This window comes from Coregonus clupeaformis, chromosome 19, assembly GCF_020615455.1.
Source record: "Coregonus clupeaformis isolate EN_2021a chromosome 19, ASM2061545v1, whole genome shotgun sequence".
NCBI lineage: Eukaryota > Metazoa > Chordata > Actinopteri > Salmoniformes > Salmonidae > Coregonus > Coregonus clupeaformis.
This window is the reverse complement of record NC_059210.1, coordinates 48,163,562-48,307,740: the sequence shown is the minus strand read 5'-3', so window position 1 is coordinate 48,307,740 and position 144,179 is coordinate 48,163,562. Positions and strand designations below refer to the sequence as shown.

The 144,179-nt window shown below is 44.3% G+C and overlaps 2 protein-coding genes across 5 annotated transcripts; both read left to right on the top strand.

Annotated features, from left to right (window-relative positions):
* The first annotated feature begins 8,518 nt into the window (after positions 1 to 8,518).
* LOC121532200 (four-jointed box protein 1-like) lies at positions 8,519 to 10,896 on the top strand. Its single transcript, XM_041837986.2, has one exon. It carries the CDS (start codon positions 8,763 to 8,765, stop codon positions 10,044 to 10,046), a length of 1,284 nt encoding a protein of 427 aa, XP_041693920.1. The 5' UTR covers positions 8,519 to 8,762; the 3' UTR covers positions 10,047 to 10,896.
* Positions 10,897 to 33,408: 22,512 nt separating this feature from the next.
* Positions 33,409 to 143,364, top strand: LOC121532199 (tripartite motif-containing protein 44). 4 transcript variants are annotated; one of them, XM_041837983.2, is made up of 6 exons: positions 33,409 to 33,680; positions 34,414 to 35,084; positions 53,964 to 54,041; positions 76,669 to 76,962; positions 98,927 to 98,949; positions 142,080 to 143,364. In XM_041837983.2, the coding sequence occupies exons 1-6, from the start codon at positions 33,647 to 33,649 to the stop codon at positions 142,150 to 142,152; spliced, it is 1,173 nt and encodes a 390-aa protein (XP_041693917.1). In that variant the 5' UTR covers positions 33,409 to 33,646; the 3' UTR covers positions 142,153 to 143,364. The 4 variants fall into 4 exon arrangements, with proteins under 4 accessions (XP_041693917.1, XP_041693919.1, XP_041693916.1 ...); XM_041837985.2 differs by having other exon boundaries at positions 33,409 to 33,712; positions 98,924 to 98,949; XM_041837982.2 differs by having other exon boundaries at positions 33,412 to 33,680; positions 98,924 to 98,949.
* Positions 143,365 to 144,179: the final 815 nt, after the last annotated feature.

Genomic DNA, 144,179 nt, shown 5'->3' with positions numbered 1-144,179 from the left:
AGCCATGCTGGTTGAGTGTGCCTAAATAAATCACAGATAGTGTCACCAGCAAAGCACCCCCACACCATAACGCCTCCTCCTCCATGCTTTATGGTGGGAAATACATATGCGGAGATCATCCGTTCACCCACAACGCGTCTCACAAAGACACGGCGGTTGGAACCAAAAATCCAACTGCAGACCAACTCCAGACCAAAGGACACATTTCCACCAGTCTAATGTCCATTGCTCGTGTTTCTTTGCCCAAGGAAGTCTCTTCTTCTTAATGGTGTCCTTTAGTAGTGGTTTCTTTGCAGCAATTCGACCATGAAGGCCTGATTCACACACTCCTCTGAACAGTTGATATTGAGATGTGTCTGTTACTTGAACTCTGTGAAGCATTTATTTGGGCTGCAATTTCTGAGGCTGGTAACTCTAATGAACTTATCCTCTGCAGCAGAGGTAACTCTGGGTCTTCCATTCCTGTGGCGGTCCTCATGAGAGCCAGTTTCATCATAGTGCTTGATGATTTTTGCGACTGCACTTGAAGAAACTTTCAAAGTTCTTGAAATGTTCCGTATTGACTGACCTTCATATCTTAAAGTAATGATGTACTGTCGATTCTCTTTGCTTATTTAAGCTGTTGTTGCCATAATATGGAATTGGTCTTTTACCAGATAGGGCTATATTCTGTATACCAGGTTAATGGTGCCGGAGAAGATGGCTGCCGTTTTACTGGCTCCTAACCAATTGTGCTATTGTGTGTGTTTTTTCGCATTATTTGTAACTTATTTTGTACGTATGTTTCTACCACAGTCTCTTATGACCGAAAATAGCTTTTGGATATCAGGACAGCGATTACTCACTTCGTACTGGACGAAGATTTTAATGTCAATCATTGGAAAACAAAATAGACTATATATGGACTTGGTCTTTTACCAAATAGGGCTATCTTTTGTATACTCCCTATCTTGTCATAATACAACTGATTGGCTGAAACGCATTAAGAAGGAAAGAAATTCCACAAATGTACTTTTAAGAAGGCACACCTGTTAATTGAAATGCATTCCAGGTGACTACCTCATGAAGCTGGTTGAGAGAATGCCAAGAGTGTGCAAAGCTGTCATCAAGGCAAGGGGTGGCTATTTGAAGAATCTCAAATATAAAATATATTTTGATTTGTTTAACACTGTTTTGGTTACTACATGATTCCATATGTGTTATTTCATAGTTTTGATGTCTTCACTATTATTCTACAATGTAGAAAATAGTAAAATAAAGAAAAACCCTTGAATGAGTAAGAGTTCTAAAACTTTTGACCGGTAGTGTAAGTACACATGTATTACAAGTAAGTACCACTCGAGATACACAGAATTTAGATAGTTAAAATTAAGTTTAACACCTACAAATTACATTGTACTCATGCAGATATTGCATGAACTGTGTGGTTCACTAGTATTTTTATTTTCCCACTTAGATGGTGCTTCCAGAAGCTTTAAAATTAGGGCCAGGTTGTCAGGATGGGTAACGTACTATATAAGTACACATTAATTACAAGTAAGTAGCCCTCAAGATGCACTTCATTTTAAGTAGCTAAATCCTGAGTTACACCAATTAATTACATTGTACCTATGCAGATATTACATGTACTCTGTGTTGTACTTGTGGGTTTATCCTGTCACTTGGATGGCTAGGAGGTTCAGGTTGTCATAATGGGTAATGTACACATTCATTATACTTTAAAAAAATATATATATATAATAAATCAGGAATGACACCAGTATTGTAGACCCCAGTCAGTGACGTTGACCTATAGCTGATCTGTTTTTTGTAAACTCAACCAAGTTAACCCAGATGGGACACTTGTTGGGGGCAAGTGCTAGCAACAACATTGAGTGGAGATTTTGAAGAGTGCTCATTCACGGGTAGGTAATTAAAGCCTATTGAGCCTCCAACCCTTGTAATCTCGGACACCCAGCGCATTTGTCCACATGAGATTACAATCTTGTGACAGTTATTACTGAATCGGATGCAGCTGAGAAGAAACTAAACACTAAGTGAATTTAGTGACAATCATGGTGAGAAATTGGGGTAGGGTTGGGAACCATACTTAGGCAGCCTGTTTCCCACAGTGTGTTGTGGGATCTTGTTCCGTATGGTTTGTATTGTAACCAAGGACTTCACGTTTCGTATCGTTTGTTGTTTTGTTCGTGTGGTGTTCTCTAAAGAATAAAGTGTGTTCACTTATCACGCTGCGCATTGGTCCACTTCCTCCGACGATCGTGACACTAACAGTCACGCTAAAATGCTCATGCATTCCAATGCAAAATGCTAAAGGTAGTGCTAACGCTAGCGGGAGCGCGAGTTAGCCAACAAGTTCAACACACGGTAATTATACACGATAGACCACAGAACATAGCTCCACATAATGAGACACAGATCTCAAGGCACTTACGTTTTGATGCGCGCACAATTAAACATCAGACATACAGGGATTCAGTCCACAGGAGGAACATTTCAGCAGGAGGGAAACTAAACTGTGGATGGAGAAAGTATGTTTCTGACCACACAGCATGCTGGTGTCATATACTAACTGAAACTGAAGTCCGGGGAATCAAGGCCACTGATAGGCTGAACGAGATATGGTGATAAGTATTTGGAGTGACCTTGACCAATAAGACACTAACAAAAGTGGGGGTCCTCTGAATGGGAGACTAAGCTGCCCGACTAGAACTAACCAGAAGGGATGGCTAGAATCAGCTGACTGAAGTTGGCCGTTTTAACACATTTACATTTACATTTTAGTCATTTAGCAGACACTCTTATCCAGAGCGACATACAGTTAGTGAGTGCATACATTTTTCATACTGGCCCCCCGTGGGAAACGAACCCACAACCCTGGCGTTGCAAGTGCCATGCTCTACCAACTGAGCTACAGGGGACATGTTAACAAACATTTGTTGTTACACCTCTGTAATTACAGACCGCAATTACCACCAGTTACATGTTTTACAGTGTAACTATGAGTTATTACAATTAATTACAATACTTATTAGTGTATTTAATTTTAATGTTATTTTATTTCACCTTTATTTAACCAGGTAGGCCAGTTGCGACCTGGCCAAGATAAAGAAAAGCAGTGCGATAAAAACAACAACACAGAGTTACATATGGGATAAACAAAAACGTACAGTCAATAACACAATAGCAAAATAGAACATCTATATACATTGTGTGCAAATGTAGTAAGTTATGGAGGTAAGGCCATAAATAGGCCATAGTGCAAAATAATTACAATTTAGTATTAACACTGGAGTGATAGATGTGCAGAAGATGATGTGCAAATAGAGATACTGGGGTGCAAATGAGAAAAATAAATAACAATATGGGGATGAGGTAGTTGGGTGGGCTAATTACAGATGGGCTGTGTACAGGTGCAGTGATCAGCAAGCTGCTCTGACAACTGATGCTTAACCCTCCCGTTGTCCTAGGGTCAAAATGACCCGCCACTGTGTTGAACCAACTTTATTTAATTTTTATATTTTTGGGATCATTTGTGAGAAGGAGGCTGTGAGACTTTAAAGTAAGTATCACTGCCCCCTTCTCACAAATGATCCAAAAAATATAAAAATTTAATAAAGTTGGTTCAACACAGTGGCGGGTCATTTTGACCCTAGTACAACGGGAGGGTTAAAGTTAGTGAGGGAGATAAGAGTCTCCAGCTTCAGAGATTTTTGCACTTTGTTCCAGTCATTTGCAGCAGAGAACTGGAAGGAATGGCGGCCAAAGGAGGTGTTGGCTTTGGGGATGACCAGTGAGATATACCTGCTGGAGTGCATACTACGGGTGGGTGTTGTTATGGTGACCAGTGAGCTAAGATAAGGTGGGGATTTGCCTAGCAGTGATTTATAGATGACCTAGACCCAGTGGGTTTGGCGACGAATATGTAGTGAGGGCCAGCCAACGAGAGCGTACAGGTCACAATGGTGGGTTGTATATGGGGCTTTGGTGACAAAACAGATGGCACTGTGATAGACTACATCCAATTTGCTGAGTAGAGTGTTGGAGGCTATTTTGTAAATGACATCGCCGAAGTCAAGGATCGGTAGGATAGTCAGCTTTACGAGGGCATGTTTGGCAGCATGAGTGAAGGAGGCTTTGTTGCAAAATAAGATGCCGATTCTAGATTTAACTTTGGATTGGAGATGCTTAATGTGAGTCTGGATGGAGAGTTTACGGTCTAACCAGACACCTAGGTATTTGTAGTTGTCCACATATTCTAAGTCAGACCCGCCGAGAGTAGTGATTCTAGTCGGGCGGGCGGGTGCAAGCAGCATTCGATTGAAGAGCATGCATTTAGTTTTACTACCGTTTAAGAGCAATTGGAGGCTACGGAAGGAGTGTTGTATGGCATTGAAGCTTGTTTGGAGGTTTGTTAACACAGTGTCCAATGAAGGGCCAGATGTATACAAAATGGTGTCGTCTGCGTAGAGGTGGATCTGAGAGTCACCAGCAGCAAGAGCAACATCATTGATATACACAGAGAATAGAGTCGGCCCGGGAATTGAACCCTGTGGCACCCCCATAGAGACTGCCGGAGGTCCAGACAACAGGCCCTCCGATTTGACACATTGAACTCTATCTGAGAAGTAGTTGGTGAACCAGGTGAGGCAGTCATTTGAGAAACGAAGGCTATTTAGTCTGCCAATAAGAATGCAGTGATTGACAGAGTCAAAAGCCTTGGCCAGGTCGATGAAGACGGCTGCACTGTACTGTCTTTTATCGATTGCGGTTATAATATTGTTTAGGACCTTGAGCGTGGCTGAGGTGCACCCATGACCAGCAGAAACCAGATTGCATAGCGGAGAAGGTACAGTGGGATTCGAAATGGTCTGTGATCTGTTTGTTAACTTGGCTTTCAAATACTTTCGAAAGGCAGGGCAGGATGGATATAGGTCTGTAACAGTTTGGATCTAGAGTGTCACCCCCTTTGAAGAGGGGGATGACCGCGGCAGCTTTCCAATCTCTGGGAATCTCAGACGATACGAATGAGAGGTTGAACAGGCTAGTAATAGGGGTTGCAACGCATGGGCAAGTTGCAGCGGAGGGTGCAGAGCTGGTGGCCGGGGTAGGGGTAGCCAGGTGGAAAGCATGGCCAGCCGTAGCAAAATGCTTGTTGAAATTCTCGATTATCGTAGATTTATCGGTGGTGACAGTGTTTCCTATTCTCAGTGCAGTGGGCAGCTGGGAGGAGGTGCTCTTATTCTCCATGGACTTTACAGTGTCCCAAAACTTTTTGGAGTTACAGGATGCAAATTTCTGTTTGAAAAAGCTAGCCTTTGCTTTCCTAACTGATTGTGTATATTGGTTCCTGACTTCCCTGAAAAGTTGCATATTGCGGGGGCTGTTCGATGCGAATGCAGTACGCCACAGGATGTTTTTGTGCTGGTCAAGGGCAGTCAAGTCTGGGGTGAACCAGGGGCTATATCTGTTCTTAGTTCTGAATTTTTTGAATGGGGCATGCTTATTTAAGATGGAGAGGAAAGCACTTTTAAAGAACAACCAGGCATCCTCTACTGACGGAATGAGGTCAATATCCATCCAGGATACCCGGGCCAGGTCAATTAGAAAGGCCTGCTCGCTGAAGTGTTTTAGGGAGCGTTTGACAGTGATGAGGGGTGGTCGTTTGACACGTAATTACACTGTAATAAGGACCCCTTAAACCCTTAAGGACCCCTTAAAATCAAGTGTTACCAAAAGAAAATCAAAATGACTGCATTAAAAATAAACAGTAAGCTATAGGTTATTTCAATTATATTGTCCAATCAATTTAGTTATATTTTGCTACTTATAATTTGTCTCAAAATATTTCATGATGTTTAGCCTAACAGGTGCGCAATGATGTGCCCAATCTGTGATTTAGTGCATTTTTATTTAGTAAGCATAGAACAAGCCACCTCAATATTTGCAGCCGTAGGTGGTAATATCTCTCTAGGAGCTGATCCGTCGTCAGTATTGTGAAACACTTCTAATGTTAAGGAAATATTTGAATGGAGAAACCTGATTCAAGAGCTGAGCTCCCTTTCTTTAGATCCTATCAGTATCGACACATGCTCCAATGACGGACTTAGCGACCGTTCTCTCTGCATGGTGTTTTGTGAAACGTATGTTACATCTTCTTCCGTTGTAGGAAAGATGCATCTTTAAATCACTCGCAAGCCTAAAAGCCAATTTATGCTTGATCTGAAATGTGGTCGGAGAAGCCGTATGGACGGTGTGACGCAATTGCGGAGTCCCTAGAGGTACGCAGAGGCCAAACTGAGCTCCGTACCGCATTGCCATGTGCCTCTCAAATTCTCTAACAATGCAGAGGGCTCCTTATAGCTCTGCATTGACATGATTAGTTGACGGTAGGTGAGGGCGAGAGGTCCTGTATAAACACAAACTCACTTTCTTCACCACAGCTCTGCGCTGCTCGGCGAAGCACAAGAAGTAGGAATGCCCTGACTTCTGCATATCACCGTAAATGCTGCACGGCCAATGCAGAACTCGGATTGACCAAGTAGCGCCTTTAAGTTCCATCGCTATCGGGAAACCCGGCCAAGGCCTATAAGAGACTGCACACAGAATGTTTACCTAATTGTTTGCATGCAATGAGTAGCCTATAGGCCTAATTCCAATCCACAATGTTGCAAAGCCATATTAGAAGAAAACGTGTTCTGATAAATTAGAGCATGAGGCTTTGAGGCAAGAAGCATACTTAATTGAGGTCACAGCAAGGAAATAATATTTAGGTCATATTCATAAATTAACTAAAAGAGAGCATAGATGTTAAAGGGCCAGCACAGTTAAAAATGTGATTTTACTGTGTTTTAAATATACTGAACAAAAATATAAACACAACATGAAAAAGTGTTGGTCCCATGTTTCATGAGCTGAAATAAAAGATCCCAGAAATTTTAAATACGCACCAAAAGCCCTCTCAAATTGTGCACAAAGTTATTTACATCCCTGTTAGTGAGCATTTCTCCTTTGCCAAGATAATCCATCCACCTGACAGGTGTGGCATATCAAGAAGCTGATTAAACAGCATGATCATTACACAGAGGCTGCTGCTGCCTATTGAAATCACTGGCCACTTTAAGAAATTGAACACTAGTCACTTTAATAATGTTTACATATCTTGCACTACTCATCTCATATGTATATACTGCATTCTATTCTATAATATTCTATTGTATCTTAGTCCATGCCGCTCTGTCATTGCTTGTCCATATATGTATATATTCTCAAATCCCATTCCTTACTAGTTTTGTGTGTATTGGGTATATGTTGTGAAATTGTTAGATATTACTGCACTGTCGGAGCGAGAAGCACAAGCATTTCGCTACACCCGCTATAACATCTGCTAAACACGTGTATGTGACAAATAAAAATTGGTTTTGATTTGACAGGTGCACCTTCTGCTGGGGACAATAAAAGGCCACTCTAAAATGTGCAGTTTTGTCACAATACACAATGCCACAGATGTCTCAAGTTGAGGGAGCATGCAATTGGCATGCTGACTGCAGGAATGTCCACCAGAGCTGTTGTCAGAGAACTTACAGTTCATTTCTCTACCATAAGCCACCTTGTTTTGGAGAATTATGTCCAACAGGCCTCACAACCGCAGACCTCGTGTAACCACGCCAGCCCAGGACCTCCACATCAGTCTTCTTCACCTGCGGGATCGTCTGAGACCAGCCACCTGGACAGCTGATGAAACTGAGGACTAGTTCTATCTGTAATAAAGCCCTGTTGTGAGGAAAAACTGATTCTGATTGGCTGGGCCTATCTCCCAGGCCCACCCATGGCTGAAACCCTGCCTAGTCATATGAAATCCATAGATTAGGGCCTAATTTATTTATTTCAATTGACTGATTTCCTTATATGTAACTCAGTAAAATCATTGAAATTGTTGCATAAATTACTGTAGTTAGACCAATAAGAAAGTGAGCTCCAAACCTCTGCCAATGACAGCTCATTTTCAGTTTTCCCTTCCCCACTCAGACAGTCCTACCAAAATTCTTGCTTGAGAAATTGCTCTTTGCTAAGAAGCTATTTTTTGTTTGTTTTTACCATTTTGATTTAACAAATCACAGTAAAGTACTTCATTGTTACCAGAAAGGATTTGATATTGAAATAAAAATGGCTGCAGTGGACCTTTAAATGTTACCCTACATTATGTTTTCGGTTTAGGATAGTTTAGCAGACTCCGTGGATTTCAGGGGCACTCTTTCGCAATTATATAACAGTTTTCCATGAACAATTGGAATTACTTTTTATTTCCAAACCTGAAAGAATGTAATAAAGTGCCGGTCTGATTCTGATAGAAGCCTACACCTTCGGGTGCCCCTGTTGCGTCGCGGTTGCACTTGCTCTGGATGTGTAGCTCTCCAAAGTACCGCTTCCATAGGACCCACCACTTCCCACGATACGCCTACCAGCTCCCAACCCGAGTCACGTGTGCCCCCGCCTAGTATCTCTGAGCCGAAGCTAGTAGACAAATCAAACTAAACCAGCAGCACCCAGTGGAGACCGGAGGGATGGAGACGCAGAGAGAACGCCGTTCGCTGTCGGAAACCAAATACGCTGAAAAAAAGATTGACTGTTAAATAAAATACTCATCTATCGATGGAGAAGGAATTAATTCACCCAAGGGGAACAGAGATGCGAACCTCGTTGCCGTCGGGGCTGTGCAAGTCGTCTCTGCTCAACAAAGGGAAGGGCTGCTGTCAGTAACCATGAGGGCTGTGTCGGCGAACTTACTTGCACTGCTCTTTCTCTGCACTTGTGCCTGTGTATTCTACGTATGGAGCAGGCTGGAGAGTCGGCTGGAGAGAGACAAACGGGGACTACAATTATCGAGCTCCTTTCAGGTTGGGCCATCCCCGGACATCTCCGCTAAAACTTTCCGGGCTTTGCTAGCTGTTCCAGCCGCACAGAGACTGCACTTGGGGGGCAGACTGGATGTCCACAATCTTACTGGTGTTAGGGATCAAATTGGCTCTTTAGGAAGCAGAGATTACCATATGAATGTAGATAACAAGGGGTCAGCACAGAGGGGGGTCCCGGGCAAATTAGGCTCTCTCCTTGAGGGTATTTTCTGGAGTGAAAGACTTGAGGCTCAGCTTCCCGCCAGCTTCAGCGAGGAACATGCCCTAGCATGGAGAGAGAGAGCCCGGGGACACCGGATAGTCAGACTGGAGCCAGGCTGTGGTAGAATATCCAATCAGCTGGCTACTTTTTCGGACGGAACCAAAGCTTGCGTGCGTTATGGAATAAACGCGGAACAGGTGCAGGGGGAAACTCTGACTTATTACCTGGCTAATTTGCTAGGAATTACAAATCTACCGCCGCTTATCCTTGCCCAGTTGAACGTTGACAGTGAACAATGGGCTTCTGTTAGGAGAAGAATAGGCGGTTTACAGTGGAGTGAGCGGGCCGTGGTCTCACTCACAGAGTGGGTCGCCAACCTGACCGGGGTAGTCACACCTGCGCCGCTGCGCCAGGAGAGCAAGGGGCTGCGTCCTCTGCAAGGGGAACTGGGGAACAAAACCACCGCGGAGCTGCTCGAGCTAATGCAGTGGACCGACCTGATAATATTGGACTACCTGTCTGCTAACTTCGACAGGCTCGTAAGCAACCTCTTTAGCCTGCAGTGGGACTCGCGCGTGATGGAGAGGGAGACCAACAACCTGCTCAGAACGCCCCGCGGTGACCTGGTTTTCATAGACAACGAGGCAGGGCTTGTACACGGATACCGGGTGCTGGATATGTGGGAGAAGTACCACAGCACCGTCTTGGGCTCCGTGTCTGTGTTCAGAAAGAGGACAGCGCAGCGCGTGATAGAACTGCACCGGCGCAGGGACACCAGGACTCGGCTGCTCGAGCTGTACAGAGACAGCGAACCTTTGTCTCCGGAATTAGGTTTTCTCTCCTACGAACACGCAGGAGTATTACAGAACCGAATAGACAGATTATACAAACACATATCGCATTGCAAGGAGGAGTACCACCAGCTGTGAGCATTTAGTTCTGATTCCTCTCATATATATGGTTCTGTGTCTCGCACCTGCCACACAGAATGACGTGTGCTGCTAATCAGTAACCTAGCCCAGTAACCACACACCTGTACTAGATTAACGCGCGTCAATTGAAACGGTTTTTGAATATATTAATGAACTACCTCGTGTAAACCAATGTTTTGCCTACTTTATATGTCTGGATAAAATATTGACGTTGTTTTTTTAGCTTCGTGCAGGATATGCCATAATTTATTTTCACCCAGCCTCAAAACATAACTGCAATATAATAACGTGATGAGAGCCAATGCATCTTTGTACCTATTTAGGTTTAATGGTCAGCCTTCAATCTCTCCAGTTTGATACACAATTGTGTTCCTTAATAGGAATCAGCTATTGTGGTGTCAGGGGGGTTAACAATAACCACTTTGTATCATCTTTATGGGCAAGGTGCATTGTGCTTAATATTTTCAATAAGAAACTGACTGCTTGATCATAAGAACCAAGCCTTAATAGGTTAGTCCTAAATAGTTTAGTATTTGTTGACACATGCATTTGTGATGTACAATTTGTCACCTGTCACATCCTTTTATAGAAGCTCTAGCCTACTGTACAATCAACTGTCAAAGCAAACACTCATTTTCATGTATTTGGTTGTCTTATGATTGTATCTATAGCCTTAATGTCATGACCCAGTCATATTTGTTGTACATGCTGTAAGTATGTGAATACTGTATCTGTTAACCAGTTTTTGACATTCACAATTGTAATCTACTTCACTAATTCAATGTGCATTGTAACATTCCAATCTTTCTGTCTTTTTGTTAAATATATTGTAATTTAAGTTGTCAGACCACGTGTTTCGTGTTCAATCCTTCTTCAGCGGGGTACAATGGTGGGTCAAAAATGTGCCTGTTCCGTGTGTGCAGTCCTGGGGTTTTTATATAAAGGGCCCCATCCCATCCCTGTCCACTACAGTGCACCCATTGTGCTGTTGAAATGCCGTGCCCTCAGAGCCTGTTACCAGGGAACTCTCTCGCTCTCTCGCTCTCTCTCTCTCTCTCTCTCTCTCTCTCTCTCTCTCTCTCTCTCTCTCTCTCTCTCTCTCTCGCTGTGTCTCTCTCTCTCGCTCTCGCTCTCGCTGTCTCTCTCTCTCTCGCTGTCTCTCAAAGCTCTAACCCCCCTCCCCTTATCCAAGCTCTGCTTAAAGGCACAATCAGGGAAATGTTCTGCTGTTCATGGTCATTTGAAGTAATTTTTTTTTTCTTGAAGATTCATATAACAGAGAAATGTATCATAGGCCTATTAGAACTATCTTTATCATAACGCGCAGATATCAATGCTTTGTCTTGGTGGTGCTATTTTAACAGTTACTGGTGTTAAATATATTAACAAAACTATTACTAGTGATGACTTCGCTATTTGAATTCAGCCTCATGTAAAAGTTATTAAAAGGGTTGTTAAATGTTTCATTTTATTGAAAGACAAAGGATTTCACCACACTGTTCATAACCACAGGAGGTTGGTCGCACCTTAATTGGGGAGGACGGGCTCGTGGTAATGGCTGGAGCGGAATAGGTGGAATGGTATCAAATACATCAAACACATGGTTTGATGTCATTCCATTTGCTCCTTTCCAGACATTATTATGAGCCGTCCTCCCCACAGCAGCCTCCACTGTTCCTAACCCGTCTATTTCCCTGAGGCCTTTTTGTTATTGTTCCCTCGACCATTGCATCATGGAGCCACAGCATTTATTTGAAACAAATGGTGTCTTCATTAGTTTATTTGAAGGGTTCATTTTATTGTCAGACAAGGTGAAGGCATCTGACCAAATCCATCTGCTAACCTGAGGCCCCTTTTTTGTTATTGTTACATAAACTGCCACATCTTGGAAGCACAGCATTTATTTGATTTCACAAACTAAAGTGAGTCTCTTTCTCATTAGTTCCACAGCGGCCTCTCAGGTGCCTGTGATCTCCTGTATCCAGACATGCTGGAGGCACATCGTAGGGATGTCAGTGATAATGTTTGAAGGGCTAATGGTTTCCAGCCCTCCCTTCATGCCTCTATCCCTCCATCCCCTCTCTCTATCCCTAATCTCTTCTGGTTCCTTTTACACCTTTTGTTGATAGCTAGCTGCAGGGCGCTCCATAACATTTAATCATCCTGTTCCAGGCAGAGGTAGGGTTGGGGAGGGGAGAGGAGGGGGCTGCACTATGAGGAGGGGTTTATGCACTATGAGGTGCCTTATCCTGACTTCTATGAGAACACAACCCGTGGTGTCCACTACGATTGTCACTGCCATCGATCTGTGTTTCTCCCTATTAGGGAACGATTAGCGGCCTGAGACGCGGCTGGGGTTTGAGCAGGTGGAGCTGGAGGCTTTAGCAGGGCTAGCTGCCTCCCTGGTGCCTGCCTTCCTGCTTGTTGGTCCTGTAATAGGGATTTTCAGATCAATAAGTGCACTGACTGCTGTGGAGGGGGAAAGCAGGTCATTTTAACAGTGGTCTGGGGAAGGGGGAGGCAGAGGAGTATGTGGGGGAGGTAAGGGCCAACCGTCCAGGAAATTTACGACAGGCTGCAGACACCAGAGATTAAAACCAATGTTAAACCTAGGTCTGCATGCCTAAATAAGACTTGCACCCCACCCTCATTCCCTCTATCCCCCTCTCCCTTCGTCTACCCATGTCCCTGCCTAGCATCTGTCTATAGTGGTTAGCTAAATGGAAAACAAAGGTTCTATTTTCTTAATAGTTATTTTTTTTATATATATGTTTTGCATGAGAAACCCCTCTTGTTTTTTACTATGGCTCATGTCACTTCTAATGGATTGGGTTTATATGACGCTAGCGGCTGATATCAAAGCCTTTTGTCAGAACTGCTCCTAACAGATCAGATGTTCGCCCTCTTACTCAATGTCTGGCTTGTGTCAACTGGCCACAAACCTCACAAAATGTACCGCCCCCTCCCCTCTATCCCACCACCCTCCCACTGTCCACACTGAGGCAGTGAACTCTCCAAGCCCCCCTATGTGACATGGCCTCATTATGGCAACTCCTCATTGGCCACTGCTAAGGGCAGTGGTTTTTATTCAATCCATCTGGACGTGTGAGCTAGTTAGCCATGCAGAGCGCAGGGGCCAGGCCTCTATGGCCGTCCTCTGGGCCTATTCATGCTCTGTTTGTTGTCAGTGTCACAGGGCGGCCAGGGAGCCAGGCAGGCACAGGCAGCTATGTACTATAAGCAGGCAGAGGCTCTCTGCTCTCTGTAGTCCTGAGGCCCTATCCAAAAACAACCCCTAGCCCTACATCCTACACTTGGATTTGAAAGTATTGGATTGGTAGCTACCATATCCAATATGGCAAACATTCCTCCTAACCTAGGTCAAGCTACCGCCATATTGCTTATACCTAACTATCTAATATTTTCAGATCTACATGAAGTACTTTCAGGGTAGGAGCTAGGGTTGTTTGTCTCTGGATGGGGCCTGAGCTTATAGAGTAAAGGTAAAAAAACAGATCCTCTCTCCCTGGTCTGCAATCCAGAGACTCCCACACTGCAGACATACCTGAGGAGGCAAGGGTGGACCTCCATACACACACACACACAACCCAGAATCCCGCGAGCGGGTTAGACACAGCTGTGTATTGAAGCTCAGCTGTCGGCAGTGAGGTTTTCACTTATTTCTTTAATGATCTATTTGATCAAGGGCACACGTTCAGATAATGTTATTTTCAACAGGTCAGGTTGTCATTTGAAAACAGGGATACTCATGACTTTGATATATAAATAGAGTATACATTGTTTTATATTCACTTAACACAAAGCAATTTCTACTAAACAATATTGTTTTGTATTCGCTTCATTAAAGATGTCATAGTTGTGAATGTCAACTCAGTGTAAATAGCCTCCACAAAAATCAACTCAACAAAACAGCACAGAGTAACAACTGGGCCTCAGTTGCCAGATCCCAGGGGACTATCCAGCCTGGCTCGCTTTAGAGAGGTGGCCATGTCCACATCGTGGGCCAGTGGACGGACATAACTGGCATTCCTTCGTGGCTGCACAGTACATGGCACTTCCTGTCCGTGTGCGTAAGTGAGTGACTTCATTATAAAGCTGTGTGCATACTAGGGGGAGAGGAGAGTCACTCAGTCACAGTTGACTGGTTGCAGGCCATGGCAGGGGTATTGAGGGGCTGGAGAACACGGACTGGGGGCTGGAGGGAGAGGGGACTGGGGTACGTCAAGGGGCTCGGACTGTGGGGTAGGAGAGCACATGCTGGGGTACCAGAGGGAGAGAGGACTAGAGGAAATCAAGGGGCTTAGACTGGGGTGCTGGAGGGAGATGGGACCTGGGGGGATGGAGGCCAGGGAATGGAGGCACAGATCAAGGTTGGGGAGCTAGAGAGGTGCAAGGGTATTAGGGGATTGGTGGGCTAGAGGAGGGTAGAGATTGGGACTGGGCAGCACGGCCAAGGCTGGGGGACAAGGTAATTGAGGGGCAGTAAGTGGGGGGGGGGCGGAGAGCAGGAGCTGGGATGGCACAGGCTGGCACGGGGAATGGGGGGCTAGAGGAAGGGAATGGTGAGGACTGTGTGGTGTGCCAGCCAGGCAGGCGAGCTGGCATTTTGCCTGGTTCACTCAGAGCAGGGTCATTGTCCTGGGGGTTACCCTGTTAAACCCTCCATGCAGAGACAGAGGTAGGAAGGCATGCAGGAAGGTGGAGAGGCAGCTAGGCCTATTGAATTTCCTAATAAATGAATTTAAATTCAAAACACATACGGTTGCATATAATTATAGAGTTTTGGTTATGCTGTTTATATAATGTGATTACGTGAGTGGTAGAGGGAGAATTGTGTAAGAGGTGGACATTTGTTTATGATAATTTTTATCCCAAAGGGTTATCTGTTTTTATACGTATCTACTGTATATCCCCACAACTGCATTAATCTATAGTGGCTGGCTCTGCTTTTACATTTCTCTGTGTGATTGTGTATGTGATAGAGAGATAGAGAGAGAGAGAGCAATAGAAAGAGAGGGAGAGAGATAGGCAGATGGTGCCAGAGTGTGTGTGTACTGAATGTGCGTTAAAATATAAAAACGTATAAAAGAGGTCAGAGGAAGGCCCTCAAAATTGTCAAAGACTCCAGCCACCCTAGTCATAGACTGTTCTCTCTGCTACCGCACGGCAAGCGGTACCGGAGTGCCAAGTCTAGGTCCAAAAGACTTCTCAACAGCTTCTACCCCCAAGCCATAAGACTCCTGAACAGCTAATCATGGCTACCCGGACTATTTGCACTGCTCCCCCACCCCATCTTTTTACGCTGCTGCTACTCTGTTAATTATTTATGCATAGTCACTTTAACTATACCCACATGTACATATTACTTCAACTACCTCAACTAGCCGGTGCCCCCGCACATTGACTCTGCACCGGTACCCCCCTGTATATATAGCCTCCCTACTGTTATTTTATTTTACTTCTGCTCTTTTTTTCTCAACACTTTTTTGTTGTTGTTTTATTTTACTTTTTTTATTAAAAATAAATGCACTGTTGGTTAAGGGCTGTAAGTAAGCATTTCACTGTAATGTCTGCACCTGTTGTATTCGGCGCATGTGGCCAATAAAATTTGATTTGATTTGATTTGATTCTCTAGCAGAGCAGATTTCCCTAAGATCTGAAGGCCGTGCGGCTCGACACAGTTGCATGGTGGAGTTGAGTGGAGTGGGGGAATTGGTTTGTGCAGGGCTCTGTCAGAGTAAATCATTCACTGAGGAACACTCATACAGATCTCCAGCTGTTGTCCATCCTTTCAGTGCCTGGCCTGCCTGCTGCACTCAGCAATTATGGAAAAGATTACATCCGCCCTGTAATCTTCCATCACACTGGTCTGCTGCTCTCATTGTACCCCAGCATCTCCTTATCCAATCATGGCTGAAACAACTAGTCTATATCCTCCCACCATTTAATACCAGAGCATTCTTTCATTCAATCATCCTGGACCAGGTATCTCTTGAAAAAGAGATTGTGTCTAACACAGGAGGTTGGTGGCATCTTAATTGGGGAGGACGGGCTCGTGGTAATGGCTGGAGTGGAATTGGTGGAATGGTATCAAATACATCAAACACATAATTTGACGCCATTCCATTTGCTCCATTCCAGCCATTATTATGAGCCATCCTCCACTCAGCAGCCTCCACTGGTATCTAATGAGAATAACTTCCTTAGGAAATATGCAGTCAAGATGGACTGATTTTTGTGGTGATATGTATCATGGAAAATGTGTAAACCGCTATTTTCTCACATGTCATATAACATGGGACATATCCTGTTTTTAAATCCAATGTTTTCTTGTGTTTTTAATGTACAGTACCAGTCAAAAGTTTGGACACACCTACTCATTCCAGGGTTTTTCTTTATTTTTACTATTTTCTACATTGTAGAATAATAGTGAAGACATCAAAACTATGAAATAACACATATGGAATCATGTAGTAACCAAAACATTTTATATTTGAGATTCTTCAAAGTGGCCACCATTTGCCTTGATGACAGTTTTGCACACTCTTGGCATTCTCTCAACCAGCTTTATGAGGTAGTCACCTGGAAGGCATTTCAATTAACAGGTGTGCCTTGTTAAAAGTTAATTTGTGGAATTTCTTTCCTTCTTAATGCATTTGAGCCAATCAGTTGTTTTGTGACAAGGTAGGTTTGGTATACAGAAGATAGCCCTATTTGGTAAAATACCAAGTCCATATTATGGCAAGAACAGCTCAAATAAGCAAAGAGAAATTACTTTAAGACATGAAGGTCTGTCAATGCAGAACATTTCAAGAACTTTGAAAGTTTCTTAAAGTGCAGTCGCAAAAACCATCAAGCACTATGATGAAACTGGCTCTCATGAGGACCGCCACAGGAAAGGAAGACCCAGAGTTACCTCTGCTGCAGAGGATAAGCTCATTAGAGTTACCAACCTCAGAAATCAGCAATTAACTGCACCTCAGATTGCAACCCAAATAAATGCTTCACAGAGTTCAAGTAACAGACACATCTCAACATCAACTGTTCAGAGGGGACTGTGTGAATCAGGCTTTCATGGTCGAATTGCTGCAAAGAATCCACTACTAAAGGACACCAATAAGAAGAAAAGACCTGCTTGGGCCAAGAAACATGAGCAATGGACATTAGACCGGTGGAAATGTGTCCTTTGGTCTGGAGTCCAAATCGGAGATTTTTGGTTCAAACTACCGTGGCTTTGTGAGACGCGGTGTGGGTGAACGGATGTATTTCCCACCGTAAAGCATGGAGGAGGAGGTGTTATGGTGTGGGGGTGCTTTGCTGGTGACACTGTCTGTTATTTATTTAGATTTCAAGGCACACTTAACCAGCATGGCTACCACAGCATTCTACAGCAATATGCCATCCCATCTGGTTTGGGCTTAGTGGGACTATCATTTGTTTTTAAACAGGACAATGGCCCACACACCTCCAGGCTGTGTAAGGGCTATTTTACCAAGAAGGAGAGTGATGGAGAGCTGCATAAGATGACCTGGCCTCCACAATCCCCCAACCTCAACCCAATTGAGATTGTTTGGGATGATTCGGACCGCAGAGTGAAGGAAAAGCAGCCAACAAGTGCTCAGCATATTTGGGAACTCCTTCAAGACTGTTGGAAAAGCATTCCAGGTGAAGCTGGTTGAGAGAATGCCAAGAGTGTGCAAAGCTGTCATCAAGGCAAAGGGTGGCTATTTGAAGAATCTCAAATCTCAAATATATTTTGATTTGTTTAACACTTTTTTGTTTATTACATGATTCCATATGTGTTATTTCATAGTTTGATGTCGTCACTATTATTCTACAATGTAGAAAATAGTAAAAATAAAGAGAAACCGTTGAATTTGTAGGTGTGTCCAAACTTTTGACTGATAGTGTATATTCTCATATGTGTGTTCTGCTGTAGCCAACATTGATTTATTTTATGTGAAGTTATATTCCGATATTGTGATATTTGTTCTATTGCTACATTGATGTAATGAAATTCGGGTCTTGTAAGCCCCACAGCTGAATATGTGTGCATACGCATATGACGGGTGTTCTGCAGTGTCGTCAAAAAATGTTGGTGTACATTGATGTCTAGAAAATTAGGCTATAAGTAATTCGGACTTGTGTAAGCTCCGCAGCTATACTAAAGTGTGTGGGCATAATGCAGTGACGTCTAAAATGCATTTAATTAATCAGCACCTTGGAGAGTGCTGTCCGTTTCACCAGCATAGATAGTAGGCTACTTGGCTGTTTACTCTGTCTGTTGCGCTGCTACGTTGTGTTTGATACTTTTTTTCTCAATGTGTTCCGGTACCTCAGAGCCCCCCGATAATCCCCCCTTCTCGTGCTCACTATGTGTTCCGGGCCTCCCGATTTACAAATTAAGCACTGGGTGTTACACATTATTCAAATAATAGTCAATACATTATGTGGCTTTAATTGGACAGGTAGCTTGGATATATCTGAAGGTTATCTTTACTTTATGTGCTGGTTGTAGCCTTCTCTCTCTTTCTCTATCTCTCTCTATCTGTCTCTAACAGCTAGCAAATTAACACTGGTGCCAATAGCTGGGTGGCAATAAAAAATACAAATATAGAACAAAACACACATCACGACAAGAGAGACACCACAACACTACATAAAGAGAGACCTAAGACAACAACATAGCATGGCAGCAACACATGACAACACAGCATGGTAGCAACACCACATGACAACAACATGGTAGCAACACAACATGGCAGCAGCACAACATGGTAGCAGCACAAAACATGGTACAAACATTATTGGGCATAGACAACAGCACAAAGGCAAGAAGGTAGAGATAACAATACATCACGCGAAGCAGCCACAACTGTCAGTAAGGGTGTCTATAATCTTCTGGGTGAAGCTTGTTGAAGCCTCGGTGCAGCCTCTACCAAGCACACTGAGTTTGGGTCATTAGCATAAGGCTTAATCTCTATGTAATTGTGAATTAGTATGCTTATGGAAATGACTATTTTTCCGAGGGGGGAGAATAACTGATCACATTCATAGAGATAATCTATCATTTGGCTTTTGAATGAGGCTCCTTCAGACCCACCTGGGCTGTGCTTAATGAAGATATTTCTATGCTAATGCAGTGCAGTGTGAGTTTAGGATTTGCATGGTGCAAGGCAAGTGATGCAGCATTCTAGATGTTGGCCGGTCTGAATGAGCTGGACGGACATATGGTTCCGCTTGCGTAACACCGGGGAGGCTGTGACCTTTCTAAATACAGCAGGCAGCGCATCTGCAGCCACAACTCCACACACTATGAACCTGTACTCTCCTTATGCCTGACGCTTTTGAAATACATAAACACAACCACGCCATCCACAATAAGACCATGGATGTGGATGGCGCTCAGAGGCAAGGAAAATAAATAGCCATCGTTCATGCCAGCGACATTTGAGTATGACTGGCGGAACTCGTGGTTATGTGTGCCCTGACTGTGACATCAGAGCTTTGTCCACATCACCGCTGAGTACTGAGAGAATCGATAAAGAGAAGGGCAAGGGGATATGTGGCACTTGATGACAAAATACCAGCACATCGCTGATTCAGCACTTTCCCTCTCCTCCCTTCATAGCTCCATGGCCTTTCTGAATGTTAGTGTTGGCTCACGGCTTTTAGCATATTAGAGGCGTGTGTGTCGTTACTATTTTTCAGTCACTTTGAATGATGGCCTGTGCTTGGTAATTTGGTAATTTCCATGTAAATCGGGCTTTGTGCCGTACTAGGCTGTTGTAGCCTACACATGCTCCGGCTCGCCCGGGCCAGTGATGGCGCGGTGTTACATTGAAATGATTAAAGCTCTGCTTAACTGATGAGTCAGTCAGTCAGTCAGTCAGGTTGAGATCCAATACCGTTTGGAAGGGAACCATGGGTATCAGCTTATTATAGACAGACAGGAGTGAAGCATTATGGGCTGAGTCTGTTTCAGTATCAGTGCCTTACAGCAAGCGGGGACATGCCATCGTTTTAAATGTTTAGTTTTTTAAATGTCTTCTTTATTTATTCAGCGTAAACCCATTGAGACCAGGGTCTCATTCTCAAGGGTGCCCTGGTCACAGCAACAGAACATAGTGAAGAAGACGTAGATACATAAGGAGAAATTGACACAAAGGGAAAGAGCAAACCATAAAACATAAAGGTGAGGGGAATAGTGTTGTATATTTTAAGATTATACTTCCACATATCTATAACATCCTTTCCACCTCTACAACAGGACAAACATGTATATAGCTCTGACACTAGCCAATTGTATGTAAAGCCTCAACATCAGGTTTCTCTCTGCATGCATTCCAAACCTTGCACACCTGCAATAAACTCTGATCCCTGACTCTGAATCACCTCAAATCACAAGTCTGACATCCAGGCTGAGGTCTCCCACACCCTGAGCCACAGGAATCACTGTTTGAGACAATTACAGGGCTCAGCTCTCGGTCCTATCTGCCTACTCAGAACACTTCACATCCGAACACCCTCACATTACCCAAACACAAGAGAGGGGCAAATATGGACGTTTTTCTGTGGAGAGACACTTTTGTAGCACGTGTAAATCGGGGGGAAAAAAGTGTAGGTTTTTTCCTCTTGACTAAATTGAATACTCAGAAGGTCCAAATAGAGGCACAGGGACAGGGACAGGGAGTGTCACCCAGAGAATTACAGCAGGGCAGCCATTACAGCAAACAAACAATGCAGGCGTGTTGGCTCGCAGACAATAAATATAAGTGGTGTTCTTTTGTGTTTCATGGGAAGCTCTGTCTCCATCTCGCCCTCTAATTTTCTGTCTCTCTCTCTCTCTCTCTCCCCCTCTTTATCTTCTCTTTCTCACTGTCTCTCTCTCCCTCCCGTCTCCTCTTTACTCTCTCATTCTCTCTCTCGTTCTCTCACTCTCACTCACTATCCCCCTTCTCCCCTCTCCCCTCTCCCCCCTACCTGTCTCTCTCTCTCTCTCTCTCTCTCTCTCTCTTTCTCTCTCTCTCTCTCTCTCTCTCTCTCGCTGTCTCTCGCTGTCTCTCTCTCTCTCTCTCTCTCTCTCTCTCTCTCTCTCTCTCTCTCTCTCTCTCTCTCTCTCTCTCTCTCTCTCTCTCTTGCTCTCACTCTCTCTCTTGCTCTCTCTATCTCTCATCATTCTAATTTCCCAGGCTCGTTTGGCCTGTGGAAAAATTGCCAGTGAGAAATCCTCCGTGGAGTCATTGATTGGGGGGACTAATCATGCAGGCTGGCTACAAAGACACCTTCCTACAAAATCAATGCCACTGAAAATGAATCTAAATCTGTCTCACCACTTACTCTTTCTCTCACAACGTGCGCGGTGGTCCTGGCACTCTCTACTAGCGGGATGAATTCCCTCCATTTGACCTCATTTGGTTTCATATAATTTTGTACATAATTTTGTACACAGTGCCTCAGATCCAGGGAAGACATTCCTAAACTTCAGAGGCATCCTGACAGTGAGGAGACGGATCTATGACTCACTGAGGACGGGGAGGGAGAAGGGGGGAGGAGGGGATGATGAGTGAAGGAAGGAGGGAGGGAAGGTGATAAGGGCCACTTCAAAGTCAAGCAAGCCTCTTGTTTTTTTCCTTTCATTATCTCTCTGTTTCTCTCTCTATGTTCCTCTCTCTCTCTCTCTCTCTCTCTCTCTCTCTCTCTCTCTCTCTCTCTCTCTCTCTCTCTCTCTCTCTCTCTCTCTTTCTTTTAGTCTGTGTGTCTGATAGCTGGAGTGTTCACACACATGCTCTTCTTCTCTCTGGTCTCAGCAGGTTTCAGTGTGGTACGGCCAGGCACCAAATCATGGGGAAAACATGTCCTACTGAAATTGGTTTGTTACTCAGACGAATGCTTGTGACAGAGCTTAGCAGTTATCTCAAATGGGGACTTAGCTTTTTCGAATGACAGAAGAGGTGACATTTCACCGATTGCCTTTCTAGCGTCTTATATTCCACCTGCAAAGGTATTCAACCTGCTCTTAGACAACCGTCTTCTCCAATGATATTTGAATTTGTTTTGCGTGACTTTGCCTGCCATGTTATAGGACATCCACGCCCATTATATGTGCCATGGTTGGTGAATAGGGAGTGTTATTTTGCAGGGCCCTATGGTGCAAAGTTGATGGACGTGCAGACTGGTGTCATTCCTCTGAGCCGCTTGTGTAATAAACCCTGTTCTGCTCTTGTAACATTTGTGCTGATTGATTACAAACAAAGAGCGTTTAACATGCAGTGGTTGCTTGCCCGACCGTTAAGACTGCGACACAGCTTCAGAGAGAAGAGAGAGAGAGAAAGGAAAGAGAGAGAGAGAGAGAGAGAGAGAGAGAGAGAGAGAGAGAGAGAGAGAGAGAGAGAGAGAGAGAGAGAGAGAGAGAGAGAGAGAGAGAGAGAGAGAGAGAGAGAGAGAGAGAGAGAGATAATCCCCACAATCTTCTTATCTACACTGTGCATTTTGTTAAATCAAAAGAGCTTTTGTAATCAGGCTATTGTCCACTCACATAAGAAGATAGGCAGTCCAAGTCAAGGTGCCATGCTGCCTTCCGTTACATCCTCATCCCTACAGTATCTGTTCCTATCTGGTGGTAGGGCTCTTAACACATTAACTACTACAATGTCTTTGTCCATGTGAGAGGAGAAATTAATTAAATTAAACATGTGTTGCTGTGCCATCGCTTACACGTCAAACTTCTTCACTTTTTCTCTCTCTTCCTCTCTCTTTATCAACACCCGCTTAGACTTCCCTTTCCTCCTTCTGTTCCCAGCTCTTGTTGTCATTAAAGTGGAAGGGGACAAGCTGATGTAAGATGGCTGTTATTCTCACTAGCTGGGGCTCCAAAAGGCACAGCTCCCTCCTCCCCCCTCCCCTCCCATCCCTACTCTGTTTGTTCATTCCTCTCTCTCACACAGTCACTCCTCTCTCTCTCTCTCAAAGCGCCAGTCTGGCCTGCCAGCCCTGAGACCAGGCAGGCATTTGCTGTGTTTGAGTTGGACTGAGAACCCCCTAACCCTGCTTTGGTTTGTAAACCCACTCCTTCCAACTTTAGTTAACCCCTTCCCAAGTTTTGCTATTTGTGACCCTAACTATAGTTAAGCATATCCCTGAGTTTCTGAACCAAACTGTCATGATTTAGTTTGTAAACCAACCCCAACCTCACCTCTTCCTGTACCCTCTCTGCTTACTTGTGAACCTAACCTGTCCTTCCTTCTCCCCCACAGCTTTATATGTCTCTTATTCTCTCTTTCCACCTGTCTTGCTCTATTTCTTTCCCGCTCTCTCTCTCCTGTGGCGAGCCCCAGCAACCTACCTACTCCTCTGTGTTGGAGAAGAGCACACTCATGGACTGTGTGTGTGTGTGTGGTGACAGAGACAAGGATATAACTAGAGCAGCCCCACAGATCATTGTGCCAGGCAGAATGTGACATTGCTGTGCAAAGTGTTGGGTGCCTCTAAACTCCTCTCCATTCCTCAACCCTCATCTCTCTCTCTCTCTCTCTCTCTCTCTCTCTCTCTCTCTCTCTCTCTCTCTCTCTCTCTCTCTCTCTCTCTCTCTCTCTCTCTCTCTCTCTCTCTCTCTCTCTCTCTCACACACACACACACACACCCTCTCACATCTGCTGCCATATGTTGGGTGTTGAGTGCTCCTTACTATTTCCACATACAGTACACACAAACACACACACACCAAGTCTGCTGTGCTCAGTTTGCAATGCATATGTTACTTCCATCCATTTCAAACAGTGTAATGAAACTTTTAAAAGTGTCACAAGACCTTTCTCCTGCCATTTAAACAATAGCAGTCTCATAACAAAACAAGACCTATACTTCTATATGATTACACCATTGTTGATGTTATAAGCAGTTCAGTGTTACTCTAACATTGTGCTGAGGTCTTAGTAAAATAATAGCGTGCATGGGAGATTTACTCTACTGTATAAACCGAGATTGGTTTGACCGCTGCCTGGCCATACAGTCTTAGGCAGGGTAGTCCAATCAGTGCTCAGCTACAGTAAATGAAAGGAAAAGGGCAAAGTCATGAGGGGCAGAGATGCTCTGCAGGTAATTCCCAACCTAGAGGCCATTACTAAGCTAACATGCCATGCACTGATTAAGATATTCATTTCCCACCTCTCAGAGATGCCATTACAAAGTCATCATCATCTCTCTCTCTCTCTCTCTCTCTCTCTCACTCACACACACACACACACACACACACACACACACACACACACACACACACACACACACACACACACACACACACACACACACACACACACACACACACACACACACAGGGGATGCAAATCCACACACAGTCCTTTAGCAAGCTTAAGCAGAATGACTTCCAACCCATTTTACTAGTGCATTCATTTACATGGTTATTTATTTATATTTAATCTCATAATCTGCTTTTGCCTTGAGTAGATTTGTCTTCTTCCGAAGATGCCCGACATACAGCTAGAGAACACACACATACACACACACAAACACTCTCTCACACACACACACATTCATATGTGAACTGTCAGCCGAATCAATACGGGGCTTAACTTTCATTACATTTACATTTTTACGATGATTCTTCAGTTCTCCCTCCTCCCCCTGTTCCTATCCTTTCTTTCACCACTCTCTCCTCTCTTCCCTCTTTCTCTGTGACATGTATTCTTCCCAGGTCTGTTTGCTGACTGTGCTCTGTGCTCCCCCTACGGCAGCTCAATAATTGTTTTAGAAGTTTATATTGGAACACTGACACAGGGAGACAGAGAGAGAGCTGGAGAGAGAGAGGAAGAGAGAGGGAGAGAGAGGGAGAGAGAGAGATCAAGAGAGGGACAACATGGAATCTTCCTCCTTTCACTCACTCTTTCTTTTTCCACTCACCGCTTATTCTTTTTCTCTCTACCCCCTATTCTCTCGTCATGTTTCCTTTCTCCTTCACTCACCCTCCCCTTCCCTTCTCACTCTTTCTCTCTCTCCCCATCAGTCACATACCTCTATCCTCGCCTCTCTTCTGTTGGGTTTGCCTCAGGCTGTGTTGTGTTGTTTGAGGGGACATTATGTCATTCTCTTTCACCGTCAAATATATAATTACCTGAATAATTGAACCAAATGCTAGCAACCCCCCTCCACCCCTCCGAACCCCCTGCTTCTCTTATAGAGAACAGAACAGCTTTTTGATGCTGCTGACCTCTGATTGACAGTTGTTAAGAGAAGCTTTTCTGAGCTTCACACCAACCTGAACAGAGTGCTGAAATAGGGCCCGGTCTGAAGGTTAGATACAGTATGAAAAGAGAAGGACAAGAGGAGGGAGGAAAGGAGGCTGGAAAGTCTGGCCTGGGAGCCCCCCAGGGCCACAACAAAACCAGGATGGCATACGGCAGGGTAGTGGGCACACAGAGGGCAATTTTGGGCCCTGCACCCACGGTTAGGACCCTAGTGAGAGGGGGAAAATTGGGTGTTATTGTAAGGAGGAGTCCATGGATCTGTTCTGTGTCCTCTGCTATGATGTCATCACTGTGAGCGTTCCAGATGTGGTGTAACAACGTGAGAATAGAACAAACAGTCTGCTAATTGTGTGCTAATTGTGCGCTGTGAGTGGAGGCATTCACAGCACAGGCTCAGTGGAGAAGGGAGAGTAAGTAAGCATGAGGGATGACTAGAGCTCAGGGAAGGAACAGGCAGAGACTTGCCCGCCTCAGATGAACCACTGATACACTATAACAGCGGATGCCTCCAGCGTTGTACACTATGCCAAGACATGACAGTCTCAGACAAATCCCCACTGTGTTTGGGTTAGGACTTTTATACCCTGCTTTTCCTGGCAGTCACAGTGTTTCTGTCTCTATTCTGCTGATCTTAACAGGATTAAAGTTGTGTTAGGACAGACTTGTGCTTGACAACGTAGGCGACAGTATTTTCTTACTTAGAGCTACTCCTCTTTGCTCTCTGTGGAGCATAAGGCCTTAACAAGCCCAGAGGCTACAGTAAACTAACTGTAACTTCACATTTCTTTTGGGAAGTATTCTGTTAAAAAGTGGTCAACATCATCTATCAAGGACAATATCTGTTTGAACCTTGCTAACCTACGGTTCTGTTCAAATAAGTGTTTTGAAGTTAAGCGGATTGGCATCGTAACTTGACAGTATCTCTTGAGATCGAGCACAAACGGAAATCTAAGACAAGCAGATATTAGAGGGCAAAACAAATGTCATAATATTAGCTGAGTGGGTTGTTTGGCTCTAAATAACTCTCTCTTGTTTCCCCAGATAGATAGATAGAGGCCAGTTCTGCAGCAGTGAGCAAAAGCAGGCCAGCGCCGACCCGGCTGGAAACCGGTGGATGCACATCGCTGCCCTCGGATTGGTGGTGGAAGACCGTTACCGTGGGGACGGCTTGTGTGCAGGGGGCTGATAAGAGGTAGTCGTTTGAATCCAGCAGGATGGAACGAGGCCGCGGGACAGGACTGCATTCGCCAGGGCTCTGACGGTGCGTCACCGATGTATCTGATTATTTACGTGTCTGTCTGTCTGACGTGGCACTGGATCTGAACCATAGACAAATCGACCGCTAGCATCTCATTTGCAGCTCAGCGGAGCTCAGCTGGAGCCAAGAGCATGAGAGATGGAACAGAAGAGAAACATATTGTGCTCTGACGTCATTGGAAAACAGGGCACACTTTCAACCTTTGGATGACTGGTTTGTTTTCAACCCTTTTGAGCAGAGAAAACATCAAATATTGGCCTTAGTGGACAAATGAGTCTGTGTTTGTTCCCTGTCTTGATGGCTGTTCTGAGCTGGGACCAGGAGACCAGTTCATTAGCTTTGATAGGTAAAGTGATTGATATAAAGAAGCTTTGATAAGGCTGATGACAGTGGTGATGTTTACCAGCTTACATCTCCTTTTCAGTTTCTGTTTCCAGACAGCTAGCTGGGTGTCAGGCTTTGACAGCATCGGGGAAATGCTTTTCATCTGAGCCACAGAGTGACAGGAGCTATTATCTATATTATTGTACTGTAGGTACTCAATGAATCACCGTGAATTAATATACGGTTTCGTTCCAACAGTTATTTGATTGTATCAATCGTCTCGTCAATCAAATAGATGCCAGTGTCAACCCATTCACTGTAGCGTATTGTTTTACTGTACCATACATACTCTCAAAATCTAAATGTTTTAGACAGATAAACAGAGGATTTAGTGATTTGGGGTGTTTTCTTTATTATTTTGGGGGCTGAGAATCTTTAAATGTTTTATATGTATAGGAGAAGATGATTGCGCTCCATCATGTTGTGTCTTAGTCAGTAGGTTCAAACCTGCAACTTCTTGCCAAGAAGCTCTCTCTCACACCAATTCACTGTGGCTCCTAGCCTTCCCATTTGCTACAGATGTCGGATCTTAATATTAACTATTTCGCCGCAGGAGGAAAATAATCCTACAGCAGGAGGATTTGAATAAATATTTAAAATGTATGATCGCCACCATGGGACAGCTGGAAGCGGTGTTTGTAGGCTATACAATGCAGTATCGTACCTAGGGGCTATGGTTTGGGGAAGGCTCTGCAAACCAACCGAACTCATATCATAAAGTTTCATCAAGTATTCTCAGGCTTGCTAGAGGATTGTGAACTGACATAGCGCTGTGGTCTGAGCAGCATGGCTTCGGCTCTGAGCATCACATGTTTGCGCCCAGTACTGGGCAATCATTTTGACACTTTGTATAAATGGAAGCTAATGTTGGTGTAGCATACTGTTATTATTTAACCAATCCAAAGGCTGCTACCTATCTGCCTCCAAAGGCACCTACCTTAGTATGCAGCACTTTTTCAGTAGGTTATTGCCATTTGGGATGGGATTCGAAGGCAGCATCACGTGATAACGCATTCACATTCCACTGAGCGAGAGACGTTTGTAGCCACATTGTAGCCACTTTAGCAGCGTGAGCAACTAGGGCTAGCAATTCAGTGAACAACTATCCCAAAATGGAAATATCTGACACGAATAACAAGTAAACAAGTAACAGAATCGATCTCCTCAGTACCTGTTAATGAAGTTGACACCGACCAGAATAATTATCCTACGGTATAGGGTCCTCCTTTTGCATATTGCTTGGTCTGCTGCTCCATCGGTGGACATGACAGGTAAGATTGCATGCATGATATCATATAGGCTACGATTGTTTTTATAGCTAAATAAGCTGACTGTTTTTACTGACTGTTTAAGAATGATTCATAGCCAGAATAGCAACCTGGAATCAGGGGTAGACGTAACATAGTAAATGTAAATCCGGCACACTCCAATCTGTATGATATGTTACGTTTCATATGGTATTTGTGTATGTCCATCATCCATTTCGTATGATACGTTACGAATTACAATCCACATGATATTTTGCGAATTGCAATTCGTACAATATGTTACAAATTGCAATTTGTACGATATGTAACGAATTTGCTAAACTTACGATATGTTACAAATTCCAATTCGTTGTGGCTAACGTTAGCTAGGTGGTGAATGTTAGCAAAGCTAGGGGTTAAGGTTAGGAGTTAGGTTAAAGGGTTAAGGTTAGGGTTAGGGTTAACTAACATGCTAAGTAGTTGCAAAGTAGCTAAGAAGTAGTAAGTATTTGCAAAGTTGCTAAAATTGTCCATGATGAGATTTGAACGTGCAACCTTTGGGTTGCTAGACCTTTACGTTATACGCCTACCAACTTTCGTTTTTGCCTTAAGTAACCTTCTGTCTTATGTAACCATACCAAACGTAACATATGATACTAATGTCTGTGTTCCGGATTTAAATTTACCATGTTATGTCTAGTCTATAAGACCAGGCTGAGAATAGTGGAGTTTCACTGTGAAGCTAATATGCATTACAGCTGCTGTTTTTTTTCCTAATGAGTAGGCTTGCATTGTGATTAATTCATACAACTATCACACCCATGCATATTATTAAATGGCACAGGTGTTCAAGAAAACATGGTTTTATATATTTGTTGAACACTAATATTGAACGGTGATATGGACTCTATCTAGATTAGAAGGCCTAGGCTAATCCATCCTAATGTAAGCTAAATGCATTGCTGACCACTGCGCCCGAGTGGCGCAGTGGTCTAAGGCACTGCATTGCAGTGCTAGCTGTGCCACTAGAGATCCTGGTTCGAATCCAGACTCTGTCGTAGCCGGCTGCGACCGGGAGACCCATGGGGCGGCGCACAATTGGTCTAGCGTCGTCCAGGGTAGGGGAGGGAATGGCCGGCAGGGATGTAGCTCAGTTGGTAGAGCATGGCGTTTGCAACGCCAGGGTTGTGGTTTCGATTCCCACGGGGGGCCAGTATGAAAAAAATGAAAAATATATATAAGTAAAAAAAAGAATAATAAAAAAAGAATAATGTGTGCACTCACTAACTGTAAGTCGCTCTGGATAAGAGTGTCTGCTAAATGACTAAATGTATAAAGGATAACATGTCCAATATAATTCTATAAATGCATATCAAACAAGAATATATATACAATCAAATGAATACAGCTTTGTAATATTGTTGATGCCTTTCTCTCTCCTTGCAGGGGATTAGACAGATGAACTGCAGTCACCAGATGACCAAGCCTCAAAACCAGAAACGTGGAGACATCACCACTTTTAATTTGGAATAAATGTTAAAATTTTTATTGGTTTTCCTTTGTCTGTGCGTGAGTCCTTAAAAAACACAGTAAATTGTACAAAATAAGTAATTCCCAAGTGAGGGACATCAATGAGATTAACCTCCAACATTCATAAACTTGTTCATTACATGAGGGCAAATTTAGTCAAGCCACATATATTTTTTATACACAGGACAGGAGTTTACAGATTTTGGTTCCAGCCCTTCACTAACACCTAATTCAACTAATTATAGTCTAAATTACTTACACACAGTGTAATCCCCTGGGACAGAAATTATTTCTGCATTTTAGAATGAGCTTCATAAATTAGAATGTCCTGACAAATCTGCATGATAACATTGTTATCCTGGGATATCATGATTATCCTGGTGGATTTATTTATGTTATCCACAAGTGTCTGGTATGGTCATTTCTTATCAAGATCTGGGGTAAAATAACCCTGGAATGTCCATATTGGAAAAATGTAACTACATCAAGTCAATCGGGGGATTGAGTTATTTGTGCCAGAACGGCGTGGGCCAGAATCAAACCCACGCTGACACAGTAGGCCTATATGTGCCTCGCATCAAGGGCTTTTGTGTGGGATGAATAGAGTCGCAAGTAGGAGGTATTTTATTTTCAAAAGAGAGCACTCTTAGCATTGCTCATTGTGTTTCTATAGCCTGTGCTGTGAGGGACGAAAGTATAGCTGAGGAGAGTGGAGAGCGCTGGAGATGGAAAGAGTGAGATAAATAGATAGATAAACAGAGAGTATGTGTGCAGAGTTCTCACAATTTCTCCCTGTACATCAAAGCAGGACAGCAAGTAATGAACTATAGGCCATAAGTATGTACAGTATTTTGATTAATTTCATTCTGACTGCATAAGAAATATACAGAGCATATTTGAATACTGAACATTATACATTAGGGGGTTTGAGTAATGTAGGAATCCGCAGAAAATTGGTTCAGAGTTTTGGATGGAGAATGCCCTAATAGAATATTCTGGGATGATTCTGAAATCTTGAGCTTTTCCTCGATCAGGACTGCAGAGGATCAAGAGCACTTGCGTCACAAGCCGATGTCCCCCTTTGGCGTTATAATCTCTCTCTCTCGTTCTCTCTTTCTGTCTCTTTCTGTCTGTCCTTCTCTTTCTCCATCTCTGTTTCCTCTACACTATTAGAAAAATGTGCTAAGTAGGACCATACAGGGTTCTTCGGTTTGTCCCCATAGGGGAACCCTTTTTTTCTATCTAGAACCCTTTACGTAGGGTTCTTCAAAGAACCCCTTGTATATGGTTATACTTTGAACCCTCTATGAAGGGTTCTACCAAGAACCATTTTATCTTTGGAGGGTTCTTCCTAGAACCCTTTTATCTTTGGAGGGTTCTCTATGCACAGTTCCACGAGCCTTACTAGCCTTTCAAATGTAATTATTTATGAGAATACATTACATATATAAGGCCTTTCTTTGAGGACCTAGTTATATCCTAACACAGGGGTGTTAGGAATCTCCTGGTTTACAGGCCACATCAGGCCTGCAAGTCACATTATTCTGGCTTGCAAAGTGATGTGTAATTCCTTTTGGAAACCTGCTTTCAGAATGACTGCCAGGGTAGGGAAGATTGAATACTGAGACTACCTCAATCATCTAAACTGGAACAACCGTCTCAGTAACGGGTGCAATAAGTCCAATTACTAACAGATTGGATTAGTTTAGGAAAAAAAATAATGTTATTTATCTTTGCATAGCATCTAAAACTGTATGTCTCCCGCTATGTATCAATATCTCTCTCCCCTCCTCTCTATATCTCTCTCCTTCTTCCATTTCTCTTTCTCATTCCCACTGTCCCCTTCTCTCTCTCCATCTCCCCCCAAACCATATTGATTCTTCTTTTTGATTTGACACAGTGTTATAACAGACACAGGGTGCACTGTGCTGGAAGAGAGCGGCCCAGGAACTGACCTGTTTTGAGATGAGAGAGAGAAAGAAACATGTATTTTGTACCTCTCAGTTCAACCAAGATGCATGAACAGGAGAACAAACTAGGTTGTACATTACAACTGCTCTTAGAGGATTATGGACATGAATGAAATGCTTCTTTATTATTAACTATCGACCTGATTTGAGAGATATTGTGACTCTGAAAGAGAGAGAGACGAAATGAGAGGGACAGACATCAAGAGAGCGAGAGAGAGTGAGAGAGAAGAAGAAGAAGAAGAAGAAGAAGAAGAAGAAGCTATAAGTGTTTGTTCTCCTGAAAGTGATGCTGTTTGGTATTCTCTGCCCAGGACAGATGTCTGATCTTTCATGCCAATACCACAACGTTACAGATGACGCAGTAGGTAAATGTTTTCTTTCTATCTTGTTCATCTCTCTGTCTGTCGGCCAAAACATCCCATTCATTCTTGGTCTTTGTGTGCTTGAATCTTTATCATAAGAAATGTCTTTACTAAACTGCAGTATAGTATTTTATAACTGTGGCTTTACTTTCATTATACAACTGTGAGTCACAAAAAGTGTGAAACATAAAAAACACTTGTTTGTTTCACATTTGCTTTTGGGCTCATTGTGTAATTATGTTGTATATTGTAATTAGAATCAAGTCAATGGCCCTGCTAATTGTCCAGAAACAGTTTAGCGTGGGCTGATGGTAATTACCTCATTGCTCCCTCTAGCTGCTTCGGGGTTTGGGTGGAACCAATGAGAGATGTAATGCATGATCCCGAAATCTGTTGATTTGTGTATGCTTGTTGACTAGAGCTGTATCTGTGAATTTTGTGAATTTGTCACTATAAAGTATTGTCATGTGTTGACCTGAAAAATAATAATTTCCACGTGAGTGGTCAGTAAAGGTAGGTATTGTTCTGTAACTTATCGCATTCCTAAGTCAACAGCCAAACCCTGCTGAGTGTCAGATGGCCACCCAACCTTATATTGATTCCAGATTCCATCTCTCTCCAAACAACGTGGTTCACTGGGTCAAGAAAAATTATGGGATAATCTGATCAGGGTTTAGTGAGTAGGTGGTCTTGTCATATTAATTAAAGCTCTTACTAACCCCTCTGCATAGTTTCACTCTTTCTGGGGGACCCCATGTTTTACCTTCTTTGAAATCAGACCTCTTTGTTTTACCATAGATGTTTATTTATTTTCCAGTGCAAATTGCTAAAGATTTGGACAATGGGTATAATTTTCTCATCTGTTTCTGTACTACATTGTTGTTGTTTTGTTATTTTGCCTCTGCTGTTTATTCTCTTACGGAGAGGCTTTTTCCAGCTGTGGTCTTTTATATGAGAACATGAAGTGCTTTTTTATTAAAGTCAATTCAATTGGTCTTTCAGCTGCTCAATTGGCAAAACATCTTCATCCTTATCCAGCGAGACCCAGACTGTGATTACAGCTTAGAGTGTAAAACTTATTTATGTTTCACCATAGAGTAGCAGGCAGCACTCACTGGCCAAACACCAAACACTGCTGCTAATGTGGCGCTAAGCTCAATAGCCTCTTAGCTCTCTCTAAGGAGAACAGTGGAAGAGTTTGTTACCTCTCCCTCTCAAGCCTACTAATCATGCTGCATTGTCTGTGTTTGCTAGCAGGCTACTCTCTCTGCCTTTGTTGTGGTTGTCAAGCCAGTTTCTCTCTCCCACCTCTGTGTGTCTCTCTCTCCGGCTGCCACTAGAACCAGGAAGTAAAGAGAGAAAGAGAGAAAAAAATACCCAGCAGCTGAGGAAAACAAGGAAGTGAATGCAGCCAGGGCCTGAGCTTCAACTGTGAAGTGAAAGAAGAGCAGGCTAGAGCACAGAGAACAGGGCAGCTGTGCTAAGGAAGTGCTAGCTAGCTAACGTCAACACTGGCTGTGCTCTCCGCGGCAGAGAGAGAAACAGAGAGTGACAAAAAGCGAATGAGACTGCAGAGCCTGCCTCACAGATATACCAGTGAGTACACATTGGAACCGAGCTTCACACGGGTAGGCCCCACAGGGGGAGAGAGAGTGTGTGTGTGTCGGTGTGTGAATGAGTCAGAGAAACGGAGATAGCAGAGTGGAGAAGAGAATTGAAGAGTAGAGGGAGTTTTATGTGCAGTGAGGCCCAGTTGGTTCTGGTTGTTTGTGTCAGAAAGGAGAGAGAATAGCCGAGCAGTGCTCAGGAGGGGTAGGCCCCCACAGAGCGAGCTAGAAAAAGAGAGATTGGAAGAGAGAGAGAGAGAGCAAAATATATACTTTTGTATGCAGCTCAGGCCCTGCTGTGTGTGTCAGGCAGGCAGCGTGGGTAGCCTCCATTCTTAAAATGCTCTCCCGTAGAGTGAAATGAAAGGGGGAGGGAGAGGAGAGAAAGACAAAAATAGTGAAGCGTTAAATGGTCAGGCCCTGATGCTGGACAGAAGGAGGAGGAGCTAGGAGAGAAAGAGAGTGTGTATGCATTTGATCATGCGTGTATGCACTCTCAGTAGTTGCGTGTGTATCTACAGTATGTGTATGTGGGGAAAGGTATGCAAACAAAGAGGGTGTGTTTGCAGACAAAAGCAGTAAACTTTGGCAGGTACAGTATCTTTGGAAGGGATGTGTTTTGTTTTCCCTCTGACAGTAGTCCCTACAACTTGTTACTCTTGCTTAGGTAAAGTAAGTACCTATTTATATACCCTGTCCTCTACTACTCATCTCTCCCACAGGGTGTCCTTCACTTACCCCCTTACTCACCCTACTCAAACCCACTTCAATGACAGACCAAGGGGAACCCTGGAGAGGAAGTGGAGGACCTGAGGAGGACGAGCTACCGCAGATGGATGGGTCATGTGATGCGTGCGAGCCTGACGAGGCCCAGCCGGCGACCCAGGTGTGTCACACCTGCAGCTTCGCCTTCTGCCCTGCCCACGCCGAGAAACACGCCTGCAGCACACGACACCAGCTGACTCCCTATGGCCAGGACGTGTTGCAGCCCCAGTCCCAACAGCTGGGCAGGGCCAGAGACACAAGGGAGGGGGCGGGGGAGGAAAGGGTACAGGGAATGAGGCCTGCGGCAGAGCCAGGGGTGGTGGAAAATGGGGCATGCGGTGCGGCTGGGTTACAAGAGAACGGGGTGTGTGGAGGAGAGAGAGACCAGGGGGAGGGGAAGGTTGATGATGAAGAAGACGATGGCGATGAAGAGGCAGTGGTGGCCCTAGAGGGGGTTAGTAAGAGGGACACAGTGACAGTGGAGAGGCTGCGCTGTAAGGAGCACGGCCAGGAGGGCACTCTCTATTGCAAGGCTGACGAGAAGGTAATCTGTGTGGTGTGTGCCGTGCAGGGGGAGCACCGCGAACATGAGATCATCACCCTGCGCGAGGCCTACGTCTTGCAGAAGGTGAGTCGCACATCCTTCACGCATACAGTGTCACGCCCTGACTCAGGGGACTCTTATATGTTGAGTCAGGGTGTGAATATTCTATGTTGTGTATATCTATGTGTATGATCTAGTATGTGTCGATCTATGTTGGCCGGTGTGGTTCCCAATCAGAGGCAGCTGTCGCTCGTTGTCTCTGATTGGGGATCATACTTAGGCAGCCTATTGGCACTAGTTGTTCCGTGTGTAGGCTTGTTCTGTGTGTAGCCCTAGGACTTCACGTTTCGTTGGTTTGTTGTTTTGTCGTGTGTTTATCAGTTAAATAAACATTGTGATGTCACGAGAGGCTGTGTCCTGGAGGGACGTTACATCCCCCTGAGGTGGCTGCAAACCCAGACAGCTATGGCTCCATCTGCTGGTATGGTCGGGAACTCCACCCCTCTATGGCCAATCTTCCCACGCAGCTGAAACAAATGAGGAGCTGATGAGCTGAAGGTTTGGGAAGTGAAGAGACACAGTCTCCAACCTGGGCTCTCTGGAGGACAAGAGTGCTGCACGTCCACTTACATGAGGAATATAAGGATTTGGAGATACTTACCTTTGGGAAATACTCACCTTTGGGATATATGCACCTGTGGAAATACGTGTGGGACATTTGGAAGGACGTTTTGCTGGGTTGGCCACTAGCTGCAACGTGGAATACAGTAAGACTGGGGAAAAGTTATTTGAGCGAGGGAGAGTTATGATTTTGGATGTGGAAGAGACATCCCTGAGCTGTTAACCCTTAAAGAGCCACCAGAGAACAGAATTGTGTTATACTTTCGTTAGTTTCCCAAGACCTTTAATAAAATCCTTGTTTTGGTTGAACCTGGTCTCCTTGCACTACTTGAGCAATCCCGCTGAAAGCTGTGTAGCCTCTCGTGACATCACAACATGTACGCATTTCATGCTGCGCCTTGGTCTGACCCATCCTTAAACGAACGTGACATACAGTGCCTTCAGAAAGTATTCTTAACCCTTGACTTATTCAACATTTTGTTGTGTTACAGCCTGAATTCAAAATGGATGTAAAAAAAAATCTACACACAATAACCCATAATGATAAAGTGAAAACATGTTTTTAGAAGTCTTTGCAAATATATTGAAAATGAAATTCAGAAATATCTCATTTACATAAGTATTCACATCCCTTTGCTATGACACACCAAATTGAGCTCAGGTGCATCCAATTTCCTTTGATCATCCTTGAGACGTCACTACAGCTTGATTGGAGTCCAGCTGTGGCCAATTACATTTTGGGGACATGATTTAGAAAGAAACACACCTGTCTATATAAGGTCCCACAGTTGACAGTACATTTCAGAACAAAAACTATACAATGAAGTCCAAGGAACTATTTGTAGATTTCCAAGATAGAATTGTTAAGAGGCATATAAATTATCTGGGGAAGGGTATAAAACCATTTCTAGAGTGTTGAAAGTTTCCAAGAGCACTGTGGAAAATATGGAACTACCCAGACTCTGCCAAGAGCTGGCCATCCGACCAAACTGAGCAACCAGGCAAGAAGGACCTTGGTCAGGGAGGTGACCAAGAACGCAATGACCACTCTGACAGAACTACAGAGTTCCTGGGCTGAGATGGGAGAACCTGCGAGAAGGATAACAGTCTCTATATCACTTCACCAATCTGGGCTTTATGGGACAGTGGCCAGACGGAAACCACTCCTGATAAAAAGGCACATGACAGCACGCTTGGAGTTTGCAAAAAGGCACGTGAAAGACTCTGAGAGCATAAGGTAAAAGAGTCTGTGCTCTGATGAGACAGAAATTGAACACTTTGGCCTGAATGCAAAGGGCTACATCTGAAGAAAACCAGGCACAGCTCATCACCCGTCTAACACCATCCCTACCATGAAGCATGGTGGTGGCAGAATCATGCTATGGAGATGTTTTTCAACGGCAGGGACTGGGAGACTGGTAGGGATAGAGGGATCAATGAATGGAGCCAAATAAAGGCAGATCTTTGATGATAACCTGCTTCAGAGTGCAAACGACTGGGGCAAAGATTTACGTTCCAACAGGACAATAACCCCAAGCATACAGCCAAAGCAATGCTGGAATGGCTTCAAAACAAGAATGTGGAAGTCCTTGAGTGGCCCAGCCAAAGCCCATACTTGAATTTCATTGAAAATCAGTGGAAAGACTTGAAGATGGCTGTTCACCGCCGCTCCCTATTTAACTTAACAGAACTTGAGAAAATCTGCAAGGAAGAATGGGAGAAAATCCCCAAATCCAGACGTGCAAAGCTGATACAGACACACCCAGGATGACTCAAAGCTGTAATCCCCACGAAAGGTGCTTTACAATGTATTGACTCAGGAGTGTGAATAGTTATGTAAATTAGATTTTTCTGTATTTCATTTTCAATAAATTAGCTAAAATTGCTAAAAACATGTTTTCACTTTGTCATCATGGGGTATTGTGTGTAGATGGGTGAGAGGGAAAGGGTATGAATACTTTCTGAAAGCACTGTATCTGTAGGCGGACTCTCAGTGAATTCACATTGAGCATGATCACTACCTGTCAACACCTGTTTATAACATATATATTACACTGTACCACTGTTTATTCAGATTCCGATGAAGAGATTAAGAGTGTTTAATAGTCACATGTACAGGGTTGCAGGTGTGATTGCAGGGTACAGTGAAAATATTAGGCTCCGCGCTCCAACATGCAGGACTAAGTGAAATAAAAGAATGAAAATGGTAATAAAAAACAACAACAATTGAAATAGAAATAGCACTATACACTGTACATCATAACTGTAGCAGTGATGAATAAATGAATGTCCATTGGGGTGGAGGCAGAGTAAAGACTGTTTAGGGGGTGTGGGGTAATGACCATAGGGGAAGCAGCATGACCATTGAGGGGGTGTGGGGACCAAGTGAAATAAAAACAATAATAATTTAAAAAAACAATAATATACATATTAACAACTCAACATTGATGAATGTAAAAGTCATTTGGGATGGTGGGGGGGAAATGTCCATAGGGGGAGCAGCGGAGGGGAAATGTCAATTTATAACGTAGATATAAACACAGTACCACATTTATAACATAGATATTAGACAGTGCCACATGTATAATATAGATATTACACAGTACCACGTTTATAACATAGATATAATCATAGTACCATATTCATAACATGGATATAAGCACAATTCCACATTTATAACACAGACATTACACAGTACCACATTTATAACACAGATATAAGCATAGTACCATGTTTATAACGTTTGATTTATTAGTATCCCCGTTAGCCAACGCCAATGGCAACAGCTATTCTTACTGGGGTCCGACACATCATGAAAAATACATTACAGACAAAAGACTACAATGTACATACATTTAAAAACATTAAGATATAGCGTGTGTGTGTGTGCATATATCAGTTACACCAGTGTTTCCCAATCCTAGTCCTCAAGTACACATTGTTTTTGTAACCCTGGACAAGCACACCTGATTCAACTTGTCAACTAATCATCAAGCCCTCAATAAACTGAATGAGGTGTGTTTGTCCAGGGCTACAACAAAAATGTGTACTGTTGGGGGTACTCGAGGACCAGGGTTGGGAAACACTGAGTTACACATACAGTTGAAGTCGGAAGTTTACATACAACTTAGCCAAATACATTTAAACTCAGTTTTTCACAATTCCTGACATTTAATCCTAGTAAAAAATCCCTGTTTTAGGTCAGTTAGGATCACCACTTTAATTTAAAAATGTGAAATGTCAGAATAATAGTAGAGAGAATTATTTATTTCAGCTTTCATTTCTTTCATCACCTTCCCAGTGGGTCAGAAGTTTACATACACTCAATTAGTATTTGGTACCATTGCCTTTAACTTGTTTAACTTGGGTCAAACGTTTCGGGTAGCCTTCCACAAGCTTCCCACAATAAGTTGGGTGAATTTTGGCCCATTCCTCCTGACAAAGCTGGTGTAACTGAGTCAGGTTTGTAGGCCTCCTTGCTCGCACACGCTTTTTCAGTTCTGCCCACACATTTTCTATAGGATTTTGGTCAGGCTTTGTGATGGTCACTCCAATACCTTGACTTTGTTGTCCTTAAGCCATTTTGGCACAACTTTGGAAGTATGCTTGGGGTCATTGTCCATTTGGAAGACTCATTTGCGACCAAGCTTTAACTTCCTGACTGATGTCTTGTGATGTTGCTTCAATATATCCACATAATTTCCCTTCCTCATGATGCCACCTATTTTGTGAAGTGCACCAGTCCCTCCTGCAGCAAAGCACCCCCACAGCATGATGCTGCCACCCCCGTGCTTCACGGTTGGGATGGTGTTCTTCGGCTTGCAAGCAACCCCCTATTTCCTCCAAACATAACGATGGTCATTATGGCCAAACAGTTCTATTTTTGTTTCATCAGACCAGAGGACATTTCTCCAAAAAGTACAATCTTTGTCCGCATGTGCAGTTGCAAAACGTAGTCTAGCTTTTTTATGGCGGTTTTGGAGCAGTGGCTTCTTCCTTGCTAAGCGGCCTTTCAGGTCATGTCGATATAGGACTCGTTTTACTGTGGATATAGATACTTTTGTACCTGTTTCCTCCAGCATCTTCACAAGGTCCTTTGCTGTTGTTCTGGAATTGATTTGCACCAAAGTACGTTCATCTCTAGGAGACAGAACGCGTCTCCTTCCTGAGCGGTATGACGGCTGCGTGTTCCCATGATATTTATACTTGCATACTATTGTTTGTACAGATGAACGTGGTACCTTCAGGTGCTTGGAAATTGCTCCCAAGGATGAACCAGACTTGTGAAGGTCTACAATTTTTTTTCTGAGGTCTTGGCTGATTTTCTTTGATTTTCCCATGATGTCAAGCAAAGAGGCACTGCGTTTGAAGGTAGGCCTTGAAATACATCCACATGTACATCTCCAATTGACTTAAATTATATCAATTAGCCTATCAGAAGCTTCTAAAGCCATGACATCATTTTCTGGAATTTTCCAAGCTGTTTATAGGCACAGTCAACTTAATGTATGTAAACTTCTGACCCAATGGAATTGTGATACAGTGAATTATAAGCGAAATATTCTGTCAGTAAACAATTGTTGGAAAAATTACTTGTGAAATGCACAAAGTAGATTTCCTAACCGACTTGCCAGAACTATAGTTTGTTAACAAGTATTTTGTCGATTGGTTGAAAAACGAGTTTTAATAACTCCAACCTAAGTGTATGTAAACTTCCGACTTCAACTGTACATGTCTGTAAATACACACAACAAGTAGGTCACATGTGGGAGAGGCGGTGTGCCGTGAGGTTTGCTTTATTTGTTTTTAAACTAGGTTTGCTGTTCACATGCGCTATATAAGATTGAAGGGAGTTCCATGCACTCATGGCTCTGTATAATACTGTACGTTTCGTTGAATTTTTTCTGGACTTGGGGACTATGAAAAGACCCCTGGTGGTATGTCTGATGGGGTAAGTGTGTGTGTCAGTGCTGTGTGTAAGTTGACTATGCAAACAATTTGGAATTTCCAACACGTTAATGTTTCTAATAAAAATAAGAAGTGACGCAGTCAGTCTTTCCTCAACTCTTAGCCAAGAGATACTGGCATGCATAGTATTAATATTAGCCCTCTGATTACAATGAAGAGCAAGCCGTGCGGCTCTGTTCTGGTCCGGCTGCAGCTTAACTAACTTTCTTTGCAGCACTTGACCATATGACATGGACAATAATCAAAATAAGATACAACTAGAGCCTGCAGGACTTGCTTTGTGGAGTGTGGTGTCAAAAAAGAAGAGCATCTCTTTATTACGGACAGACCTCTCCCCATCGTTACAATCATTGAATCTATATGTTTTGACCATGACAGTTTACAATCGAAGGTAACACCAAGTAATTTAGTCTCCTCAACTTGTTCAACAGCCACACCATTCATTAGCAGATTCAGCTGAGGTCTAGAACTTAAGGAATGATTTGTACCAAGTACAATTCTCTCAGTTTTAGAGATGTTCAGGACCAGTTTATTACTGGCCACCCATTCCAAAACAGACTGCAACTCTTTGTTAAGGAGTTCAGTGACTTCATTAGCTGTGGTTGCTGATGCGTATATGGTTGAATCATCAGCATACATGGGCACACATGCTTTGTTTACTGCCAGTGGCAGGTCATTGGTAAAAATAGAAAAGAGTAGAGGGCCTAGATAGCTGCCCTGCGGTACACCACACTTTACATGTTTGACATTAGAGAAGCTTCCATTAAAGAAAACCCTCTGAGTTCTATTAGATAGATACAGTAGCTCTGAATCCATGATATGGCAGAGGTTGAAAAGCCATAACACATAATTTATTTTTTATTTATTAAACAGGTTATAGTCAATATTATCAAAGGCTGCACTGAAATCTAGCAGTACAGCTCCCACAATCTTCTTACTATCAATTTTCCATCAACCAATCATCAGTTATTTGTGTCAGTGTAGTACATGTTGAGTGCTTTTCTCTATAAGCATGCTGAAAGTATGTTGTTAATTTGTTTACAGAGAAATAGCATTGTATTTGGTGTCGTGGAAATTCTACATTAACAGTGAGGAGAGACAAGGTCAATCACCAATCAGGATATTACTTTATTCAAAACGTATTAATAAGGGAGTAGGTCACACCACACATACAAGTGAATTGGGTGAGTGGTCTGCAATAATGAGGCTGGTCGACCCAATACTCTTGAGTGTTGGGCCGAGAGCTCTGACATACAGAGATAAACAGACATCTTATATAGTGGACCTAAAAATGCTTAGTCATGGCTGGTTCCACTCCTCCACGTCAGCTCGGAAGAAAACAAGCTACCTTGTTTTCTTCTCGTGGCTATGTGTATCGGTTCATAGCGCACAAACAAGTGATAAAGTTAGTTCCGTTACTCCCCTCCATTCAAGCCAACCTGTTCACCTCACATCCTTACACAGCTGTGCCATTGAAAGGTAACAGAAGAACAGGATGAACTGAGACACTGTGGTCACTTCTCAGAGGCTCTTTGTCTTATGCCGTGTGACCAAGTTACTCAGAAGCAAAGATGATACAAAACGATAACAGGTTGTTCCTCAAGTTTTATCTCTATCCCGAGTCACAAGTTATCTCTGAGTCGCCCCATATCCTTGACGATACGCACAGACCAGCTGCAGGGAGCAGAGAGTGGAACCATCCCTTCTCAGAAGCATAGTATTGCAAGTTATCAAAATCTCTTTACCAATCTTAAGCATATACAGTGGGGAGAACAAGTATTTGATACACTGCTGATTTTGCAGGTTTTCCAACTTACAAAGCATGTAGAGGTCTGTAATTTTTATCATAGGTACACTTCAACTGTGAGAGACGGAATTTAAAACAAAAATCCAGAAAATCACATTGTATGATTTTTAAGTAATTAATTTGAATTTTATTGCATGACATAAGTATTTGATCACCTACCAACCAGTAAGAATTCCGGCTCTCACAGACCTGTTAGTTTTTCTTTAAGAAGCCCTCCTGTTCTCCACTCATTACCTGTATTAACTGCACCTGTTTGAACTCGTTACCTGTATAAAAGACACCTGTCCACACACTCAATCAAACAGACTCCAACCTCTCCACAATGGCCAAGACCAGAGAGCTGTGTAAGGACATCAGGGATAAAATTGTAGACCTGCACAAGGCTGGGATGGGCTACAGGACAATAGGCAAGCAGCTTGGTGAGAAGGCAACAACTGTTGGTGCAATTATTATAAAATGGAGGAAGTTCAAGATGACGGTCAATCACCCTCGGTCTGGGCTCCATGCAAGATCTCACCCTCGTGGGGCATCAATGATCATGAGGAAGGTGAGGAATCAGCCCAGAACTACACGGCAGGACCTGGTCAATGACCTGAAGAGAGCTGGGACCACAGTCTCAAAGAAAACCATTAGTAACACACTACGCAGTCATGGATTCATATCCTGCAGCGTACACAAGGTCCCCCTGCTCAAGCCAGCGCATGTCCAGGCCCTTCTGAAGTTTGCCAATGACCATCTGGATGATCCAAAGGAGGAATGGGAGAAGGTCATGTGGTCTGAAGAGACAAAAATAGAGCTTTTTGGTCTAAACTCCACTCGCCGTGTTTGGAGGAAGAAGAAGGATGAGTACAACTCCAAGAACACCATCCCAACCGTGATGCATGGAGGTGGAAACATCATTCTTTGGGGATGCTTTTCTGCAAAGGGGACAGGGACTGACTGCACCGTATTGAGGGGAGGATGGATGGGGGCCATGTATCACGAGATCTTGGCCAACAACCTCCTTCCCTCAGTAAGAGCATTGAAGATGGGTGTGGCTGGGTCTTCCAGCATGACAACGACCGAAACACACAGCCAGGGCAACTAAGGAGTGGCTCCGTAAGAAGCATCTCAAGGTCCTGGAGTGGCCTAGCCAGTCTCAGACCTGAACCCAATAGAACATCTTTGGAGGGAGCTGAAAGTCCGCATTGCCCAGCCACAGCCCCGAAACCTGAAGGATCTGGAGAAGGTCTGTATGGAGGAGTGGGCCAAAATCCCTGCTGCAGGTGTGTGCAAACCTGGTCAAGACCTACAGGAAACGTATGATCTCTGTAATTGCAAACAAAGGTTTCTGTACCAAATATTAAGTTCTGCTTTTTCTGATGTATCAAATACTTATGTCATGCAATAAAATGCAATTAATTACTTAAAAATCATACAATGTGATTTTCTGGATTTTTGTTTTAGATTCCGCTCTCACAGTTGAAGTGTACCTATGATAAAAATTACAGACCTCTACATGCTTTGTAAGTAGGAAAACCTGCAAAATCGGCAGTGTATCAAATACTTGTTCTCCCCACTGTAATTGTTAACTATAAATATAAAACAAAGCAGGTAATTTTTACTCTCACATTGGTCAAACACAATGTTTTCCAACAGTTTGCTAAGAGCTGGCAGCAAGCTGATAGGTCTGCTGTTAGAACCAGTAAAGGCGTCTTTACCACTCTTGGGTAGCGGAATGACTTTTGCTTCCGTACAGGCCTGAGGACAAAGAATTTCATCTAGGCTCAGATTAAAGATATGACCGATAGGAGTGGCTATAGAGTCAGCTACCATCCTCAATGGCTTTTAATCTAAGTTGTCAATGCCAAGAGGTTTGTCATTATTGATTGATAACAATACATTTTTCCACACTAACTTCACAAAATTCAAACTTGCAATGCTTTTCTTTCATTATTAGTTTTTTTATGCATCAGTACGATGGCTCACTGTTCGTTGTTGGCATTTCCTGCCTAAGTCTGCCCACGTTGCCAATGAAATAATCATTAAAATAATTTGCAACATCAAATGGTTTTGTGATGAATAAGCCATCTGATTCGATGAAAGGTGGAGTTGAATTTGTCTTTCTGCCCATAATTTTATTTAAAGTACTCCAAAGTTTTTTTTCCATCATTCTGTATATCATTGATCTTGACTTCATAATACTGTTTCTTCTTCTTTTTGTTGAGTTTAGTCACATCATTTCTTAATTTGCAGTAAGTTAGCCAGTCTTATTATCCACTCCTTTTGCCCCATCTCTTTCAACCATACAGTTTTTCAATTCCTCATCAATCCATGGAGCCTTAACAGTTCTAACAGTCAGTTTCTTAACAGGTGCATGTTTATCAATTATTGGAAGAAGTAATTTCATAAATTCATCAAGTGCAGTGTCTGGATGCTCCTTATTAATCACATCAGACCAACATATATTTTTAACATCATCATACCTCTCTGTTTACATCACATACACTATCAAGCATTTCACAAATATTATTTAGATACTGACTGTTAGCACTTGGTGGCCTATAGAAACACCCCAAAAGACAAGGCTTTAGATGTGCCAAGTGAACCTGCAACCACAACACTTCAATAACACTTGACATGAGATCTTCTCTAAGCATTACAGGGATATGGCTCTGAATATATACAGCAATGTTATTGTATTGCTACTGCTGTATTATCAAATGAATTATCTAAGTGAGTCTCAGAAATGGCTAGTATATTAATGTTATCTGCTGTTAACAAGTTATTGATTTCATGAACCTTATTCTAAGGCTACATATATTAATATCAGCTATTTTCAGCCCTTTCTGAGGTAGCTTATCAGAGATAGACATAATATGGAAATAGCGTTCCGCATTCAACAGGAAGTGACGTGTAGTGCAGTGCATGGGTATGAATACTTTGTAAAGGTGCTAACATAGATATAAGCACATTCCCACCGTTTATAACATAGATATAAGCACAGTCCCACCATTTATAACATAGATATAAGCACAGTCCCACCATGTATAACATAGATATAAGCACATTCCCACCATATATAACATATAACTTACATTCCATTGTAAAGGGAGTGAGATATATAAGCCACCTCTGTCCTTGAGTAGCAGAACTACATAGGTATTCTTAATGGTGAGAGAGCATACAGCACAGTGACACAGCCTGTATGTGACTCCTTATATGCTCTCTACTGTATATGATCTGCATAATACATCCCCTATAGGAGAAACGATACAAACAATATTGTTTATGTGTCTGTAAAGTCAAATGATAGTAGTGCACTAGTAGAGCTGAGGAATATCAAATGGTAGTAGTGCACTAGTAGAGCTGAGGAATATCAAATGATAGTAGTGTACTAAAAGCGTTGAGGCACTCATAGAGTACTTCAAGTCAACACACTAGGGCTCTAGAAGAGTAGAGCAGAGTATCTCCATATGTTTAACACATAATGATGTCATGTATTAATAATAATAATAATATATGCCATCATGTGACAGCTACAATGACATCATGACAAATCCTCCCAATTATCCAGCCCTATTAATAATGTGTTTGGAAGATATTCTAGTGTCATTTTGGCTAGGGATCAATTCCATCCTGCATCGTGGCTCCTTCCCAGATGGCTTTTTAATGCAGGAGTTTTACAAGCCGTCCCCTCCCGTCCCGTGACTCACCGACTAACTAACTGCTCTCTGTGGGCAGAGGAGATATCATGGAGCGAGAATGACACATCATCATCTTGACTACGGAGGGAGTAGAGAGATAACATTAGCAACGTGAATGTCCCACCCACATGAGGATCTGTCTTTTTCAGCCATCTATTTCCTGTGTTTGAGAGGTGCAAAATCCACTTGTCACATCTTGCTGGATTGATTGCTTTCATTTTACTCTGGCAACTCTTTCAAATCAAATCAAATCAAACTGTATTTGCCAAATGTACCGAATACAACAGGTGTAGACATTACAGTGAAATGCTTACTTACAAGCCCTTAACCAACAATGCAGTTAAAGAAAAAAAATTAAAATAGCAAATAATTAAAGAGCAGCAGTAAAATAAAATAACAGTAGGGAGGTTATATACAGGGTGTACCGGTACAGAGTAAATGTGTGGGGCACCGGTTAGTCGAGGTAATTGAGGTAATATGTACATGTGGGTAGAGTTAAAGTGACTATGCAAAAATAATAAACAAAGTAGCAGCAGCGTAAAAGAGGGGGTAGGGGTGGTGGTGGGGGGGGTAATGACAATAGTCCGGGTAGCCATGATTAGCTGTTCAGGAGTCTTATGGCTTGGGGGTAGAAGCTGTTAAGAAGCCTTTTGGACCTAGACTTGGCGCTCCGGTACCACTTGCTGTGTGGTAGCAGAGAGAACAGTCTATTACTAGGGTGGCTTGAGTCTTTGATAATTTTTACGGCCTTCCTCTGACACCGCCTGGTATAGGGACTACCCTCTGTAGTGCCTTGCCGTCAGAGGCCGAGCAGTTGCCATACCAGGCAGTGATGCAATCAGTCAGGATGCCTTCGATGGTGCAGCTGTAGAACTTTATGAGGATCTAAGGACTCATGCCAAATCTTTTCAGACTCATGAGGGGGAATAGGCTATGTCGTGCCCTCTTCACAATTGTCTTGGTGTGATTGGACCATGATAGTTTGTTGATGATGTGGACACCAAGGAACTTGAAGCTCTCAACTTGTTCCCATACAGCCCGTCGATGAGAATGGGGGCGTACTCAGTCCTCTTTTTACTCCTGTAGTCCACAATGATCTCCTTTGTCTTGGTCACGTTGAGGGAGAGGTTGTTATCCTGGCACCACACAGCCAGGTCTCTGACCTCTTCCCTATAGGATGTCTCATTATTGTCGGTGATCAGGCCTACCACTGTTATGTCGTCTGCAAACGTAATGATGGCGTTGGAGTCGTGCCTGGCCATGCAGTCATGGGTGAACAGGGAGTAAAGGAGGGGACTGAGCACGCACACCTGAGGGGCCCCCATGTTGAAGATCAGCGTGGCAGATGTGTTGTTACCTACCCTTACCACCTGGGGGCGGCCCGTCAGGAAGTCCAGGATCCAGTTGCAGAGGGAGGTGTTTAGTCCCAGGGTCCTTATCTTAGTGATGAGCTTTGAGGGCACTATGGTGTTGAACGCTGAGCTGTAGTCAATGAATTGCATTCTCACGTAGGTGTTCCTCTTGTCCAGGTGGGAGAGGGCAGTGTGGAGTGCAATAGAGATTTCTTCATCTGTGGATCTGTTGGGGCGGTATGCAAATTGGAGTGGGTCTAGGGTTTCTGGGATAATGGTGTTGATGTGAGCCATGACCAGCCTTTCAAAGCACTTCATGGCTACAGACGTGAGTGCTACGGGTCGGTAGTCATTTAGGCAGGTTATCTTAGTGTTCTTGGGCACAGGGACTATGGTGGTCTGCTTGAAACATGTTGGTATTACAGTGAAGATGCTTGCCAGTTGGTCAGCACATGCTCGGAGTACACGTCCTGGTAATCTGTCTGGCCCTGCGGCCTTGTGAATGTTGACCTGCTTAAAAGTCTTACTCACATCAGCTACAGAGAGCTTGATCACATAGTCATCCGGAACAGCTGGTGCTCTCATGCATGCTTCAATGTTGCTTGCCCCGAATCGAGCATAGAAGTGATTTAGCTCGTCTGGTAGGCTTGTGTCACTGGGCAGCTCGCGGCTGTGTATCCCTTTGTAGTCTGTAATAGATTTCAAGCCCTGCCACATCCGACGAGCGTCAGAGCCGGTGTAGTACGATTCAATCTTAGTCCTGTATTCACTCTTTGCCTGTTTGATGGTTCGTCGAAGGGATTTCTTATACGCGTCCGGGTTAGAGTCCCGCTCCTTGAAAGCGGCAGCTCTAACCTTTAGCTCAGTGTGGATGTTGCCTGTAATCCATGGCTTCTGGTTGGGGTATGTACGTACGGTCACTGTGGGGATGACGTCATCGATGCACTTATTGATGAAGCCAGTGACTGATGTGGTGTACTCCTCAATGCTATCGGAAGAATTCCGGAACATATTCCAGTCTGTGGTATCAAAAAAGTCCTGTAGCTTAGCATCTGCGTCATCTGACCACTTCCTTATTAACCGAGTCACTGGTGCTTCCTGCTTTAGTTTTTGCTTATAAGCAGGAATCAGGCGGATAGAGTTATGGTCAGATTTGCCAAATGGAGGGCAAGGGAGAGCTTTGTACGCGTCTCTGTGTGCGGAGTAAAGGTGGTCTAGAGTTTTTTTCCATCTGGTTGCACATTTACATTTTAGTCATTTAGCAGACGCTCTTATCTAACAAATTGTTGCATTCAACTTAGGATAGCCCGTTGGACAACCACCCAATTTTTGGGGAGGGGGGTTAGAAGGATTACTGTTATACTACTCCAGGTATTCCTTAAAGAGGTAGGGTTTCAAGTGTCTCCGGAAGGTGGTCAGTGACTCCGCTGTCCTGGCGTCGTGGGGGAGCTTGTTCCACCATTGGGGTGCCAGAGCTGACTGGGCTGAGCGGGAACTGTGCTTCCATAGAGGTAGGGGGGCTAGCAGGCCAGAGGTGGATGAACGTAGTGCCCTCATTTGGGTGTAGGGTCTGATCAGAGCCTGAAGGTAAGGAGGTGCCGTTCCCCTCACAGCTCCATAGGCAAGCACCATGGTTTTGTAGTAGATGCAAGCTTCAACTGGAAGCCAGTGGAGTGTGCGGAGGAGCAGGGTGACATGAGAGAACTTGGGAAGGTTGAACACCAGACGGGCTGCAGCGTTCTGGATAAGTTGTAGGGGTTTAATGGCACAGGCAGGGATCCCAGCCAACAGCGAGTTGCAATAATCCAGGCGGGAGATGACAAGTGCCTGGAATAGGACCTGTGCTGCTTTCTGTGTAAGGTAGGGTCGTACTCTGCGAATGTTGTAGAGCATGAACCTGCAGGATCGGGTCACCGCTTTGATGTTAGCGGAGAACGACAGGGTTCTTCGCACTCTGGGAGGAGGACACAATGGAGTTGTCAACTGTGATGGCGAGATCATGGAGCGGGCAGTCCTTCCCCGGGAGGAAGAGCAGCTCCGTCTTGCCGAGGTTCAGCTTGAGGTGGTGATCCAACATCCACACTGATATGTCTGCCAGACATGCAGAGATGTGATTCGCCACCTGGTTATCATAAGGGGAAAAGGAGAAAATGAATTGTGTGTCGTCTGCGTAGCAATGATAGGAGAGACCATGTGAGGATATGACAGAGCCAAGTGACATGGTGTATAGAGAGAATAGGAGAGGGCCTAGAACTGAGCCCTGGGGGACACCAGTGGTGAGAGCACGTGGTGCAGAGACAGATTCTCGCCACGCCACCTGGTAGGAGCGACCTGTCAGGTAGGACGCAATCCAAGAGTGAGCAGCGCCGGAGATGTCCAACTCAGAGAGGGTGGAGAGGAGGATCTGATGGTTCACACTATCAAAGGCAGCAGATAGGTCTAGAAGAATAAGAGCAGAGGAGAGAGAGTTAGCTTTAGCAGTGCGGAAAGCTTCCGTGACACAGAGAAGAGCAGTCTCAGTTGATTGACCAGTCTTGAAACCTGACTGGTTTGGATCAAGAAGGTCATTCTGAGAGAGATAGCAGGAGAGTTGGCTAGAGACGGCACGCTCAAGAGTTTTGGAGAGAAAAGAAAGAAGGGATACTGGTCTGTAGTTGTTAACATCGGAGGGATCGAGTGCAGGTTTTTTGAGGAGGGGTGCAACTCTTGCTCTCTTGAAGACGGAAGGGACATAGCCAGCGGTCAAGGATGAGTTGATGAGCGAGGTGAGGGAAGGGAGAAGGTCTCCGGAAATGGTCTGGAGAAGAGAGGAGGGGATAGGGTCAAGCGGGCAGGTTGTTGGGCGGCCGGCCGTCACAAGTCTCAAGATTTCATCTGGAGAGAGAGAGGGGAGAAAGAAGTCAAAGCATAGGGTAGGGCAGTGTGAGCAGGACCAGCAGTGTCATTTCACTTAATAAATGAGGATCGGATGTCATCAACCTTCTTTTCAAAATGGTTGACGAAGCATTTAACATGCTAGTAGAAATTAGGTAGAACGGATTGAAGTTTCCCTGCATTAAAGTCCCCAGCGTTTTCCTGTTTACTTATGGCCTTATACAGCTCATTGAGTGCAATCTTAGTGCCTGCATCGGTTTGTGGTGGTAAATAGACAGCTACGAAAAATATAGATGAAAACTCTCTTGGTAAATAGTGGGGTCTACAGCTTATCATGACATACTCTACCTCAGGCGAGCAAAACCTCGAGACTTCCTTAGTATTAGATTTTATGCACCAGGTGTTGTTTACAAATATACACAGACCGCCATCCCTTATCTTACCGGAGTCAGCCGTTCTATCCTGCCGATGTGGCATATACAGTGGGGAAAAAAAGTATTTAGTCAGCCACCAATTGTGCAAGTTCTCCCACTTAAAAAGATGAGAGAGGCCTGTAATTTTCATCATAGGTACACGTCAACTATGACAGACAAATTGAGAAAAAAAATTCCAGAAAATCACATTGTAGGATTTTTAATGAATTTATTTGCAAATTATGGTGGAAAATAAGTATTGGTAATGTAATAATGTATGGGATGTAATGGTAATGGGACCAGAGGCTGTCAAAACCTGCTTGGGCAACGAGTGGGTGGAGTTTTGTTTAAAAGATTTTACCACTTTCCAGAAGATGGCTGGATTACCACCAGTCTCTGATACACACCGCATGGATTACGACAGCACACCGCATGGATTACGACATTCCCACATGGATTACGACAGCGATAGCCTCCGTGTTCTGGAGTAAAATGGTAGGACGCAGCCTAGTAATGTCCTGTACCCGAGCCCCATGATAGCAAAAGGTTTTTGCCCCATAGAGCTGCCGATTATAACGGCTGGTGAGATGGAAGAGGAGGTCCGGCTGTTTTTGCTCCTCGAGCCAGCCGCAAAAAAAAACATTGTGGCTGACGGAGGAGCCGGTGCGTCAGACACCCTCGAGGTCAGGTGATCCGAGTCCAAGGAAGAATCCAATGCAGAATCCCCCTGGGAAGGAGTCAGGATAGGGGACAATTGCGCTGGAACCTCTGAAGCCAGGAGTGCGAAGCTGTTCGACAACTGGATTCGGGTCGGCCTTCCCAACGCCAAAGAAGCCCCACTCGCCACAGGCCGCTTCCCTCCATTAGCCCTATGGCGGTTGACGCGCTTCCATGGTTGGGCAGTAGGAATGGTGACAGTAATCGTCCACTAAATCCATCAGAAGCAATGGTCCTGCTCCATTTTCTAAGGAAGTGGGAGACTTCTTCTGGGAGGGGTCCCTGGAAGGCATTGGCCATTAATTCAATGAGTGTTGACATGGCAGTGATACTCTCAGCACATCGAAACGGTGTCCAGTCTGTGGAGTAGAGAAGGAAGGTGTGAGTGCTTTCCCCAGTAGATTGTGTAAAATCTGTTTGCTAAGAGTAGCCACTTCTTCGCTATAGTCCTCTGCGAGTGAACAATGGTTGCATTGGAACTCCAGTTGGTCCACATTGTCCCAGAAGAGAGCATAGTAAATACAGCCCCTGCAGCGCACAGAACTCTAATTTTTTCCTCCGAATTGGGAAGCCTCCATGAGAATAGACATAGCAACAGAATCCGTGTCACAGATATAACGATTTACAGTAGAGTAAAAAAATAAGAGACAATAACTGATGTATTTTCCCAAACCCATACAAGCTGTCGGTAAATACACCCAGAACAAAGAAAAAGAAAATGAAACAAATAGACTCCAGCCTGTTAAGCTTAACTTTCTGCAACAAACAATTCACTCTCAATAATTAGTGCTACCACTCTCCTTCCAGTCAAAGAGTGGGCGTATCTCAGGGTCAATGAATACTCATACTCGTGTCCTAAATAGTAGGCAGTTTGAGAATGCGAAAAAATAATGATTTTAAAAGTTTGCAGCATTTCCAAAATTGAGAATACTTTAAATGCCCGGATGTCATACTCATTTTGGCTTTGACCACAGCTGATCAATTAGATAGACCAAGGCGCAGCGTGATATGCGTACATGTTTATTAAATATCAAACACAACGACAAAATAACAAACAAAACGAAATGTGAAGTCCAAGGCAGCACAACACAACATACCTTAACACGGAACAAGATCCCACAACCCACTAGTGCTATAATAGGCTGCCTAAGTATGGTCCCCAATCAGAGACAACGAGCGACAGCTGCCTCTGATTGGGAACCACACCGGCCAACATAGATCTAGACGATCTAGATCTAAACCTAGAAAATACAACATAGGAACATACCACACAGAAAATACACACCCTGACTCAACAAATACGAGTCCCCAGAGTCAGGGCGTGACAGCCGTCCGACTCATCCCAAACCATCTCAATTGGGTTGAGGTCGAATTGACTTCTATGCACATTGTCTCTAATGCTAAACATACAAATATGTATTTTACAATTATAAGGAGGGTAAAATCTTATAGTTAGTCATTTTATAATTTGATTATGCTATATTTAGAAAGCATATAAGTCAATGCAAGCCTTATTCATACAGTTTTATTGAATAGGAAATACATCATATAAAATATTTCATATTTGTACTGTGTACTTGAGCTTGTATCCTCAAAAGTGACTTCACCTCAGCAATTTATAACTGTTTTTACCAGAAAGGTGAGATTTCAACCTTTGTTTGAGTATGCAACATTACTAGTTATTGTTTATGGCCCTTTCATGATAAAAATCACTTTTGGGGATTACGCTGATTACATTTTCAATCCAATTTAACTGTTTAATTAGGCAGTCTAGACAGTGCAGGTAGACATAGCAAGTTTTTGGTGGTTGCAGCCCTGTTCCACCCCTTTTATGTTACTTTATTCATATACTAAAATACACCCATTGTGTTTATGCTAATTAGGTACATATCATTTTCTATATTTTAACACAACATATTGTAACAAATATCTGATACCATTAGAAAATGTATATATGAGTGCATTCTAAGAAAAATAAGTGAAATTTGACAATACATTGAATACCTGAATTCCCATCATAATCCCTGAACTCCATTAATTATTTGTCTGTGCCAGTAAAATGTGTTATGTGCTATAATTCGGTCAATATCTGATGAATTTAAAACATTCTAAAAGTTAGGAGTATCTTCATCCATTGTCCAACTATTGCATTTATTAGAATTGTTTTTAAAATCTTTTATCAATTTTGATGACCGTTACAATACATTATCAGGACATTATCAAGACATTATCAGGACATTATCAAGATATTATCAAGACATGATCATGACATTATCAGGATATTATCAGTGATGATTAAGTAAAAAATTGTATGCACTCACTACAGTAAGTCGCTCTGGATAAGAGCATCCAAAAAAACTAAACAAACATTCTTTATCATTGTATCATTGTAGTACCAATTTTTCCTCTTAGGAATATTTAGAATGATAAAAGATTAAGCCTAGGAGTGATGGAATTTGACAAAGTTTAAAAATCAACTTCAAATTGTTTGACTGTGTCTCTGTGGTGTCTTTGTTCTCCTCCAGAGCAGGGAGGGTTACGACCTGCTGGGCTGCACACAGAACATGGCTGACCACATCAAGACCAAGTGGACCAACCCTGAGGTCAGTACAACCAAACTGTTACAACTTACATTCCAATATGGCCGATGGTGTTTCTACCTCGAACATTGCTTTGTACAGTCCCCTGTAGCTCAGTTGGTAGAGCATGGCACTTGCAACGCCAGGGTTGTGGGTTCGTTTCCCACGGGGGGCCAGTATGAAAAATGTATGCACTCACTAACTGTAAGTTGCTCTGGATAAGAGCGTCTGCTAAATGACTAAAATGTAAATGTAAAATGAACGAGAATTCAAATTCTATAACAACAAATCCCAGCAGTATAACACATCAGTCTAGCGTGAGCTAAAGATGGATTACACAGAGATTACGTCCTAAATGAGACAGAGGGGATATACATGGGAGCCACTTATTCCCATCTATTCACTGTGTTCCTTTCACTGGGAGGGCTTCCATTTGGCTCCCTGTCTAAGAACCTAGAGATTTATGACATCACCACCTAAATCTGTCTTCATCTCATCCCAGACACACATACATGGCTCTGTTGAGCAGTACTATAGACAAGATATCGTCACAACATCCTTGTTTACTACTGAGACATAGCACAGAGTCCTGGATTGCATTCATACAGTGCTAGTGACTGCAGGTGTTCCTTTAGGTAGCTTCTTGTTTAGCGCAAGTGATTGAACATGCATGTTTGACATAGAGTTGGTTATTTGGCAGGGGTCCTGTTAATAGAGTGATATTAGTAGAGTTTCCCTACAACTGAAATAGACTTTCACTATCCCAGGTCGACCTTGGAAAGGATAGCTGTAATTCCTGCCCAGATTGGTTAGTTTGGGGACTGATAGATTAATTATTAATGACTAATTATTACACCCTGAAACTGTGTATAATGTGTTAGAAATGTGTGAGTGTAGGACCAGTAAAGGCTATGGCATTGAGCCACTATTTAGCAATGTGAGTAAGAGTTAGGCCAGACAACAAAGACAACTGAGAAACTAAGATAAAGAGGCCTCCCAATTTAGGGAGGGGAGAAACTGTTATGAAAACATGGTGCAGAATATTGTGAGAACGGCAATAACTGAGTAAAGCAGGGAGTAGGATATGTGTGTGTGTGTGTGTATGTGTGTATGATTGTGTGTATATGTGTGTGTGTGTGAACTGAAGGTCAGTAGAGCAGTTTTAGAGTGGAAAACTACAGCCCGCCTACAGAGGGGAGGGATTTATTTTTGTATGACGTATGAGTATAAAAGATGGACTCTGAAATTGTGATGGCAGAATTCTCAATGAATAAATATCTCTGACTATGCAGACCGGGACTCTGGCCGTTACTTAAATCCCAAAAGACTTACAACCTTTTGGGAGACGCACAGAGAAACTGAAATAGTTTGTTAAATAATTCACGTAACAGGGACATAGTCACTGGAAATAAAACTGTGTGTGTGCGTGCATGTCTGGGAGTTAGGTCAGTGCTAACCAGCCAGGTCTAATTTATTTACCATAGAGAGTGTTGAATCTGGCCATCCAGCGAACCCTGCAGGCCTAACACTCTGCTGTGTCGTTACATAACTCTGTCTCCCGCTGAGAGCTGACCCGCAGCCATGCACCATAATGTAGCAGGTTAATTTGAACAGGTAATACCCTAATGGGCAGCACCAGCCCCGGCAATTTATCATACTGAAATACCAACACTGCCCCCAGGCCTTCCCGCTGCCCTCAGGCCTTTCTGGACCTTTTGACTTCTGTACTCCCACCAGAGAGGTGTTCAGGAGAATCCACTTCCCTCCTCATTGCAGGCTGACATGTCAGGAACCATTAGGTGGATTTGTCACTGTGTCCTCTCCACGCTCTCAAACATCACAGCTTCTCATTATGCAAGACTGCAAGCTGATACAGTGCAGTCACCGGTGGCAGAGGGAGGGGTGTGTGTGATGGGGAAGTTTGAAAATATGTAACTTTAGCATGGAAACATGAGTCTAGCAAGGGAAGGGGTGTATGTTTGTTCCATCCCCCTACGGAGCATGGAGATAAGTAAACAGCAGTTAGGGGTTAAACTTTTTTATCCACTCACCTCCTAGCATGCATGCACACACACGCACATGCACGCACACACACACGCACAAGCACACACGTATTACTATCCTTGTGGGGACCTAAAATTGATTTCCCCTAAACCTAACCCTTACCCTAACCTTTACCCCAAACCTTAAAATAGCCTTTGTCCTCATGGGGACCTGTGCATTTTCTTGTTTTTCTATCCTTGTGGGGACTTTGGGGATTTCCGCTACCCACGAGGATAGTAATATACACACAGCTCAAGCAATTTGAGCGCAGCTCAAGCAATTTCTCCAACTGTGAACACATTCAAATTAATAGAGGACGCCTACCGGAGACGCGTTGGTTGGGAATTGTGGGGAGGTGCGCGTCCGGGCTGTGCGTCCCCCGCGGATGGTGGTGTCAGAGCCGCGTAGCTATGTCACAATGGGATGCTGGAATATTGCATCTCAGCGTCTGTAGACTATGATTTAGGCTTAACTGCCTGCCTGCTTGCCTGCTTGCCTGCTTGCCTGCTTGCCTGCTTGCCTGCTTGCCTGCTTGCCTGCCTGCATGCCTGCCTGCGTGCCTGTCTAACTGCCTGCCAACCTTCCTGCATGTCTCTGTGTGTGTGTGGTGTGTGTGTTTGGTGTGCGCGTGCTTGTGTGTGTGTCTATGTGTCTGTCTCAGAGAGCAGGTAACAATGTGTTAACCGGGAGGATCAGGGCAGCAGGTAGTCAGCATATTTACCTCTGTCTCATATTTTATTTACTGTTTCCTCTGCATAATGCAGTCAGTGGCACACTGCCTGCTGGGGTGGTGCTGCTGGCTGCCTCTCGCTCGCTCGCTTCAGACAGGGCCCATATCAGGAGCACCGAGCAACACACACACACACACCATCCGGCTCCATCCCTTTTCCCTGCTTCAGAAAATCTAGAAAAGTACACATTAAAACTGTCACAGGGAGGCCAGGAACAAACAGAAATGCATGGGAAAAACTAAGGTGTTGGCCTATTTCTTTCTTTCTCCTGCTCTTTCCATCTTTCCCTCTCTCTCTGCATCTCCCTCCCTTTGTCCTTCTTTCTCTCCTTTCACAGCATTTTAATTGAATTACTGTATGTATCATTGTCCAGGAGCTCACTGTAGTTGACTTTCCTTCACAACCGTGAAAGGCGCAGGGCATTGAAACTACTGCCATTTGAATGCCACAGGCCCTCTCTCTCCCTCCCTCTTTCTTCCTCTCTCTCTTCCCCTTTCTCGCTTTCCCCCATTTTACATTATTTTAGAGTAAAAAAGGGTGAAAGTAAACAGTAGCGGTGCGTGGGTAAAATCACTGGGGAAGCCAGAAAAAAAGCCATATTACAACCTATGTGTTGTGATAATTGCGTTGTTTGCTCTATAACCCATTAGTTCAAATACCTTGCGACCGTGATATATAGGCCTAAGGCCGAGACAATAAGAAGACACAGTGGCAGAATAAATTCAACTACACCTTTCTTTCATCACAAAACCTGAGAGTAACCTCTGTCCGGTGAAGTCCACAAAATATATTGCGTGAAACAAACAGTTACATGACCTACAGCATGGTCAAGCAAGTTAATGTTTCCAACATTTCAGACTACTAAACAACTATTGTTAGAACCATGGGAAGTTATCACAAGTCGCAAAGAAAACAGGAGCTGCCTCCACTATGCCAGCATCATTTCAACTTCAACATCATCAAATCACCTAAAAGATACCAAAACCAATTTAGTCCAATCAACGTAGGCTAACTATGATATGGCTGCCCATGGTTCTGATTTCTGTCTGTCTGTCTGTCTGTGTGTGCATTCGTGCAAGTAGAAAAAACATGTTGACTCACCCTACTTGTAGAGAAACGCTATTGCCATCCTCCCCTCGATCATGTTGATAAAACGGTCTATGACTCTGTCATGCATTACACGCTTTTCTTTTTTGTTGTCCTAGGCTACCTGGCTAAAATTCTTGCTTGCTAGCCTAAATTCCTTTCATGGACAACAATGCGCCAGGCCAGCTAGTTAACATTAGCCTACTACATATAGCTACATATTGAACTTCCATCCTCTCAGGCCAGGGGCACAATGTAAGAATTTATGGTTGGATCAGAATCAGATTTTTTTTTTGCTCTCAATGGGATGTGATTGGAGTGAAGTCATATCCAAACTGGCTTCCCTTGACACTTTTTTTTGGTTCGCCAGGACGATTCACAGTTGAGCTCACTTAGTTTAGCTCAACAATGATTGGCTATTGTTTTATACTTTTTTTATCAAGGGAGGCCAAATGCTCGCTGGCTTCCCTTGCATTCAATGCTATGGGCAGCAAAAATGTAATATTACTTTTGACCAGACAGCATCAGATAGATGGTCTACACATACAGAGTGTCAGGGAGACATGTATGCGGTGAGTGAAGTCAAGTGCAGGACACTGAGCTACTGGCAGACGAACTTTACCAGCACAGTAATATAAATACAAACAAACCTCCAAACAGGGAGGAAACAAAATACGCATACACCCGAAACTGCCGACCTCACGGAAAACAATCACACACAATAACCAATGAGAGACAGGGGGTTATAAAGGGAATACAATATAACATAATGGGAAACAGGTGAAAACAATCAGGACAAACTAGACAAACACCGAAACATAGATCGGTGGCAGCTAGTACTCCGGGGACGACGAACGCTGAAGCCTGCCCGAGCAAGGAGGAGGGGCAGCCTCGGCTGATTCCGTGACACAGAGAGGGGCGATTCTTCGCTCGTTTGGATGCTTTTTCCAATGAGATACGTTCAGCCTCTTGCGAATTGAAGGAAATTATGAAACAGAGAGAGATTAAATTGAAATGATTTGATGTTTGTTTTTTGGTCAATGTTTTTGGGAAGCCTGGCTTCCCTTGGCAGCCATGAATACATGCCACCGAAAGTAAATATTATTTTTTACCTCTCCTCTGTTGAGTTAGTGGGTAATTTGGAGAATCTGATTGCTGGCAGAGAAACACCGATAACGGAGCGAGAGCGAGAGAGAGAGCGCAGAATGGGTCTTTGGATCTCCCTGGAAAAGTGTTAATTTGGACCGGGCCATTGTTGCCAGAGGGAGGGACTGACAGTTCAAAGCCATTTGCTCCTAATGTTCCATTACTGCTTTTTAGCCCTTTTAAAAACATTACACAAACCCTGGGACTGGGGATAAGCACCAGCAGGACCTATATAGGAAGAGAGGACCTTCACAGAAAGTTTCATAACAAGTGTACACAGAGGTGCGCAGTATTTCTGTGACATGTATTTGAAATATGCATTTCAGTTACTTCTGAGTATTTTGTAATTTGTATTGCACTGGGCTGAACTACACTCCAATGTATGTTGTAACAAGATACTTTCGAGAACTGTAATTTGTATTTTCAAAATACAAATTACTTTTCTATTCCATTTTTTTATAGTGGTTCACCATTTTGTGGCCCACTTTCACCCTGTATTAGTATCAGAAGTCTGATGGCACTATGGTGTGTTAATTTAGTGTCTGCTAAATTGACTAAACGTGTATGTGAAAACGGACAATCGCAAAGCATGCAGAGTATTATTCGAATGAGCTCCGCCCTGAAACAAGATTTTGCCAAGAAGGGATACAGCTTTTGTAAAAATGTACTTTTCTTGGCAGGTTTAGGATAATTTACGCAGCAGTTTAGGATAATTAACGTAGCAGGTTAGAATATTTAGGTTAAGCTGTATCTCATTTAGACATGACCCCGAAACAAGGCCCATAATAATACCCAGTGTGCTTTGCTGTTCATTTTGGTATGTTCAATTTCACACATACATTAACATTTTGGTCATTTAGCAGACACTTTTATTCAGAGTGACTTACAGTCAGTGCAGTCAGTGCAACTAAGGTAGATAAACAACAACATATCACAGTCATAGCAAGTAAAACGTTTCTGTTTTACTGAGATTGTTGTTGCTGCTCGGGACAGCTACTTGAAAATCTATTCCTGTATTTTAAAATACAAGTATTTTGTCATTTTATTTTGATACATTGATCTTTATGGTATTTTGTAATTGTATTTTGTCATTTTTGCCCATCCCTGAGTGTACAGGCCTTAGATGTTTTCTAATCTTCTGTAGCCGTTAGGGCATATGTATGCTAAAGATTTCTAATTAATGCATGACTATGAGTTGAAGCTAACCCTGCAGAAAGAAAATTATAAACACATACAGGCTTTAGCTGTTTTGGAGCTAAATGTGTAATGTTTTCCTGTTTCTTATACATGGCATGTGTAGCTGGTTGTGTCTTTTGCTTTGGTCTATTTCTGAGTGTTGGCTCGATGTTAGCATTCTCTATCAGTACTAATTGGTAGCACCACCTTCTGAATCTCCAACCCCAACGGAGCCACTGTCCGTTGTCAATTTCATTGGAGTGTACACGGTATAGACTTCTGCAGTCATGTGCACAGCACTCTCTCTCTCTCTCTCTCTCTCTCTCTCTCTCTCTCTCTCTCTCTCTCTCTCTCTCTCTCTCTCTCTCTCTCTCTCTCTCTGTCTCTCTCATGCCAAATGTTTAAGAAATGTTGCTATATTTAGTCACAACTCTCCTCTGTAACATCTTGATACCAAACAGCTGTTCTGTCTTTAACATTTTGATACCAAACAGTCGTTGTCTGTCTTCGTGTAGCCTCAGAGGCACAGTGGCCCAATGTCCACACCCTTGCCAGTGCCCTCTCTACCTCTTTCCCTCCCCCTCCTCTTGTTGAGCCCTGTACTCTCTCTCTCTCTCTCTCTCTCTCTCTCTCTCTCTCTCTCTCTCTCTCTCTCTCTCTCTCTCTCCGGTGGCTCCAGTTGGAGGCCTCAGTCTGCTCCAGTGTAAATGACGATTAGCACGCATGGCTGCCTCCCCTCTCACTATCAGGACTACCAGGGAGAGAGGTCCAAGGGCAGAGGGCCATGCTCCACAAACAGGGGGCCAGTGCTAGGAGCGTAGGGACCCAGCAGCAGAGGGTACGGATAGTAGAGGTGGTGAGAGAATGTGTCACCGTGCCAGATTGATGCCATGTACACAGTACATTTGCGATCTGAATTTTAACACCCACAGTGTTACATTTTAACACTTTCTTAGAAAGTATATTTGACCATCTCAAATAGTTTAAAACTAATACTAATACTAATACGTAATTTTTTTAACGGAAAAGCTCTCAGTATAGTGATGCAGGTCTTTAGATGTTGTACACATGAAATTGTGTAATTCCGAACTTTATCTGCAATGTTATATTCCCTTTTGCGCGACTCAAGCCGTTTCCCCTATCCAGCTGCTCCATTCTCCATGTAGCCTGCTGCTACAGGTAACTGCCAAAATAAAGGAAACACCAACATAAAGCGTCTTAAAAGTGCGTTGGGCCACCACAACTGTCTGGAACTTCCTGTGTGGAAGCACCCCGTGCTTTCAATATACAAATGTGTCTGGACCCTTCTATAACATGCCATTTACATCAAAAATTGAGATTTGGTTTTAAAAAGCACTTCTCCTTTAATACATCATTAGAGCTGATGCTGTTACACTTTCTCAGTGTTAGGGAATTAACACCTGTGGTGTTTCAGTAACTCGTTTTGGGTTGTTTTCTTAACACTAGGGTGTAAAGACTTATTTACATATTTATTTCCCAGGGTGCCTTTCAGTGAATTCTAGAGGTACCAGTACCACCCATGACTGTGTTTGCTAGTGACAGAGACATGATTGTTGCATTCGATGGCTTTCAGTCTTGTAGCCTTCACCAAGGGAGTGCCTAAGTGAATATTTTATCATAAAAATGTAATTATTTATGACAATACCTCACTTATTTTTTTACAATACCATACTTCAACAGACTAGTTTGACCCTAACACAGTGGTCTGAAACTCCTGGTTTGCAGGCCACATTGGCAAGTCACATTATGCTGGCTTGCAAAGTGGTATGTAATTCCTATTGGAATCTAGCCACAGTTAGGATAGCCAACAATTTGACCTTTTAATCACCCACAACTCAGTTAGAATGAGTGCCAAGGTAGAGAAGATTGCTATTTGAGACTACCTAAACCATCTAAATGGGAACAACCGTCACATGCAGCTAACAAAAACATATGGAAATGTCTGCTCTACCCAAAATTACAACCAAATAATTGCAGCATTACCGCAAAAATGGATGAGGAAAGTGGAATGGGGAAAAAGGAAGGAACTTGTCTGTCGGCCCTTTATTAAAGAACATAATTGGTTAAAGAAAATTGTGATAAATAAAAAAGTATTCCAGTTTCATTTAAGGACCAAAGGATTGCCAGCCGTCCCATATAGATTACAAAATAGTTGGGAAGAGATTTTTGACGTACCGATTCCATGGCATAGTGTTTATGAACTGCTACGCAAAACGACGTCGCATTCAAAACTTATAATTTTTCAATTAAAATTATTATTCAAAATTCTTGCTACCAATATAATGTTATTTATATGGGGGATACAATCTTCCCAGCTCTGCAGATTTTGCTGCGAAAAGACAGAATCATTAGATCATTTGTTTTGGTACTGTCCAATTGTAGCTTGTTTTTGGTCACAGGTCCAGGAATGGCTGAAGGTTTGCAATATTTACCTGGAGCTAACCCTGCAGATAGCACTACTGGGTGATCTGAAAAGGTTATTTTCAATTTACAATCTGTAGAAACAATGAGAATAGAAGGGTTCAGAACTTTTGTAAAACATCACAGTACAGTTGAAAAATATATGGCAAATAGAAATCCAACATGAATGGTGTTAAGAGATAGATCTGTGGTGTTGAATGGAGTTGAAGGATGGTACTAATAACAACTAACAACAACTAATAACAACAAGATAACTAATGTAAAGCATACTGTATCCATAATAAGTATATACAGTTGAAGTTTACATACACTTAAGTTTTTCAACCACTCCACAAATTTCTTGGTAACAAACTATAGTTTTGTCAAGTCGGTTAGGACATCTACTTTGTGCATGACACAAGTAATTTTTTCAATAATTGTTTACAGACAGATTATTTCACTTATAATTCACTGTATCACAATTCCAGTGGGTCAGAAGTTTAAATACACTAAGTTGACTGTGCCTTTAAACAGCTTGGGAAATTCCAGAAAATAATGTCATGGCTTTAGAAGCTTCTGATAGGCTAATTGACATAATTTGAGTCAATTGGAGGTGTACCTGTGGATGTATTTCAAGGCCTACCTTCAGAATCAGTGCCTCTTTGCTTGACATCATGTGAAAATCAAAAGAAATCAGCCAAGACCTCAGAAAAAAAATTTGTAGACCTCCACAAGTCTGGTTCATCCTTGGGAGCAATTTCCAAGCGCCTGAAGGTACCACGTTCATATGTACAAACAATAGTATGCAAGTATAAACACCATGGGACCACGCAGCCGTCATACCGCTCAGTAAGGAGACGCGTTCTGTCTCCTATAGATGAATGTACTTTGGTAATCCATCCCAGAACAACGTCAAAAGACCTTGTAAAGATGCTGGAGGAAACAGGTACAAAAGTATCTATATCCACAGTAAAACGAGTCCTATATCGACATAACCTGAAAGGCCGCTCAGCAAGGAAGAAGCCACTGCTACAAAACCGCCATAAAAAAGCCAGACTACGGTTTGCAATTGCACATGGGGACAAAGATCGTACTATTTGGACAAATGTCCTCTGGTTTGATTAAACAAAAATAGAACTGTTTGGCCATAATGACCATCGTTATGTTTGGAGGAAAAAGGGGAAAGCTCTCAAGCCGAAGAACACCATCCCAACCGTGAAGCACGGGGGTGGCAGCATATTGCTGTGGGGGTGCTTTGCTGCAGGAAGGACTGGTGCACTTCACAAAATAGATGGCATCATGAGGAAGGAAAATTATGTGGTATATTGAAGCAACATCTCAAGACATCAGTCAGGAAGTTAAAGCTTGATCACAAATGGGTCTTCCAAATGGACAATGACCCCAAGCATACTTCCAAAGTTGTGGAAAAATGGCTTAAGGACAACAAAGTCAAGGTGTTGGAGTGGCCATCACAAAGCCCTGACGTCAATCCTATAGAAAATGTGTGGGCAGAACTGAAAAAGCGTGTGCGAGCAAGGAAGCCTACAAACCTGACTCAGTTACACCAGCTCTGTCAGGAGGAATGGGCCAAAATTCACCCAACTTATTGTGGGAAGCTTGTGGAAGGCTACCCGAAACGTTTGACCCAAGTCAAACAATTTAAAGGCAATGCTACCAAATACAAATTGAGTGTATGTAAACTTCTGACCCACTGGGAATCTGATGAAAGAAATAAAAGCTGAAATAAATCATTCTCTCAACTATTATTCTGACATTTCACATTCTTAAAATAAAGTGGTTATCCTAACTGACCGAAGACAGGGAATGTTTACTAGGATTAAATGTCAGGAATTGTGAAAAACTGAGTTTAAATGTATTTGGCTAAGGTGTATGTAAACTTCCGACTTCAACCCTTTGCTATGAAGCCCCTAAATAAGATCTGGTGGAACCAATTATCTTCAGAAGTATAATAAAGTCCACCTGTGTGCAATCTAAGTGTCACATGATCTCAGTATATATCCACCTGTTCTGAAAGGCCCCAGAGTCTGCAACACCACAAAGAAAGGGACACCACCAAGCAAGCGGCACCATGAAGACCAAGGAGCTCTCCAAACAGGTCAGGGACAAAGTTGTAGAGAAGTACAGATCAGGGTTGGCTTATAAATAAATATCAGAAACTTTGAACATCCCACGGAGCAGCATTAAATCCATTATTAAAAAATTGAAAGAATATGGCACCACAACAAACCTGCCAAGAGAGGGCCGCCCACCAAAACTGACGGACCAGGCAAGGAAGGCATTAATCAGAGAGGCAACAACGAGACCAAAGATAACCCTGAAGGAGCTGCAAAGTTCCACAGTGGTGATTGGAGTCTCTGTCCATAGGACCACTTTAAGCTGTACACTCCACAGAGCTGGGCTTTACGGAAGAGTGGCCAGAAAAAAGCTATTGCTTAAAGAAAAAAATAGGCAAACACATTTGGTGTTCGCCAAAAGGCATGTGGGAGACTCCCCAAACATATGGAAGAAGGTACTCTGGACAGATGAGAGTAAAATTGAGCTTTTTGGCCATCAAGGAAAATGTCTGGCGCAAACCCAACACCTCTCATCATCCCGAGAACACCATCCCCACAGTGAAGCATGGGGGTGACAGCATCATGTTGTGGGGATGTTTTTCATCGGCAGATAGTGGGAAACTGGTCAGAATTGAAGGAATGATGGATGGTGCGAAATACAGGGAAATTCTTGAGGGAACCTGTCTAAGTCTTCCAGAGATTTGAGACTGGGACGGAGGTTCACCTTCCAGCAGGACAATGACCCTAAGCATACTGCTAAAGCAACACTTGAGTGGTTTAAGGGGAAACATTTAAATGTCTTGGAATGGCCTAGTCAAAGCCCAGACCTCAATCCAATTGAGAATCTGTGGTATGACTTAAAGATTGCTGTACACCAGTGGAACCCATCCAACTTGAAGGAGCTGGAGCAGTTTTGCCTTGAAGAATGGGCAAAAATCCCAGTGGCTAGATGTGCCAAGCTTATAGAGACATACCCCAAGAGACTTGCAGCTGTAATTGCTGCAAAAGGTGGCTCTACAAGGTATTGACTTTGGGGTGGGTGAATAGTTATGCACGCTCAAGTTTTCTGTTTTTGTGACTTATTTCTTGTTTGTTTCACACAAAAAAATATTTTGCATCTTCAAAGTGGTAGGCATGTTGTGTAAATCAAATGACACAAACCCCCCAAAAAATCATTTTTAATTCCAGGTTGTAAGGCAACAAAATAGGAAAAATGCCAAGGGGGGTCAATACTTTCGCAAGCCACTGTAACAACAACACCACACAGTGCTGATTCCACTGTGATTCGAATAACACTTCATTTATTCACTGCAGGTGGTGTCAATTTCAATCCCGCTGGTGTTAACCCCACTAGAATCAACCCTCAGATATAACACTCACAACATCATTCACCTCAACACTGAGATTTTAACACCCGCAAATTTGCTGTGCTATATGGATAATAGCTCAGACACACCAGTAGGATTGTCAAACGTTTGCCTGCCGACAGTACTTAGTACCTCTGAACAGAGTGTCGGCAGTCGATCTCTTTTGTGTTCACACAGCAAAGACCTTGGAAGATGTCAGCCACTCAGCCTTGTTAAAATACTCCAAACCAGAAGGTGGCAGTAGTTTTTTTGGCAATGTATGTCCAAGTGTTTGGCTTATGGTCTAGATTCAAAGCTAGCTGCGCTAATGTTGCTATTTTGAAGAAAGCCCTTGTTGATACTAGACAGATGGTCACAGCTAGATAAATACCTAGCAAGATGAAAAAACTATTTAATTCATTCTCCATAAACCCATACTGCCAGTGCCAACCCATAGCCAAATGTTTAGCTAGCTAGCTAACGTTAGCATTTTCGCTAGTTAACTAGCTAAGGACACTTCACTAACTCAGCAGTGAACACAGGCAGCTGTTTCATGATAACTAGCTAATCCATTGTGATTTATTTATAATGTCAATACTAGCTACAGTGGTTAGCTAGCTTGGCGGATGTATTTAGTGTTGTGTGCATTGCGTCTGTGCACTTAGCTAACTACCATCCCCTAGGCTATATTGCATATGAAGTGTAACTGGCTCATCCGTGGATATATGGAGAAAATGCCCTATTTTTTCAACAAAAAAAATGTGGCTCCGCCACATTGGGGTTCGTGCTCTCTGATTGGCTCCAAGTCAAGTTCCTGGCCAATGATGAGCATTGCGATTCTACAAGTAGAAATAGTAGGTTCGTCGCTGCCAGGGCGGCATGCAGCAGGTACCGCTTTTGTTCTAGCAAGAGAAGGAACAGCATCCCACTGTGATAAGTACCTCTCGGCAGTGAGATTCTTGGTGTGTTTCATGCTTTAGGGACAGGACCTAAGAACCTTGCTGCAGGCTGCAATGCTCTTCTCTTTTAAGTCTCCAATGGGTACAGACAAATAATTATTTTCCTTCTCAGATTGATCTGCTGTAAGGCCAGGGCATTTCCATCTAAAAGGACCAATGAGAGCACCAACATGAAGTTCATAGGATCATGTGAAATTGGGTGTCAAATGAAGCTAAGAGTCTATATTTTAGAGAAATTAAAGCATATATACATTTTTCAACCATTTTCCATCCTACAATTTTTTTGGAATAAGCAAAGGCATCTACCAGAGAAACTCTTAAAAAGGTATTGGAAGTGAAGACCCCTGCCAACTAATACCAACAATTATATGTATTGCCAAGTTTAATAAACATTACTTTGTGCCTTGTAATTATGTTACTGTTAGGCAGAGTGGAACAGGGGAACCCAAGAGCAGACTCAGACGAGGAGACTGGGATGAAGTAACAAAGGTATTTATTGAAACACAGGGGGAAGATGGAGTGTAGGTCAGGGGAAACTGCTGGAAACCAGGTGCGGAGGCTGAGGCGAGGGGGGTTGAGACAGGGTGAGCTTGTCCGGAGGGGAATCCAAGGGAGTAGTAGAGTGGGGAATCCAGGACAGAGTAGTAGGATGACAAGATGTGGGACTGGTGACAGGGACCAGAGTCAGAGCGGGTAGAACTGTAGCGGAGAGGAAAACAGCGTCAGGCAAGGAAAACAGGCACAACAGGATAACAGGATCTGAATAGTAACAAACGGCTAGAACCGTAGACTGACTGAGCAGAGATTACGATCTGGCAGTGTGGAAGTAGCAGGACTGAGTATTTGTAGAGGTCTTGGTTATGGAACAGGTTGCAGCTGGTGGGGATCTGCTCTGACTCCAGCACACCTGTCTCCGCCAACACAATCACACACAGAGACAGAGACTGAGAGTGGCGGCAGGTCAAGGAGTAACAGGATGAGCAGTAGCGGGCGTTGCAGGAGCAGATGTGACAGTAACCCCCCATACCTGACGAGGCGTTGGTGAGGGTGTTGTGGGTATATTCAACCCAGGGTAGCTGTGCGCTCCAGGAGGAAGGGTTAGCAGAAGTCACGTAGCGTAGGGCAGTCTCCATCTCTTGGTTGGCCCGTTTTGTCTGGCCGTTGGTCTGGGGGTGATATCCAGAAGAGAGACTGACATTGATACCAAGAGCTGTACAGAAGGATCTCCATACCTGTGAGGTAAACTGGGGTCCTCTGTCGGAAACGATATCAGTGGAGATGCCATGCAGACGAAACACATGGGATACTAACATGGTTGCAGTCTCCCTGGAGGACGGGAGCTTGGAGAGGGGAATGAACTGAGCCATTTTGGAAAACCTGTCAATAATGGCGAGGATGACGGAGTTACCGTTAGATGGGGGAAGGCCAGTGACGAAGTCCAGAGCTATGTGTGACCAGGGGCGACTGGGTATGGGAAGAGGGCGGAGCAGACCGGAAGTGGGTTTAGTGGAGGTTTTGTTCCGGGCACAAACCGAACAGGCTGATACAAACTCCCAGACATCTCTCTCCATGGTGGGCCACTCAAAGCGCAAACGCAGGAAGGCGAGGGTCCGGTTCATACCAGGGTGACAGGTGAGGTGGGTAGAATGGCCCCGCTGAAGAACATCAGAGCGAACACAATCTGGGACAAACAGAGCATTACTAGGACCGTTACCCGGATCAGGCTGGTTCTGCTGAGCCTGGCGAATACGAGACTCGATCTTCCAGGTGACGGTGGCAATGATGCAGGTGGATGGCATAATGGCTTCTGGCTCGGTACCCGTGTTGTCGGTGGTGAACTGGCGAGAGAGGGCATCAGGCTTGGTATTCTTCGAACCGGGGCGATAAGTGAGTGTGAAATTGAATCTACCGAAGAACAAGGCCCACCTGGCTTGCCGGAAGTTCAGACGTTTGGCGGTCTGGATGTAGGACAGGTTTTTATGGTCAGTCCACATGATGAAGGGGGTTACAGAGCCCTCCAGCCAGTGACGCCGTTCCTCCAGAGCCAGCTTAACTGCCAGGAGTTCCCGGTTTCCGATGTCAAAGTCCCTCTCTGCAGGTGAGAGCTTACGGGAAAATAATGTACATGGGTGGACCTTCTGAGGTTAGTTGAGGTAACTGATGTAATATGTAGAATGGGGGCGTGCCCTGTCCTGTTTTTCCTGTAGTCCACAATCATCTCCTTTGTCTTGATCACGTTGAGGGAGAGATTGTTATCCTGGCACCACTCGGCCAGGTCTCTGACCTCCTCCCTATAGGCTGTCTCATCGTTGTCGGTGATCAGGCCTACCACTGTTGTGTCGTCGGCAAACTTAATGATGGTGTTGGAGTCGTGCCTGGCCATGCAGTCATGGGTGAACAGGGAGTACAGGAGGGGACTGAGCACGCATCCCTGAGGGGCCCCCGTGTTGAGGATCAGCGTGACAGATGTGTTGTTACCTACCCTTACCACCTGGGGGCGGCCCGTCAGGAAGTCCAGCATCTAGTTGCAGAAGGAGGTGTTTAGTCCCAGGGTCCTTCGCTTAGTGATGAGCTCTGAGGGCACTATGGTGTTGAACGCTGAACTGTAGTCAACGAATAGCATTCTCACGTAGGTGTTCCTTTTGTCCAGGTGGGAAAGGGCATTGTGGAGTGGATCTGTTGGGGCGATATGCAAATTGGAGTGGGTCTAGGGTTTCTGAGATAATGGTGTTGATGTGAGCCATGACCAGCCTTTCAAAGCATTTCATGGCTACAGGCGTGAGTGGTATGGGTCGGTAGTCATTTAGGCAGGTTACCTTAGTGTTCTTGGGCACAGGGACTATGGTGGTCTGCTTGAAACATGTTGGTATTACGGACTCAGTCAGGGACAGGTTGAAAATGTCAGTGAAGACACTTGCCAGTTGGTCAGCGCATGCTCGGAGTACATGTCCTGGTAATCCGTCTGGCCCTAAGGCCTTGGGAATGTTGACCTGTTTAAAGGTCAGTCGTCCGGAACAGCTGATACTCTCATGCATGCTTCAGTGTTGCTTGCCTCCTATCGAGCATAGAAGTAATTTAGCTTGTCTGGTAGGCTCGTGTCACTGGGCATCTCGCGGATGTGCTTCCCTTTGTAGTCTGTAATAGTTAGCAAGCCCTGCCTCATCCGACGAGCATCAGAGCCGGTGTAGTACAATTCAATCTTAGTCCTGTATTGACGCTTTGCCTGTTTGATGGTTCGTCGGAGGGCATAGCGGGATTTCTTATAAGTGTCCGGGTTAGAGTCCCGCTCCTTGAAAGCGGCTGCTCTACCCTTTAGCTCAGTGTGGATGTTGTCTGTAATCCATGGCTTCTGGTTGGGGTGTGTACTTACAGTCAGTGTGAGGACAACGTCATCGATGCACTTATTAATTAAGCCAGTGACTGATGTGATGTACTCCTCAATGCCATCGGAAGAATCCCGGAATATATTCCAGTCTGTGCTAGCAAAACAGTCCTGCAGCTTAGCATCTGCGTCATCTGACCACTTCTTTATTGACCTAGTCACTGGTGCTTCCTGCTTTGGTTCTTGCTTGTAGAAGGAATCAGGAGGATAGAGTTATGGTCTGATTTACCAAATGGAGGGCGAGGGAGAGCTTTGTACACGTCTCTGTGTGTGGAGTAAAGGTGGTCTAGAGTTTTTTTCCTCTGGTTGCACATTTAACATCCTAGTAGAAATGAGGTAAAACGGATGTAGGTTTCCCTGCATTAAAGTCCCCGGCCACTAGGAGCGCCGCCTCTGAATGAGCGTTTTCCTGTTTTATACAGCTCATTGAGTGTGGTCTTAGTGCCAGCATCGGTTTGTGGTGGTAAATAGACAGCTACGAAAAATATAAATGAAAACTCTCTTAGTAAATAGTTTGGTCTACAGCTTATCATGAGATATTCTAACTCAGGCGAGCAAAACCTCAAGACTTCCTTCATATTTGATTTCGTGCACCAGCTGTTGTTTACAAATATACACAGACCACCACCCCTTGTCTTACCGGAGGCAGCTGTTCTATCTTGCCAATGTAGCGTATATCCCGCCAGCTGTATGTTATCCATGTCGTCGTTCAGCTATGACTCGGTGAAACATAAGATATTACAGTTTTTAATGTTCCGTTGGTAGGATATCCGTGATCGTAGTTAGTCTATTTTGTTTTCCGATGATTGACATTAAAAATCTTCGTCCAGTACGAAGTGAGTAATCGCTGTCCTGATATCCAAAAGCTCTTTTCGGTCATAAGAGACTGTGGTAGAAACATACGTACAAAATAAGTTACAAATAACGCGAAAAAACACACACAATAGCACAATTGGTTAGGAGCCAGTAAAACGGCAGCCATCTTCTCCGGCACCATTAACCTGGTATACAGAATATAGCCCTATCTGGTAAAAGACCAATTCCATATTATGGCAAGAACAGCTCAAATAAGCAAAGAGACAGTCCACCATTACTTTAAGACATGAAGGTCAGTCAATACGGAAAATGTCAAGAACTTTGAACGTTTCTTCAAGTGCAGTCGCAAAAACCGTCAAGCGCTATGATGAAACTGGCTCTCATGTGGACCACCACAGGAAAGGAAGACCCAGAGTTACCTCTGCTGCAGAGGATAAGTTCATTAGAGTTACCAGCTTCAGAAATTGCAGCCCAAATAAATGCTTCACAGAGTTCAAGTAACAGACACATCTCAACATCAACTGTTCAGAGGAGACTGCATGATTCAGGCCTTTAAGGTCGAAGTACTGCAAAGAAACCACTACTAAAGGACACAAATAAGAAGAAAATACTGGCTTGGGGCAAGAAACCCGAGCAATGGACATTAGACCGGTGGAAATTTGTCCTTTGGTCTGATGAGTCCAAATTTGAGATTTTTGGTTCCAGCCGCTGTGTCTTTGTGAGGTGTATGTGAATGGATGATATCTGTATGTTTGGTTCCCAGGTGTGATGGTGTGGGGGTGCTTTGCTGGTGACAATGTCTGTGATTTATTTAGAATTCAAGGCACACTTAACCACCATGGCTACCACAGCATTCTGCAGCGATACGCCAACCCATCTGGTTTGCGCTTAGTGGGAGTATCATCTGTTTTTGAACAGGACAACACACCTCCAGGCTGTGTAAGGGCTATTTGACCAAGAAGGAGAGTGTTGGAGAGCTGCATCAGATGACCTGGCCTCCACAATCACCTGACCTCAACCCAATTGAGATGGTTTGGGATGAGTTGGACTGCAGAGTGAAGGAAAATCAGCCAACAAGTGCTCAGCATATGTGGGAACTCCTTCAAGACTGTTGGAAATGCATTCCAGGTGAAGTTGGTTGAGAGAATGCCAAGAGCGTACAAAGCTGTCATCAAGTCAAAGGGTGGCTACTTTGAAGAATCTCAAATATAAAATATATTTTGATTTGTTTAACACTTTTTTGGATACTACATAATTCCATAAGTGTTATTTCATAGTTTTGATGTCTTCACTACAATGTAGAAAATTAAGAAAAACCCTTGAATAAGTAGGTGTGTGAAATCTTTTGACTGGTACTGTAATTCTGTGGAATTGCCCGCCAATAGGTGAAATGGGACTGAAAAAGTAACTTCTAGAATCAGTACACTGGTTCTGTGCCTACTAATTTGCTGTGATTGGATCGCCTGGATCCGAATGAATGATGGGCTTTTTTCTACTCCCCCCATACAAAGGAAGTAAATTAAAAATGTAACATCTCTTTGTTGAGTTAGTGGGTAATTTGGACAATCTGATTGCTTGTGCAGAAATGCCAATAACTGACAAGACTTTAGTCCCCAATGGCCCCAGCTATGGCAACTTCTGTGAAACAGCTCCACTGGAGCAGTTATGGGGAGGGATGAGGTGAGGGGAGGGGGGGGGGGATGAGGGGAGGCGAAGGATGAGTGGAGGGGAGGGTAGATGAGAAGACGTGGGAGGGGAGGGAGTATAAAGACGGGAGGTGAGGTGACGTGAGGGCATTGAGAGGCAGAGGGGGTGCCAGCGGACCATGACAGGGGGCAGTGTGGTGCTCCTCAATGCTTCACCATCTACGTTGGCGTGTTGGAGGCAGAGGCGTCCCAGCGAGGGGCCTGCTAGTGGAGGTGTCATATTCTAATGAGTCATAGCTAAAGAGAACCTGGCGGTCTTGGGAGATGGGAAATTGATTAAAAGGGAATCTCAGTAAGCAGTTCAATTGCCCTGAAAGCCAAACAGATGGCACGGCAGAGGGGCTCTGAAGACTCTATCTGCAGACTGGAGACATGTAGGAGGGCCTGGGAAGGAGATAAACCATGCCAGGCTGCAGCCAGTCAGCAACCACATGGCACAGAGACAGGGCTGGCTCTAGCCTTTTGGGGGCCCTAAGCGAGATTTGGTTGGGGGACACCGCATCTTGCGGCAAAACATTTTAGTGGCCCCTCTCTTCAAGGTGGAGAGAAAATGTTATGTTTTAAAGTTCATTTCCTGCAATTCTACAAATTTTGCCATGGGGCGTAGAGAAAATATTGTAATTTTAAAGCAAGTATTCTGCAATTCTAGTACACATTTTGCCATGGGGCAATTTGCAATTTTATTACAAATTTCATGCAAGTCTACTCATTTTGCCATGGGGCATAGATTAACAACTTGCAGTTTTACAGCTAATCTACTGCAATTCTAGACATTTTGCAGATATCTGAGTGAGAATGACTAACAAAATCAATGGGGGCTACCTGGAGGTAAGGGCCCCTGGGAACGTGTCAAATCAAATCAAATTTAACACATGCACCAAATACAACAGGTGTAGACCTTACAGTGAAATGTTTACTTACAAGCCGTTAACCAACAATGCAGTTTTCAGAAAAATAAGTGTTAAGTAAAAAATACTGTAGATAGTGAAAAAAAGAAAATGCAAATAGTCCAGGTAGCCATGATTAGCTGTTCAGGAGTCTTATGGCTTGGGGGTAGAAGCTGTTAAGAAGCCTTTTGGACCTGGACTTGGTGCTCCGGTACCGTTTGCCGTGTGGTAGCAGAGAGAACAGTCTATGACTAGGGTGGCTGGAGTCTTTGACAATTTTTAGGGCCTTCCTCTGGCACCGCCTGGTATAGAGGTCCTGGATGGCACGAAGCTTGGCCACAGTGATGTACTGGGCCGTACGCACTACCCTCTGTAGTGCTTTGCGGTCGGAGGCCGAGCAGTTGACATACCAGGCAGTGATGCAACCAGTCAGGATGCTCTCGATGGTGCAGCTGTATAATTTTTTGAGGATCTGAGGACCCATGCCAAATATTTTCAGTCTCCTGAGGGGGAATAGGCTTGCATGGCAGAATGGCATTTACAGTGGCTTGCGAAAGAATTCACGCCCCTTGGCTTTTTTCCTATTTTGTTGCCTTACAAACTGGAATTAAAATTGATTTTTGGGGGGGTTGTATCATTTGATTTACACAACATGCCTACCACTTTGAAGATGCAAAATATTTTTTTTGTCTAACAAACAAGAAATAAGACAAAAAAACAGAAAACTGGTGCATGCATAACTATTCACCCCCCCAAAGTCAATACTTTGTAGAACCTTTTGCAGCAATTACAGCTGCAAGTCTCTTGCGGTATGTCTCTATAAGCTTGGCACATCTAGCCACTGGGATTTTTGCCCATTCTTCAAGGCAAAACTGCTCCTTCAAGTTGGATGGGTTCCACTGGTGTACAGCAATCTTTAAGTCATACCACAGATTCTCAATTGGATTAAGGTCTGGGCTTTGACTAGGCCATTCCAAGACATTTAAATGTTTCCCATTAAACGACTCAAGTGTTGCTTTAGCAGTATGCTTAGGGTCATTATCCTGCTGGAAGGTGAATCTCCGTCCCAGTCTCAAATCTCTGGAAGACTGAAACAGGTTTCCCTCAAGAATTTCCCTGTATTTCGCACCATCCATCATTCCTTCAATTTTAGTCTCATCTGACCAGAGTACCTTCTTCCATATGTTTGGGGAGTCTCCCACATGCCTTTTGGTGAACACCAAACGTGTTTGCTTATTTTTTTCTTTAAGCAATGGCTTTTTTCTGGCCACTCTTCCGTAAAGCCCAGCTCTGTGGAGTGTACGGCTTAAAGTGGTCCTATGGACAGATACTCCAATCTCTGCTGTGGAGCTTTGCAGCTCCTTCAGGGTTATCTTTGGTCTCTTTGTTGCCTTTCTGATTAATGCCCTCCTTGCCTGGTCTGTGAGTTTTGGTGTGTGGCCCACTTTCTTGGCAGGTTTGTTGTGGTGCCATATTCTTTCCATTTTTTAATAATGGATTTAATGGTGCTCCGTGGGATGTTCAAAGTTTCAGATATTTTTTTATAACACAACCCTGATCTGTACTTCTCCACAACTTTGTCCCTGACCTGTTTGGAGAGCTCCTTATTCTTCATGGCGCTGCTTGATTGGTGGTGCCCCTTGCTTAGTGGTGTTACAGACTCTGGGGCCTTTCAGAACAGGTGTATATATACTGAGATCATGTGACAGATCATGTGACACTTAGATTGCACACAACGTGAACTTTTTAAAACTAATTATTTGACTTCTGAAGGTAATTGGTTGCACAATATCTTATTTAGGGGCTTCATAGCAAAGGGAGTGAATACATATTTACACACCACTTTTCCATTATTATTTTTTATTTTTATTTTTTTCACTCCACCAATTTGGACTATTTTGTATATGTCCGTTACACGAAATCCAAATAGCGACTGGGGGCCCTAAGCGACCGCTTTGAACTGGTCCTGCACAGAGAGAGGGGAAGGCATTAACATGACACTCTGAGAGTGAGAGACAGAGAGAAAGAGGAGGTTGAGGCCCCATCCCTTTTTCACTCTCACTCTCTTTCTCTCAATTCAATTAAAAGGGCTTTATTGGCATGTGATACATATGTTTACATTGCCAAAGCAAGTGAAATAGATAATAAACAAAAGTGAAATCTTTGTCTCTGTCTCTCTCTCTCTCTCGCTCTCTCTCTATCCCTCTATCTCTCCCTCTTGCTCTTCATCTCTCTCTCTCTCTCTCTCTCTCTCTCTCTCTCTCTCTCTCTCTCTCTCTCTCTCTCTCTCTCTCACCGTTCCTCCTTTTCTCTGTCACCTTCTGGCTCTAGTCTTTTACCTCATCAACCTCTGTTATTTTATAGTCTCCTCGTCTCTCTTTTACTTCTACATTTATGCACTCGCTCTCTATGTCTCTGTCTCTGTTCCCGGTTTTAGGTCTATATCTCAATAATTAATATCCTACAAAGGTAGTTCATTTGAAATTACAGTAAAGTATCTCCTCACCTTACTGAACTCTCTCTCACTTTCTTCACCTCCTTCTCCATATTTTATCTTCTTCCTCTCTTCCTTCATCTTCCTGACACATCTTCCTAACACACTCTCTCCCTCTGACCTCCGTTTCCATCTTAAGGCTGGTTTATAGTCTGTCTAACAACATGTCTATAGACCATTAGAATGCGACAAGGGTCATTGGCCAAAACAACATTTAATTTCTAAGGGTGAGTGTCTGTAGACCGTCAATGCGACTGTCGCACCCTCTCATCCTCCTCCTCTTCCACTCATTTCTTTACCTTCTCCTTCCATCTCTCCAAGAGTATTTGAACTGAAATATTTTCCATATCTCTCTCCCTTTCTCCTTCCCTCTGTCTCTTCAGATGTCTACAGAGCAGTTGGAGGAGTATGTCAACAGTCAATTTGATGAACTCTACCGGCTGGTTCGTCTGGAGGAGAAGAGGACCCTCCACCTGGTGGACCTGAAGGAAGCCTTCCTGACTGCCGCCGCCGCTGAGAAGATCGCTGAGATCACCGTCCACACCGAGCGGCTCCAGGAGGAGATGGCCTGCATCACACAGCAGCTGGGCCAGCTGGACCAGGCCGAGGCACAGCCTGGGGCCGCAATAGCAGCCCTAGCCCAGGGAGGAGCACTTGGCCCGAGCCCCAGACCAGCGGTGAGGCCCCTCTCCCTTATTCACCACCATGGTCAGGGTAGATGTTACCACTATAGGTACTGATCTTGGATCAGTTTACCATCCCTAAATATACTAACCTTAATCATTGGGTGGTAAAGCAGCAATGACTTTATAACTGAACCTATATCAATGTCTAGGGGTAATTTGATCCTACCCCTACCATCACACTAGGATATCTGAAAGGCATAGCAGGCAGCTTCATGTTGATTGGTATAAAGAGTACAGGGATAAAATCAGTTTATACAAGTTTCTTTTCATTGGAAAGCAGCTTGTGTAAAACTATGGTGGGTTCTTAGATGTAAACATGTTTAGCACTGCATAGCCGCGGGCTTAAGTGTAGCTATTTATGCCCTATGACTGCACGCACACAAGCACGCACGCACACACGGACGCACACGCAAACACACACACACACACACACACCAGCTGGATATACTCTACCACCTATTCTACATACCAATCCCTGCCAAGGTTAAGTTCTCATATGCCCACACCATTACTCACATACACAAATATACACAGATATGTATTCTCACTTACTCATACACACACACACACACACACACACACACACATGCAACAATTTCAAAGATTTTACTGAGTTACAGTTCATATAAGGAAATCAGTCAATTGCAATAAATTCATTAGGCCCTAATCTGTGGATTTCACATGACTGGGCAGGGGCGCAGCCATGGGTGGGCCTGGGAGGGCATAGGCCACTTGGAAGCCAGGCCCACCCACTGGCAAGCCAGGACCTGCCAATCAGAATGAGTTTTTCCCCACAAAAGGACTTTATTAAAGACAGAAATACTTCTCAGTTTCAAAAACTGTCCGGGTGGCTGGTCTCAGACGATCCTACAGGTGAAGAAGTTGGATGTGGAGGTCGTGGGCTGGCGAGGTTACACGTGGTCTCCAGTTGTGAGGCCGGTTGGACGTACTGACAAATTCTCTAAAACGACATTGGCCTCCAATGGTAGAGAAATTAACATTCAATTATCTGGCAACAGCTCTGGTGGACATTCCTGCAGTCAGCATGCCAATTGCACGCTCCCTCAAAACTTGAGACATCTGTGGCATTGTGTTGTGTGACAAAACGGAAAATGTTAGAGTGGCCTTTTATTGTCCCCAGCATAAGGTGCACCTGTATAATGATCATGCTTAGGGCTGTGGCGGTCACGAAATTTAGTCAGTTGGTGATTGTCAAGCAAATAACTGTCGGTCTCACGGTAATTGACCGTTAATTAACATAAACACATTTAGCATCTCCTGGCTTCCACACATAGCCTACAAGCCATTTTAAAAAGTCTAATAAATCCAGGTAATATAGCCTACACCTTCACAATAAATCCATTATTTATTTTAGACATGTCTAAAGAAGCATGATATGAAGAAAATGTAGTCTATTTCAGAAGAAAATAATAGCATACTCTGAGTTGTCCTTATGTTAGGTCCTGATGTGGCTATGCCAAATGGCTGTGGGCTATACTAGTTCATTTAGCAGACAAGATTTGCTTATAATTCCTTGGCATTATTTTCTATTATTTTATAGTATGAAGAATGCAATTGAACAAAGCTGAATAAAATAGAAATATTTTCTCCAAACGATTTGAGGGAGTGCGCACATGCGGCTATTCTGTGTTGAGCGGTTAAAAAACAAATTGGTACTCCTATATGCTTAATTTAGAGTTATTAATGTAACTTTAGTTTTTCTACAAACGTTGGGCTATATGTTTTTATTTTTAATACATTGTAAGGCTGCATGATGAGACTCCAATGATGATTTGAAAAAGCTAAACTCTGCTTAGTTTTTTTGCTCAGGCTGTATAAACGCCAATAGTCTCTCATTCACAATTTGACAAGCACTTGATACTGCCTCAGATTTCACGGCGGCATCCCCTTTGTGGTCCTAATGCACCCTAAAAAAATCCATGCCTTTTGCGGCCCAGTGTGCTGGGTTGTGCCCTCCTCCCTGAGTGCGCTACACAATCCGAAGCGCTTCTCACTCACATGGCTCTCCATCTCGTGATCGGGTCTTTCTCACAGGCTACAAGTGAAGACAGATACATCGGGGACGCAACTGCGCACGTCCTTATCCAATTCTGAATTGCATGTTTAAGATATTGGAAGAACTGTCCACATTTACTTTTCATCAGCCAACAAGATGAGTAGGCCTAACGAACAGCAAAGCACTAGCCTATGTCAATCTACTATCCCCCATAGTACAAAAGCCGACCTATTCTATTCTGTGCGAGAAATAAATATTCCTAATATAGTCTGGGACAGTTGAGGGGTGCAATACATCCCAAAATAATACAACCACAAAAATGTTTTATGCAATGTGGCTGATGCAACAGATCAGAACGTTTAGCTTAAAATGTTGATAAACTATTAGGCTATTTCTTCATGTTATAAGTGCAGCAATGCGCACATTGCAGTAGGCTATAAGCGTGAATATTCCATTAGCGGGAAAACACCATTATCAAAAGTGACCGCAAATGCGATTATGATTGTCCTTATTTTATTATAAAGGTGCATTTGTATTGTGAAAACCAAACTTGAAACTCACGCCCTGCTTATGTATGCCAGTTAGGCTCTAAACCCCTTGTAAAGTGGATTAATGTGCTCAATTTTAAAGTTATTTGGAAACTTATCAAACCTTATCAAAACATATAGGCCTATGGGCTTGGCCTATACAGTGAGGAAAAAAAGTATTTAGTCAGCCACCAATTGTGCAAGGTCTCCCACTTAAAAAGATGAGAGAGGCCTGTAATTTTCATCATAGGTACACGTCAACTATGACAGACAAAATGAGAAAAAAAAATCCAGAAAATCACATTGTAGGATTTTTAATGAATTTATTTGCAAATTATGGTGGAAAAGAGATCTGGAGACTGGTTAGGCCACTCCAGGACCTTGAAATGCTTCTTACGAAGCCACTCGTTTATTGCCCGGGCGGTGTGTTTGGGATCTTTGTCATGCTGAACGACCCAGCCACGTTTCATCTTCAATGCCCTTGCTGATGAAAGGAGGTTTTCACTCAAAATCTCACGATACATGGCCCATTCATTCTTTCCTTTACACGGATCAGTCGTACTGGTCCCTTTGCAGAAAAACAGCCCCAAAGCATGATGTTTCCACCCCCATGCTTCAGGGTAGGTATGGTGTTCTTTGGATGCAACTCAGCATTCTTTGTCCTCCAAACACGACGAGTTGAGTTTTTACCAAAAAGTTATATTTTGGTTTCATCTGACCATATGACATTCTCCCAATCCTCTTCTGGATCATCCAAATGCACTCTAGCAAACTTCAGACGGGCCTGGACATGTACTGGCTTAAGCAGGGGGACACGTCTGGCACTGCAGGATTTGAGTCCCTGGCGGCGTAGTGTGTTACTGATGGTAGGCTTTGTTACTTTGGTCCCAGCTCTCTGCAGGTCATTCACTAGGTCCCCCCCGTGTGGTTCTGGGATTTTTGCTCACCGTTCTTGTGATCATTTTGACCCCACAGGGGTGAGATCTTGCGTGGAGCCCCAGATCGAGGGAGATTATCAGTGGTCTTGTATGTCTTCCATTTCCTAATAATTGCTCCCACAGTTGATTTCTTCAAACCAAGCTGCTTACCTATTGCAGATTCAGTCTTCCCAGCCTGGTGCAGGTCTACAATTTTGTTTCTGGTGTCCTTTGACAGCTCTTTGGTCTTGGCCATAGTGGAGTTTGGAGTGTGACTGTTTGAGGTTGTGGACAGGTGTCTTTTATACTGATAACAAGTTCAAACAGGTGCCATTAATACAGGTAACGAGTGGAGGACAGAGGAGCCTCTTAAAGAAGAAGTTACAGGTCTGTGAGAGCCAGAAATTTTACTTATTTTCCACCATAATTTGCAAAAAAATTCATTAAAAATCCTACAATGTGATTTTCTGGATTTTCTTTTCTCAATTTGTCTGTCATAGTTGACGTGTACCTATGATGAAAATTACAGGCCTCTCTCATCTTTTAAGTGGGAGAACTTGCACAATTGGTGGCTGACTAAATACTTTTTTGCCCCACTGTATGATTTGAAAAAGTCGCAAAAAAAGGCAGTTTCTTATGCTGGGCATCATTCACAAGTGTAATATATACCGTTGAAGTTGGAAGTTTACATACACTTAGGTTGGAGTCATTAAAACTTGTTTTTCAACCACTCCACAAATTTCTTGTTAACAAACTATAGTTTTGGCAAGTCGGTTAGGACATCTACTTTGTGCATGACACAAGTAATTTTTCCAACAATTGTTTACAGACAGAATATTTCACTTATAATTCACTGTATCACAATTCCAGTGGGTCAGAAGTTTACATACACTAAGTTGACTGTGCCTTTAAACATCTTGGAAAATTCCAGAAAATTATGTCATGGCTTTAGAAGCTTCTGATAGGCTAATTGACATAATTTGAGTCAATTGGAGGTGTACCTGTGGATGTATTTCAAGGCCTACCTTCAAACTCAGTGCCTCTTTGCTTGACATCATGGGAAAATCAAAAGAAATTAGCCAAGACCTCAGAAAAAAATGTGTAGACCTCCACAAGTCTGGTTCATCATTGGGAGCAATTTCTAAACGCCTGAAGGTACCACGTTCATCTGTACAAACAATAGTATGCAAGTACTGTATAAACACCAAGGGACCACGCAGCCATCATACCGCTCAGGAAGGAGACGCGTTCTGTCTCCTATAGATGAATGTACTTTGGTAATCCATCCCAGAACAACGTCAAAAGACCTTGTGAAGATGCTGGAGGAAACAGGTACAAAAGTATCTATATCCACAGTAAAACGAGTCCTATATCGACATCACCTGAAAGGCCGCTCAGCAAGGAAGAAGCCACTGCTCCATAACCGCCATAAAAAAGGCAGACTACGGTTTGCAACTGCACATGAGGAGAAAGACCGTACTTTTTGGAGAATTGTCCTCTGGTCTGATGAAATAAAAATAGAACTGTTTGGCCATAATGACCATCGTTATGTTTGGAGGAAAAAGGGGGATGCTTGTGTGGTGTCGAGACAACTATGCTGATATGCTGTGATGACAAGAAATCCGCTGACACTGTCCTTGATTATAATGGTTTATTACATCAAAGATTACAGTGTCAATTTACAGACTCCTGCAGACATCTGGAGAACAACTGACCCAATCTCTAATATGTTATTCTCTCCGTCCTTTGTTCCAACCATGGTATTTATAATATATAACATAATATGGGTGGTTTTTTATAGACCAATCCCTGGCCTTTACACATCCAAATCTCCTCTGTCTTAGGGGGGCCCTATAGTAATGTTTTCCAGATGTTTCCGCAAGCAGAGCCAAATTACTCTAACACACCATTTGCAAACGTCAGCAAAATCATAAACTGTTTAGATACTACATATTTCCCCCCTTCGAGACTAATTAAGTCTCGAAAACAAAAAGAATAGGATTATGACAAATCTTGTGTAACTTTAACAATAAAATAAAATGTATGTAGTGTGAACAAATTTTTATGAAGTGTAAACAAATCGTTATGGAGTGTAAGAGCGAAAAACCTGTCTGGCAGCTTTCTTTCCAAATATCCATCAATCAATCAAGACAGTAAAATTGTCTCACGGCCCCTCTGCCCCAGGCGACCACCTAAGTACTCCAGATCAATTTATAAATCTTTATCAATGCATTTTAAACTATGATGGAATTGAATACACATGAAAGCCTCAGAAAACAAAATACAATCAAAAATGTCCACATTCAGGCTGGTCGACCCATCGGACCCTCCTGTGGATTCTCTCTCTCCCTGCCTAGACCCAATATCCCTAAGCATCGACGAAAAAAACAAAAACATCTGAGGTCCCCACATGTACCCAACAACAGAAATCATCATTCTTCAAAAATTTATACAGAAAGAATATGACACAAATTATGTATTACACATGCAAATATGTCTATATATATATAATTGCAGACACTGGAATGTAGTCCACTACACTGCATCTCCTCAGCAGTGTCGACTTTTAATGCAACGTTGATGATGGAATCTGAACATTTCCACACCTTCCTTGTTCCACTTCCTCCAGTCCATTCATATTGTCCATGTTTGAGTATTTGAATCCCCTCTACACATTCCCCCATATGCTTCTGGAAGAAAAGAAAACACCAACCAGTATCTTTTGCAAAACAACACATGCAAATTAAAACATCAATATCAACAATAATATAAAAATGATATATACAATAATATATAAAATGATATATAAAACGAATCACATTCCATTTCCCCCCTTTGATTCATAAGAAAATACTAAATATCACAATAATATGTAAAGACGTGAAAAATGATCGGATATTCAAAATTTCCTAGAGTTATTTCAACCCTAGTTTCCATAACTTTTTAGTCTGACTTTTTCCCCAATTTTTTCAAAAACCATTTCACTGATTTATCCACAAAAGTCTTTCCCATTTTCTGAGGATATTCGATCGGGAAGTCCCCACCTGCTTATGACTTCTTTACACAAGAACTTTGCAACCGACTGAGTATATTTTAGCTTAGTTGGACATATTATACACCTCTTGGTGTAGGAATGTAACCAGGAATAACAGTCACACCCCTGCGAACATTATTTTTCAGACAGATTGTGCACCTGCCTATGACAAAGTCAACCTGTTAAAGCAAATATGGTTCCCAAAAACCATACTCCTTTGTGATCTTTCTCCTAACCTCCCCCCTTCCAACATTAGCTAACCCATGTGCTTCCTGAATCATCAGACCTAATAGGTCTAGAGGCGCTACTATCAACCCCTCATGGTTTCTCCAAAGACAACAAAGGCATGTTACTCTGAGGATTTTTTATTGTCCTTAAAACACCTGCTTTCGAAAGTCCTTCAATTTGTGGTTCGATCCCTTGGATTGCTTCATCTTTCAATGGATACTGATTCTTCCAAGGAGGTCTGGCTCCTGGTCGAAGTTCAACTTTCACCGGTTGGGCTGATTTCACAAGTCCAATATCGGTACTATGTTGAGACAACAAACATTCTGGAACTTGTTGCAACATCTCCTCTTTCATAGGGTCTGAATCCATCTTCGCACTGCAAATAGATTCATGTGTCATCCGTACAGCTTGTGGCTCTCCTTGTCCTTGAGCCGAAATCATGATTTTGAGAAATCGCTGATCTTCACTCCTCCAAATCGCCAAATTCTCTTTCATCGGTACGAAAACAGCTTTCTCTGCTTTTGTCATCATTTCTCCTATTTGCTTCTGCTCATAGCCTTCAGAAACCAACAAGGTCACATGTGGCACACTCTTCTCAATCTCAAATTCTTTATCCAGATAATCGTCTGTGTTTATCTTCATAGCTGCTCCTTGTGGTCCTAAAATTATGCAACATGAGCTGAGTTGAACTTTCTTTGGTTGATGACTCAACCATTCCCCTGAGTTCGATTGGGCATCATTCTTGAAATACTTGAGCATACAATGAAATGGATATTCCGGAAGCCTCGCATCTGGCATGTTTGCCACAATGAATTTCTCCCATATCTTAGCCTGCTTCAAAAAATCTTCACTGAGATTTCCAATCCAGAATACTGAAGAAGAATCCATCTCTGTCATCATCAACAATTGGTAAACCTTTTCCGTTGGCACTTCTACCAGACAGCCGTCTGGTGTACATTTTATTGTACAGTTCAATTTACACAATGCATCTCTTCCCAACAATGCAATAGGTGTATGTTCTGATACCAGTATGGGTATTGTAATTTTCAGATTTTCATAGCAGAGCTCAATTGGTTCCGTAAGAGGAATCAGCTGTTTCACTCCCTCAAATCCGATTGTCCTAATTAGTTGATTGGACATAGGGAGATGTGTAGCATCTTCAGGCCAAACACAGGTAAAAGCAGCTCCGCTATCCGCCATCACTTCCAATGGTCGGTTGTTTACTTTCACCTCAATTGTTGGATCTTTTTCCGGTCCTGATGCTACCAGCTGACACCCCCCTTTCGGATCTTCTGGGCACCCCTAGAATCCTTGCTCCGGGCCCCTATAAGGGTTCACCGGTCCTCCAGTTGATCTTGACTGGCCCCTGTATCTTCCTCTGAAATTCCCTCTGGTGTTTCCTCCTGGCCCATTACACTCACGGGCAAAGTGACCAACCTGTCCACAATTATAACACACTTCTGAAGATTGCTATAAGTATGGCTTAAATCTTCCTCCTCTTCCTCTTCCTAAGCCTTCTCGTCCTCTTCCTCTCCAATTCTGTGTCTGTCCAGAAACTGGCTGTGGATATGAAACAACTGGTACCGCTATTGGTAGCTGGTACAATTGCGGTTGGAACTGGTTCGGTTGAAGCTGTGGCAGTGATTGTTGATTTAATAATAATAATAATAATATGCCATTTAGCAGACGCTTTTATCCAAAGCGACTTACAGTCATGCGTTTGGTTCACACTGATTCTGATTAACCAAAGCTTATTTCGTCTCCTTCTTATTCTCCACCAGTTGTATTTGATTGAGTTTTCTGAGAGTTTCTTGGTCCTGTTCTTTCTGGTTGTGTTCCTTTTTCCGGTACAGATCCACTTGATGGGCTATATGATCTGTATAGACACCTTCTGTCATGCTTCCAAGTCCAACCACCTCTGCCAGTTTGCTCCTTACTGGTGAGGGCAGTCCCATCTGCAGTTTAGCTCTCAAAATTGACTGCTCAATTTGACTCACATCTGGATCATTTCCGGTAATATTTCTCCACACTTGATGAACTCTTGACACATAGGCTCTCTGATTTTCTTGTTGTCCTAGTGGGTCAATCAGAATGTTGTCAGGATGCACATTTGTTGGAAACGTATCTTTCAGTGCTCTCCACAGCCGATTTCTACTTGCAGCCAACAATTCAGGATCATTCACTGCAGTCCCCACATATCGATGAAGTCCAGCTCTCTGAAAAAATTATCCCATACCTGGAATCCCAAGTATATTAGCCAAAAGCCTCTTAATGTCTCCTATGGCAGACTGTGTTCCCACCGTAATTTCTTCCAATTTTGAAATCCAAGGATATGCTCCATCTTGAAGAGTAGGCAGCTTCTCAAGTATATCTGACATATCGGTATTCTGCAAAGGCTTATACTCCAGGTTCTGTCCTCGAATTATCACTGGCATCATCATCGTACTTATGCTCCCTTCATTGTAGGATAAAATCCTCTTGAACATGAAGCACCTTTAATCTCCAAATCTTCATCGCTGTCTCCATTTTCACTTTCATCAGAGATCGAATCTCTTGTATCCTTCTTCTTCCAACTTCCATCACCCCTTCTTTCCGCTCTAGCCAACCTCTGTCTGATCACAGGGTCATATCCACCCATGATCTCTTCTGAATCACTCTGATCATCATCATCATCATCTTCAAGTTCCATCCTCCTGAACCTCACTCTACCCTTAGTTTCCAGACATCTCGTTTTCTTCTTACTTTTGGAGTTTGGATTCATCTTTATGGTCGTTTCTGCTTGTCCTCTCTCTATTATTCGTTCATCTTATAATATAATAATAATAATCTTCATCTCTGATGGAATAATCACCCTCCTGAATGATCACTGGAAGCTGAGGATAGACGTCCTTAAACTCTACTTCTTCCTCGTAAGGTGGGGGTCTTTTTGCTGAATCCATATGTGAGAAAGGTGTATTGACTTCTGCCATTAGTTTTTCTGTTACCTTCACCTCTTTTGCCATTTTCTCTATATCTCTGTCTCTTTTATCTTTTGTATCTTTTATCAGTTTTTGTCCTTCATTTTCAAACAGCTTAAGAACACCCAGCTCTCTTTGTCTCTTTTCTTTACGTTGTTCCCTTTTTTTTCCCTTCTTTTGATCTGCCTTATATGTGGCCACAAGCACTTTCATTATCTTGATGACGTCTGGGTTAAGAGTCCCTTCCACTGGCCATGGTTGTTCAATGTCAGGCCAACGTTTATTCCATTTTCCAGATAACCTTGCAATACCATTAACTAGAGGATTACTATTTTGTACTACATCAACAGGAGTAATTACTTTCATCGTTTTGATGTCCTTTTTCCCCATTGGAACAACTCTTTTATATTCCTTTATTGTGAATTATTTTATTATTATTATTATTTTAAACCAATTAATTTGTAAACCAAAAAATACTTTAGACTATGTGGCTTATGTTTCCCTCCTTTTCAATTAATTAATTTATCAATGTATTTATTTATTTTTATTTATTTATTAATTTTTATTTTATTTTATTTTACCAAATTATTGATTAGTGGCAATCTTACCACATCCGATCAGGAAAAGTAAAGGAAAGTATCAACTTCAGAGCAATCCAAAAAAGAAAGACCTGTAATCCAGCAACACTACAGCACTCACAAACCAATTGCTTAATAATCACCCAATTACCTTAATTTTACAGAATAATGTCAGTGCTGGATTTCCAACACAACTCTAATCAAACCAACCCATGCACAAAAAAACTCCAATGTGCAATTCTTAATTACATCAATTGATCAGTCTGTTGCCAAGTCCCTGTTAAATTGTCACAACATGAAATATGCTAGGCACACACAATATCCTGTATGGGAAAGTAAGTTTGTGAACAGAGCAGTACTGGCCTTGATTGGACTGGATCCGGAGAAGCACACACTGTCGCGTGACGCACTGGTCAGCACCTCCTCTCTCTCTCTCTGTCTCCTCCTTCTCGTCTCTCACATGACAGGAGAATAAAGGAAACAGACAACAATTTAGTATTTTATGCATACCTATGTTCACATTCGCGCTAAGAAATAAGCAAACAGCTTAACTCAGGAATATTATAAATAGCGCAATAACATTTTATTTTATTTATTTATTTAATTATTTTTATTTTTAATCCATCAACATATCTCTCATTTGTAAATTCAATAGATCTCAATCAAATAGTTTCATAGTTAAGCAACAGCCACTTATCAAACAGAATACTTTATCCGTGTGTATTCAAAATCTCCCCCTTTCTTCTCTGTCTGTAGCACTAATTATGGTGTCACAGCAGCTCAGTGCAGGCAGGGGAGTGGCATATTTGCTCTACGTAACTCTAAACTCATAATATCCCACGCATGCGTAGCTCATTCACCAGTGCGATTTCAGAGTGAGAGGAGCTCTCCCAAGCAGCTCTCTCCAAGCTAAACAACAGAAAGCAGACAGACCAGTTGTCCCTCCGTTATTTCCAACACAGACAAACAGTAACACTTAACAAAACTCACAAACCAACACAGAACATAGAACACAAATCCTACTTCGAAGTTTCTTAACTTCACTTATCCTAATCTGCAGATTTATAGTTATTTTCTTATCCATTACAAATAATCTCTATACAATCATAATGTCCTCCCTGGGGGCTCATAGTCTTTTAACAATTATTAAACGTTCTCTTTTATAGAGACTCATACAAGGTTTTAACCTTAACGTCCTCCCAGGGCGCTCATAGTTTTTTAACAATTATTAAACGTTCTCTTTTATAGAGACTCATAAGATTTTAACCTTAACTAACATATTTCCTTACAAAAAAACTAAAACCCCTGTTCTCAACCAAAACATATATATGTATATATCTCTAACATAAATCTTATCATAACATGAGTCGACGCACAGCTGAAACACAACAGAGACGTCTTTATTTTTATTTTTTTTCGCACACACACACTCTCTTTCCTAACACACACACATGAAAAGAATGCATCCATTCATACGGTCCTCTAAAGCATGCTACCGTCGCTCCTTATTTCTCATTGTTCCTGCCTACATTTCTGCTACCTCGAGTTGTAGATATTCAATGAGAGGTTACTTCGAACACATACCTCGTCAACTATATGTCGAGAGGTAACTTACAATGGAATGTATCTTCCACAAACTCCAGTTCCCAGAACTGACCTTAAAAATCAACCTAGTGAGTTTTCAGGATTTTCGGCCCATCCTAATGATCGCCTCGTTTGAGGGCTTCTTTAAATCAGCGACGTCCTAAAAGTATACTTTTTTTCCTTAGTTCCTTATTCTATTCCTTCATTCTATTCCTTTTCCCTTTATTTTATTCAAGCCAAATATCCCTGTGCCCAGTGTTATCAATTCCTATAGACACTCCACCATGTAAACAAATTTAGAAATTTAGAACGGATTCTCATCACACAGCAAATAAGAGCAAGGTGCACACACAAGTTTTTAAACGGTACATCTCCTCAACGCACACACACAGCACACCAACTGACCAGCGCCCCAAATTGTGAGAAATCTCACCTTATCTGCCAGCGTCTTGAGCGGGAGTCACTTCGTAGCTCATGAATGGAACGCTGAGAAAAGACGCAACACGTCCCAAAGATCCTCGTCGCCATTCTGTGGTGTCGAGACAACAATGCTGATATGCTGTGATGACAAGAAATCCGCTGACACTGTCCTTGATTATAATGGTTTATTACATCAAAGATTACAGTATCAATTTACAGACTCCTGCAGACATCTGGAGAACAACCAACCCAATCTCTAATATGTTATTCTCTCCGTCCTTTGTTCCAACCATGGTATTTATAATATATAACATAATATGGGTGGTTTTTTATAGACCAATCCCTGGCCTTTACACATCCGAATCTCCTCTGTCTTAGGGGGCCCCTATAGTAATGTTTTCCAGATGTTTCCGCAAGCAGAGCCAAATTCCTCTAACACACCATTTGCATTGATGTCAGAGTGATTAGAGGGACAATAGAATCCTAAGTACCAGGCAGTTAGCAAGTTTGGTAGGCTACTAATGACCATCAGCAGCATCAGAGCTGGGAGAAGCCACATTACCGTGACTAAACGGTCACGTGGAACTTGACTGCCTTCATGACTTGTGACTGTCGGTGTGGCGATAATACGGGCACCGAACAGCCCTAATCATGCTGTTTAATCAGCTTCTTGATATGACACACCTGTCAGGTGGATGAATTATCTTGTCAAAGGAAAAATGCTCACTAACAGGGATGTAAACAAATTTGTGCATAAATTAGAAAGAAATAAGCTTTTTGTGCATATGAAAAATTCCTGGGATCGTTTATTTCAGCTCATGAAACATGGCACCAACACTTTACATGTTGCGTTTCTATTTTTGTTTAGTATATACACTATATATACAAAAGTATGTGGACATCCCTTCAAATTAGTGGATTCGGCTATTTCAGCCACACCCGTTGCTGATAGGTTTATAAAATTGAGCACACAATCTCCATAGACAAACATTGGCAGTAGAAGTGGTGTAAAGCTCTCCGTCATTGGACTCTGGAGCAGTGGAATCGCTTTTTCTGGAGTGATGAATCACTCATCACCATCTGGCATTCCAACGGACAAATCTGGGTTTGACGGATGCCAGGAGAACGCTACCTGCCCGAATGCATATTACCAACTGTAAAGTTTGGTGGAGGAGGAATAATGGTCTGGGGCTGTTTTTCATGGTTTGGGCATGGCCCCTTAGTTCCAATGAAGATAAATCTTAAAGCTACAGCATACAATGACATTCTAGACAATTCTATGCTTCCAACTTTGTGGCAACAGTTTGGGGAAGGCCCTTACCTGTTTCAGCATGACAATGTTCCCATGGACAAGGCGAGGTCCATACAGAAAGGGTTTGTCGAGATCGGCGTGGAAGACTGGCCTGCACAGAGCCCTTAACCCAACCCCATCGAACACCTTTGGGATGAATTGGAACGTCGACTGCGAGCCAGGCCTAATCGCCCAACATCAGTGCCCGACCTCACTAATGCTCTTGTGGCTGAATGGAAGCAAGTCCCCGCAGCAATGTTCCAACATCTAGTGGAAAGCCTTCCCAGAAGAGTGTATTTATTTGTGTATTCATTACGGATCCCCATTAGCGGCTGCCACCCTTCCTGGGGTCCAACCACAACATACATACAATAAAACAATACATAACACAACACCTTATTACAGTGGAGGCTGTTATAGCAGAAAAGGGGGGACCAACTCCATATTAATGCCCATGATTGTCACGATCGTCAGGGAGAGACCAAGGCACAGCGTTGAATGCGAACATTATATATTTATTTAGAATGATCACACGATCAAAACAACAACGATAACGTGACGTCTACAGTATAACACAAACCAAATCAGAACAAGAAACCACAAACACAAAGTGAAAGACAGACAGTTAAATATGGCTCCCAATCAGAGACAACCAGCTGACACTCGTTGCCTCTGATTGGGAGTCACTCAGGCCAACATAGATAGACAACGACTAGAACCTAAACAAAATAAACACCCTGGCTCAACATACGAGAGTCCCCAGAGCCAGGGCGTGACAATGATTTTGGAATGCGATGTTCGACGAGCAGGTGTCCTCATACTTTGGGTCATGTAGCGTATATGTATCCCCACTCCCCTCTCCACACACTCCTCCTCCCTCATACTAGTTAAGAGAAGGCTCTTATTACTTACAGGGTTAAATTAAAAGATCCTGCTGGCCCATTACTCACCTGCTATAGGGAGAGAGGGAAGGGGGGCTGTATTAATGGCTGTGGCCGGCCTGCAGATTGGTTTCCTGGGTGAGGAATGTGCCCGTGGTGGGCCGAGTTCATTAAGGCCCTGATTGGATGGTGATGGTTGCCCTGTTTGTTCTCTCCTGTAAGTCATTGCTGCAGTGAGTAATGCCTGCTGTGACAGAGACATCTGAGAGAGAGAGAGAGAGAGAGAGAGAGAGAGAGAGAGAGAGAGAGAGAGAGAGAGAGAGAGAGACTGACTGAGCTCCTACAATGGCACTTAGGTGTGTGTGTGCCACTAAGCCTCTGCATTGCTTGTTCTTTGGGGGTTTAGGCTTGGCTTCTGTATAAGCACTTTGTGACATCTGCTGATGTTAAAAGGGCTTTATACATACATTTGATTGTGTGTGTGTGCATGATGAGGTAGAAATAGGAAAGTGTGTGTGCAAGAGATACAGTGCCTTGCAAAAGTGTTCATCCCCCTTGGGGTTTTTCCTATTTTGTTGCATTACAACCTGTAATTTAAATGATTTTTTCATGTGGATTGCATGTAATGGACATACACAAAATAGTCCAAATTGGTGAAGTGAAATTTAAAAAATAATGGAAAAGTGGTGCGTGCATATGTATTCACCCCCTTTGCTATGAAGCCCCTAAATAAGATCTGGTGCAACCAATTACCTTCAGAAGTCACATAATTAGTTAAATAAAGTCCACCTGTGTGCAATATAAGTGTCACATGATCTCATTATATATACACCTGTTCTGAAAGGCCCCAGAGTCTGCAACACCACTAAGCAAGGGGCACCACCAAGCAAGCGGCACCATGAATGCCAAGGAGCTCTCCAAACAGGTCAGGGACAAAGTTGAGGAGAAGTACAGATCAGGGTTGGGTTATAAAAAAAAATCAGAAACTTTGAACATCCCACGGAGAACCATTAAATCCATTATTAAAAAATGGAAAGAATTTGGCACGACAACAAACCAAAGACAGAGGTTCACCTTTGAGCAAGACAATGACCCTAAGCATACTGCTAAAGCAACACTTGAGTGGTTTAAGGGGAAACATTTAAAGCCCAGACCTCAATACAATTTAGAATCTGTGGTATGACTTAAAGATTGCTGTACACCAGCGGAATCCATCCAACTTGAAGGAGCTGGAGCAGTTTTGCCTTGAAGAATGGGCAAAAGTCCCAGTGGCTAGATGTGCCAAACTTATAGAGACATACCCCAAGAGACTTGCAGCTGTAATTGCTGCAAAAGGTGGTTCTAGAATGTATTGACTTTGGGGGGGGGTGAATAGTTATGCACGCTCAAGTTCTGTTTTTTTGTCTTATTTCTTGTTTGTTTCACAATACAAAATATTTTGCATCTTCAAAGTGATATGCATGTTGTGTAAATCAAATGATACAAACCCCCCAAAAATCTATTTTAATTCCAGGTTGTAAGGCAACAAAATAGGAAAAATGCCAAGGGGGGTGAATACTTCCGCAAGCCATTGTACGAGAGAGAAAGAAGCCCCTAACACCAATTTATAAACACAATCTAGAAATTATCCAACGAGTTTCAGTTCTGTATTGTGTGTGTGTGTGTGTGTTTGCTCGCTAAGCAGTTAGTCTAACCAGAGGCAAGACTGATAAAGAATGAGCCAGCTGTTCTGGCAGTTGCTGTGGACATTTATTACAGAAATGCATGGGCTCCTGTTTTGCAGTGTAATCTACAGATCTGTCATTAAATCAATAGAGAGCGGTGCGGGCGGTAGGTAAGCAGCTGTACAGAAGTACGCCACTGTGTTTACCCTCCAATCACCACACACCATGATTACTGAGCACTGATCTGTCACCCCAGAGGAAACCATCCCTCAGCCTGTCTCACAGAATACACACATACACATCACCTCACGTAGCATACACACATAGTCAGAGAACACACACACTTCCACACACACACATATAGCAGAGTACATCCGGACGCACACACACACTCATTTACCTATGCTTACGATGTACTGTACAGACTGCCAGGAAAGTACCAACATGTATTTGCTCTATGTGTGTACACTACACATAATTGTGTTGACACAGACACAGATTAGACTTTCTGAAAAACACGTTTTTGTCACACTCACACATATTCCAAGAGTGACACAGACAGGAAGGAGTGCCTCCACCCATACAGACAGACAGTCATGCACACTGACCCTCTCACATGCCCCAGTGCATCAATACACAAAGAAACACATTCCATTGAATTGTGTGAGGTGTGTTTGCATCCGTATGAGTCTGTGTTATTGTACTAGAATGTGTGTGCCTTTGTGTGTGTCACGATCGTTGAGAGACGGGTCAGACCAAGGTGCAGCGTGGTATGCGTACATGTTTATTAGAACGAATAAACACTCGACAAAACAACAAAAGCAACGTAACCGTGATGTCCTATGGGCTATAACACCACAAGCCTAACAGGAACACAAACAAGATCCCACAACTAAGGTAGGCAACCAGGCTACCTAAGTATGATCCCCAATCAGAGACAACAAGCGACAGCTGCCTCTGATTGGGAATCACACCCGGCCAAACATAGAACTACAAAACTAGATATACACATAGAAATTCACACCCTGACCAAACCGACTAAAGACAACTGGGCTCTCAAGGCCAGGGCGTGACAGTACCCCCCCCCAAAGGTGCGTACTCCGGCCGCACCAACCTGACTCATTAGGGGAGGGTCCGGGTGGGCATTCAGCCTTCGAGGCGGCTCCGGCTCCGGGCGTGACGACCTCTCCCTCTCTGCCTCCCCGATGCACCCCTGGTCTGGTCTGGACCTCGGCGCGATGCTTCCCCTCTCCTTCCCCCCACGATGCACCAAGCCCTGTCTGGACCCTGGTGTGGGAGGCCTCGAACCTGGAGAGGGGCTGACGTCTGGGCCTGGATCGGCAATCCTCCCGCAATGCACCAAGCCCTGTCTGGACCCTGGTGTGGGAGGCCCCGACCCTGGAGAGGGACTGACATCTGGGCCTGGAGTGGAGCCGCTGACCGGAACTGGATCCCGGTGGAGCGGACTTCTCTGGCTCCGGAGTGGAGCCGCTGACCGGAGCTGAACTGGACCGCAGTGGAGCAGACTGCTCTGGCTCCGGAGTGGGGCCGCTGACCGGAGCTGAACTGGACCCCGGTGGAGCGGGCTACTCTGGCTCCGGAGTGGAGCCGCTGACCGGAGCTGAACTGGACCCCGGTGGAGCGGACTACTCTAGCTCCGGAGTGGAGCCGCTGACCGGAGCTGGACTAGGCACCGGTGGAGCGGACTGCTCTGGCTCCGGAGTGGAGCCGCTGACCGGAGCTGGACTATGCACCGGTGGAGCGGACTGCTCTGGCTCCGGAGTGGACCTGCTGACCGGAGCTGGACAAAGCACCGGTGGAGCTGATTGCTCTGGCTCCGGAGTGGAGCCGCTGAACAGAGCTGGACTGGGCACCGGTGGAGCGGACTGCTCTGGCTCCGGAGTGGAGCAGCTGACCGGAGCTGGACTGGGCACCGGTGGAGCGGACTGCTCTAGCTCTGGAGTGGAGCCACTGACCGAACCCGTATCCATCCCCATCTCTGGAGCAGGACTAAACGTCGTGCCCAGCCTGGGCACCGACGCAAAGGAAAATTCCAGCCCTGTAGTAGGACTGGTTGCCGGCCCCAGACTGGGCACTGACACGTTTAGGAGCTCCTACTCCAAAACGGGGCTGTACATCGTGCCCACCCTGGGCACCGACGCAGAGGTGGTTTCCAACCCTGTAATTGGGCTGGTTGCCGGCCCCAGACTGGGCACCGACACGTTAAAGTGCTCCCTGCAGGGGACCGTCGCTGGAGGTCGGGTGAGTTGTGTGGTTGGAGGAGGTGTAGAAACGCCACCTCTCTCCCATCGCTCCAATGTACTCACCACGCGCTCCATTGCACTGCCGAGAGCCTGGATCCTGCTCGCCTGCCGTTGGATACGTTCCTCCAAAGATCCGGACGGACCAACTGTACCTGCTGACTCCATTTTAGGTGCGTGTTTCTGTCCTGGAACGGGCCGTGCCGGACTGGGAACACGCACCACTAACTTGGTGCGATGAGCAGGCACGGGCCGTGCCGGACTGGGAACACGCACCACTGGCTTGGTGCGAGGAGCAGGCACGGGTCGTGCCGGACTGGAGACACGCATCACTGGTTTGGTGGGAGGAGCAGGCACGGGCCGTGCGAGACTGGATACACGCACCACTGGTTTGGTGCGGGGAGCAGGTACGGGGCGTACCGGGCTGGCAACACGCACCACTGGTTTGGTGCGGGGATTAGGTTCGGGCCGTACTGGACTGGATACATGCACCACTGGTTTGGTGCGGGGAGTAGGTATGGGGCATACCGGGCTGGCGACAGGCACCACTGGTTTGGTGCGAGGAGCAGGCACGGGCCGTGCCGGACTGGGAACACGCACCACTGGCTTGGTGTGAGGAGCAGGCACGGGCTGTGCCGGACTGGGAACACGCACCACTGGCTTGGTGCGAGGGCAGGCACCGTGCGACTGGAACACGCCATGGCTTGGTGCGAGAAGCAGGCACGGGGCGTACCGGGCTGGGAACTGGCGTTGGAGATGTACGACTGTTCCAGTCCTTCTCTCTCCACCACCAGTCCCCCTCCAGTGAGGACTCCTCCGGGAGCCCCCACGAGTGAGGGAACAGAAATTCATCGTCGTCGTCTTCCTCCGACTCCTCTGTGTAAAACTGCTCCCATTCCTGCTCCCATGGTTGTAGGGAATCCACCTGGAACCCCCACGGGTGCAATGGTCGGGGCTCTTCTCTCTCGATCCCCGACCACCCCTTTAGCCCCCCCCAAAAAAAAATATTGGGGCTGCCTCTCGGGCTTCCTCTTCGGCCGGCACCGTTGATGTCGCCGTTGATCCTCTCCTACCTGGGCTTTTACCTTCTCCCAGGGTCCTTTTCCAGCAAAAATCTCCTCCCAAGACCACATCTCTCCCACCTGTGTCCAGGGTGTTTGCTACTCTTGGGCACGCTGATTGGTCCTTGTTTGGTGGGATCTTCTGTCACGATCGTTGAGAGACGGGTCAGACCAAGGTGCAGCGTGGTATGCGTACATGTTTATTAGAACGAATAAACACTCGACAAAACAACAAAAGCAACGTAACCGTGAAGTCCTATGGCTGTAACACCACAAGCCTAACAGGAACACAAACAAGATCCCACAACTAAGGTAGGCAACCAGGCTACCTAAGTATGATCCCCAATCAGAGACAACGAGCGACAGCTGCCTCTGATTGGGGATCACACCCGGCCAAACATAGAACTACAAAACTAGATATACACATAGAAATTCACACCCTGACCAAACCGACTAAAGACAACTGGGCTCTCAAGGCCAGGGCGTGACAGTGTGAGCAAGTTACAGTAGTGTCCACATTTCTATGTGTGCCTTTGTGTGAGCAAGTTATAGTAGTGTCCACATTTCTATGTGTGCCTTTGTGTGAGCAAGTTATAGTAGTGTCCACATTTCTATGTGTGCCTCTGTGTGAGCAAGTTATAGTAGTGTCCACATTTCTATGTGTGCCTTTGTATGAGCAATTGTGTGTGTGTGTGTGTGTGTGTGAGTTTAGCAGAGGAGAGTATAGTGAGTTGGTCCAATGAGCCATTAGTCAGTCGTTAGATACCAGGTGTGCGGACTGTGTTGACCCAGGCCTGAACCTAACCTGGTCCTGACCTGGTCCTGAATCAGACCTAACCTGGTCCTGAACTGGTCCTGAACCAGACCTAACCTGGTCCTGAACTGTCCTTTCTTGGGTCACATTGAGGGGCAGAGAGGCTGATCTGAGACAACCAAAAGTCTAGAAAGTAAAGCTCATAGAGACTAAACAATTACTGCCATCACTGTAGACCACTCATACTACAGTATGTTTTCACCAGCCTCAATCAGACCTGGGTTACAATTAAGTGATAATGCCTGAGAAGCCGGTGTTTGGAGGATATATTGGCACGGGTGTTGTTAGGCCCGACATACTGTTCTTATCCTTTGCTTGCTAGCTAGCCAACTTACAGTCACGTCAAACAGTGCAGCCAGAATAACAGCAAAGTAGCTGCATTTGCATTTGTTCAAGCTGTTTTCTAGTGACATTTTTTTGGTAGTTATTTGTATATATATCCATAAAAATGATGCTGATTCATGATTTCGACTGGCTGAGAAAAGCTGCCTGCCTGTCTGTCTCATCCCAACTCCCGACACGTTCAACATTACTATGGGACAGCTAGAGATCAAATTTGAATAGTGAAACAATGTTGCAAATATCAGAGAGACAGACAGCAAGGTTTATACAAATCTCTGCTGTTGACAACTAAATGTTAGTCTAAACGAAATGTGAGATAATGTCTAGATGCTTTTTATAGTGGAGATCAAGTTTATAAAATACCTGGCTGGGCTGATGAGACATTGGATTGTGCAGTCAGATGGAACAGAGTAAACCGGCATTTTAACATTTTAGTCATTTAGCAGACGCTCTTATCCAGAGCGACTTACAGTTAGTGAGTGCATACATAATTTTTTTATTTTTCATACTGGCCCCCCGTGGGAATCGAACCCACAACCCTGGCATTGCAAATGCCATGCTCTACCAACTGAGTTACATCCCTGCCGGCCATTCCCTCCCCTACCCTGGACCAATTGTGCGCCGCCCCATGGGTCTCCCGGTCGCGGCCAGCTACGACAGAGCCTGGATTTAACCAATCAGCGTTGTATAATAGTAAACTAAACACCACCCGGCCTCACAATATGTTCTTATTTTTACCTTCACCTTTTGAATTCATTTTAATTCTGCACCTATTCCAATGAGATGTTACTATCCAATTCTCCACTTTAAACAAAGTGGGAAGAAATAGGATAGTATTGGGTTGAATGTGTCTTGTTTTAATGAAAAGCAGAGAGATGGTGTTAGCAGTATAGTGCTGTATAATTAGTCTCTGTGGTCCTCCTCTATAGCTGGTGGCTGGGCTGGTGGCTGCTAATTAAAGTGTGAACAGTGTCTACTGTCAGAGTAGAGCTCCACCACTGTATTCATTTACTCTCTTCTCATGTGACACACTGATGTGTGAAAGCCACAGTCACACAGTAACACAGTCACTCGCTTACTAAGTCACACTGTAACATTGTCATTAAGGCACAGTCTCAAAGCCACTATCACACAGACACTCATACTCAGACACTTTCTTAAACCCTTTTTCTCCTTGGGTAGTGTATGTAATCCACAAGTAGTGGTAGAGCAAGTCTATAGTAAGTCTGACCTAATTCCTACAGTGTGAATGTATTAAAGAACTGGTAAGTCTCTTTGAGAATAGCTTTTGATTTGTGAAGGCATGCTGTGTAGCTAAAGCACCTCTGTGTTCTGGTCCCCTGTACTAAAACTGCTGTCTCCCTTGTCTTTTTCAGCAGCGCGACATTGAGGCCAGGCCAAGGTAAGGCTGATTAATAACATTCTCAGTATCTGGCAGAGCAGGGAGAAAAAATACATTTTCAAATCACCACACTCAGTTGATTTTACAGTGGGTTTACAGGGAGAGGGGATCAGTATACCACACACATCCATGCTCACACTCACATATACAGTAAACCCGCACGCTCTCTCTATCTATCGCTCTCTCTCTCTTGCCTTCTCTCTCACACACACGCACGCACACACACACAAACACACACAAACACACACACACACACACACACACACACAAACACACACACACACACACACACACACACACACACAGACACACACACACACACACACACACACACACTTCTCTTTCCAGCCCTTGAACATTGTATCTCCTCTCCTCTCCTCCTCCCCTGTAGTACTGTATAGACCTTTTCACACTGCATTGTTCTTAGCACAGGGCTATCTTAGCCTGTGTTCACCAAAGCATTTGTTAACCCTGGGCTAAGCTTTAGCCCTGGGCTAAGGAGTCACACTTGTATTCCAAAGCCCTGGGCTAACGGACAAACACAACATGCGACCAATATTCTATCTCTGGCACGCAACCAATGTTATAAGCAAGACATTTATTAACACATTAGTTCCTCTTGCTTCTAGCCTAGCATTTGATTTCCAACAGTGATGGTTTGTATAAACCGTACAAACCTTGCTGTCTGCCTGTCTGACCTCGGAAACAATGTTTCACTTTTGAAATTCTATCTCGCCCCTGTACAGAGAATACTGTGAACGAACGATACATCAACTTTTCTGATCCAGGCGAAATCATGTAACAATATTTTTATCATGGATATATCAAATTAAATGTTAATAGAAAAGCTATGAAAACAGATGAAAATTGAGCGTTTGCTGCCCTTCCAGCTGTAGAGTTTGTAGCTTTAGATGGCTACGTGAGAAGACGTTAGGCTTGCAAAGCAACCATTTTTGTTAGGCATACCAACCATGATTTTGCACTGATGAAAGTATATTGTTTTTTGTCCTCAGATGAAAGGATGAAATAGTATGAATTTACTTATCAAAATAATGTGCAGAAGCATTACAGGCATCACAAGCATATGTAAATTAAGTGACAATGCAGCTTTTGTGATTGGACGGTGAGCATTCTAGGCGTTGTTCTTGACCCCATTTTACATAGGCTATTTTGGCACCATGTTTCTGGGGCTAACCCTGAAAATTCGGTGCTAGCCCACTTTGGAGCAGAGTTAGCTAGCCCTGGAGCAGAGTTAGCTAGCCCTGGGCTAAGGTTGGTGCTAGCCCACTTTAGAATGTGCAAAATATAAACTATTGGGACCAAGTCTTAAAAATAACTGATGTGGGCACAAGATGGAGGGAAAGTTGGAGCATCACTAACGGAATTACAGTTAACGACAATGTATTATCCAAGAGACAATAGCGACTATAGCACAATGGCAGAGTCATGTCTTAAGTCTCAAAAATCCATGCTTTCTGTGAATGCTATGAAGTCTGAAAATTGTGGATGGAGCTTGAAAGTTGGCTGTCAGAAGTATTTCAATGTAAACATTTTAATCCGTCTGTCTGCATATTTCAAGACATGGCATATGGGGGAGTAGTGAGATATCCAATGGGCTGGATGATTCTTTTCTCATCACTCATCTTGATAAAACGTATACTAAACACTTGGAAATCTATCAATCCGCCATCATTAACACAATGAAAAAATCAGATGATTTATTATTGAAATATTGAATTAGCATGCACGACCGAGAAAAGCAAATTGATTATATTTAAGGCCAAGTGGCAAACAATGATGCAGGCACTAAGGATGGAGGTGTGAGCATGCAGGTCTGGGCAGAGGAGATGTAGTCATTGTTTGTGTGTGTCTGTAAGTTGTTGTTCGTATGTACAAGTTTGTATATGGAGTAAAAATAAGAAAATGACAAATGTAATATTATTTTAAAAGAGAACACTTGCTTAGGCCCGTGCTAAAATCTTCCTTAGGCCAGGGCTAAGGTGCAGTGTGAACGCGCCTTATGTGTGTCACATCCATGGCCCAGCCAGCATTTAGCTGCTCTAATCTCTATGCCCGCTGGAATTAAACAGCCACACAGAGTGACCTGCCCCTTTCCACTCCAATGGTCACTGGGCCAAGCCGGGCCAGGCTGGGCACTGGAGAGACACACTGTCCACTAGTGTGTGGTCAAGCTGTAGTTTGATTATTGGGGTCCACCCAAGCCCTCTGGTGGAACAACCCTGCTTAGGCAGCATGGTCTGTGTTGTACTAAGCTTGTCTAGAAGGTAGTCGTGTGAAAGTTGTGTGTCTTGTCTGCCTGCCTGCCTGTCTGTCTGTGTGCCTGCCTGTCTACTTGTCTGTATCTCTGTCTATCTGTACGTCCATCTGTTCATCCTCTCGTCCATTTGTCTGACTGTCATTATGTCTGTCTCACTTGTAGAGGTGTGTAGGTTAGTGTGTGAGACGGTGTGTGTAGGTTAGTGTGTGAGACGGTGTGTGTAGTTTAGTGTGTGAGACGATGTGTGTAGGTTAGTGTGTGAGACAATGTGGGTAGGTTAGTGTGTGAGACGGTGTGTATAGGTTAGTGTGTGAGACGGTGTGTGTAGGTTAGTGAGTGAGATGTTGTGTGTGCAGGTTAGTTTGTGAGACAGTGTGTGAAACAGTAGGTGTAACAGATAGACTTTACCCAGTCACACACGTATTGATCCCCTGACACTGTCATGGCTTTCAGAGAGGAGTCGCTCGCTCACAGCAGCTGATTTCCCATCACCCACTGCTGTGTCCGGTCTCTCTGGTGTGTGTCTCTCCAGGCCTTGATGTCAGGCTGCCCACCTCGCCACCTCTCTCTCACACACACACACACACACACACATACAAATGCTCAGTAATGGTCTGAGACACAGGCAGAGCCTCCCTGTCTGCCTGTCTGAGCTGTGCAAATGTCAGCATCAGCATCTCGGGTGGGAAAGAAATGCTTTATCTGAAAGGTACTATCTGGTTGAAAAATGGTTAAAGAAGAAAATGTCTGATAAGAAAGACACCTACAAGCTTTGAGCTAAAGGCTTTGAAAAATAACAGAGGGCTCAGTGTTTTATCTTTGGAATTTTGTTGGATTTTCAGAACATACACTACCGTTCAAAAGTTTGGGGTCACTTAGAAATTCCTTGTTTTCGACAGAAAAGCAATTTTGTCCATTAAAATAACATCAAATTGATCAGAAATACAGTGTAGACATTGTTAATGTTGTAAATAGCTATTGTAGCTGGAAACGGCTGATTTTTAATGGAATATCTACATAGGCGCACAGAGGCCCATTATCAGCAACCATCAGTCCTGTGTTCCAATGGCACGTTGTGTTTGCTAATCCAAGTTTATCATTTTAAAAGGCTAATTGATCATTAGAAAACCCTTTTGCAATTATGTTAGCACAGCTGAAAACTGTTGTGCTGATTAAAGAAGCAATAAAGCTGGCCTTCTTGAGACTAGTTGAGTATCTGGAGCATCAGCAATTGTGGGTTCGATTACAGGCTCAAAATGGCCAGAAACAAATAACTTTCTTCAAAAAATCGTCAGTCTATTCTTGTTCTGAGAAATGAAGGCTATTCCATGCGAGAAATTGCCAAGAAACTGAAAATCTCGTACAACGCTGTGTACTACTCCCTTCACAGAACAGCGCAAACTGGCTCTAACCAGAATAGAAAGAGGAGTGGGAGGCTCCGGTGCACAACTGAGCAAGAGGACAAATACATTAGAGTGTCTAGTTTGAGAAACAGACACCTCACAGGTCCTCAACTGGCAGCTTCATTAAATAGTACCCGCAAAACACCAGTCTCAACGTCAACAGTGAAGAGGCGACTCCGGGATGCTGACCTTCTAGGCAGAGTTGCAAAGAAAAAGCCTGACGCGGTCATGGAGAATCCCAGTATAACTGCCAGCTCAGGGGCTATAGGGGCTTTAACTGATGGGCCTGCCAATGGTAATGCTGAGACCCAAGCACAATCCACTACTCTCTACTCCAGACCAGATGGCTGCAATTTGGGACCACAGGGTGGGATAACGCTTCTGCAATACCCTTGGTCAAGGTTAACACACACACACACACAGACATACACACATACACATAAAAGTATGCGCACACACACACATGAACGCACACACACACTACCTTTCTCCATCTTCATAAAACGCTGTGGGTGCAGAATCTAGCCCAGCTCCCTGCCTGGATAAAGGCATCAGATAACGACAGGTATAAAATATAATGAAGTCATAATACAAGAAGGACAGGGATAGAGGGATGAGAGGGAGAGAGGGAGAGAGGGAGGAATGTGACTGGGGGAGAGGAGGGAATACAAATATTTTTATTGTCTGTAGGGTTATAGCTTACACGCTCGGGAAGATGGGGATTGAGGCGGTGGAGAGGAGAAAATGAATTGGAGGAGAAATGGGAGAGAAAGATTTTTATTTATTTATTAACATTTATTTATTCAGGGGAGCCCTATTGAGACCAGGGTCTCATTCTCAATTGTGCCCTGAGAACAAACAACTCACAAATCAACATGATAATTCAATAAAACAGCAAAAAAGAAACTACAGATACAGCAGTTACAGATGCATTTCAAATAAATTATTACAATCAACCAAAACACTCGCAAACCTCAGTGAATTCCTTCCTCATCAGCGTTCTAAACTGCCCTATTGGCCCCAGGTATTCAAGATGTAATGTAATGAATTTGTAACTTATGGGGGGACGTTAAAACTAAAGTCTGATTTACCTAGGTTGGTAGAGACACGAGGGACCTCAAGAGTTAACCAAGCCTGTGAGCGGGTTTGGTGCCTTGTATTTTAATACTTTAACAGAGAAGTGAGATATGTTGGAAGCTTGTGCAGCAGAGCTTTGTAAACAAAAAGGGAGAAATGAAGTGATCTACGGGAATTTAGAGATATCCAGCTGACCTTCTGATAAAGGATGCAGTGATGAGTATTAAACCTGAAAAAGCGAAGCACGCTATGGTACACTGCATCCAAAGGTTTTAGAGTAGTGGCTGCTGCATTCTGATAAATGGTGTCACCATAATCAAGAGCTGGCAGGAAGGTTGCCTTTACAACCTGCTTCCTGATGTTTAGAGAGAGGAATTGTTTTAAGATGGTCATACCATGGATCATTTAGCTATTTGATTTTGAATTTTAGGATCCCTTTAGGTATAGAAATTATTTGATAAAATATTGAATTTGGCCTTTTGTACTATAACCCATAGAAACGCATTGAATAACACATTCATAAATGCCAAAAAAAAGACAGTGAAAAATAAATCATAAGGAATAAGGTTTTGAAGTGTCTGTCCTGTATCTAGGATATATAAGAAAGCTCAGGAAATATATATATTTTTTTTTTTTCTACACATATTGAACTCTTTCTTTTTGTTGGCACAAAACTACCTCCATACTTCCATTCATTTGTATAGGCTACCTTCAGACGAGTTCCGTGACAACTGTGGGAGTCATAGAGCGAAACGGATCCATCGTGTTCGTGAGAGTCTTATCTTTCCATAGAGTGGTCGTATTAGTTTGTAGGACAAACCGTTCGGATGCTACAGAAGCTTCTGTGAGAAGACCGATTTTTATGATGTTTCATGTTCTGACAAACACCGCTGTAGCTCGGCCACCTTCCACTGCAGATGCAGATTTTTACAATCCAAAAGCCCAGATATTTATAGGTGGGAACATGCTCGATGAGAGAACCATCCAATGCTTAAATGTGTAAACCATATGAAATATTTCTACGAGAATTAGAAAACAACATTTCGTTTTTCCTGCATTAAGTAACAATTTAAAATCAAGAAGGTCTTTCTGCAAGGCAACAAAATCAGATTGCAGCTCTAACATAGCCTGGTCAGCTGTAGGTGCAATAGCGTACAGACGCGTCATCTGCATACAGATGAATGTTACAGGTTTTTGCAGATAGACCAATATTATTTATAGAAATAGTAAAGTCGACCCCGGCAGGACACCTTTAGTAATATTGAGGTAACTTGACTTGACACCATCAGAAAGCACACATTGTGTCCTCTCTGACAGATAGTTCCCAAACCACTTGCAAGACGCCTGGTCGAGGCCAATTTCAGACAACCTTTGAATGAGTACGGGATGGTCGACAGTATCAAAGGCTTTGGATAGGTCTATAAATATGGCAGCACACTGATGCCTATGATCTAAGCAATTTAACACGTCATTTAAGACAAACATAGCTGCTGAAACATTGCTATGTCCATGTATAAAACCAGACTGGTGCACATTAAGAATATAATTTGAAATTAACAAAGTTGAGAGTTTGTGATTCCAATATTTGAGCAAAGTAAGATAGTTTAGAAATTGGGAAGTAGTTATCTAGGTCAGAAGAATCCCTGCCTTTGTGAAGGGGGAGGGTATTCACCGCCTTCCAGATCTCAGGGATAGCACCAGAAGCAATCGTTAAACAGAAAATGTGGGTCAAAGGTTTGACAATGAGGGGGGCAGAAAGCTGCAGTAAAAAGGGATGAAGCAAATAATGTCCTATGAATTGTTTTACATACATTTTTTGCAAGGCAACTAATTTGCATATTTTTTTTTTTTAAAGAGTCAGTGCCTGGAAGTGCATCATTCTCTGCTATCTGTTTAGAGGTGAATAACTTGAGGTATTTCCAGAAAGCATTCTTCCAAATAGCTGGCCAGCTGAGGCAAAATGGTAATTAAAAGCACCATACATTTAATTTTTAACTGTTATGGGACCAGAGGCTGTCATAACCTGCTGGGGCAACGAGTGGGTGAATTTTGTTTTAAAGATTTGACCACTTTCCAGAATTTAGCTGGATTTCCACCACTCTCAGATACACAATTCAAGAAGTATGTTGACTTTGCTTTTCTAACCCGAGTAAGACATCTATTTCTCAAATGTCTGAAGGACTGCCAGTCAGAGGTAGTATCAGTCAATCTAGCCTTAGCCCAGGCTAAGTTTCTTTCATGAAATCTCTCAGACAATGAATGTGTGAACCGTGGGTTAGATCTGTCCTTTAACCTTAATATTTTCTATGGAACATGCTTATCTGCAACACAGTTAAACAGAGAGTTAAAACATTCAAGGGCCTGATCCGAATCAGAGATAGAGGACACACCCTCCTAATCATACAACCCCAGGTCATACAGGAAAGGTTGCTCATTGAACGTTCAAAAAAAAAATGTGCGGACATGATTTAGGTAACTTAGTATCTCTTATGCAGGCAATGGGACAATGGTCACTGAGCTCGTTAGCAAAGCAGGGCGTTAATCAGAATGATTTCCAAAGGAGTATATTTTTCAGGGTCTTTTAGTTGGGGCGGGTTGGTTTAGTTATCAGACGAGTTAAATTTAGCTCAGTACAAATATATTTCAGTCTATCTGAACCAATCCAGGTTAAGATCATTGAATATTAATAATTCAGATTTAGCATAGTTAGACAGCAAGTCAGACTATTTGCTAAGAGCAATTGGGAGGGCGGAGGGAGGATGATAAACTCCCACTAACGTTAGTTAGGTATTATTACCAAGGCACACATTTAGGACAAGACATTCAAATTGCTTGGGGACAGAGGTGGTAATACACACAGCAACGTTCAAGTTGTTCTTTATGAACATGGCGACACCCCCACCTCTGCCAGCTCTGTCAGATACATACACATTATATCCATTCAGAGACACATCAGAGTCTGGCACAGACTGTTTTCACCAAGTCTCAGTAATTATCTAAATGGCCACTTTGGTCTGAGAGGCCAGAATTACAATACGATCAATTTTCGAAATCAAACTTCTAACATTTACATGAATCAGTCCAAGGCCACAGCTGTGGTATTTCAGATCAGACTGAGTCTCTAATACAAACAATGCAATGATCAGTAGGTAACCCTCTATATGAAATAGCCATGGGGTTGGCTTGAAATGGTATAGATACAAGATTGCTTAGAACTGTGCCATTTGGTCTATGCCTCGAAAGAGGACGTGGATTTAAAACAAGAATCAATGAGTGTTACCTGTTGCGGGCAAGGACTGATATCCCATCACTTTTTTAGTACCCTTTCGATGTTAGCACTCAGCATCCAAGCTCCTCTCCTTTTCGGGTGCAGGCCGTCCCTTTTTAGGAACTGTGGTCGCTTCCGAAACAGATCCAACGCTTTTTCAGAGTCCTAATTTCATCCAAGAGTCCAGTGTAAATAGCCGGGAGAAGAAGAAGATTCCACGACAGAGGGAGAGGGAGAGGGAGAGGGAGAGGGAGAGGGAGACGGAGAGGGAGAGGGAGAGGGAGAGGGAGAGGGAGAGGGAGAGGGAGAGGGAGACGGAGAGGGAGAGGGAGACGGAGAGGGAGAGGGAGAAAGAAAGAAAGAAATATATATTTTTTTAAGAAAGCAAATTAAATATCCCAATCGATCAAGTCTCTCTGTCTCTAAAAGTTGATAATTGCTTGCCTTTTTAAGCAGTTTTTCACCCTGTGTGAGTTGCAAGTGATGACTGACAGGCGTTTAGGGAGTCAGTCATTAGGGACAGAGTTTCTGTTAGTTTTCTGATAAAGACAGAGGCGGGACATTCACTGAGGCCTATGCCACTTGGAACTCTCTCTGCTTTCTTCGGCTCACTCTATTGAGTAGTTAAGATGTCCCCATTCAGAGTTTTGAATGGAGAAAGCCCTAATAGAATATTCAGGGATATTAAAAAATCGTGAGCTTTTTCTTGATCAAAGCTGCAGAGGATCAGGAGTACTTGCGTCACAAGCCATCCCCCTTTCGCGTTATAATCACTCTCTCTTTCTGTCTCTTTCTGTCTATTAATCTCTTTCTCCACCCCTTGTTCTGTGTGGTTTCTTTACATATTATTTTTTTTCTGGGTTATACAGTACCAGTCAAAAGTTTGGACACACCTACTCATTCCAGGGATTTTCTTTATTTTTACTATTTTCTACATTGTAGAAGAATAGTTAAGACATCAGAACTATGAAATAACACATATGGAATCATGCAGTAACCAAAAAAGTGTTAAACAAATATATTTTATATTTGAGATTCTTCAAAGTAGCCACCCCCAGAGAATGCCAAGAGTGTGCAAAGCTGTCATAAAGGCAAAGGGTGGCTAAAATATATGTTGATTTGTTTAATACATTTTTGGTTACTACATGATTCCATTTGTGTTATTTAATAGTTTTGATCAAATCAAATCAAATCAAATGTTATTGGCCACATGCGCCGAATACAACAGGTGCAGACATTACAGTGAAATGCTTACTTACAGCCCTTAACCAACAGTGCATTTATTTTTAATAAAAAAGTTAAATAAAACAACAACAAAAAAGTGTTGAGAAAAAAGAGCAGAAGTAAAATAAAATAACAGTAGGGAGGCTATATATACAGGGGGATACCGGTGCAGAGTCAATGTGCGGGGGCACCGGCTAGTTGAGGAGTTGAAGTAATATGTACATGTGGGTAGAGTTAATGTGACTATGCATAAATAATTAACAGAGTAGCAGCAGCGTAAAAAGATGGGGTGGGGGGGCAGTGCAAATAGTCCGGGTAGCCATGATTAGCTGTTCAGGAGTCTTATGGCTTGGGGGTAGAAGCTGTTGAGAAGTCTTTTGGACCTAGACTTGGCACTCCGGTACCACTTGCCGTGCGGTAGCAGAGAGAACAGTCTATGACTAGGGTGGCTGGAGTCTTTGACAATTTTGAGGGCCTTCCTCTGACACCGCCTGGTATAGAGGTCCTGGATGGCAGGAAGCTTGTCCCCAGTGATGTACTGGGCCGTACGCACTACCCTCTGTAGTGCCTTGCGGTCAGAGGCCAAGCAGTTGCCATACCAGGCGGTGATGCAACCAGTCAGGATGCTCTCGATGGTGCAGCTGTAGAATTTTTTGAGGATCTGAGGACCCATGCCGAATCTTTTCAGTCTCCTGAGGGGGAATAGGCTTTGTCGTGCCCTCTTCACGACTGTCTTGGTGTGTTTGGACCATGATAGTTCGTTGGTGATGTGGACACCAAGGAACTTGAAGCTCTCAACCTGTTCCACTACAGCCCCGTTGATGAGAATGGGGGCGTGCTCAGTCCTCTTTTTTTTCCTGTAGTCCACAATCATCTCCGTTGTCTTGGTCACGTTGAGGGAGAGGTTGTTACCCTGGCACCACAGGGCCAGGTCTCTGACCTCCTCCCTATAGGCTGTCTCATCGTTGTCGGTGATCAGGCCTACCACTGTTGTGTCGTCGGCAAACTTAATGATGGTGTTGGAGTCATGCCTGGCCATGCAGTCATGGGTGAACAGGGAGTACAGGAGGGGACTGAGCACGCACCCCTGAGGGGCCCCCGTGTTGAGGATCAGTGTGGCAGATGTGTTGTTACCTACCCTTACCACCTGGGGGCGGCCCGTCAGGAAGTCCAGGATCCAGTTGCAGAGGGAGGTGTTTAGTCCCAGGATCCTTAGCTTAGTGATGAGCTTTGAAGGCACTATGGTGTTGAATGCTGAGCTGTAGTCAATGAATAGCATTCTCACGTAGGTGTTCCTCTTGTCCAGGTGGGAAAGGGCAGTGTGGAGTGCAATAGAGATTGCATCATCTGTGGATCTGTTGGAGCGGTATGCAAATTGGAGTGGGTCTAGGGTTTCTGGGATAATGGTGTTGATGTGAGCTATGACCAGCCTTTCAAAGCACGTCATGGCTACAGACGTCAGTGCTACGGGTCGGTAATCATTTAGGCAGGTTATCTACAGTGTAGAAAATAGTAAAAATAAAGAAAAACCCTTGAATGGGTAGGTGTGTCCAAACTTTTGATTGATACCGTATATCACTGTATCCCTTTTTAGCTGTCAATTACATCACTGAGTGATGGCCCCGAGGAATGAAATGTACTTCTACATACAGTGCCTTCAGAAAGTATTCACACTCCTTGACTTTTTCCACATTTTGTTGTTACAGACTAAATTTCAAATTGATTGAATTGAGATTTTGGATCACTGGCCTACACACAATATCCCATAATGTCAAAGTGGAATTATGTTTTTAGAAATGTTTACAAATTAATACAAAATGAAAAGCTGAAATGTCTTGAGTCAATAAGTATTCAATCCCTTTGTTATGGCAAGCCTAAATAAGTTCAGGAGTAACGATTTGCTCAGCAAGTCACATATTAAGTTGCATGGGATCACTCTGTGTGCAATAATAGTGTTTAACATGACTTTTGAATGACTACCTCATCTCTGTACCCCACACATACAATTATCTGTAAGGTACCTCAGTCGAGCAGTGAATTTCAAACACATATTCAACGACAAAGACCAGGGACGTTTTCCAATGCTTCGTAAAGAAGGGCACCTATTGGTAGATGTTTTTTTTTTTTTTTTTAAAGAAGCAGACATTAAATATCCCTTAGAGCATGGTGAAGTTATTAATTACACTTTGGATGGTGTATCAATACACCCAGTCACTACAAAGATACAGGCGTCCCTCCTAACTCAGTTGCCGGAGAGGAAGGAAACCGCTCAGGGATTTCACCATGAGGCTAATCGTGACTTTAAAACAGTTACAGAGTTTAATGGCTGTGATAGGACAAAACTGAGGATGGATCAACAACATTGTAGTTACTCCACAATACTAACCTAAATGACAGAGTGAAGGAAGCATGTACAGAATAAAAATATTCCTAAACATGCATCCAGTTTGCAATAAGGGACTAAAGTAAAACTGCAAAAAATGTGGCAAAGAAATTAACTTTATGTCCTGAATACAAAGCGTTATTTTTATTTTATTTCACCTTTATTTAACCAGGTAAGCCAGTTGAGAACAAGTTCTCATTTACAACTGCGACCTGGCCAAGATAAAGCAAAGCAGTGCGATAAAAACAACAACACAGAGTTACATATGGGGTAAAAAACATAAGTCAAAAAATACAACTGTAACGATCCCGGCAGTCTGAGTCGGGTCCTGTCTGTGGACTAGTTTTTCTGCTCGGGATCTCCAGTTTCCCGAGGGTTCTGGAACGCTCCGGGGAGCTCTCTTGATTTCCGCACCTGCATCCCATCAGCAATCTGCACACCTGGTCCTGATCATCACCCTTCTTAGGCTCTGGCCTAACATCCATTCCCTGCCGGATGCGTTAGCCATGAACAGTAGGTTTACCAGAGTATCAGTCTTAGAGCTTCTAGCGTTAGTTTTGTTGTTTTTGCACCTTGTTGGTTTGTTGTTTACTTACCTCCGTTTTGTTCCATCTGCAGTCACTCGTCCGGAACCTTCATCCAACCTCTGCCTGGTGGTCGGCGGCTGCCGAGCCATGATGGGATCAACCACTGCACCCCCAACAACTAATCAACGCCGCCCGCTCTGTTCCCTGGATTATTCAGCATCACTCTTGGATTTGTAAATAAACACTCACCTTCGTTTCAACTTACCTTGTCCTGGTCTGCTTCTGGGTTCTGGCTTTGTAACTCGTGACAACAACAGAAAATATATATACAGTGTGTGCAAATGTAGCAAGTTATGGAGGTAAGGCAATAAATAGGCTATAGTGCAAAATAATTACAATTAGTATTAACACTGGAATGCTAGATGTGCAAGAGATTATGTGCAAATAGAGATACTGGGGTGCAAAAGAGCGAAATAAATAACAATATAGGGATGAGGTAGTTGGGTGGGATAATTTCAGATGGGCTGTGTACAGGTGCAGTGATCGGTAAGGTGCTCTGACAACTGATGCTTAAAGTTAGTGAGGGAGATAAGAGTCTCCAGCTTCAGAGATTTTTGCAATTCGTTCCAGTCATTGGCAGCAGATAACTGGAAGGAATGGCGGCCAAAGGAGGTGTTGGCTTTGGGGATGACCAGTGAGATATACCTGCTGGAGCGCAGACTACGGGTGGGTGCTGCTATGGTGACCAATGAGCTAAGATAAAAAATGTTTTGCCTAGCAGTGATTTATAGATGGCCTGGAGCCAGTGGATTTGACAACGAACATGTAGTGAAGACCAGCCAACAAGAGCGTACAGGTCACAGTGGTGGGTAGTGTATGGGGCTTTGGAGACAAAACAGATGGCACTGTGATAGACTACATCCAATTTGCTGAGTAGAGTGTTGGAGGCTATTTTGTAAATGACATCGCCGAAGTCAAGGATTGGTAGGATAGTCAGTTTTACGAGGACATGTTTGGCAGCATGAGTTAAGGAGGCTTTGTTGCGAAATAGGAAGCCGATTCTGGATTTAACTTTGGATTGGAGATTCTTAATGTGAGTCTGGAAGGAGAGTTTACAGTCTAACCAGACACCTAGGTATTTGTAGTTGTCCACATACTCTAGGTCAGACCCGTCGAGAGTAGTGATTCTAGTCGGGTGGGCGGGTGCCAGCAGCGTTCGATTGAAGAGCATGCATGTAGTTTTACTAGTGTTTAAGAGCAGTTGGAGGCTACTGAAGGAGTGTTGTATGGCATTGAAGCTCATTTGGAGGTTTGTTAACACAGTGTCCAATGAAGGGCCAGATGTATACAAAATGGTGTCGTCTGCGTAGAGGTGGATCTGAGAGTCACCAGCAGCAAGAGCGACATCATTGATATACACAGAGAAAAGAGTCGGCCCAAGAATTGAACCCTGTGGCACCCCCATAGAGACTGCCATAGGTCCAGACAACAGGCCCTCCGATTTGACACATTGAACTCTATCTGAGATGTAGTTGGTGAACCAGGCGAGGCAGTCATTTGAGAAACCAAGGCTATTTAGTCTGCCAATAAGAATGCGGTGGTTGACAGAGTCGAAAGCCTTGGCCAGGTCAATGAAGACGGCTGCACAGTACTGTCTATTATCGATCGCGGTTATAATATTGTTTAGGACCTTGAGCGTGGCTGAAGTGCACCCATGACCAGCTCGGAAACCGGATTGCATAGCGGAGAAGGTACGGTGGGATTCGAAATGGTCGGTGATCTGTTTGTTAACTTGGCTTTCAAATACTTTCGAAAGATAGGGCAGGATGGATATAGGTCTGTAACAGTTTGGATCTTCACCACCTTTGAAGAGGGGGATGACCGCGGCAACTTTCCAATCTCTGGGGATCTCAGACGTTACGAAAGAGAGGTTGAACAGGCTAGTAATAGAGGTTGCGACAATTTTGGCGGCTAATTTTAGAAAGAAAGGGTCCAGATTGTCTAGCCCAGCTGATTTGTAGGGGTCCAGATTTTGCAGCTCTTTCAGAACATCAGCTGTCTGAATTTGTGTGAAGGAGAAGCGGGGGGGGGGCATGGGCAAGTTGCAGAGTTGGTGGCCGGGGTAGTGGTAGCCAGGTGGAAAGCATGGCCAGCCGTAGCAAAATGCTTGTTGAAATTCTCGATTATTGTAGATTTATCGGTGGTGATAGTGTTTCCTAGCCTCAGTGCAGTGGGCAGCTGGGAGGAAGTGCTCTTATTCTCCATGGACTTTACAGTGTCCCAAAACTTTTTGGAGTTAGTGCTACAGGATGCAAATTTCTGTTTGAAAAAGTTAGCCTTTGCTTTCTTGACTGCTTGTGTATATTGGTTCCTAACTTCCCTGAAAAGTTGCATATCGCGGGGGCTATTTGATGCTAATGCAGTACGCCACAGGATGTTTTTGTGCTGGTCAAGGGCAGTCAAGTCTGAGGAGAACCAGGGGCTATATCTGTTCTTAGTTCTGTATTTTTTGAATGGGGCATGTTTATTTAATATTGAGAGGAAATTACTTTTAAAGAACAACCAGGCATCCTCTACTGACGGAATGAGATCTATATCCATCCAGGATACCTGGGCCTTGTCAATTAGGAAGGTCTGCTCGCTAAAGTGTTTTAGGGAGCGTTTGACAGTGATGAGGGGTGGTCGTTTGACCGTGGACCCGTTACGGACGCAGGCAATAAGGCAGTGATCGCTGAGATCCTTGTTGAAGACAGCGGAGGTGTATTTAGAGGCTAAGTTAGTCAGGATGATATCTATGAGGGTACCCATGTTTACGGATTTAGGGTTGTACCTGGTAGGTTTGTTGATAATTTGTGTGAGATTGAGGGCATCTAGTTTGGATTGTAGGATGGCCGGGGTGTTAAGCATATCCCAATTTAGGTCACCAAGCAGTACGAACTCTGAGGATAAATGGGGTGCAATCAATTCACATATGGTGTCCAGGGCACAGCTGGGGGTTGAGGGGGGTCTGTAGCAACAGTTAGATACTTATTTCTGGAAAGGTGGATTTTTAGAAGTAGAAGCTCAAACTGTTTGGGCACAGACCTGAATAGTATTACAGAGCTCTGCAGGCTATCTCTACAGTAGATTGCAACTCCACCCCCTTTGGCAGTTCTATCTAGACGGAAAATGTTATAGTTGGGGATGGAAATTTCCGATTTTTTGGTGGCCTTCCTAAGCCAGGATTCAGACACTGCTAGAACATCAGGGTTGGCGGAGTGTGCTAACGCAGTGAATAACTCAAACTTAGGAAGTAGACTTCTGATATTAACATGCAAGAAACCAAGGCTTTTGCGATTACAGAAGTCAATAAATGATAGCGCCTGGGGAGTAGGAGTGATACTGAGGGCTGCAGGGCCTGGGTTAGCTTCTACATCACCAGAGGAACAGAGGAGGACTAGAATAAGGATACGGCTAAAGGCTTTAAGAACTGGTCTTCTGGTGCGTTGGGTACATAGAATAAAGGGGGCAGATTTCCGTGCGTTGTAGAAAAGATTCAGGGCATTATGTACAGACAAGGATATGGAAGGATATGAGTAAAGTGGAGGTAAACCTAAGCGTTGGGTAACAATGAAAGAGATAGCATCACTGGAGGCACCGATTGAGTCGGTCTCTGCGTGAATGGGGGGTGGGACAAAGGAGCTATCTAAGGCAGGTTTAGCTGGGCTCGGGGATCTACAGTGAAATAGTGCAATTAGAAATAACCGAAACAGCAATAAGCAAACCATATTGACATGGGAGAGAGGCATAAAGCAATCACAGGTGTAATTTGAGAGAGCTAAGACAACAGCTGGTAATGACGACACAGTTTGGGCTGAGGCTAAACATAAACAGGATGCGGTACCGTAAAAAGGAACAGTCCAGCAGGCATCAGCTGTATAGTTGAGTTATCATAAGGTCCGGTGAACAGCAATAGGATAGTTTGGAGGTAGTTCGGGGGCACTAGCGAGCAAGAGGCCACGGCTAGCGTGTGCTAGCAAGCCGGGGCTAGCAGATGGAATCTTCGTGGTCGACGTCGTAACGGGAAGCCTGTTGTAACCACATCAGACGATTTCATCGGCAGACCAGTCGTGTAGGATCGGCGGGGCTCCTTGTCAACACTAGGTGGTCCCGTCCGGTTGACAGAGAGGTAGATAGCCGGGAGATGGGCCTAGCGCAGGATGATTAGCCAAACCACAACGTCCATTTTGTTGCAGCTAGCTGGTAGCGATGAATCCGGAGTTAAAGGTCCAGTGATTCAGTGATTCCGGCAGAAAAACTGATATGTTCTGGGTTGATAACGCGCTGTGCAGACAGTGCAGACTGGCCGAATAATAGTCCAGGCTAGAGCTGGCTGGTAGGTGGTGCAGGCCACAGACAATGGTGAAAAACCGCTAACGGTAGCTAATAGCAAGTAGCTAGTTAGCTGGCTACTCCCGTCCGGTAGACCGAGAGGTAGATGGCCGGGATATGGGCCTGGCTCTAGGCTAGCTTGAGGCTAACTGGTGCTTGCATCGGGGGCAGTGGTGATTAGCCAAACAGCAACATCCATTCGGTTGCGGCTAGCTAGTTGCGATCCGGTGATTAATGTCCAGTGATTAAATTATTCCCGGCAGAAAAATCCAATGTTCTGGGTGAAATACCGCTAACTGTGGCTAATAGCAAGTAGCTAGTTAGCTGGCTAGCTAGTTTCAACTGGAGATTCTAGATAAAAGCTAAGTCAATAATAGAATCTGTTCCACATTGAGTGAGGCGGGTTGCAGGAAAGTATATTTTGTAGAAGGATGAAAAGTCTGATAGGGAAATATGTACGAAAAATACAAAAAAACAGGGTATTTACAGGATATTTACAGACACACGACAAAAACAGGACTGCACTACCACGCCATCTTGGTTGTGGAAGAGGTTATATTTGGGGCAAATCCAACACAACACATCACTGAGTACCACTCTTCATATTTTCAAGCATGGTGGTGGCTGCATCATGTTATGTGTGTGCTTGTCATCGGCAAGGTAGTTGTTTAGGATAAAAAGAAACGGAATACAGCTAAGCACAGGCAAAATCCTAGAGGAAAACCTGGTTCAGTCTGCTTTGCAACAGACATTGGGAGACAAATTCACCTTTCAGCAGGACAATAACCTAAAACACAAGGAATTGCTTACCAAGATGACGTTGAATGTTCCTGAGCGGCCTAGTTACAGTTTTGATGTAAAGTGGCTTGAAAATCTATGTCAAGACTTGAAAATGACTGTCTAGCAATAATCAACAACCAACTTGACAGAGGCTGTATAATTTAAAAAAGAATAATGTGCAACTATTGTACAATCCAGGAATGCAAAGCTCTTAGAGAATTACCCAGAAAGACTCACAGCTGTAATCGCTGCCAAATGTGATTCTAACATGTATTGACTCAAGGGTGTGAATATTTATGTGAATGAGATATTTCTGTATTTCATTTTCAATACATTTCATTTTTTTAATAAAAACATGTTTTCACTGTGGCATTATAGGGTATTGTGTGTAGATGGGTGAGAAACAACATCTATTTAATCAATTTTGAATTCAGGCTGTAACACAACAAAATGTGGAATAAGTCAAGGGGTATGAATAATTTCTGAAGGCACTGTACTGTATACACCAGAAGGCATTGCTGTGGTGGAGCTTTTAAAGTGCTTTGGCTCACACCCTGTTTGGCCAACACTGCTCCACTTGAGCAACCACTCCAGTAACAAAGGACATATGTGGGTCAGAAAGAGCTACGGGACTGTGATGTGCAGAAAGCCTGCTTAGCAGGGAAGGATTGGCAAGCATATAAATCATGCAATGTAATCACACTAATATGATAGGCACTCTGGGGAGTCTGGCACATCTAATGATGATAGCAGGTCCCTCCACTTATTCCTCCACTCTGTCATGTTTCTGTGCTCTGCTCTGTCCCTGTCTCTGGAGCCATAAAACATCCCCTGACTTCCTCTCCTGTTTTATCATGCATAGGACCTGAGGAGAAGTAGCGTAACCTCAGAGACTAGCGATAAGAGGGCTAAGGGCTATCGCTCTCACCAGAGCCTTTAAACACAAACACACACACTATCTTTCTCTCTTTCTTTCCCTCTCCTGACTCTCCACTGTTCTGGTTGAATGGATGGTTTGTTAGTAGTGTTCTGGTTGAATTGATGGTTAGATGGTTGTGTTCTGGTTGAATGGATGGTTAGTTAGTTAATTAGTAGTGTTCTGGTTGAATGGATGGCTAGATAGTGGTGTTCTGTTTGGGTTCTGGTTCTGTGGATGGAGGCTGAAGAGGAAGTGGGAGCTCTCTGGCGTTGCCTTCCTGGTGTTCAGTTCAGTCAACACATCCAGGGTCAGGAGAGGGAAGGGTGTGATGTTGAGACTACTTGCTCTTCAGATGGTCAAACAGACTGGTGGAGGAAGGGAGGAAAGAGAGGAGTGAGGAAGGAGTGAAATGGTAGAGGACAGGGGATGGACCCCTAAGATGGAAACACAGTGAAATATTTACATTACCCAGAGAGAAGAACAGGCACTGCAGCCTCCCACTCACGCTCCCCTCCCGTCCTTCATCCCTCCATTCTCCCCACCTTATCACGTGTGTGCTGTATGCTGCGGTATAATCAACATGTCCACACTTTAGTGGCTATAGGCTATATAACATTAGCCAACGGGGTTTTAGTAAGTGCGGCTGGTATGTGTATTTCGGGAGTGTGTGTGTGTGTGTGTGTGTGTGTGTGTGTGTGTGAGTAGACGAGTAACAAGGCCCAGCTAGCTGCTGTGGTTGGTGATGGAGGATCATGTGTCTCTCCTCCACCTCACACTCCTCTCCTCTCTTATTCACACTCCAATGGGACTGTGGATCTCACATTCTACTTCACCCTCTGCACTATCCTGCTAACAACACACTTACACACACACTGACATGTGCGCACTAACATACACACTGACATAACACCTTTCATTTCGTTCTCTGTGCAAGCACAAATACACACACAAACAAACCAACTCATTGAATGTCACGCCACAAATAAACATGCACTATTCATTGAATAACTCACATGTACTAGACACAGCGCACACACACTTCTTTAGGCACATGTCACTGGTACTCACTTTCAGGGCTACTATCAAATGACATCAACAAGGCAGTCAAAGCAGCACATATCTTATACACGTGTGCGTGTGTGATCTTTGATGTGCTCCTTTAGATGACTAATGGTCGTTTTTTAAAAATCTCTCAGGGATTCACTGGAATACATAAAAGGTAATTTTACCACAAGAAACTTCCGATTATCATCACAATTTAATGTTGGGAGTTGCCATAGCAACCCGTACATTATGGTTTTGTATTTTGTTCCCCTCTTCAGACGTGGGCCTTTAAATGGAAAGAGTAGTACTGCTAAAAGTAGACTGCAAAATGAAAGCTTTTCAGATTAATTGAGTTTCTGAAATGGCACAATCTGAATCACAAAATTCTGTTCTCCCACGTCAAGAAAATTATCCACAATAATGTTTTTTCATAAAAGATGTAACAGAGAGTTTTATAATGGATGTTGCTGTGGAGGAGCTGCCTGATAACTCCGGTTGAGTTCAGTTGTAGATAGGAAGACTTGCAACAACACACAACCAAGCAGTAGCCTGTATATGGAGCAACGTTTTGAATCCTAAGGTATGAATTCAATACTGGACAATATTGGTGTTGTTTTCTGCATTGACCATCAAAGCAAAGGTATAAAGCACAGACGTGGGTTCTTAGTTTGATCACCCTGTTGCAGGGACATTTAACATTTGTAGTATATTTGAGGTTTAAAAAGGTTTCTGAAGTTTGTAATTTCCCTTACGAAAAATGTATCAACCCCTACAAAAATGTCCATTAATTATAATTCACATAATAATTCACATTTTCTGTTGCTGCATGATTATTTTCCTGCTGTAGCAAACTGGCTCAAATTAAGATCCTACATCTGTGTCAATGCTGAGGTGTATGTGGCGGTGAAGTCAGGCGCAGGACACAGAGGATCAGTAACGACTACTTTACTTTCCAAAGTAAAATACGCACAAAACAAAAGCCTCCAAACACAAGAGGAGAAATGTACGCGGAGTGCGTAGTAAACAAGATGGTCAATGCCGAACATACATACAAGAGACACGGACAATAATACACAAAGGCAAACATAAAACAAGGGAACTTATATGGTACATAATCAATACAGAATACGAAACAGGTGTACCAACTAGACAATACAAGACAAACATCGAAACATTGAGCGGTATCCGGGGACGATGAACGCCGAAGCCTGCCCGAGCAAGGAGGAGGAGCAGCCTCGGCGGCATCCGTGACAGTACCCCCCCCTTGACGCGCGGCTCCAGCCATGCGCCGACCCCGGCCTCGGTGACGGCCAGGAGGACGCGGAGCAGGGCGCGTGGGATGACTCCGGTGGAACTCCGTCAGGAGGGAGGGATCTAAAATGTCCCTCCTAGGCACCCAGCACCATTCCTTCGGACCGTACCCCTCCCACTCCACGAGATACTGCAGACCCCCCATCCGACGTCTCGAATCCACGATGGACCGGACTGAGTACGCCGGAGCCCCCTCGATGTTCAGTGGGGGCGGAGGAGTCTCCCGTATCTCCTTGTCCTGGAGTGGACCAGCTACCACCGGCCTGAGGAGAGACACATGGAATGAGGGGTTAATGTGATAATCATTAGGCAGTTGTAACCTGTAACATACCTCGTTCAATCTCCTCAGGACTTTAAATGGCCCCACAAACCGCCGACCCAGCTTCCGGCAGGGCAGGCGAAGGGGCAGGTTTCGAGTCGAGAGCCAGACTCGATCTCCAGGTGCGTACACAGGACCCTCACTGCGGTGGAGATCGGCGCTCGCCTTCTGCCTACGGATAGCCGGCTGCAGATGTACATGCGCAGCGTTCCATGTCTCCTCCGAGCGCCGAAACCACTCATCCACCGCAGGAGCCTCGATCTGGCTCTGATGCCATGGTACCAGAACCGGCTGATACCCCAACACACACTGGAAAGGGGTCAGATTCGTAGAGGAATGGCGAAGGGAGTTCTGGGCGATCTCTGCCCAGGGGATATACCCCGACCACTCCTCCTGCCGGTCCTGGCAATAAGATCTCAGAAACCTACCCACATCCTGGTTCACTCTCTCCACCTGCCCATTACTCTCAGGGTGGAAACCCGAGGTAAGGCTAACCGAGACCCCCAAGCGTTCCATGAACGCCCTCCAGACTCCAGAGGTGAATTGGGGACCCCGATCAGACACTATATCCTCGGGTACCCCGTAGTGCCGGAAGACGTGGGTAAACAAAGCCTCAGCAGTCTGTAGGGCAGTAGGGAGACCCGGCATTGGGATGAGGCGACAGGCCTTAGAGAACCGATCCACAACGTCCAGAATAGTGGTACTCCCCTGGGAAGGGGGAAGGTCCGTGACAAAGTCTACCGATAGGTGAGACCACGGCCGTTGTGGAACGGGTAGGGGTTGTAACTTCCCCCTGGGCAGGTGTCTAGGCGCCTTACACTGAGCGCACACCGAGCAGGAGGAGACATAAACCCTCACGTCCTTAGCCAATGTTGGCCACCAGTACTTTTCACTAATGCAGTGCACTGTCCGGCCAATACCAGGATGTCCAGAGGAGGGTGACGTATGAGCCCAATAAATGAGACGATCACGAATCTCGAGCGGAACGTACGTCCGCCCCGCTGGACACTCTGGAGGAGTAGGGTCGGTACGTAACGCCCGCTCGATTTCTGCATTGACCTCCCACACCACCGGTGCCACCAGACAAGACTCCGGCAGTATGGGAGTGGGCTCAATGGACCTCTCCTCTGTGTCATATCGCCGGGACAGGGCGTCTGCCTTAATGTTCTGGGACCCTGGGATGTAAGTGAGCTTAAAAACAAACCAGGCCAGAAACATGGCCCACCTAGCCTGACGAGGGATCAGTCTCCTAGCTGCCCGGATGTACTCCAGGTTACGATGGTCAGTCAGAATGAGAAAAGGGTATTGAGCCCCCTCAAGCCAATGCCTCCACACCTTTAGGGCTTGAACCACGGCTAGCAGCTCCCTGTCCCCCACGTCATAATTACGTTCCGCCGGGCTGAGCTTCTTCGAGTAAAAAGCGCAGGGCCGGAGTTTAGGAGGCGTGCCTGAGCGTTGAGACAGTACAGCCCCAATACCGGCCTCTGACGCGTCCACCTCCACCTGGAATGCTAAAGCGGGGTCTAGATGCGCCAGCACCGGAACCAAGGTGAACAGGTCCTTCAGTTGTCCAAATGCCCTGTCCGCTTCAGCCGACCACTGCAAACGCACCGGGCCCCCCTTCAGCAGGGAGGTGATGGGAGCTGCTACCTGTCCAAAACCCCGGATAAACCTCCGGTAGTAATTGGCAAAACCCAAAAACCGCTGCACCTCCTTAACCGTGGTTGGAGTCTGCCAATTACGCACGGCTGAAACGCGTCAATCTCCATCTCCCACCCCTGACGCGGACAACCGATGGCCCAGGAAGGAGATGGACTCCTGGAAAAAACAGACATTTCTCTGCCTTGACAACAAGTCATGCTCCAACAGCCTACCCAACACTCGACGCACCAGGGCTACATGCTCGGCTCGTGTAGAAGAGTAAACTAGAATGTCGTCAATATACACCACTACACCCTGCCCATGCAAATCCCGGAAGATCTCGTCCACAAAGGATTGGAAGACTGAAGGAGCATTCATTAACCCGTATGGCATGACGAGATACTCATAGTGACCCGAGGTGGTACTAAATGCTGTCTTCCATTCATCTCCCTCCCTAATGCGCACCAAGTTGTAGGCGCTCCTGAGATCCAGTTTTATGAAGAAACGCGTTCCGTGTAATGATTCCGTCATACTCGCAATCAGAGGGAGAGGATAACTGTATTTAACAGTGATCTGATTGAGACTACAGTAATCAATACACGGGCGCAACCCTCCATCCTTCTTCTTCACGAAAAAGAAACTCGAGGACGCAGGAGAAGTGGAGGGCCGTATGTATCCCTGTCTCAGAGACTCGGCTATGTATGTCTCCATAGCCGCCGTCTCCTCTTGAGACAGAGGATACACATGACTACGCGGAAGTGCAGCACCTGCCTGGAGGTCTATCGCACAATCCCCCTGTCTATGAGGTGGCAATCGCGTCGCCCTCGTCTTACTGAACACGAGTGCCAAATCATCATACTCAGGAGGAATGTGCAGTGCGGGCATTTGGTTCGGACTTTCCACCGTGGTCGCCCCTACGGAAACACCTAGACACCGCCCGACACAATGGTCAGACCACTCCTTGAGAGCCCTCTGTTGCCACGAAATGGTGGGGTCATGGGATATTAACCAAGGAAGTCCCAGCACCACGGGATACGAAGGAGAGTCGATCAGATACAACTGAATGATCTCCTCATGACCCCCCTGCGTCCTCATCTTTAGTGGCGCTGTGACCTCCCTAATCAACCCAGATCCCAACGGACGGCTATCTAGGGCATGAATAGGAAAGGGCACATCTACTGGTAGGAGGGGAATCCCTAACTTAACACAAAAATTACGATCAATAAAAATTCCAGCTGCGCCTGAATCGACTAGCGCCTTATGCTGGGAATGAGATGCAACCTGGGGAAATACTACTTGTATACACAGGTGAACAACAGAGAGCTCTGGGTGAGTTTGGCGCCTACTCACCTGGAATGACTCCCCAGTGCGTGACCTGTTGCCTCGATCCCCTGGAGACCCTCCCCAGCACCGAACCGCAGTGTGTCCTCTACGGCCACAGTTGGTGCAGAGGACGGCCTCCCTCCGGATCTCTCTCCTCCTCACTCTAGCGCCAGCACCCCCGAGCTCCATAGGGCTCGGCTCGGAGGTGCTGGGGGATGGACTGGACGGCCCCAACTCCGGACGTCCGCGGGTAGCCAGCAGGGTATCCAGACGGATCGACATGTCCACCAACTGATCGAAGTTTAGATTGGTGTCCCTGCAGGCCAACTCTCGTCGAACGTCCTCTCGCAGGCTGCACCGATAGTGGTCGATGAGGGCCCTCTCATTCCACCCCGCATCCGCCGCTAGAGTCCGGAAGTCCAGGGCGAACTCTTGTGCGCTCCTCTTCCCTGTCGGAGGTGGAACAGACGCTCCCCGCCGCTTTACCCTCTGGGGATGATCGAAAACAGCCCTGAAGCGGCGGGAGAACTCTGCGTAGCTGATGGTGGCGGCGTCTATTCCCCTCCATTCGGCATTGGCCCACTCCAAAGCCTTGCCGGATAGACAGGAGATGAGGGCGGAAACGCTCTCGTATCCCGAGGGCGCTGGGTGTATGGTTGCCAGGTAGAGTTCCACTTGAAGTAGGAAACCCTGACACCCGGCTGCGGTGCCATCATATGCCCTCGGGAGCGAGAGCCGAATCCCACTGGACTCCGGAGATGGTACGATGGGGCTGGCCGATGGTGGTGGTAATGTAGGAGGAGGTGTGGGCAAACCTCCTCTTTCCCATCGGCGCAGGGTGTCCATCACGTCTTGCATGGCGGAGCCGAGTCTATGGATCATGGCGTCCTGGCTGCTGACCCGATCCTCCAGTGACTCGGTCACCGCCGCTGCTCCTGCTGACTCCATGGGTGGTGTGTTATTCTGTCAATGCTGAGGTGTATGCGGCGGTGAAGTCAGGCGCAGGACACAGAGGATCAGTAACGACTACTTTACTTTCCAAAGTAAAATACGCACAAAACAAAAGCCTCCAAACACAAGAGGAGAAATGTACGCGGAGTGCGTAATAAACAAGATGGTCAATGCCGAACATACATACAAGAGACGTGGACAATAACACACAAAGGCAAACATAAAACAAGGGAACTTAAATGGTACATAATCAATACAGAATACGAAACAGGTGTACCAACTAGACAATACAAGACAAACATCGAAACATCGAGCGGCAGTAGCTAGTACTCCGGGGACGACGAACGCCGAAGCCTGCCCGAGCAAGGAGGAGGAGCAGCCTCGGCGGCATCCGTGACAATCTGCACCAATTGCAGACTAGTATAGTACCAGGACTGTGATCCTAGGAAGTGTTACTGAGTTAACTTTCCTGGTTAAATAAAATGAAATAAGCATGTTGTATCTGTAAATAATGAATGGTCTATTTCTGAGTGTGTTTGTCGGTGTGTGTCGGTTTGTATATGTATATGTACACAGTGTGTTTGCCTACACATTCATTTGAAAGCAGTTATCCTCAGCGTTTTCTGGTGACATTGAAAATGAGCCAGGAGAGGATGTACTTTAACTATTTAACAAGGAAATCAAGAGGGTACCGCTTTAAGTATTCAAGAAGGTGAGATCATGTTTAACTCAGAATAGAGAAGGGAAAGAGGGGAGATGGTAAAATGGGGGAAATAAGCTTTCTGTGCATGCAGTGATATAGAGGGATAGGGGAGGATAAATGGGAGCAAGCCTAGTGAATCATACAGTATCTCACAAAACAACAACAATGAGTTAGTCTGACAGCAAAACTTCAGCGTGTACGGTGGTATAAACAGTTTGCTATCTTCTCCTGTGTTCTCCCATTATTTGATTTTCTGCTTATTAATCACAACATTGATGGTTTGTTTTTGTGAAACACTCCTTCTCTTCATCCTTTCTCATTTTTTTGTTCTTTGTCTCTTTCTCTCTGTAGCTGCTCATTAAAAGGGTATTTTCTCCTCTTTTACTCAACTCTCCTTTCCTGGGAAGTAATCGCGTGAGAGAGAAAAGTGTTAGATGACAAGATAAATAAGGATATGACGCAGTAAATGTGTTAATTAAAACAATTGTCCTGGAGGAAACAGATACCTGCTATTGAGGAGGAGGGAGAGAAAGAAAAACAGTGAGAGAAAGAAACAGCAAGCTTGAGAGAGAAAAAGGATGTGTGTGTCAGAGAGAGAGCCTATATGAGAGGTAGACCGCAGGAGAAGGTGGTAGCAGTGTATAGTAGAACACAGATGTTTTGTGATTCTCTGTCTATAGTTTGACTCCATCAAATGCTAGTCATCCTCTGGAGGGAATCATTCTGTTACAGTGTGACGAGACCAGGCAGGGTCACCATCGTCACGGAGTGGACGCAGCAGCAGTGGAGAACATTTAATGGTCCGTAATGGGCTACGATGGCTAACTGAGCACTGGCGACGTACGGCATCCACTTCAACTAGCAGCTGCCAGTCTCAGTCTCCAAGCTGGTAGAATCATGGGTCTTACACAAGGCAGGCCTATTTTTTGTGAAAAGAAAGTCAATGTCTGCTTTAGTGTTTTCTGGGACAAAGAGTTTTGTAGAGTTGTAAAAACTGGGCACTGTGACTCAGTAACTGGGGAAAACACTCCCTCCTCCTTTGTATGTGAAAACACACGTACAGAAACAGATATAGAAAACAGGAAGTGCACAATCTCTCTCCCTTCTTTCTTTCTTTCTTTCTTTCTTTCTTTCTCTCTTTGAGTGCCGGTGGGCTTCCCAAAGCAGATTGTCACCCTGCATCTCTTTAGAGAGTACTCCCACACATACACACACTAGAAGTTACAGCACATAGAAAAATTATTCATTGCATTATTCATGCAATAAGTCACAAGACTGAACACAACACAACACGCACACACACTACATGCTCATTTTGCGTATTTTTCTCTCTCTCCCTCTCACACTTTTTCTCTCTCACTTTCTCTTTCTCTCTCTCTCACACACACACATATTTTTTTTTTTTTTTATGTCATTTAGCAGACGCTCTTATCCAGAGCGACTTACAGGAGCAATTAGGGTTAAGTGCCTTGCTCAAGGGCACATCAACAGATTTTTCACCTAGTCGGCTCGGGGATTAGAACCAGCAACCTTTCGGTTACTGGCACAACGCTCTTAACCACTAAGCTACCTGCCCACATACACATACACAAACACAAACACACACACTCACACACACACACACACTGCGACCAATCTAAACACACACTGCAACAAACCCTGACACCCCGGGGTAGTGTTCTAAGTTTGGTGTCAGCTCAGTGGAGATGCTGGAGGGTGATAGCGGTGAGCTGAACAAAGGCTGATGAATCAGCTGCTTATCAAACTCCTGCCCCTCGTTTGACCTGTCAACGCGGCAGCAGCAGAGCCACATCATCACCCAGCACCACCGCAGTACCACATCACAACCCCTCATCCCCCAGCCCCAGCCCCAGCCCCAGCCCCACTCCCGTCCCACTGCAGGCAGGGGCCCGCCCAATCGCATGACATCACAACACACGCTTCATGGCCCCCAACTCAGCAGGGTAGAAATGCGGAAGACATCTGTCCCTCCTCTCCTTTCCTCCCTGCCTCTCTCCCTCCATCCAGAGAGAGAGCAAAGAGAGAGAGGGACGGCTTGAAAATTGTCATGAGCATGTTTAATTCAGCAGCCTCCCGACAATCGCTTTCACGATTTATGTGTTGCTGTGGCGTTGTGTTGCCTCCCACCTCAGCATCAGTATTCGGCAGCGGAGGGAGAAGGCAACCTTGAGTGGAATGTAGAGGCAGGGAGTAGAGCAGAGTGGAGGGAGCCAGTTCTTAATTACCCTGCTATAGAGGAGTGTTAGTATGCATACCACATAGCACACCTCATCTCACTAGTCACACACCCAGACTGCTTTTTTCTCTTTTACTATTTTCTCTTTTTTATTTTTTTCTGGGGGGGTGGCTTTGGATTGAGTGGGGCTGTTGAGGCAGATTGTTGAGGCAGATTGCTGATCCGTTTTTCTTCGTTTGAATGACATGTTTGAGGTGGGTTGAGAAGGATGTTATCTTGTTATCATGGTATTTCTTATACTGTAGATGTGAATGTTTGGTGATTGCTGTGGACTTGGACTGATTTAAATGACAGTGTCTAGTGTTTTTTCCCCCCTAGCCTCCACTGAAGGGATTTATGTGGGTGTGTCCGGGTAGTAGGGGTGTGTTTTTACTAATAGGCATGGATGGACAGGCCACTGGATTTCCCAAAACACTTAAATTGCCTTCTGTCTAGTGCTATGATTAAATATCATCGGGGGGTGTTACCTCCAGGAGTTGGCATGCTTTTATGACAGACGCTTTACAAGATGCATTAGCACACATAAAAGTTTATTAGTCATCCAGCTAGCAGCTAGCGCTGTGGAGCTGTCAGGCCCCGGTGACAGTGTCTCTGCCTGTTTCTTCTCTTTCTGTTCCTGTCTCAGCTCAGCACCTAGTCTGCTGCTGCTACTACAGGAACCACAGACACGGGGACCAGGCAACATACACACATACTCACAGCTCTATTCTGTTCTATTTGTATTCTATTTGATTTGCTTCTATTCACTTCTGTCTGGTTCATTATGAGGGCACAGATTGTATGCTCAAACATTAAAAGTTATGTAATCAATGATATCCTCAGTGGTTAGCATTCAGGGCAAATGTTCTAATTCTGTCAGTCGATAAAAAAATATATTTATGAGAGGACATGTGGAACTGAGGGATAGTTTTGACAGCAGCACACAGGCAGGCAGACAGGCAGGCAGAGAGGATGCTGTAGGCTTCCTGTGTATCCTTCAGACTAGGGTTATGTACATGTGGATGACAGGACTTGGATGGGGGGAGTGTTCACATGACAGAAGCCTTTGCCTAATAGCCAGGCTGTCACTTCTCCGCCACACTCTCTCTCTCTAACTCTCTCCCTCTCCTCCTTTTCTGCTGCCATATGTGCCTCTGCCATCTCTCCATCTCTGATGAAGGGAGAGAAGGGGAGGAAGTGATTTCCATAACGTCGCACCGAGAGAGCACGCACAGACAGCATTCCGAAGCATTCCCGGACAGCTTGTCTCGGCACCTGGGTGATTCTCCAATGGTGGCGGCGCCAGTAATCTGCCGTTAGGGCAGGGAGGGAAGGAGGGAGATGTGCCAGTCTTCTTTCTCTTTTCCCTTTCTCTGTCTGTCTGTCTGTCTGTCTGTCTGTGTTTGTGGGCGGGAGGACGCTGTGACCAGTCACTCTTCATAATGGCCCGGCACCCAAACATCACATCACATGGGCCAGATATGCATATCACACCAGGGGGAGTCCCCCTCTAGTAGAGCAATATTGACGGCTCTTGGAGGGAGGGAGTGAGGGAGTGAGGGAGGGAGGGAGGGAGGGAGGGAGAGTGTGGGGATGGTGGAGGGTTTTACTGTTATTTATTCCCTGTTAGCTATTGATATGGTTTCTCAGCACAACAGAGGTGTGGTTTAATAGAGGGATAGATACAAGTTTATCTTCCTGCTGTTTTTCTCTCTGCTGTCCTTGAATCTCCAACTTTCCGGAGAGAAGTTTAAGATATATTTAGAGCAGTGGTGAAGAAAGAGGCTTTTTCAACTGAGAGTAGGAAAATAAACCTGGTTTAAAGTTTGGATCCTTGGCAAGAAGCTGGAGAGAAACAACAAAAGTTCCTCCAAACTCTGCTCTCCTCTGTAGAAATGTCAAAGTAAACCGCAGAAAGATCCAAATACTTATTTTACTTCCTGATTAGCATAAGACTTTCTTCCAACACGTTTTGCCACCCATTTCTCCAAAGCACCTGATTCAGCTAATCAAGGTCCATCCCTGCTATAATTCAATGGTTAATGTTGTGATCAAATGCTATGGTTACACTCTACAACACAGTTGGCAGCATCCGGCTGCAACACCGGCACTTGGTCACATTGGAATTCCCATGACCCCCTCGTCACTCCAAATAACTTTTTCTCCATTCAAACACGTGCTACAGCTTATAATTTCCACAATGTTCCAGAACCCAGTGTGACCGTTCTGTGACCTCCCAGCAGTTCCATAAGAGTGGCTTGTCCAAGCTGGTTAGAGCCTCTGCTCTATTACCCTCTGACACATGGTGGGACTCTAGAGTCATCGGCTGCATCCCAAATGGTACCCTATTCCCTTCATAGTGCAGTACACTTGACTAGGGTCCATGAGGCTCTGGTCAAAAGTAGTGCACTATATAGGGAATGGGTTGCCATTTGGGACACAACCTACAGTAACCTTCTGGGAGGTGGTGAGTGGTACAGTACCATACCGCTCCAGGCCCTGTTCCCATATGCAGTCCCAATGAAACCCAGGACCAAATGGCATTTCACACTCAGGGGACAAGTCTTTACAGTGCATCGTAAACACAGAGGGCTCCAGCACTATGCAAGGCCTTGGTTGTTATGGGTCCTTCACTTCCCCATTTCCTGCCTGCCTGCCTGTCTGCCTGGTGTGTTCTGCAAGCTGCTTGCTTTGGGGATCCCGGCACATTGTCCTACATTAAACTACAGCATTACTGTAGGCACTGATATGCTCCATTTCTCCATCTGGCCCCAAATAGAATGATGGTGGAGAATGAAACAAATCTCATCTGCTTTTCAGGACTGCTCCATAGCTTCTACTAGAGAGGACGTAGTCCTCTGTAGCTCAGCTGGTAGAGCACGGTGCTTGTAACGCCAGGGTAGTGGGTTCGATCCCCGGGACCACCCATACACAAAAAAAAATTATGCACGCATGACTGTAAGTTGCTTTGGATAAAAGCGTCTGCTAAATGGCATATGATTATTATTATTATAGATGACTTCTCTCTCTCGCGCTTTCTCTCCTCTCTCTCTCTCTCTCTCCTTTTTCTCCTCCTTCTCCTCCTATTTCTATACATGGGCTTCCATTTTTATGTTTGTTTTTCTCTCTCCCCCTCTCCTCTCTTCTATAGGATGCTCTTTAGAAACTAATGACGGCTAATAGGACTTTAACGACTCTGGAGGTGGTATAGGAGGCAGGCGCAGACTGAGCCCAGGATATACTCTAATTGTTTATCGTCTATTTACATCTCTGTGAAGAATGGCTTTATGGGGGAATTATCAACCACGTGACGCCAGGCTACACGAACATCCCTCCCTGGAGCGCCGAGCCACTAGGCCGCTTTGTATCTTTCTGTTTAGCCCCAATTTTATTTCACATTACTAATTAATGAGTGATTTTATTTATTTGCCCTATGCAGGCAGCAGCATTTCTCGATGCAACTCTCCTCAATTAATTCCTCAATTGCCCCTGTGGCAACAGTGATTGATAAAGAACTAAATGAGCCCATGTCAGATTGACTCTTTACCATGATTAATGCTCTTATCAGAATGTCTCTTTGTTAATTCCTGTAAACGATTAAGGCAGGTGCGTACGTTGTCGATGCGCACGGGAAATTGGCTCTTGGTGGATAACAGTGGATAACACCAGCTGTAACACTGATACGAACACACACAATCTATCTCCTCAATGATTATTCAGATTGGATGAACATCAACAATGCTTGATTTAATTCCACATCACTGACCTTGTGTGTTCCAGCGTTGTGGTTCAGAGCCGGTAGCACACAGAGGCATATTCAGGCTAATGTATGCTACACATGGTAGGTAGATTGCATGGATTTCTTCTTGGGCAAGTGAGTGGTATTATCCAGTGAATTTCATAATGTACATTTTTACATAAGGCATGCATGAACATGAGCTGGAATCAGGGCAGCTGGAGGCTGTGGATCAGTAAGCTAATGAGATGGATTCTTACCCTACTGCACTGAGCAGTGTTTAGCTCACATCAATCACATGCAATGTAAACTAAAGGTTATATGAAGCGGCAGCTCCCTCCGCTTCTCTGCCTGTAGCATCACACATCTCCCATTGGTGAATACTATCTCTCTACCCTTAGCGAAAAAAGTATATATTTCACGCACAGTGCCAGTGTAATCATAGGTGCATTATTTTCCTATGAGAAGATGATCCCCTGGCCCTGAAGGGAATATACTTCAGTCACCATTGACAGTACAGTACTGTATACATGTATGTATGAGAGGGAATGCAGTATCTACAGTGCCCTCCACTATTATTGGCACCCCTGTTTAAGATGTGGTCGAGGACTTCCAAAAATTCTCATTTTTTTTTAAACAACATAGAACCCAAATGCAAAAAAAGAGAAAAATCCAAACTTTTATTTAAGTACATTACTTTGGTGCTAAAAAAAAAAATCACACATTTAGAAAAAAAATAACTTGAAATCATGTGTCCCACAATTATTGGCACCCCTAACAATTCCGCTGAAAATTGTAATTGATTTTTAAAAAATATATTTTTCTGTAGTTGCTAAAGTTGGTCAGGGTATCTAGGAACTTTTAATTAGTAATTCATGACTTCCTGTTTCCCTGGGGTATAAATATGACGTGACACAGAGGCCTAATTCTCTTACCCATTTGTCAACATGGCAAAGACAAGAGAACACACCATTCAAGTAAGGCAGATTTGTGTCGACCTTCATAAGTCAGGCAATGGCTACAAGAAAATAGCCACTCGCCTTAACTTGCCCGTATCTACAGTCAGAGGAATCATTAAGAAGTTTAAAACAACTGGAACAGTGACAAACAAGGCTGGAAGAGGTCCCAAGTTTATCTTGCCACAACGCACAGTGAGGAGGATGGTAAGAGAAGTAAAAAAAAAGTCCTAAGCTCACTGTCACAGAATTGCATCAAAGAGTGGCATCTTGGGGTCACAAAGTCTCCAAAACAACCATCAGACGCTCTCTACATGCCAACAAGCTGTTTGGGAGGCATGCAAGGAAAAAGCCTTTTCTCACTAACACTCACAAACGTAAATGTCTGGAGTTTGCTAAGCGGCACTGGGACTTCAACTGGGATCGTGTGCTTTGGTCAGATGAGACTAAGATTGAGCTTTTTGGCAACAAACACTCTAAGTGGGTCTGGCGTAAAACAAAAGATGAGTATGCCGAAAAGCACCTCATGCCCACCGTGAAGTATGGTGGAGGATCTGTGATGCTGTGGGCCTGTTTCTCTTCCAAAGGCCCTGGGAACCTTGTTAGGGTGCATGGCATTTTGAACGCTTTGAACTACCAGGACATTTTAAATAAAAACCTGATGGCCTCTGCCAGAAAGCTGAAGATGGGTCTTCATTGGGTCTTTCAGCAGGATAATGATCCAAAACATGTGGCAAAATCTACACAAAAATGGTTTAGCAGTCACAAACTCAAGGTCCTCCCATGGCCATCTCAGTCCCCAGACCTCAACCCAATCGAAAACCTGTGGGGCGAGCTTAAGAGGAGCGTGCATAAGAGAGGACCCAGGACACTGGATGATCTAGAAAGATTGTGCAAAGAAGAATGGTCAAAGATCCCTCTCTCTGTGTTCTCCAATCTTGTGAAATGTTATAGGAGGAGATTAAGTGCTGTCTTGTTGGCAAAAGGGGGTTGTACAAAGTATTAACATCAGGGGTGCCAATAATTGTGGGACACATGATTTCAAGTTTTTTTTTTTTCTAAATGTGTGATTTTTTTTTTTTACACCAAAGTAATGTACTTAAATAAAAGGTTGGATTTTTCTCTTTTTTTGCATTTGGGTTCTATGTTGTTTAAAAAAAATGAGAATTTTTGGAAGTCCTCGACCACATCTTAAACAGGGGTGCCAATAATTGTGGAGGGCACTGTATATAGCTGTGATAACATGGCTAGTAAATAGATTGGTATACATGTACAGTATGTGTACATCACATGACAGGCTCCCCCTAATCTCTCTAGACATCCGGGTTGTCTCCCACAGGTTTTCGCTCCAACCCTAGTCTTTTAATGACTGCATTTTGCAAGTGGCTAGTTTGCATCAACAACCTTCACTAAAACCACTAAAGGTTTTGCCTGCAAACTTTGGTTTCAAATCGCAATGTTCTGGCATGTCTGCCTCGTGATTTGTTGGGAGAGTTGTCTGTCTGAAGAGGACCCACCCCAGAATTTTTTTTTACTCTTATCGAAGTTGCCAAAGGAGCCCGTCGTTGAAAGCAGACCCTAGTCACTGCTGTTGCATAGGGTCATGATTCTGAGACTCCCTGTAGATTCAGGATGTGATTGGTGGCTAGACAGCTTTTTGTTTTCTCTTTCTCTCTACTGCAACTCAGTCTTCAGATAGCTTTATCAAAGGAATTGTTAAAAAGAATGTTCTGGGAATTATGTCAAGCAACGCTTTGAATGGTTTGCGCTGGTATCTCCTTTATCATGGAATAGTACCTCTACTCATGTCTTTTTTCCCTCTGCGGCTTTGTTTCACAGCTTTATTAGACCATCTGTCCTGTCTTTGTCTCTATTTTGGTGGGTGTGGTTGTGTGTGTGCGTGTGGGTGCGTGGGGGTGCGTGTGGGTGTGTGTGGTTGTGTGTGTGTGGTGGCTGCTGTGAAGTGAAGAGTGAGATGATGATGAGTGAATGGACTGGCCGGCAGGCGTTCACTCCCTGTCAGGTCGGGGAAGGTTGCCTCAGCAAGCTGCTGCAGTTTATAATAGACACTCCAACATCAATAACAGCTGTATGTAGAAAGATCCACTCTCAATCAGCTTATTGAATAGCTATTCACAGCTCTTATCTAGAGGCGCTGTGGTGAAAGCATACATTTACAAAATCCTCTCTTCCCTTTCAACCTATGAAACGCTACACACTGACAGAGACACACACACACACACACACACACACACACACATCTCCAATTTACATAATAGCAGTTCCTCCTGCTTCCTCTGAATCACTCTGACAGAGAATCCATTTCCTCCTTAGGCTTCATGTGAAGCACTGATCTTTTTTTTATCTTCCTCTCCACCTTTCCATATCTCTCTCTCCCTCATTCCCTACGTCCCTCCGTTCCCTCCCTCCATCCCCTCCTTCCACTCAGCATTCCCTCTCATCACACTTCATCCCCAGCTGAGGTTCTCCGTGGCAGGATGATTGCAGTACAAAGTGCTGGGGGCTGGCACAGGGTCTCCCAGGGACAGGTGGATGAGCAGGGGCCATTTCTAAATTACACATTTTCCACAGAACAGCTGTCGGATGAATGGTGGAGGACTGATCTACTGACATTAACCAGAAGAGAGAGAGCGATTGTTATGGAGAGAGGAAGAGAGAGGAAAAGAGAGGAAAAGAGAGACAGACAAATGAAGAGAGAGAGACTGAGAGAGGAAAATAGAGATGGAGTGTCCTGCAGGACAATGGCCAATTAGACCCAGTGGAGCATTCGCTGTGATATGTCAACTTACCCATCAAACTCCTGCTTCCGTTTTCCACAAGGGATCGCCGTCTGCTCAATTGAAAGAATACTATAGTGTTGCTGAAGTCCGCAAAGTATTTACTGCAGTATACTGTAGAATTTACAGCAGTATACTGTAGTATTTACAGTTTACTATAGCATAAATACTGTAGTAAAAAACACATATACTATAGTAATTACTGTAGTGTTTTTGCGGACTGTAGTATACTGTAGTATTTATTGTAGTGTTTTTGTGGACTGTAGTACGAGACACTATAGTATTTATATTTATTTATTTTTAGGGGGTAGATCAGCTTTAATATTGCAGACAAATTGTGGCTTCCATCAATGTAATTGTCTGCATCATTTCCAATCCCCCATATATATTTTTTGTAAATATATACAGGTATATTATTTTAAATATATATTTGTTAATATGTTTTCCTTCTTTATTGTTTTCCCCTAACCCTACCAACCCTCCCCTAATTGGAGTAAACTAATGGACAACAACACTTACAGTACCTTGCAAAAGTATTCATCCCCGTGGCGTTTTTCCTATTTTGTTGCATTTGTTGTAATTTAAATTGATTTTTATTTGGATTTCATGTAATGGACATACACAAAATAGTCCATGATGAAAACCTGCTCCAGAGCGTTCAGGACCTCAGACTGGGGTGAAGGTTCACCTTCCAACAGGACAACGACCCTAAGCACACAGCCAAGACAACGCAGGAGTGGCTTCGGGACAAGTCTCTGAATGTCCTTAAGTGGCCCAGCCAGAGCCCGGACTTGAACCCGATCAAACATCTCTGGAGAGACCTGAAAATAGCTGTGCATTGACACTCCCCATCTAACCTGACCGAGCTTGAGAGGATCTGCAGAGAAGAATGGGAGGAACTCCCCAAATACAGGTGTGCCAAGCTTGTAGCGTCATACCCAAGAAGACTCAAGGCTGTAATCGCTGCCAAAGGTCCTTCAACAAAGTACTTTTTTTATTTTAATTTGCTAACGTTTCTAAAAAACAGTTTTTGCTCTGTCATTATCGGGTATTGTGTCTAGATTAATGAGGGGGAAAAAAACATTTAATCCATTTTAGAATAAAGCTGTAACGTAACAAAATGTGGAAAAAGTCATTGGGTCTGAATACTTTCCGAATGCACTGTACATTTTACTTACACAGTATATTTTACAATAGTCATCTTTTTTGTTGTTGTTTTTAGTCTCACCATTCAGCTACCATCAACCCCTCCCATCTATCTCTGAAGACCATCCCATTTTGATTTCTAATTGCCATATGTTTTTCAACTGTGCTGTGATGTTTTATAAAAGTTCTGAACCTTTCTATTCTCATAGTTTCTACAGATTGTAAATTAAAGATTAAAAAAAATGTTCTTAGAGCATTTTTATATTATGGATTAAGACTCACCCAGGAGTACAATTTGAAGAGTTAGCTCCAGTTAAATGTTGAAATTATTCAGCCATTCCTGAACCTGCGACCAGAAACAAGCTATATAAGGGCAGCACCAAAACAAGTGATCTAATGATTCTGTCTCTTCGTAGCAAAATATAAAGTGCTGATAGTATTTACTGTAGTTTTTACTGTATTGTTTTTGTGGACTGTAGTATACTATAGTATTTAATGTAGTGTTTTTGGGGACATTACTGTATTTACTAAAGTGTTTTATTATCTTTGATGTAGAAGTGGAGTGTTTTCTCCTTGAGGAAACCTACTGGAGTGTCACGCCCTGGCTCTGGGACTCTGAGCCAGGGTGTGTTGTTTCTTTGTGTTTTGTGTGCTAGGGTGATAGTCTAGTTTTGTATTTCTATGTTGGCCAGGGTGGCTCCCAATCAGAGACGGCTGTTGCTCGTTATCTCTGATTGGGAGCCATACTTAGGTAGCCGTTAGGCATTCATTTGGTGTGGTTTCTTGTTCCGTGTTGGTTTGTGTATGTAACCAGGGACGTCACGTTATCGTTTTGTTCGTGTGATCATTATTTAAATAAAATATGTTCGCATTCCACGCTGCGCCTTGGTCCTCTCTTCCCAACCACCATAACTGGACCAAGCAGCGTGTCCAGGAGCCAACGCCAGAGAGGACTCTAATGGATATTAACCTCGACTGGGTCAAGCCGCGGGAGGAGGAGAGAGGTTGGACTTGGAAGCAGAAGAGCGAGAGTTGGGCGAGAACTATGGAGGCCTGGTCCACGGGGAGGAGAGACACCCCGAACATTTTTAGGGGGGGCTCACGCCGTGGACGACGGGGCAGCAGGAGGCCGCGATAGAGCGGTTAGTAGAGGAGGCCGCCAGGTTACGGGGGCCACTGGTCACAAAAGGGGAGGAAAGTGTAGAGGCACGGCGAGAGGTACTGGGGTGTGTTACCAGTCCGGTCCGGCCCGTTCCTGATCCCGCGTAGGGCCAGTGGTGTGTGTCCCCAGTACGGTCCGGCCTGTTCCTGTCCCTCGCACCGAGCCTGTGGTGCGCGTCGCCAGCCCGGTTCGGCCCGTCCCTGCTCCCGCACCAAGCCAATGGTGCGCGTCGTCAGCCCGGTCGGCCTGTTCCTGCTCCACGCACCAAGCCAGTGGTGCGTTCCGTCAGCCCGGTTCGCCCGTCCCTGCTCCCGCACCAAGCCAATGGTGCACGTCGTCAGCCCGGTCCGGCCCGTCCCTGCTCCCCGCACCAAGCCTGTGGTGCGCGTCGTCAGTCGGCACAGCCCGTGCCTGTTCCACCGGTGCCTGGTCGGCACCGGTCAGCTGCTCCACTCCGGAGCTAGACCAATCCGCTCCACCAGTGTTCAGTCCAGCTCCGGCCAGCAGGGCCAGACCGGACCAGGGGCGCTTTGGGGGGTTGGTTGGAGGGTGGGGGTCAAGCCCGGAGCCGGAACCGCCTCCGAGGAGGAATGGCCACCCGGCCCTCCCCTGTTCGGTTTATGTTTGGCGCGGTCGCAGTCCGCGCCTTTGGGGGGTACTGTCACGCCCTGGCTCTGGGACTCTGTTATGTTGAGCCAGGGTGTGTTGTTTCTTTGTGTTTTGTGTGCTAGGGTGATAGTCTAGTTTTGTATTTCTATGTTGGCCAGGGTGGCTCCCAATCAGAGACGGCTGTTGCTCGTTATCTCTGATTGGGAGCCATACTTAGGTAGCCGTTAGGCATTCATTTGGTGTGGTTTCTTGTTCCGTGTTGGTTTGTGTATGTAACCAGGGACGTCACGTTATCGTTTTGTTCGTGTGATCATTATTTAAATAAAATATGTTCGCATTCCACGCTGCGCCTTGGTCCTCTCTTCCCGACGATCGTGACATGGAGAAAGACTAAAAGAGCAAATGTTCCATAGCCTTTAGGTAGGACTGGGTTCTGAATGGAGAGTTCAGGGCTTTTGTTCTTTTTCTAAAAACAGGGAACACAATATGGTCAATACCTGGCATGTAGGTTTCTCACTTACGGGTGGCACAAATTGGGATATTGGGAGGGGAATGGGCAGGGTATATGCAAATTGAAACTGTAGTATTTACTATAGTTTAAAAAATGTAGTGTTTTGCGGACTGTAGTGTTTTTGTGGACATTTCTGTAGTATTTACTACAGTATCCTACAAAATTATATACTAAGTACTACACATGATCGGGGGATACTACAGTGTGTAGTATAGTATTCTACAGCATACTACAGTTTACTACAGAATTTTATAGTAAGTACTGTAGTATTCTATAGTAAACTGTAGTATTTTATTATGTGGGTGGACTAACTCTCGCTTTCGTGTTTGTTCTCTCTTTTTCTATCTTTCTTTTCTTGTTCTCTTGCTAACCCGCATTCATTCTTCATCACTCATACTTTCGCTCATTCTCTCTCTCTCCCTTTCTCCTTCCTTCCCTCTATCACTCCCCCTCTCCTTATCGATTGGTCCATGTCTCAGAGCTGTTTGCGATATTAATTCATCCCGGAGAAGCTATAGTTTTACTTTAAGTAGCGGCAGAGTGCACTGCTTACTGGAGAGCTAGGGTAAGAGGCTGTCCTGGGGGCCCTATCAATAACCGTTAAGGATCCTCTCTCATTACGGCCCCTATCCTCGCGGGCCCTTGGGGCCCCTGAGAAATGGGCCTCTCTCTCCCTGCCTAATGTTATGGAGTAGGTCCAGTCGGCGTCACCGCTGTTTGGAAATGCAAATGAAGATATTTATTTACCCCACAGATGACTGCCATGAGTGCCTCTCCTCTGCATCTCTGTTCCCTCACACAGGTTAGCATTTTTCATCATGAATCTTGTTTTGGAGGCAGCTCTGCAGTGTTCACTAGCTGGCACTGCCACAGTCTCAAATCTCCCCCCTCCCCCCACCACCATCCCTGTTTCCCCCGTCCCATTAAGCCCATCCGAAGTACCACATTCTGATTATCCACGGAGCAATAAGGCTAGATTGAGGCGGAAAGGCTGGAGCGTGATGGGCGCATTTCCGGATGATGACTTAGAAGCCCTGCGGTTTCTAGGGCAAGAGCAGGGAATTCAAACTCAATCAGGGCACAGCTCGCTCCCCTCCTCCCTCTCTGCCATTCTCTCCCTCCCTCCTTCCCTCTGTCTGTCTCTATAGACCTCAGCAACGACACCAGAAAAAGAACAGAGAGAGAAATGTGTGTCGGCAACACAGTGTTTGATCCTACCCTCTGGTTCCTCGCGGGGCACCTAAAGTTTTCCAAAATGAGCGATGGTTTCATTTTAGGGGAGACTGGCTAGGCATTTCCAATTTACCCAGTCAGTGGATATTAGTACGATTTGGAGATGTTTTCGACACTTTCAGCACATTTTTCCACCCACAGAACTCTCTCACAACTTTTTCTCTCACATACACACGATACACATCCGATCCCATCCATTTAGACCCCATCTCTCCATCCATCACCCAGGAGCCCCAGGACTGTCCCAACCCCAGACTCTGCAGTAAGCCCCGCAGTGGGCTTTTCAGCACAGCGTGCCCCCTATCCTTGGGCCACGGTCACAAGCAAGGGGAGGAGGAAATTATTGGTGGTGATCAATAATGCATGGACTACACTAAAGTCCATGAATAAGAAATGGCTGGTAAGAACCCGGAAAGTCCTCATTAAGATAGCACTTCCCCACAACCCCACTGGTCTAACCAGGGCAGAGCGGAAGGAGAGAGGGAGAGGTGGTGGAGAGAGGTGGAGAGAAAGAGAGAGTGACAGAGAGGTGATGGGGAAGTGCGTATGTGCATTTGCAGAGAAAGAGAGCGAGACAGGTAAAAAGAAATAGGTATTCTAACCTTATAGGGAATATTTATCTCGTTATTCTGACATCTCTCTCTCTCTCTCTCTCTCTCTCTCTCTCTCTCTCTCTCTCTCTCTCTCTCTCTCTCTCTCTCTCTCTCTCTCTCTCTTTAGACAAAATGGCCTCTCTCCTGCGGGTCGGTTGGCATATACTTTATAACTTGTTACATCCATGTGTCCTAGGGCTGAGCCAGGACAATTGCAATATAAATAGTTCATTTATCACCGTAGGGGAGCCATGTAAATATATTTGTAATTACATTTTGATATCAAACAGCAGGGAGACTTTTTGGTTGACTGGAGATGAAAGATGAAGTTGCCTAACACAAAAAAGCCTTTCCGAGTTTCTCCCTTAACACAGCTTCTCCCCCTCATGTCAGGCATGGGGGAATGGTGTGTGTGTGTGTGTGTGTGTGTGTGTGTGTGTGTGTGTGTGTGTGTGTGTGTGTGCGTGTGTGTTTTCTTGCGTGTCTGCTCTTTGTTAGTTGAGAGGTCTGTTGAGGTGCAGAACCAGAGGAAGCGGCTCTTTATATCTGCAGCCAGAAGAGAAGTGTGTCAGGCAGCTGAGCTCAGTAGAGCTCAGGGACACACATAGCAGAGCATACATACACACACACACACACACACGCACACACACACACACACACACACACACACACACACACATAACAGAGCATACACAAACACTGTAGAGCATACACACATGCACACACACATACACACACTGCAGAGCAAAACAAAGACACACACGCACACACAGAGGTGGGCTTAGTAGGGCTCAGGGATAGCTGCATGCCTGCTCCTGGTTAATGGATGTGGTGCTCTGCTGCCTGAGACAGCACCTCAGTCTAAGGCTGGGGAGCAGGATGGGAGCAGGTGGGGGAGGAAGAGATGGAGCAGGAGAGGGAGGAAGAGATGGAGAGGGAGGACGAGAGGGAGCAGGAGAGGGAGGAAGAGAGGGAGGAAGAGAGGGAGAGGGAGGACGAGAGGGAGGAAGAGATGGAGCAGGAGAGGGAGGAAGAGAGGGAACAGGAGAGGGAGGAAGAGATGGAGCAGGAGAGGAAGGAAGAAAGGGAGCAGGAGAGGGAGGATGAGAGGGAGGACGAGAGGGAGGAAGAGAGGGAACAGGAGAGGGAGGAAGAGAGGGAGCAGGAGAGGGAGGAAGAGAGGGAACGGGAGAGGGAGGAAGAGAGGGAGCAGGAGAGGGAGGAAGAGAGGGAGCAGGAGAGGGAGGAAGAGAGGGAGCAGGAGAGGGAGGAAGAGAGGGAGCAGGAGAGGGAGGAAGAGAGGGAGCAGGAGAGGGAGGAAGAGAGGGAGCAGGAGAGGGAGGAAGAGAGGGAACAGGAGAGGGAGGAAGAGAGGGAGCAGGAGAGGGAGGAAGAGAGGGAGCAGGAGAGGGAGGAAGAGAGGGAGCAGGAGAGGGAGGAAGAGAGGGAGCAGGAGAGGGAGGAAGAGAGGGAGCAGGAGAGGGAGCAGGAGGGAGGAAGAGAGGGAGCAGGAGGGAGGACGAGAGGGTGGAAGGACAGAGGAATGGGTTGTAGGGGTTGTTAAAATAGGAGAGAACAGAGGATAGGCTCTTTGACGAGATCCCAACAAGAGAGGAGAGGAGAGAGAGGAGAGGGGAGAGGGATGTTTGGATTCAGACAGAGTGAGCACCAGCAGAGATGTGGTCTTTGGGAGGGGATGTGGGGGTGAGAAGAGAGAAGTAGAGTGATAGGAGAATGGTTAGAAGTACAGAGAAAGATCAGTTAGCAGAGTGGGGAGATCGTTTGAGGAGGAAGAGTAGGAAGTGGGTAGAAGGAAGGGAGGAAAAGATAGAGGGAAAAAGAGGAGGATAAGTGTGCAGACATGAGAGGTGAGGAGGAGAATGTCTGTTTCTTGTCTTTTTTCTCTCAGGGATGACGGGGAGAGGTAAGAGGAGGGATGAGAGAAGAAGGGGGAGAAGTCTGTCTTTTTCCTCTCCCTTCTCTCTAGGTTCTGTCATTCTATCACCCTCAGAAGGTTGTCCAATTAGGGGATATGATTAGTGCAGCCTGTCCCCAGTGGAATGGAATCTATTACACTCGCTCTGATTGCTACAGGCTCCACCAATTTGGCAATCCCTTTATCTGCGTCACTCGACAGCCACTAAGTAGAATAAAAGATTTCTATCCAAAATTTCAAAATGAAGACTTTTGATTGGAGAGAGAGAGAGAGAGAGAGAGAGAGAGAGAGAGAGAGATATATAGAGAGAGAGAGAGAGAGAGAGAGAGAGAGAGAGAGAGAGAGAGAGAGAGAGAGAGAGAGAGAGAGAGAGAGAGAGAGAGAGAGAGAGAGAGAGAGAGAGATGAGAGAGAGATAGAGAGGGAGAGAGAGAGAGAGAGAGAGAGAGAAAAGAGAGAGAGAGAGAGAGAGAGAGAGAGAGAGAGAGAGAGAGAGAGAGAGAGAGAGAGAGAGAGGAGAGAGAGAGAGAGAGAGAGAGAGAGAGAGAGAGAGAGAGAGGAGAGAGAGAGAGGAGAGAGAGAGAGAGAGAGAGAGAGAGAGAGAGAGAGAGAGAGAGAGAGAGAGAGAGAGAGAGAGAGAGAGAGTGCACTTTTCTTCTCACCATGATGTTCTTGTGTGTCTCGTTCCATCAGACTCCCTGAGCCGAGACGAGACCCCAGGGACTACGGAGAGGGATCCGGATCCTCAATGGGACACGCCCCCTGACAAATCACCTCCCACTCCTCTCTCTCCTCCTGCCTCTGTCCAGGAGACCAGCAACACTAGAGAGTCTCCTTTCCTCTTCATGTCTGCTGACATTGGAGTGACCTTGAAGAAGGCTGCTGGTGGTGTAACAAAATGGATGGCTCTATCTTTCTGCTTTAAGAACTTTCTGCTACAATAACTATTTTAATTGAGGAGCATGAGTTCCATGCAATCAATTTCTGTCAGGCTCAGTTTTCACACCCAATCAGATATTTGGCTGGTGAGCTTAGCTCAGAGAGGACTGTGGGTAGGAAAGCGTAGCGGCTGAGTGCCTGCTAAAACCCAGCAGAGGTCAGGAATAGAACATGAAATCCTGAATGTGACACGCTGTGCTTTACTTTCATTTCTTCTGTATATTTAGTTTTGACAAGCAGCCTTGACCCCCCAAAAATAAAATACAAAAGTTGACAGGTGACAGGACTTAGATCAGAGGAGGAACATAGAATGTACAGGACAAGGTGGGTGTTCCTGTTTTATACTCTAAAGGGAAATATATTACAAGTGTCTCGAAAATCTTCCTTGACGTATAAACACAACCTAGCACTCACCTCTCATCTCCTCTCCTCTTCTTCTTCTTCCTCACCTAACCCCCCCCCCGCCCCCCCTTGTGTGTGTGTGTTTGTCAGATCCATCATCAGATGAAGGGTTGACACATTATTAATTTGTGAGAGCTGCAGAGTACATGTTAGGTGAAAATCAAAGTGTATTTGGCCTGTATGTAACAGTTCTCTGTGCAGTGTCAGCGTTCTCTGTAATACTACGCCTCATTACCCCGAGACAATCTGCACAGACAGCACAGTCCTGACTCCTGATGACTGACTTCACATAGTACTATGTCTTACTCCATCATGTCTTTCAATATTCACATACAGAGGGTGTGTGTGTGTGTGTGTTTTGTTTGTGATGTGATCTACAGACAACAAGTCTTAATTTGAAAGGAGAAAGTGACCTTTGACCTAATCAAATTGATTTGAGTTGTGAACAGGACCAAGCCCTACCCAATGGACCATGTTATTTTGTAACAGTCATATAATGATTTATAGAAAGTGATGTATTGATTGTTTCTATTCAGCAATAATGGTAAGAGTAAAGAGGGTAAAAGGAAAATAGTCAAGACATGAAATTGTTTTAATTTTTGTTGTTGCCTTAAATTAATAAATAAATGAAATTACAGATAATGGTTTCAGAAGCATATTGTCTCCCTAAGTAATGTGTTACACAAGCTGAGTCCTGTGATGAGGTATTTTCCAGTCCCATCTGAGAGGGCCATTCCTTCTCGGCACCTCACCAGAAAACTTTGGGAGGGAGGGAGGGAGACAGGGAGGGAGGTAGGAAGGTCTTTGTAGATGAGCTGGGTGAGGGAGGGAGGAAGGGAGTATTTTTCAGTCTTTTCTTTATCAAGATTCATGGCAGCCTTTCATTCAAACAGGATTGGGGGTTGGGTGAATGGAGGAATGAATGGAGGAAAGAGGAGAAGGAGAGGTGCTCTTAAATGATGTCTTCTAACAGCTAACACATTTTAAAAGCAGTCAACAGCCAGGGAGATATTCCCTTAGACCCCATCAAGAAAGAACCACTTTCATCCCCTCACAGCCGCAATCAAAAACACTGTCTCATCTTCCACTCCCCCCACTTTCCTTTTTATGCCTTCACACAATCGGGGCGCAGCACACACTGCGGATTCACACCTGCTTTCAAGCGGAGATGGAATACTCCATTAAGTGTGGAGCTGCTGTCTCAGCAGACCTGCCAATGTCTTTGCATTGAGATATCGATGGCTAGAAACTAATTTAACCGCTGGTAATGGTTAGCTGGAGCTGGAGTGTATGCGGTTCTGCATTCGCTCTCCTCACCTGTTTCCCTTTATAGAAATAATGGGCCTTAATGACTTACTGTAGGAGGCATTGATCCCCAGGCCTGGCTAAGCCACTGCTGAGTGTCAGCGGACCAAAGCACTCAAACCCTTTTAGAGGGGACTTTTTTTCTTC

Bases quoted from the DNA above. Each gene is read 5' to 3' on its own strand.
- LOC121532200 (XM_041837986.2), top strand. From the start codon at position 8,763: ATGAGGGCTGTGTCGGCGAACTTACTTGCACTGCTCTTTCTCTGCACT.
- LOC121532199 (XM_041837982.2), top strand. From the start codon at position 33,647: ATGAGACTGCAGAGCCTGCCTCACAGATATACCA. The intron at 54,042-76,668 runs GTCAGTACAACC...CTGTCTCTTCAG, and splicing joins CCAAGTGGACCAACCCTGAG to ATGTCTACAGAGCAGTTGGA. The intron at 76,963-98,923 runs GTGAGGCCCCTC...TGTCTTTTTCAG, and splicing joins GCCCGAGCCCCAGACCAGCG to CAGCGCGACATTGAGGCCAG.